Source organism: Hemicordylus capensis, chromosome 1, assembly GCF_027244095.1.
Source record: "Hemicordylus capensis ecotype Gifberg chromosome 1, rHemCap1.1.pri, whole genome shotgun sequence".
In the NCBI taxonomy this organism is placed as follows: domain Eukaryota; kingdom Metazoa; phylum Chordata; class Lepidosauria; order Squamata; family Cordylidae; genus Hemicordylus; species Hemicordylus capensis.
This window is the reverse complement of record NC_069657.1, coordinates 392,814,176-392,958,354: the sequence shown is the minus strand read 5'-3', so window position 1 is coordinate 392,958,354 and position 144,179 is coordinate 392,814,176. Positions and strand designations below refer to the sequence as shown.

Sequence of the window (144,179 nt, the reverse complement as noted above, 5' to 3'; positions counted from 1 at the left end):
ATCTATTACCCGCTGTGACGTGTTTAATGATTTTTGTGTGGATAAAATATCTCATATTTGGGCCAACTTGGATTTAGACCACACAATTACTGCAGTGTCTGAATCAGAGGTGTCTAGCGACTCCTCTTAGTGGTTAGGCTTAATCAGTTTCAGTTTGTAACTCGTGAGGATGTGAACAAGCTGCTTGGAGCAATGCGGCCTACCACCTGTTCTCTTGACCCTTGCCCAATATGGCTAATATTATCTGGCAGGGAGCCTGTTATAGAAGGCCTAGTAGAGATCTAGCCTGCCTTGTATTCCTCAGAGATGAAGAAGCCTGCCTTGGATTCCTCAGAGTTGAGCAACTATAGGCCTGCCTCCAGCCTTCCATGTTTGGGCAAGGTGATTGAGAGGGTGGTGGCCTTCCAACTCCAGGCAGTTTTGGATGAAACTGATTATCTAGACCCATTTCAGACCGGCTTTGGGGTGGGCTATGGGGTGGAGACTGCCTTGGTCTGACTGATGGATGATCTCCAATTGGGAATTGATAGAGGAAGTGTGACTCTGTTGGACCTTTTGGACCTCTTGGCGGCTTTCGATACTATTGATCATAGTATCCTTATAGAGCATCTGAGGGGGTTGGGGGTGGGAGGCACTGCTTTGCAGTGGTTCCACTCCTACCTCATGGGCAGATTCCAGATGGTGTCCCTTGGGAACTGTGTTCTTCAAAAACTGAACTTCAGTACAGCATTCCCCAGGGCTCCATATTGTCTCCGATGTTGTTTAACATCTACATGAAACCGCTGGAAGAGATCATTAGGAGATTTGGTACAGGGTGTTATCAGTATGGTGATGACACCCAAATCTATTTCTCCATGTCAACATCATCAGGAAGAGGCATAACCTCCCTAAATGCCTGCTTGGAGGCTGAATCCAGATAAGATGGAGTTACTTATTGTGCAGGGTCAGAACTCAGGAGATGATTTTGATCTCCCAGTTCTAAATGGGGTCACACTTCCCCAGAAGGAACAGATGCACAGTCTGGGGGTGCTTCTGGACACAAAACTCTCCCTGGTGTCTCAGGTTGAGGCAGTGGCCAAAGGTGCCTTTCATCAGCTTCGCCTGATACGCCAGCTGCATCCATTTCTTGAGATAAATGACCTCACTTTCAGACTTGACTACTGCAATGCGCTCTATGTGGGGCTGCCTTTGTACATAGTCCAGAAACTGCAGTTAGTCCAGAATGCAGCAGCCAGGTTGGTCTCTGGGTCATCTTGGAGAAACCATATCACTCCTACCTTAAAAGATCTACACTGGCTGCCGGTAAGTTTCCAGGTAGAGTACAAGGTTTTGGTTATAACCTATAAAGCCCTAAACAGCATGGGCCCTGGGTATTTAAGAGAACGTCTTCTTTGCTATGAACCACACCACCCATTGAGATCATCTGGAGAAGTTCATCTGCAGTTGCCACTGGCTTGTCTGGTGGCTACTCGTGGACAGGCCTTCTCCATTGCTGCCCCAAGGCTTTGGAACACACTTCCTGCTGAAATAAGAGCCTCCCTATCACTTACAACTTTTAAAAAGGCAGTCAAGATGCATTTGTTCACCCAGGCTTTTAATTAGATATTGCTTTTGTTGGACATGAAGGACTCTGCGCGGCCTCATGCCTCAATGACAGAGGGGGACAGACTAGTGAGTCAGAGGGCTAGAGGGGTCAAGACATTGGTCATACCTCCTCTCTATTGTTCTGACACTATCCCTTTGATATTTAGATTGCTACTCTCAGGGACTTCCTGCCTGCCTGCCTCTCTTCCTCCTCCTCCTCCCCCCCCCACACACACTCACCTCTCTTTGCACCATGTGTGCAGAGTTGCAGACAGCATCTGTCTGCATCCAGCTAGCTAGCTAGATTACAGATTCTATCTCTCCAGTTTCCTATTTAGAATGGAGTTCTCCAATAAAGACTCCTCATATTGATTTGAAACTATGAAGTGGCTCCAAGTTTCTTTTGGTTCTTAGCAGACACACATGCCTGGGCAGAATCCGCTGTTTTGCCTCTGTGCACTCTGCTCTAATAGAAGGATATCTCTTACCAGAGAGAATTCCCAGCAGTTTTAATTGTGTTTTAATAGTTTTAACATTTTAAATTTTAATTGTTGAAATGTTTTAATCTTTTTATTGATTGTTTTACGCAGAGAACTTGTGTTTTGGGAGGTATAAAAATGTGTTAAATAAATAAATAAAAATAAAATAAGTCAGAGAAATGTTGGGCCTTGGTATTAAAGTTGCCAGGTTCTCACCTGGAGAAATGCCTATATTTTTAATGCACTAGAGCAATGAGACAGGATACCACTGCTCTGCTTCCCACTGCTTTTTTTTCTTCTGGTCCCCTCCTCCACCCACATCCCCAACAGCTCTGTCCAGCAGGGCTTTGCTCCGTGGCAAGTGGGGATTGCTGTAGGAGGTTGGCAGAGGCACAGCACCTGCATCCTCTCAGTGCCGAATCAGATTTAAATCTATAGGCAGGCTTCTACAGATCCACTTGCCTGCTCACCAAGGGCTCGTGCCCCCAGGCCTCTGGCAAGCCGATCACCCAGAACCACACAGAGCTCCTCACTATTTCCACGGCCATTTTTGAGAAGGTAAAAAAACAGCAGGAATCTTTTCTGAACCATAGGAAATGGTTCCACCAGATAGAGATGGTCTCATACCATCTCTAGAATCCCGCTCACATGTTATGTTCAACACTTGTACAACAAGTGTACAGTATACACTTGTTATGCTGTACAGTGTACAGTGGTTCACATGTTATACTTCCTATCTGTACTACATATTTGAAGGACTTGTATCCTGGTTCACTTTTAAAATGAACCCAGGTATAGTCATTCATACAAAAAACATGTACAAGTGTACAGATATCTGTACACTCATACAACATGATGTCTGAATGGGGCTTATATCTCAGTACAAATGAGAGTAGACCCATTTCTCTCCTAAGACCTCTCCCTGTGTGCCAGAAAACAATCTGAGGAAAGAGAGAGGATTCGAGGTGACCACAAATAATGGCTGGCCAGTGAGCTAGGGGAAATGCTTGACTAACAAGCAGAAGGTTGCTGGTTCGAATCCCCACTGGTATGTTTCCCAGGCTATGGGAAACACCAATATTGGGCAGCAGCGATATAGGAAGATGCTGAAAGGCATCATCTCATACTGCACGGGAGATGGCAATGGTAAACCCCTCCTGTATTCTACTAAAAGAAAACCACAGGATCTGTGGGTGCCAGGAGTCAACACCAACTCGAGGCCACAACTTTACCTTACTTAGTGAGCTAAGTCCAAATTTGTGGGTCCCTAATAATAGGCAAAGGACCAAGCAGTGCTACTGAGAATATGGTTAAATGCAAGGCCTTAAACCCTTTAATTTAATGCATAATGTAACTCGTTTTTATCACTTTCCAGATGAAAACAAAACACAGTTGTTTTGACAGAAATGTCAGGTGGAAGGTAGAGGAAGTAAGCGGCAAGCATGGTGACACGGGGGCAAAGGGCAACAGGCGGTAACAGGAGGGCAGTGAACCATCAAACCTGAATCCCAAAGCTGGAGGTGATAGGAGTTGTAACCCACCCAGCAACACTGGAGAGGCTCAGGTTGTCCATGCCTACCATATAACTTTGATCCAAACTTCAACATTAGCCCTTGTGGCCTGTATGGTTTGGATAGCTTGTGCCTTCCAAACCTCTAAGAGAGAATAATCTTATTTGAACAACTATGACTGTGCAGAAGGCATCTGACAGGAAGGGTTTCTTCTGCAATTAAATGCTCATGAATGGCATTTCTTTTCTCCACAGGCCTGTTAAATTGTTACATGGTCTGATCCAAAATAAGCCAGGCTGAAACAGAATGCACACTGTATTCTGAATGGAATATTCCACCAATTTGGGCAGGTTTTTGTGCTTGCTTGAACACTGGTACTTTCCAAATCTTTTCATGGTAATAGAGGAGCTAACTCCTTGCCTACGGAAATATTTGTGACAAACTCAAGAGTATGTTTCATGGGAAAAGATCCAATTAGAACCTTTATAACTCAATCCTTTTCATATTTGCTCAGAAATAAGTCCTCCTGAGAAAAATGGGGTTTACACTTGAGTAAGTGAGCATAAGATTGCCCTTTCTTTTTATTCATATTATGTTTGCAATTGGTTACAGAGTGGCTCTCCCGCTTTTATGATAAGAATCAAAACAGCATGTATGACATCTGAATAATACTTGAACAACAGATCTCTGCAGCTTGCAATTATTTTACAGCCTCTGTAAAGAACTGTGTTACTTGTTATCTGCATTTTTAGGTTCTAGTCTGCCATTCTTGAACGTTGCTACTGTTAAAACATTTCACAGAAAAAATGCAGATAAATTCTGCTATTTTGAAGCTGACTGTGGGGTGGATTATGGTTTCAGAAAGACTTCAGTCTGTTCCTCAGGAGACTCCTTGTTCATTGGAAGCTATTTTTACCTGGAATTAATGCTATTTTATAATATCTTAATCCAACAAGGTATGCAAGCATGTTTCTCATGTTACATAGCTCAGTGATTTCATTAATTAATTATATTAATATTTGAATAGGTAATTCAATGAATTTGCACTGAACTGCTTTATCATAGTTAACAATGGGGATCCTAAGTCTCTTTAAGCCAATGTACTTTCAACAGAAGAGTGGTACATAATATTCAAAATGCTTTATCACTATTTTCTGTCAAGCACCCCGCTACACACACTTCGGCATGTGACTCCCACAAACAGTGGGCAAATCAAGCTAAGGATAAATTCAGTGTACCTTTAAACACATTGAGCCGGGTCTCACGATCTGTGAGACCCAGTTTCTTCGGGTGAGCGGGTAGAGAGCCCTAGGCGGCCAGATCGGCTGCCCACACGATTGCCAGCTCCGAGATGGAGCCGGCGGGGGCTGGGGAGCATGGGGGCCGTGCGGCCCCCAAGTCCCAGTTTGCCCTGCGCGAAAGCGCAGGCAGACTGGGGTGACCCCCGAGCTGGGAGGCGGCTTTTCACCTCCCAGACGGGGGTCTACTCATGAGTAGGTGCGGCGTGAAGGCGCGCCACGGATACTCACGATTGTAAAAAGCAGGTTTGTGGAGCGCTCTCTCTGCAAACCTGCTTTTTACCAGGGGCTCCAGAGCGAGTTAGCCGCTCCAGAACCACCGGGCTCGGCTGCGAGCCCAGTGGTTCTGATGGTCAGCAAAAATCGGGCTAGTGGAGGCTAGCCCGATTTTTGCTGATCGTCAGAATAGCCCCATTGTTTGACCTTTCATGTTTTGGGGTGGTATTTTTTTGTTTATAAATAGCAGCTGAAGAGAACTCAGATCCAGATTAGGACCATGGTGTGGAGGGAGAAGAATTAAACCTTTCAGCCTGTCACAGTCCCAATCTGGATCACACACAGCCCCACCTGCAATTTCTGTTTACAAACAACAAAAACAACAAGATACCACAGTAGGCCAAATAACATGTTTAAAGCCACATCTAGTTTGGCTTTCAGTCATAACTGTATGTTGAGTATTTGCAATGACGTCCCTTTTGATAAGGCTCTGGTAGTGTCAACTCTTTTGAGCCCGAGGATTTATCTACATCACAGATTTAATCATCCTCTCTCCTCAAGGAGCCCTAGGAACTTAGTACAATACTATGTGGACACAAAGGATAGCTAACCACAAATCCTCCACACTTTCACCAAACTGTAATTCAAAGAATTCTTTGGGGAAAGTGTTATCCATTGAACTTTCCAGCACATTATAAGCACCAAAGGTCTGTCTATTCCTTACTTCCTTTCTTCCATCATATTTCTATAGTGCCTGATATATGTATCTCTAGGCGGTATACACAATTTAAATCACCCAGAGACACCAGTTTTGGGTGGTATAGAAATATGTTAAACAAATTGTTCTAGTAAGAACTAATCAGCTTACTTTCCTTTCACTGTCTACAACTGGACTATATTTGGTTCAATATAGGTCCACAAGTTAGATCTCTTGCATCTCAAATGTTCATGTGTCCACCATCTTGGGTTGGAATGGATGACATCATTACAAACAACACCGTTGAGGTGTCCCTGTGTGTCACTCACTACAACCATACCAAATTTGGTTCAAATCGGTTAGATAGTCCTCATGATAGTGCACTTGCACCTCAAAAGTTCACATGTCCACCATCTTGGGCCATTACAAACTACACCATTGGGGCATCCCTATGTGTCCATACAGCTGTAGCAAATTTGGTTCAAATAGGTTAGTCTGTCCTCAAAAATTTATTTGTCTGCCATCTTGAATTGGGGTGGATGACATCATCACAATCTATGCCATTGAGGTGTCCCTATGTGCCCCTACAGCTGTAGCAAATTTGGTTCAAATCAGTTAGGTGGATCACAAGTTAGTTCACTTGCACCTCAAAAGTTTATGGTTCCGCCATCTTGAATCAGGGTGATTGATATCATCGCAAACTATGCCATTGAGGTGTCCCCGGGTGTCACTCACTGCAACTGTACCCAATTTGGTTCAAATGGGTTAGACTGTTCACAAATTAATCGGCTTTCACCTCAGACATTCACGAGACCACCATCTTGGATTAGGGTGGATGACATCATCACAAACTGATATCATTGGGGTGGATGACATCATCACCTACAGAGGTGGTTTGTGGTTGCAAGTCCTACATTAACCAGATGATAATCCATTTATGACAAAGGGGAGGTCACAGGAGTCCCCACCCATGGAACACCACCCTGATCAGCAAAAGACCAAACTGAGCATGTGACCAGCATCATGCGTCAATCCGGAGACCAACTGGGATAAGCCCATAGTTATCATGGCTGCTATGAACTGAGCTGCTCCTGACAACTCTGTCCCAAAATGAACATTGAAGTCTCCCACCACCAACAACCAGGTCAACCCCAATGCGAACTTCACAACCAGATCCATCAGCTCAGTTAAGGACTCTGTTGGGCAGTGGGGTGATCGGTACACCAACAGAAGTCCCAGTCTATCCTTGGTCCCTAGGCTAAGGTACACACATTCAGTATAGGCCAATTGCCAAACAGGAATCCTGGTAAGGAAGATGGTCTTATAGCCACCCCACCTCCCCACACATATCCTCTCACTTGCTCCACCATGGAATATCCCACCTGGAGAAGCTGGGACCAAACTGCACCACTAGCCTCTCTTGACCACGTCTCCATAATGCATACCAGGTCATCTCCTTCATCCATAATCAAGTCATGGATGATCTGAGACTTCTTTTGGACCAACCTAGAATTACAGAATAATAAGATGAGGTTCAAAGGTGGTGGGGGTGCTGCTTTAAGGGCAGGGGAGGGTGCAGGTACCCCTCCCGCTGCTTCCCCCCCACCAGCACTCGTTGCTGTTAAAAGGGCAGCAGCGTACCTCCCTGCCACCCCTTCCCCCTCCTCGGCTGGAAGTGGCCAGAAATACCGGATGTGCATGTGCACATCACGTAAGTGCACCCTCCCCTGCCCTTAAAGCCGCACCCCCCGGCCTCAAACTTCGAATCCCTCCAGTGCTTGAACCTGTTCAGAGACCCATAAAAGGGCGTCCGAACAGGTTCGTGCACATCCCTAGCTGCCCCATAGTCGTCCCCCACCTCCCCATTTCTGGACAACCCAAAACACATACATGTACCAGGACCAACACTAGGCAACAATAATACTCAGTTATTGTCAGCAGGAGTCTTCTTTTTAGATGTCCACACAATATGTTTGGCCCCGCCCTCAGATCCACCCCTGAAGGCTGCCACCAAAGGCTGGCCCCTTTGGAGGCCAGCTTCAGTGGCTGCCTGCAGGTTTCCCACCCACTGGTAGCCCATGCCCCCAGCTTTGCTCCCCTTTATAAAAGCCAAAAGTTTAAAAGCCCAACCGGCATGGCTCTCACCCACCCTATCAGGCAAACCTGGCCCTGGTGCAAGATGTTACAGCAATTATAAGTGAGCAAAACAAGAGATGGATAGCAGCCAAAGGGAGAAGTGCACAGAAGCTACAGTCAGAGTCCCTCTCCCAATCCAGAAGGGGATGGGGTGGAAGCCAGATGAAATAAACTCCTATTCCACAGTCACCTTCCTGCGACCTTTGGAATCAGTGTTTAAGTTTGCAAGGAATGCTTCCAGAATCCTCTTCCGTCATTCTGTCAGGCCCTCTGAAAAGTATACAGTGTACTGTGCTTGATTGGCCAGCAAACCCGCCTGACCTGACCCCATAGAGAATCTATGGGGCATTGCCAAGAGAAGGATGAGAGACATGAGACCAAACAATGCAGAAGAGCTGAAGGCCGCTAATGAAGCATCCTGGTCTTCCATAACACCTCATCAGTGCCACAGGCTGATAGCATCCATGCCACGCCGCATTGAGGCAGTAATTGCTGCAAAAGGGGCCCAAACCAAGTACTGAATACATATGCATGCTTATACTTTTCAGAGGTCCGATATTGTTCTATTCTACAATCCTTGTCTTCTTGGTTCCATGTAATATTCTAATTTTCTGGGATTGTGGATTTGGGGTTTTCATGAGCTGTACGCCATGATCATCACAATTATAACAAATTAAGGCTTGACTTATCTCGCTTTGCATGTAATGCGTCTGTCTCATATATCAGTTTCACCTTTTAATTTGCATTACTGAAATTAATGGACTTTTGCACGATATTCTAATTTTCCGAGTTTCATCTGTATGTTCTTATGTTCCTAACCACACTGCAACCTGACATAGTGTCTCTCCAGTGGCTACTACTACCACAACAAATATTTATATACCACTTTTCAACAAAAGTTTCCAAAGCAGTTTACACAGAGAAATAATAAATAAAGTTGGATCCCTGTCCCCAAAGGGCTCACAATCTAAAAAGAAACATAAGATAGACTCCAGCAACAGTCACTGGAGGGATACTGTGCTGGGGTTGGATACGAACAGTTGCTCTCCCCCTTCTAAATAAAGATAATCATCACTTTTAAAAGGTGCCTCTTCGTCCAGTTAGCAGTAGCTGTTGCTGGTTTCTACCTTGTGTTTCTTTTGAGGATGTGAACACTGGTAATAGGGATATCTTCCTATTATTCTTTTTTCTATGTAAACCACTTTGATAACTTTTCTGTTGAAAAGTTGTATTATAATAATAAATACAGAGGAGTTAATAGCAGATACTAGTAAATAATAAATCCAGAAGGATGTCCATACAGTAGTTTTACAGTATACTCATAAATGCTCCTGGGTGCTCTATGTTAATAGACTTACATTATCACTGTCAACACTCACAAAAAACCTGTGAAGTAGGTTAGACTGAGAGAGAAGTGACTGGCCCAGAGTCACCCAGCTAGTATCACGGCTGAATGGGGATTTGAACTCGGGTCTCCCCAGTCCTAGTCCAGCACTCTAACCACTACACCATGCTGTAGTGGTGGGGGACTTCAATTTTCACTTTGGGACCAATTTGTCCAGGGAGGTTCAGGAGTTCATAGCGGCCATGACAACTATGGGTTTATCCCAAGTGGTCTCGGGACCGATGCATGTTGCTGGTCACACATTTGATCTGGTCTTTCACCCTTAACAGGGTAGTGTTCTGTTGGTGGGGACTCCTGTGATTTCCCCATTGTCATGTACGGACCACCATCTGGTTAAGGTTGTACTCACGATCACATCCCACCTCCATACCCCTGCTAACTGGGCAAAGAGGCACCTTTTAATGTGGTGATTATCTTTATTTAGCAGGCAGAGAGTAACTGGCCCTATTCACCCCCAGCACAGTACTTCCAGTGACTGTTGCTGGTGTGTGTCTTAAGTTTCTTTTTAGAATGTGAGCCCTTTGGGGACAGGGAGCCATCTTATTTGTTTGTTATTTTTCTTTGTAAACCGCCCTGTGCCATTTTTGGAAGGGCGGTATAGAAATCGAATTATTATTATTATTTCTTGTTTACACAGTCAGACAGGTGTTATTGACTGGTTTGTTTTATCCAGACATTATTTTAAAGTATTTTAATTGGTTTTGAATGGTTTTAATATTGTTTTTAGCACTGTGTTTTAAATTGGATGTTTTTATGACTTTTTAAAGTTGTACAACGCCCAGAGCCTCTGGATGGAGCAGTTTATAAATATTTATATTATTATTTCTTGTTTACACAGTCAGACAGGTGTTATTGACTGGTTTGTTTTATCCAGACATTGAGTCCTTCCCAAGGACCTGGGATGGCTGAATTTTATTGTCAATTGTTATAGATATCGTGCAGAATATAGGCTGTTCCCAGTAAAGCTGCTTTTTGTAATTGGCTGATGGTGATTTCTGTGGCCCCTATGGTGTTGAGGTGCTCTTCAAGGTCTTTTGGAATTGCACCTAGGGCGCCAACAACCACTGGGATTATTTGGGTCTTTTTCTGCCACAGCCTTTCAATTTCAATTTGTAGATCTTTGTATTTGGTGATTTTTTCTAATTCTTTTTCTTCTATTCTGCTACCCCCTGGTATTGCTATGTCGATTATTTTAACTTGTTTTTCTTTCTTCTCGACTACAGCTATATCTGGTGTATTGTGTGGCAGATGTTTGTCTGTTTGTAGTCGGAAGTCCCATAATATTTTTACATATTCATTTTCTACCACTTTTTCAATTTTATGGTCCCACTAATTCTTGGCTACAGGTAGCTTGTATTTTTTGCAGATGTTCCAGTATATCATCCCTGCAACCTTGTCATGCCTTTGTTTGTAGTCAGTCTGTGCGATCTTTTTACAACAGCTGATTAGGTGGTCCACTGTTTCATCTGCTTCTTTACAAAGGCGGCACTTGCTGTTTGTTGTGGATTTTTCAACTTTTGTTCTTATTGCATTTGTTCTTAGTGCCTGTTCTTGTGCAGCTAGTATTAAACCCTCTGTTTCTTTCCTCAAGCAACCATTCTTAAGCCATTGCCAGGTCTTGGTGATGTCTGATTTTCCACTTATATTGTGCAAATATTGACCATGCAGGGGCTTATTTTTCCATTTTTCTGCTCGGTTCTTGACTTGTTCTTTCTTGTAGGCCTGCTTTGTTTCATTGGTGTTGAATAGTTTCGCGTTATTGACCATTTGAAGTGCATCTTCTTCACTGTCCTTGATATATTCTTCAAGGCCTCTTTTCTCCTCCTCTACTGTTTGATGGACTTGCAGCATTCCTCTTCCACCTGAGCTGCGAGGGAGGTATAGCCTATCTACATCACTGCGGGGGTGCAGAGCATGATTGATTGTCATTATTTTCCTGGTCTTATGATCCAACATCTGTAGCTCTGCCTGGTCGAGTCTATTTTTCCTGCAGTGTATCTGATAACAGGTATAGCCCAGGTGTTTATGGCTTGTATGGTGTTCCCGCCATTGAGTTTGGACTTGAGGATTTTTCTGGCTCTCCTGATGTATTCACTTCCCGTTTTTCTTTTAACTTCAGTGTGTGCGATGTTATCAGCCTGGAGAATGCCCAAGTATTTGTAAGGTTCTTTCTCTTCCAGGTTCTTGATGTTGCTTCCATTGGGCAGTTCTATTCCTTCTGTTTTTCTTATTTTCCCTCTGTTCATTATTAATGCAGCACACTTGTCTAGTCCAAACTCCATTGCTATATCGCTACTGAATATACGGACAGTGTTTAGCAGTGATTCGATTTCTGACTGGGACTTTCCATACAACTTCAGATCGTCCATGTACAGCAGATGGTTGATTTTACTGGATGTTTTAGATGTTTGGTATCTGAGGCCTGTTTTGTTTAGTATTTGTGAAAGTGGGGTCATGGCGATTACAAACAACAGAGGGGATAGTGAATCCCCTTGGAAAATGCCTTTTCTAATGCTAACCTGTCCAAGTGTCTCACCATTGATTGTTAACTGTGTACTCCACATGCTCATTGCTTTTTTTATAGTCAATCCATGCAACACTTAGATTGGTTTTTCTTCTCTTGCAGTTTTCCAAAATCATTTTGTCAATCAGCAGCTGATCTTTTGTGCCTCTGGTGTTTGGGCAATTTCCTTTCTGTTCAACTGGGAGCTGTTTGTTAGTTAATAAGTGTTGCATGACTTCATCTGCTATTATTCCAGTTAATAATTTGAACATGGTTGGCAGGCAGGTGATCAGTCTATAATCACTTGGAACTGCACCTTTTGCTGGGTCTTTCATTATGAGATGAGTTTTCCCAGTTGTTAGCCATTGTTCAACATCACCGCCTTGCAAAATGTGATTGAACTGTTTTGATAGTTGTTTATGAAGGCTTGTTAGGTGTTTAAGCCAAAAGCCATGAAGTTCATCGTCGCCTAGCGCAGTCCAATTTTTAATTTTCTTTGCTCTTTTACTTATTAATTCTGGTGTTATTATTAGATCTTGCATTTGTTGGTTACATTTTTTGACCTCTTTCATCCAGCCTGCTTTTTTATTATAATCTATTGGATTGTCCCATAATTTCCCCCAGAATTGCACTGTTTCTTCTTTATTTGGTGTTTCTACATTTCTTTCAATTTCTCCTTCTATGCTTTGGTAGAAACGTCTCTGATTCAACTGGAATTGGAGATTCTGCCTGTGTTGTATAATTCTGGCTTCATATCTGCTAATCTTCTTTGACACTGCTGTTATTTGCTGCTTTATTATTTCCAGGACTTCTCTAATTTTCCTTGAATCTAGGTGGTATTTTTGGATCAGATACTGTTTGGTGTTTTCATTCTTCAGCTTCTTGTCTTTCATATCTTTCAATTTACTAGCATCTGATCTAAGCCTGGAGATTTTATTTTCTAATCGAATCTTCCATTTAGGTGATGTACTGCATTCTTTTTTTACAGGTCCACTGATCTTATATCCGAGCTCTTGTGTTGTTATTGTTGCTGCACTGTACATTAGTTGGTTTGTTTCTTGCAAATTATTGGTTGTTATTTCTGCAAGTGCAGCATTGACATCTTTTAATGCCTGAGAAAGTTGTTTTTTGGCAACTGTTTTTAGAGCTGAAAGTCGAAATCTGGTGGTTGTTTGGTTCATGTGCTCAGTTATTTTTTGCTTTACTTCTTGTTACTTTTCTGTTAAATGGTGTTTGGGTTTTTGAGGTGAAGGCAAAGGGGCGGTTGCCTGGTTTTGATATTGAAACAGTCCAGCAACAGTGGCATCCGACACCTCTTCCACCTGCGCCTGAGCAACTTCTTCAGTTGGTGGTAATTCTTCTTCCATATCTTGAGCCTGTGTTGCTCTTTGCAGTTCTTCCAGCTCAACTCCTGTGAATACTTTATTTCTTATTATGTATCTTCTCTGGTCTGCTAGCCTTTGTTCTGTGATTTCTGTATCTGGATGCTTCTCTTTCCAAATTTGGTACATTCTTTTTAAATAATCTCTTCTAGTTGGACTAGACTTGTAATAGCAGATCATTATTTCCTTGTTGGCATTTTTCGTATATTTTTTTCGGTTAAGCGACGTTTCTTCCAGTAACTTTGCTGTCTTCAGCCCTGGTTGCTCAACTGAAGATCCTGAGTCCTGTTGCCCACTTGCCACCAGATGTCCAGGGACTATAGCACCTGGCGCGGTCCTTGTTGACCCGGGCGACGACCGATCCGATATAGATTTATTAAAGTTACGTCTCACCATATTGTTGATGGGAGAGGCACTCTTTGTCTGGCTCCTCTGGTGAGACCTGTCTAGTATGGTTGGACCTCTGGCATAGCTCTCACCTTCCTTGGAGCACACAAGCCCCACAACCACGCCAAGGTAGTGCCTCACTGGGGGATGATGATGATGATGATGATGATGATGATGATGATAGGGGCAAGGGGCCCATTAGGATGGTCTGCCCAAGAAGGTTACTGGATCCAATAGGATTCCAAGAAATCTTGGAGGGATTTAATGTTGGCTCTGCCAGTTGATGCTCTAGTGGAGAATTGGAGCAGCCAACTCACCAGGGCAGTAGACACGATTGCTCCTAAGTGTCCTCTCCAACCCGCTTCAAAACTGGCTCCTTGTTATGCAGAAGAACTACGGGAGATGAAGTGGCAAGGTAGACAACTAAAGTGCAAGTGGAGAAAGACTCAACTCGAATCCAACAGATTATTACATATAGTGCATTTGAAGATCTATGCTCAGGCGATACGTGCAGCAAAGAAGTGATTCTTTTCTGCCTGTATCATGTCTGCAAGTTCATGTCTATGAACTTTTTGGCCATTTTTGGAAGGACAGTATAGAAATCGAATTGATGATGATGATGATGATGATGATGATGATGATGATGTTGATGATGATGATGTCTGGCCCCTTCCCCATTGAATCAGTAGTTAGAACCAACAATTACTCACTGTGACATTCTTAATGAGTTTTTTTGTGGACAAAATCTCTTGTATTCTGTCCAATCTAGATTCAAACTCCACAATTTGTACAGTATCCGAAGCCAAGGCGTTCAGCAATTCTTCATATGTGGACCATGGATCGGTTTCTGTTTGTGACTCCTGAGGATGTAGCCAAGTTGCTTGGAATGGTGTGGCCTACCACCTGACCTCTTGATCCTTGCCTGACATGGCTTATACTATCTGACAGGGAGGCTGTTGTAGAGGGCCTGGTCGAGATTATAAATGCTTCTCTGAGGGAGGGCAGGATGCCTCCTTGTCTCAAGGAGGCAATCAGACCACTTCTGAAGAAGCCTGCCTTGGATGTGTTAAGTTACACAACTTAACAGGCTTGTCTCCAGCCTTCCATGGCTGGGCAAGGTGATTGAGAGGATGGTGGCCTCAGAGGCGTTCTTACCCCAGACCTTGGTACCCTGGTCATGGGCTTGCGGCTATCTATTCGAACTGCGCAGGCATGCCTCACAGTTTTTGAGGGCCATTGGGCCAGACAGACAGGCTCAGCGGCTGCTGTACCTGCCCCCACCACCATGGTGGGGCGGAGGCCTGCTCAGCACACACCCCACCCCTGCACATGGTGACTAAAATTACAGAAAAGACACAATTTGGCACCGCCAGGGCTCATGGTGGGGGTGGAGGGCAGAGGGGAGGCCTCGCGGCGATGGCAGGCGGGGGCCTTTGTGGCAGCAGTAGAAGCAGTGGTGGTCCAGGCACCAAAATCAGATAAATGTGCCACTAGGTGGTCTTCCAACTCCAGGCGGCCTTGGAGAAAACTGATTATCTAGACCCATTTCAAACTGGCTTTCAGATGGGCTATGGGGTGGAGACTACCTTGGTCAGCCTGACGGATGATCTCCAACTGGGAATTGACAGAGGGAGTATGACTCTGTTGGTCCTTTTGGATCATTCAGAGGCCTTCGATACTATTGACATCGTATCCTTCTGAAATGTCTAAGGAGATTGGGGATGGGAGGCACTGCCTTGTGGTGGGCAGATTCCAGATGGTGTCTCTTGGAGACTGTTCTTCAAACTCTGAATTTTCGTATGGTATCCCTCAGGGCTCCGTATTGTCTCCGATGTACTTTAACATCTACATGAAGCTGCTGGGAGAGATCATCCCCATCTCTGGCAACTTTAAAAAAGATACTGAAGACCCCTGCTAACTTGGCAAAGAGGCACCTTTTAATGTGGTGATTCTCTCTATTTAGCAGGGTGAGAGTAACTGGCCCTATCCACCCCAGCACAGTACCTCCAGTGACTGTTGCTGGTGTCTATCTTATGTTTCTTTTTATTTTGTGAGCCCTTTGGGAACAGGGATCCATCTTATTTATTTATTATTTCTCTGTGTAAACCACCCTGAGCCATTTTTGAAAGGGCACTATAGAAATCAAATAAATAAATAAATAAATAAATAATAGCAATACCAGGGGATAGCAGAATAGAAGAAAAAGAAATTTAAAAAATAACAAATTACAAAGGTCTACAAATTGAAATTGAAAGGTTGTGGCAGAAAAAGACCAAAATAATCCCAGTGGTAATTGGCACCCTAGGTGCAATTCCAAAACAACTTGAAGAGCACCTCAACACCATAGGGGCCACAGAAATCACCATCAGCCAATTACAAAAAGCAACTTTACTGGGAACAGCCTATATTCTGCGATGATATCTATAACAAAAGCAACAACATTGACAATAAAATTCAGCCATCCCAGGTCCTTGGGAAGGACTCGATGTCTGGATAAAACAAACCAGTCAATAACACCTGTCTGATTGTGTAAACAATAACAACAACAACAACAACAATAATGTTCACCCAAGCTTTTGGGTGATTTATAGTTTTTAATACTTTTAATGTTGGGTTTTAAATTATTTTAAAGTTAATTATTTTAATGTTGAAATTATTTTAATTGTAAACTGCCCAAAGACGCAAGTTTGGGGCAGTATAGAAATATGTTAAATAGATAGATAGATAGATAGATAGATAGATAGATAGATAGATAGATAGATAGAAAGATCCCCAGGTAGGATTGGGAAAGACTTCTATCTGAAACCCTGGAAAGCCACTGCCAGTCAGAGTGGCTTACTGAATTATATGGACCAGTGGTTTGGCTCAGTAGCTACAGTACCTATGTTGCCCAGTGTTTCTGATGGGTGTTGCAAGAGCAGTAATGGGCTGGGAGATTTAGGCCAGCCCACTGCAGCTTTGATGGGCTGTATGTTATATGGTCTTCTGTGACTTATTACTGACCTGATATCTACTAGAAGGAAGAAAATCACTCCTAAGTGTGAAATCCTATGCACAAATAATTAGTCTCATTGAATTCACTAAGATAGAATATTGAGATGCCAGCTTCAGTAATTGCCTGTACATTTCTCAGGTTTGAAGCATATCATGTTTGAAGAACTGCGCAATATACATGTCACAATTCAGACTCACCATGAAAAGCCTTGAAAATCAACAGTTATCTAGTGTAGAGTTCTTGCCTTGACATGTATTTATTTTTATTTTATTGTTAAATTTATATACCGCCTTTCATTAAAACAATCCCAAGGCGGTTACACATGTAACAAGACAGGTTACATTCAGACAAGTACCTGTACTTACAGAGGTACATTCTCACAATGTCATCTTTGAAGTCACTTTCTTTCATCCAACAACTTGAAAGAAAGCTTGCTTTTTGTCACTAGTAGGCAACGTTTGGCTCACCAGATGCTGCTGAACTACAAGTCTCATCAGCCCCAGCTGTAATAAATTGTGGCTTGGGTGATGGGAGTTGTAGTTCAAAACATATAGAGAGCCATTCGTTGCTAACCCTGCTCTATATGAAGAGCATGAAGCATTATGAGAATCATATTTTCTCCATATAACTCAGGCCAATTCCACTGTATCAATTCCATTGCTAGTGAGGGATGCTAAGAGCAACAAAAGGGAACAAAAGAGCAACAAAATATATTGGGTATATTTGATGCAAAAGCAAGAGTAAGGAAACAGCCAGCCTGCTTTTCAGTAAGGTGACATGTTGACAAGTGACAAAGGGAAGGCAAAGTAGGGGTGTACAGAACCAGTTTGACCGGTTCACACTTGAACCGAACTGGCCTAAAAAAAACGGTGGCCCATCTGAGTTCAAACCAGACCAGCTCTGTTCCAATATGGACTGGTTCAACCTGGTTTGAGGGCTATGCTTGTAAAGCGGAATCAAGTAAGGATTCCCCTTTACAAGCAAAGGGACTGGGGAATCCTTTAAAAGTCTTCTAAGGGTGGCCTGGTATGGGGCAGCGAGAGGGCACCTTACTGGCTTCAGGGGTGGCAGCAGTGGCGGCTGGAGCTCCCTGCCACCAGCACGGGCTGGCAGCGGTCTAGTTCTGGCCTCTTTACATGCACAGAGGTCACACAATCGCCTCTGTGCATGTGTGGAGGCAGGAACTGGGGCACCAATGGCCTGTGTTGCAGGGGTGGGGGTGGTGCTGGAAGAGTTTAGAGGAGCCTGCAGACTGGCAGTTCAGTTCAAATTTTGTTCAGTTTGAACCAGTTCCATGCACACCCCTAAGGCAGAGCTGTCATCTCCTATTTTGCTTCAGTCTTCTCCCAAAATGTGAAATTTTCCAAGATCACAAAGCAGTGGCTGATATTCCGCACAAGGGTACATAAGCCCAGTAATGTTGCATGCATGCAAGATGACCAAATGATGTTAAGCAAGAGTACACCTATTATTTCTAATGAGATTACGCTTTTGTAGCATCATTTGTGTAGTTTTTGTATTTGCGCAACTTGCAGGAATGCAGCATTATTGGGCTGGCATACCCTTGTGCAGCATGTCAGTCACAATAGATAGGGGCATGAAGGGAATGTTAATAATCACATATTTTCAACTTAAATGAAAATCTTGGTCGTTCAAGATATTTTCTCCTGGTTTTTTTCAGGGGGAAATTATGTCTGAGCATCACTATCTATCTATAAATATCTGTGATGAAGTGTGGCTTCCTGGGTTTTTATATGTGTGTGCACTGAACATTCACAAGCACCACCCAGAACTATTTTAGTTTCTGGAAAGCTAACCAATTATTATCTACTGTCCGTGCAAGTCACAGCAGCAGGACAAACTGAACCCAGTTGCAAATAAAGTGATGGGATAATTAAACCATGTTGTGTATATTCATGTAATACTTAACAATTGCTTGAATTACATAGAATTAAGTTATGGAATTGATTTTTTAAAATGAAGTCCTCAGACAAAAAATGGTGTATGTTTAAATTAGGTATGTTTATATGTAAATCAGAATCCATAAAAGTAACATGACTGATTCTGTTATGCTTGGAATTGTCCATTTATTGCTCTACCATTTCGCTTTGTTCTGATGCATTACGAAATCTTTAAAAAAAGTTAAACACTCACACATTCTTTAAATTTAGGAAACACTCTATTAACTTGCTTACCAGCAATTGGTCCTCTAAACCTATGGTATCATTTCCAAGAAGTGAACATAGAATCCTATTGTGAATGTTCTTTCTGGCACACTCATCACAGGACCAATAGGGGGGCTCAAAAGTAGTTTACAGCCTCCTTTTCCTTCTCCTCTCTGGGCTGCTTACTGTCCTTCTTGGGTATGATACTTCCCTGTGTGACTCAGCCCTCAAACCAGGATCTAGACTCTCATCCTTGGTCAGCTCCTCCCTATATACTCTGATCTCTCTTTATGGCCCCTCCAGGGCCGTAGCCACTATTGGGCGACCGGGTTCAAAGAACCCAGGCCACCACCCCTCAGGGGCCATGCTTCGCGGCCCTGACATGCCCCCGGCGTCTGATGTCAGATGCTGGGGTGCTGGTTTAGCTCCTGAGCAGGGCCGTGCAGCCCCGTTTGGGAGTTAAATGGCTGGTGCTGCATTTGCAGCACAGCCAGGAGCGGCTCTTCCCTGCCTTAAAGGCTGGCAGAGCTACTTCTGGCCGTGATGCAAACGCAGTGCTGGCCCTGATCTAGCTCCTGAACAGGGCCACGCAGCCCCATACGGGAGCTGGATGGCCAGAGCTGCATTTGCAGTGCAGCCAGAAGCAGCTCTCCCTGCCTTTGAGGGAGGGAAGAGCTGCTCCTGGCCACACTGCGAACGCAGCACCGGCCTGGATCTAACTCCTGAGTGGAGCTGGGTGGCCCCATTCAGGAATCAGACCATGCCCCTCGCATCTGACATCAGATGCGGGGGCATGGCTAACCCCCACGTCTGACATCAGATGTGGGGGGCGGGGTGAGCAGGGCCGCCATGGTGGCCGGACATGGGCCCCCGGCAGTCTGACTCTGCTAGTGGGGCCCTCATCCATGCTTACACCCCCTCCTGTGTCCTGCAATCCTCACTAGCCCTGCTTTGGCTTTCCCCTTCATCTCTCTCTAACTCTAGTCTTTGTCTTCCCCAACTGGGCATCACAAGTTCCAGTTCCAGCATGGCTGTCTCTGCCCCTGGACTTCTGTCTTCAGTCAAGAAACTGAGCACTGGAACCATGATAAACCCTCACTCTCCCTCACGTTGGGTTGGCTGTGCAGCAGGAGTCCTTTGGGATATTCTTGACACCCATAGCTAGAATTGTGAAAGTGAAACCAAATAACTGGAGGAGATCCTCAAAATTCTATCTTGCCCTGTAATCCTGGAAAAGGCACAGGTTATCTTAGGAACTATAATCTTTTCAGAGAGAGACTTATTTTTGGAAATCCATGGGAGCTGCTGCTCCCCTACCAGAAGAAAAATAAAAGAAGAACCAGCATAAACGAAGAACTCTTGTTTGGCAAGATGGGATCAGAGACCATAAAATGGTTCCAAATTGAAACAAGTCAAATAGAGGCCAATTTAGCTGCAGTGTCTCTCTATACAATAGATATCCATAGATATTAATCTATATAATAGTTTATTGTTTCATAATTTTCATTTCAACTCAAACCTACATATTGCATATTAGATATTATTAAAATAGAGAAGGCACCCTATTTTATAAAAAGAAAAACCTAAATATGGTAAGTTGAGGATTAGTTCTGAATCAGAAACTGCTGGTTCTGGCAATGCATAGGAAGACTGGAGAGATAGACGCTATGGATGAACATATGTAGAACCAAGTGCCATATTTCTAAGCTAGTACAATGGTTTGTGCAGAAAGATATGCAAACACTGTACAACATATCAAATAACTGAGGATGTGAGTGCTGGTTTACACACAGAGAGAAAGAGCTATCCATGCGCAATAACTAGCAACGACATTTCAGATGAAATGACCAGCCTTTAACAAAGCTATATTTTTGATTGCAACAGATGCAGTGGAATGGAAACAGGTATCATTTACAATATGATCCTATGCATGTTTACTCAGAAATAAGCTCATGTGGCTTACTCTTTAGTAAGCATGTTTTAGGATTGCAGCATTACACTACCTTTAAACAGGAAAATCTATTTTCAATATTTCTAAATGGGCAAAGGAAGGTCTTTTCTCATGAGCTTTGTATTTATTGGTGGAAAACATACGGCACATTTCAGTCACAAAACCTTCTTAGGCAGAATATATTCTGAGCTGAAAGGTTCTCGGGGGGGGGGGGGGGGGTTAAAACACAACTTCTTGGAATCTTGTTGATTGACTCCATGAGGGCTATCATAGAGACAAAACTATTTTCCTGGAAAATCTTAGTCATGAAGTTTATAAACTGAAGACCTGTTTAACAATTCAGTTTACTTGGGTTTCATCTACAGGGCAAATGGCCTTTAATGAAGAATTATCTAAACTGACTTTAAAATTACCTACTCTTTAAAAATACCTCATTTGTAATTAAAATGTCCAAACAAGTTTAGGCCAGCCAGACTGTTGTTTCCCATAAAGCGGTACTTTAAACCTTGAGCTTTGGGTGATTTACAGCTTTCAGCACTATAAAATTAATTTTAACAATTAAGAGAATTGTGCTTTCTTTTAATATTAGCCCTGGTGCACATTTTTCTTTTCCACAAAAATGGCATATGTCAGAAGAGCAAAGAAAAGAAGACAAGCTTTTCTGGTAAGAACTAATCTGCCTTCTTTCCTTTCACTATAATCTTAATTACCATTCTTACAAATTAGCCCACTTCTGTCTTGAATGTTCACATGTCCTCCATCTTGAACTGGGGTGGATGACACCATCACAAACTACGCCATTGAGGTGTCCCTATATGTCACTCACTATATGGCACTCACTACAACTGTACCAAATTTGGTTCAAATTGGTTAGGTGGTTCACAAGTTAGCCCACTTGCACCTCAAACATTCATGCATCCACCATCTTGAACTGGGGTGGGTGACATCATTACAAACTATGCCATTGAGTCGTCCCTACGTGTCCTTACAGCTGTAGCAAATTTGGTTCAAATTGGTTAGGCAGTTCACAAGCTAGCACACTTGCATCTCAAATGTCCATATGTTTGCCATCTTGAATCGGGGTGGATGACATAATCACAAACTATGCCATTGAGGTGTCCCTATGTGTCATTCACTACAACTGTACCAAATTTTAGGCTTGTGCATTTTGATTCAGGCACAAATCGATTTGTGCCCAAAAACGGCAATTTCAGATGATTTGTCTACAAATCGAAACCAGAATTAGACCTCCAATAATTTTTGTTTACAAATTGAAATGAGCTCCTCTCGGATCCAAAGTCTGTGTACTTCAGAAAACACTTTGGAGCTCCATTTGCATTTCAGCATTGCATTTTGTCCTGTTGATCTCTCCACTCAGCAACTAAGTGTTTGTCAAAAGGATTATCAATTAGCATAGCAGAAGATAAGATATGCAAAAAGGGGCACATCTTCTTTGAAGACATTTCCTTGGCCATGAATGATTTAGTTGAGAATGTGCTGTATTGTATTTAATTGTGTACTAACAATGCAGTGATTAACCGCATTCTAAGTACACAATTGAAATACAATACAGCACATTCTCAACTAAATCATTCATGGCCAAGGAAATGTCTTCAAAGAAGACGCGCCCCTTTTTGCACATCTTATCTTGCAAAAAGGGGCACATCTTCTTTGAAGACATTTCCTTGGCCATAAATGATTTAGTTGAGAATGTGCTGTATTGTATTTCAATTGTGTACTAAGAATGCAGTGATTAACCTGAAGAGTAGCCAATACAGTGCCAACTCTAAGTAACAATATCCAGAGCTTCTACTCTGTCTGGAGCTAGCAAAAGCCCTCCCCACCCCTTTTCTCTCTCTGCTTCTCCTGTATTTTCAGCCTTAAAAAAAAAGGCGTGTGAAGGTGATTATTTACCTTTATTAATACTTTAAATATACTTTTATACTACATTCCAGTTTTTCATGTTTTTAGAAAGATAGGCTTGGGAGAGAAGGGGATTATATCTACTTTTATGTGTAAAACATATTTCATCCATGCTTGCACGCCAGCCTGCCTGCACAGCAGCCTCTATTTGTTGAATTCCCCCAGACTTTTTAAATGTTTGTTTATTGTTGAGTGAGTTTATATTTATATATTTATATTTATATGATTGTCGCTGCTGCTGCTCTTTGTACTTTGTATTTATTGTTTTTATACTTGGGTCTTAAATTTTTTAAATCAGATTTTCCTCATATTTTTCACCTAATATTTTAACTGTATCACATTTATAATCTTGTTTTTAAATTTTGCTGTAAACTGCCTTGGTTGTTTTAATGAAAGGTGGTATATAAATTTAACAATAAATAAATAATATCTCACCTTTCCTTAATGATTTATTTGCCATTACACATTGTACTTGTACTTATTATTCATTATTATACCCCGGTTTGGGCCCGGGGTATCTGAGGGACCGCCTGCTCCCACGGGTTGCTGCCCGCTTGACAAGGACATCTGAGGGGGCCCTGCTCCAGGTGCCGACAATGAGGGAGGCCCGGCTGTCGTGCACTCGGGACAGGGCCTTCTCTGTTGCTGCCCCCAGACTCTGGAATGCTCTCCCAGTGGCCATTCGTTCCTCGGACTCCATCACGGCTTTTAGAAAGCTTTTAAAGACTTGGCTTTTTACCCAGGCTTTTACATGATCGTTTTCTACTGCAGCTTCTTTGTGTTTTTATTTGTTGTATTGTTTTTATGCCTGTTTTTATGTTTTTATATTTTTAACATGATATTTTTATTGTCTTTTTATTGTATGTTTTTAACTTTTGTAAACCGCCTTGGGGTTATCTTTTTAACGAAAGGCGGTATATAAATGCAAAATAAATAAATAAATAAATAAATTATATCCCGCCTTTCCTTAGATACAATCCTGAGGCGTTATTCCTTTCAAGGCTGTGTTTGTGTCTTTTGGCCCACCAGAGAAGAGAAGAGCCTTGCTGTTCTCCAAATTATTCATTTAAAAAATTAGCTTGGGAGAGAGGGGGATTCTATTTAATTTTGGTATTTGAACATAATATTTCTTTCTTCCTGGCCTGCACTGCAAGCAAGCCTCCTGCCTCCCGTAGCAACATCTCCACATGGGAGGAGGAAAAGAAAGGAAAATGTGCAAAGGGGTGATTTTTAAGTAATTGCTGGAGACTGCATGTCTTTGGGGCAGATCTGGGGCAGAAAGAGGTCTGCTGGGGCAAAACAGTGGGTTGGGTGGAAGTGCCCTAAGGGGTGCCTGCCACAACCCAGACTCCCATGGAATTGGCCTAAGGACTGCTTTCTTGGGAATTGTCAAAGTTGGAGTGTCTTTGGGGCAGATTTGGGGCAGAAAGGGGTCTTCTGGGGCAGAACAGTGGGTTGGGTGGAAATGCCCCAAGGAGTGCCTGCCACAACCCAGACTCCCATGGAATTGGCTTAAGAATGCTTTCTTAGGAATTGTCGAAGCTGGAGTGTCTTTGGGGCAGATTTGGGGCAGAAAGGGGTCTGCCGGGGCAAAACAGTGGGTTGGATGGAAGTGCCCTAAGGGGTGCCTGCCACAACCCAGACTCCCATGGAATTGGCCTAAAGGCTGCTTTCTTGGGAATTGTCGAAGTTGGAGTGTCTTTGGGGCAGATTTGGGGCAGAAAGGGGTCTGCCGGGGCAGAACAGTGGGTTGGGTGGAAGTGCCCCAAGGGGTGCCTGCCACAACCCAGACTCCCATGGAATTGGCCTAAGGGCTGATTTTTAAGTGTGTGCCTTTGGGGCAGATTTGGGGCAGAAAGAGGTCTGCTGGGACAAAACAGTGGGTTGGGAGGAAGTGCCCCAAGGGGCGCCTGCCACCACCCAGGTTTCAAAGGAATTGATCAAAGGGTTGATTTTTGTGTGTGTTTGTGTGTGATTTGGGGAAGTTTGAGTGTCTTTAAGCTTTTACCCCATAGGGAATAATGGTGGTTTCAGCAGCCCCATAACTGCACTTGGGGAGCACTGGTGTGGTGCTGAGCGAGTGTTGGTGTAGTGCACAGAGGGTGCCAACCACTCCCCTGGATTGCTAACCCATTGGGGTACTGGGCTTTGTTGTTCCTGAGGTGTTGAGTTTAGATTCTCTGGTAGCAAATGAGATTTTTAATGAAAAACCATGAATCCACTCACATATGCTACCAGAGAATCTACTCTCAGAACACCTCTAGAACAACAAAACCTTGTACTTCATGGGTTGGCAACCTATGTGGGTGGTTGGCACCCTATGTGCACAACGCCACCACTTGCTCTGGGCCACCCCAGTGCCCCTCAAGTGGAGTTATGGGACTACAGAAACCTCCATTATACCCTATGAGGAAAATCTGAAAGATGCATAACTTCATTAATTCTTTAAAAACCAGCCCTTTGCCAAATTCCTCTGAAAAAATTGTGGTAGCTTCCTTGTACCAACTGGACACTACCACTAACCACACTCCACTCTGGGCCACCCCTTTCCCCCCTGCATGAAACTATTCTTTTCCTGAAACCTCCATTATACCCTTTGGTGAAAATCTGAAAGATGTGCAAACTTCAAAAATTCACCCAAAATTAGCTGTTTGCCCAATTCCTTTGAAATTTTTGTGGTAGCTTCCACTCATTGGGCACTATAACCTCCACCCACTCTTTTGGCCATGTGACCCATTTTTTAATCCAAATTAATTCAGATTTGGATTCGGATTAATTTGGATACAAAACAAAACTGGGGTGATTCGGAAGGCTTAATTTTGGACAAAATGCAAAATGGGGTTGATTCGGATTTGGTACAAATCGAAACAGAAAAAATACAAAACGCGCAACCCTACCAAATTTGGTTCAAATCGGTCAGACAATCCACAAGTCAGCCTGCTTCCACCACAAACGTTTATGCACCTGCCATCTTGAATCAGGTTGAATGAAATCACTACAAACTATGCCATTGAGGCATCCCTATCAGTGTTCCCTCTAACTAGGAATTCCCAGATGTTGTTGATGACAACTCCCATAATCCCCAGCCAAAGGCCATTGCAGCTGGGAATGCTGGGATTTGTAGTGAATAACATCTGGGAATCCCTGTTAGAGGGAACACTGGTCCCTATGTGTCCCATAGAGCTGTAGCAAATTTGGTTCAAATCAGTTAGGCAGTTCACAAGTTAGCCCACTTGTGCCTCAAATGTTTATGTGTCCGCCATCTCTAATTGGGTTGGATGACATCATCACAAACTACATTGTTGAGGCATTCCTTTGTGTCCCTACAACTGTACCCAATTTGGTTCATATTGGTCCAGGCATTGTGAAGTTGATATCGGAGGGACACACACAGGCACACACACAGAATGCCGGGTGATCTCATAAGCTTACTTTCCTTAAGGAAAGTAGGCTAAAAAAACCAAACAGTATGGACAGTCTGACAGACAGGACCCCAGAAATGTTGGTTCCTGGGCAGAAGGTTCATGTGGCTCCTCCAATGTGGTAAAAATGTAATAAATTTTTTTAAATGATTGTTTGCTACCCTTTTATGGCATCCCAAAATCTGCCACCTGAAGTGGGCCACCTCACCCTGTCTAATGGGAGGCCCTAGAACCTAAAGTTAACCTAAAGTTACAGAAGGAAGCTTATGAGTAAGCAGCAAGCTAGTAATGGATCCCAAGGGGCGGAACAGATGAGGTATTGCATGATAAACAGTAGCTTATTATTTGGGCTTGGGAATCAGAGTGGCAGAAGAGAGGCAGAAAGCAAAAGAGCTGCGAGATGGCATACCAGTGGAAGTATGCATATTTTACTCAGGGCAGTAAACATGGCTTACATATGGTACTTTCCCACTTTAATCCTCACAACAATCATGTGAGATAGATTAGATATAATAATTTTAGGTCACTCGGTGAGTTTCATGGCTCACCTACAGTCTTGAACCCAGACCTAGCCCCCCAGTACACAATGCCAGTTCTCAATAACCCTATTGAGACATTATGTTGTATGTGTGTATAGGTGTCTGTACACATTAGCATGTTTTTACATGAATGTACAAGCATTCATTTCAAAAGTAAATCTAGGTATAGGCCCCTTCCAATGCAGACATGAAAGTGTATTGTTGCACATGCATTAAACATAAAAAGTGAACAGGGCTAATGAGTATGTGTGAAGGAGGTTGTAAAAAAGCGGTGAGATTATCTAGATGAAGCACTGAAGGGTGTCAAGCCACAAGCCAGGAGAAATTAGTGAAGCAAGGTCTCTAATTCAAGATCTTCAGGATGCATTTCAGGAGAGGAGTAACCTTTTAAATATTAGGCAGTTAAATGCTGTCAGTTGGCCCTGTTAGACACCAGCCTGTTTTTTATAGGTGTTAGCAGACATTTACTGAATACTAGACACACTTCTGTTCGGCAGTTGTGCATTTTGCTCCTTCTAACTGGGCAAAAAGCACCAAGGTAGTGTCTAACAGGAATAGCTATTGGCATCTAGGAACACAGGAAACTACCTTATACTGAGTCAGACCGTGGTCTATCTAGGTCACTATTGTCTACATAGACTGGCAGTGGCTTCTCCAAGGTTACAGGCAGAAGTCTCTCACAGTCCTATTTTGGTAGAGATGTGCTGTGCGAACCGGCTCAGGTCAAGCCGGTTCACCATCATACTGGACCAGGCCCGTTAGACTCAACATTGAGCCGAACTCTCCCCTCCAGGCTGGCTTAGAGCTAGATCAGGGTTCTAAATGTTTAAAAAAATTAGCTTACCGGCGGGTCTGGCGACCTCCATGGGGTTGCGGCCACAGCCATGGGGCAGGGTCTCCAGAGTTTTCCCCACCCTCTGCTGGCCCCATGGTCTTCTATGGGCCGGTTCAGCCCATTTTCAGACTGTTTCAGAACATTTAGAGCCCTGAACCAGCTTGAACTTGAGCTGAGCTGGGGTTCTAGTTTAGGGGCACAAAACCAAACATGCCTGGTCCAGTTTGAGTCCAGTCTGGACTTGAACTGAACTGGGCAAGCCAGTTTATTATTATTGATTGATTGAATGATTGATTGATTTTTTAACATTTATATCCTGCTCTTCCTACGAGGAGCTCAGAGTGGTGTACATGCTTATTTTTATCCTCACAACAACCCTGTGAGGTAGGTTAGGCTGAGAGATACATGACTGGCCCAGAGTCACCCAGTGAGTTTCATGTTTGAATGGGGATTTGAACTTGGATCTTCCCAGTTCTAGTCCAACACTCTAACCACTACACTATCCTGGCTCTTTTTTGCACACCTATATCTTGGGAGATGCCAGGGAGCGAACTTGGAACCTTCAGCTCTTCCCAGAACGGCCCCATCCCCTGAGAGGAATATCTTACAGTGCTCACACTTCTAGTCTCCCATTCATATGCAACCAGAGCAGACCCTGCTTAGTAAAAGGGACAATTTATGCTTGCTACCACAAGGCCAGCTCTCCTCTCCTATATTTAGCAGGGGACGACATCTGTCCCTATTCAGCCCAGCACCATATCTCTCCAGTGTGTGTGTTTGTTTGTTCAAGACTGTGAGCTATGTATACTACTCTGAGAACTTTTTGTTTAAAAGTGATAAACTAATATTGATGATGATGATAAATTAATAATAAGAAACCAAGCATCACCCCAAAGCCCCTATCTGTTAACTGATAAGTTCAGAATAAGATTATTGCTTCAGTTCACAAATAACTAGAAATCTGAACAAGAGCAGAGACTAATCTACTTCCCATTGAATTGCTTCCAGTGCATTAGCCTGTTCCTCCCTAGTAAGGGCCTTGTATGCCTTTTAAATGTTATTATACACACCACTGCTTCTGAAATATATTTGAACAGACATAAAAAGCAATCATCAACACAGGTGTCATTTCAGGCACATTTCCCATGTTTTAAACATATTCATCTTGTAACCCACACACTGAAGCACCAGACAGAAAGTAAAGGGAACCGAAGTCTGCAGAAAAGTTAGTTTTGGCAAAATTAGAAATGAAAACAAAATGTAACAAAATGCAGATGGGTTAATCTGCCAATGTAAAAAGAAATTGCAGGAGGGTTTTCCTCTTCTAACATGACTTTTTAAAAAAATTGCCAAATAACATGAACACTTCATTAAAACTCAGTGTCCAGGAATTCTGTTTTTAATGCAAAGCTGTGATGTAAGTCCAGATGTAGGGTGTAATGAAAATAGTTATGATCTCAACTCAGTTGCATATATTAAATGTAGCACAAGTTAGTGGTTGGTTTGAACCTTTTAAAAACTCTAGGATTCAATTCCAAACATGTACACAGAATTATATTCTAAAACATAAAGTTATAACACCCTTTAAATAGAGTTGACATTATGAAACACAGATGCAAATCACACCTAGTGGGCAAACAAGGTTATGGTTGAGTGTAATGTGTGTGGGCGTATAAAGTTAGTTTTATTGTTTTAATACTGTTGTATTTTGCCTTAAGGAACTAAGAAATTTATGTACAAACAAGAGTTTCTCCTTACACTGGTGATTTTCAAGTGTTGGAGAACAAGAAGCCAGAACAGACTCCACAACACACTCCATGGTAGGGATTTTCAAACCGGTCCGGCAGTTCCAGGGTTTGGTTTGATGGTTCGGGGGTTCAGGGTTGAACCAACCCCTCCCCCCCGTTCCATCTGGACTGAAACCAAACCCTGTCGCATGTTCGCGAACTTAAATTTTTTTTAACCTTTTAGCCCCTTTGATGGGCTTCGTCTAGGCCGCCGGGGGGGGGGACACGCAAAGGTTCCCCCTCCCCCCGCCAGCCTCCATCATCACCGCCATGGCCTGTCCAGCTGCTTTTTCTGGCCCATTGCTCAGGGCATCACAGAGGCCATTTGCGCATGCGCAGTGGCCATTAAAAAAATTTAAATGGCCGCTGTGCATGCACCAATGGCATCTGTGAGGTCATTGGCAATGCCAGGGCTCACAGAGGCCATTGGTGCATGCGCAGTAGCATCCAAAATGGCCACCACACCAAGAAACAGAGGCCCAAATGGGCCAGAAAAAGTGGCCAGACGGGCAGCGGCAGTGACGATGGAGGCTGGGGGGGGAGGGGGAACCCTTGCGGACCTCCCCACAGCCTAGATGAAGCCTCCTGAAGGGGCTAAAGGGTTAAAAAAGATTTTTTTAAAAAAAAATCCATGAACCCCCTTGGACCGAACCAAACTGGGGCGTTCGAGGGGATGTGGAACCACACTGGGTCGGTCAGGTTCAAGTCCAGTTTGAATTCGAACTGAACCGGGCCAGCCAGTTCCATGCACAGCCCTACTCCATGGAGGGCCACATGGGGCCCCCCTCAGGAGAAAGATTCTGTAAAGAGGGGAGACACTGCCACATTCACTTTTTTATGCTTCCCCCCTTCAGAACTATTGTTTTAATTTAGTTTGAAAATTTAATTGGTTAATAGACTGAAATGCACTTGATTTCTTTAAAGATTTCTTTAAATCGAGTAACAGCCCTAATTACAATATTACTGTGCACCAGCACTAGTTGGTACATTTGTCTTTTTTGAAAGAAGAAACAAGCTGTTCTAGTAAGAACTAATCTGCCTACTTTCCTTTCACTATCCCTACAACTGGATTAAAATTGGTCCAAATTGGTTAGGTAATTCACAAGTTAGCCCACTTGTGTCTCAAATGTTCATGCATCCACCATCTTGAATTGGGGTGGATGACATCATCACAAACTATGCATTTGAGGTGCCCCTATGTGTATCAGATTTGATCCAAATCAGTTCCCACTAGCATCTCAAATGTTAACGTGTCCACCAACTTGAATCAGGGTGGATAACATCATTACAAACTATGCCATTGAGGTGTTCCTAAGTATCCCTATGCCTGTAGCAAATTTGGATCAAATTGATTAGGCAGTTCACAAGTTATTCCAATTACACCTCAAATGTTCATGCGTCCTCCATCTTGGATTGGAGTGGATGACATTGTTACAAACAACACCATTGAGTTGTCCCTATGTGTCATTCACTACAACTGTATCAAATTTGGTTCAGATCGGTTAGGCGGTTCACAATTTAGCCCACCTGTGCCTCACACAGTTACGTGTCTGCCATCTTGAGTTGGAGTGGATTACATCATCACAAACTACGCTGTTGAGGTGTCCTTGTGTGTCCCTACAAGTATACCCGATTTGGTTCATATTGGTCCAGGCATTGCAAAGTTGATGGGTGGGGGGAGGGACACACACACACACACACACACACACACACACACACACACACACACACTACCGGGTGATCTCAGAAGCCTACTGGAAAGCCCCTTTGAAGAAAGGGACAAAAAAATTTCCAGGAGAGCTGAATGGTTAGAGAAGAATCCAGAAAGGACAAGCAAAAGGGAAAAAAATAAACAGGACTGATTTAAGTACAGGAATTTTCAAAACTCAAGAGTACAAATAAGGTACTGCAAAGGTACTTAAAAGAGCCACCTAATAGCACAGTGGGGAAATGACTTGATTAGCAAGCCAGAGGTTGCCGGTTCAAATCCCCGCTGGTATGTTTCCCAGACTATGGGAAATACCTATATCGGGCAGCAGTGATATAGGAAGATGCTGAAAGGCATCATCTCAAACTGTGAGGGAGGAGGCAATGGTAAACCCCTCCTGCATTCTACCAAAGACAGCCACAGGGCTCTGTGGGTGCCAGGAGTCGGAATCGACTCGACAGCACACTTTACCTTTACGGTACTTAAAAATAAGAGCCTGTTCTTATTCTGTTAAGAGCCTGTTAAGAAGACTGTTCAAGAGCAGGGCTACTTCCCAGGGCTAACTCTTCTAGCTCTTTACAGTGCCCTGTCTGCTTCCTGCAAACAGAATATTGCAAAGCCTACAGAATATTGTACGCCTGCAGTCTCTTGCTTACTGAAAACACTTTCTGCAGCTGCTGCTGTACACACAGCTGTAAAATGCACATATTCCTCCCACTATCTCCCCCTCCCCCTTTAAAACAGCTGTAGCATACCTGTCAGCATGTCCTTTGTTTTCCGGTTCAGGTGAATGGGGAAATAGGGTCATTTTGGGAGGTATGCTGTAGGGATTCTAATTTTGACCAGAGTGGCAGCTGTGGAGGAGGGACTATTTAACCCCCCCCCCCCCACATGCCAGTTCCCTGATCTATTCTGCACCCCAGCAGAGGTGCTGCTAGGTAGTTTTGGACCCTGGACCTACTGAGCTTATGGGGACCCCTTGGAAAATAAGCTTCCTCTCCGTATATATACATTTCACCACAAACCCGCAGGTGTGGACCACGGAGCTTACCAGCGACCTCAGGACGAGCTCAACTGATAGCACCCTGTGCTTGTGGTAATGTGTGCATGTGTTAGTGCACACTGGCCATACCCCAGTGTATGACATCGTATGCAAGGAGGCATGGTCACCAACAGGAAGATGGGAGAGGTGCCCTTCTGTCTGCTGCACTCGGTGCTGCATTCATGCGCTGTTGTAGGTGGGGTGGATGTAGTCTTTCTCTGCCCAACTCCAATGGCATGCAAATGAAGCCCAGTGCACCCGACATGGGGGATGGATGAGCAAGGACAGATGAGCAATTCTGGTGGACCTGTGAAACTGTGAGGGAAAGCAGGAGTGAGCCTTTGGAGGTCCCCAGAAGTGCTTGTGGCTGCAGTGGCCAGGGGACATTCATCCTCCTGTGCTCAATGGTGGTCATGCATCTGGTCTAGACCAGAGTGCATTTGGGATGGGGGAGACTACACAAACCCCAAAGGATCCATACATCTTCTTGACCACAAACCCACATATCTGGGCCAGAGTGCACTGGCATACATACATACATATTCAAGCCCCAATGGATTCGCATAGCTTCTTGACCATTTACAAACTAACTAGGATGCAACATGTGTCCCTTGCTCCACAGTACAAACACAAAACCAACCTGGACATATTGTATATTCTTAAAGGGGAAAAAATTAAAACCACAACATATGCCCCTTGTTTCACAGTTATCATGCAGACCTTTGGGATCACAAACCAACGACAGCATAATGCATTTGTCTTCTTGTTGTTGTTTTAAAAAGTTGTTTGTTTATTCAGATGTAACAGTTCCACTTTCACTAGATGTGAAGTACTCCACAGAGAGAGATAACTGTTTCTGGCAGCTTTACTGCAGCAGGGGAAATTCATTAAATCACAGAATTGACTAACTTCTTTGAAATAAAAATACACAGAGTCCTGTCATCTTGGACTACATGTGTGCCCAATTTCAGACCTCTAAGCCCAGCCATTCTGGAAATGTAAAAAGTTGTGCAAAAGAGAGGGCATGTTGCTCAGGGCAGTTTACATTAAAATAAAATATATATAACAATTAAAACAAAAAACCAATTAAAAGCAGATTAAAATAACAATTAAAATTAGATAACATTAAAACTAAATGTCATTAAAAGCCAGGCTAAAAAGATGAGTCTTTAAGACTCTCCTGAAGGCCTCCAATGAAGACAATCATCTTATCGCCATAGGGAGTGTGTTCCACAATCTAGGGGCAACAAATGAAAAGGCCAGATCCCAGGTCACCACCAGATAAACCCCTCCTGATTATCTCAATGAACGGTAGGGATCTTGTAGGGAAAGGCACTCTCTCGGGTAACCAGGAGGGCTTTAAAGGTAATAACCAGCACTTTGTACTTGCAGCTGTTTGAGAATAGGCATAATGTGGTCTCTCCGGGGTACCCCAGACACCAATCTGTATGCTGCATTTTGTACTAATGGAAGTTTTTGAACTGTAAACAAAGGTAGCCCTACATAAAGCACATTGCAGTAGTCCAACCTGGAGCTTACCAGCTGGTGTACCACTGTTTTCAGGTTATTCTCAAGAAATGGGTGAAGTTGTTGAATCAGTTGCAGCTGGTAAAAAGTGCTCCTATCCACAGCCTCAGCCTGAGGCACCAGGGAGAGACCTGGGTCCAAGAGCATTCCCAAGCTACGAATATGTTCTTTCTGGGGGAGTGTAACCTTATCTAGAACAGGAGGTTCTATCCCATCTTGCAGATTATGACCCCCAACTATGAGCACTTCCATCTTGCTTGGATTCAGTCTCAGTTTATTATCCCTCATCCAGCCCATTACTGTCTGTAGACAGGTATTTAAGAGGCAAATGCCATTTCCTAATGTTGATGACAAGGAAACATTGATTTGGGTATTGATGACACCCAGCACCAAATCTCCTGATGACCCCACCCAGTGGTTTCATGTAGATATGAAAAAGCATTGGTGACAGAATGGAACCATGGGGGACTCCATATAGTAGCTCTTGCTTTGAAAAGCACCACCATCTGAAATCTACCTGAGACATAGGAGTTGAACAGTATTCCCTCTAAGGCATGCACATGTGCATGCACTCACAAGTTTTTGGATGTCCACTCAGTTAGTTTTAGGTCTCACTCAGGTTGAATCAGGAAAGCCCCATTCTGAATGCACATGCATACATACTGCCTCAATACTGCCGCCCAGAACAAAACTCATTCTGCACAAAGATGAAAAAAATTAGAGAGAACACTGGAGCGGAACCACTGTAAAACAGTGCCTCCTGTAAAATAGCTTTTCCACATGGAATGTGGAGTGAAGTATTGTCTATCGTGTTTGCTTTTCAAAGAGATAGCTGGCAATAGGATTGGAATTTCAGAAGTCAATAGGTTTGAGAAAACACTGCCTTACATATAGGGGTGTGTGTGTGTGTGTGTGTGTGTGTGTGTGTGTGTGTGTGTGTGTGTGTGTGTGCAAACTCGGTGTCAACTCGTACCTACCCTCAACAACATCCTAGTAAAAGATTAAGTTAACTACTGCCTGAGATCATCTGGGCATTTGGAAAACTACTGTAACCCCTAAGATGCTAATCTTTTCTGCAACAAGCTGTGCCTGAAAATCTGAACTTGCTTATTTGGTAGTAAAATCTAAAATTGCTTTCTTTGTTTAAAAGTTATCTCAGAGTAGTTGACTGACTTTGGAAGAAGGGGAAGCTCCCTGGTTCACACGCCCCAAAAGGACTGTGAAGCCCAACTATTTCCCCACTTAAATACAGATATAAGTGGAACCACGATTTTATATTGCCTGAATGATTGATTGATTGAGTGCCGTCAAGTCAGTGTTGACTCCTAGAGACCAGATCGACACTCTCCAGGATGATCAACTTGGCCTCCAAGGTATTCAACTTGGCCTTTAACGTCTCCCAGTGGTGCATTCATTGCTGTCGTAATCGAGTCCATCTACCTTGCTACTGGTCGTCCTCTTCTTCTGTTTCCTTCAGCTTTTCCCAGCATGATGGACTTCTCAAGAGAGCTGGGTCTTCGCATAATGTGTCCGAAGTATGATAGTTTGAGCCTGGTCATTTGTGCCTTGAGTGAAAATTCTGGATTGATTTGTTCTACGATCCATTTGTTTGCTTTCCGCTTAGCTTGACTTGGAACTTGCACATGAGCAGTACATAATCTGTTCCACAGTCGGCCCCTGGCCATGTCTTTGCTGTTATAACTGAGCTCTTCCACCTCGTTGCGCCAATAATGTGATCAATTTGATTTCTGTGTACTCCATCTGGTGATATCCATGTGTATAGGCGCCGCTTTAATTGTTTGAAGAATGTGTTAGCAATGAAGAGATAATTGGCTTGGCAGAAACTAATAAGTTATTCTTCTGCTTAGTTTCTGTTTCCTAAGCCATATAGGCCAACTGTGTTTTCCACCTTACTTTTTCCAACTTTGGCATTCCAGTCTCCAACCACCAGCATCACATCTTGCTTGCATGTTCTGTCAATTTCAGACTGGACTTGAGCATAAAACTCATCAACTTCCTCTTCTTCTGCATCAGTTGTTGGGGCATAGACTTGAATAACTGTTATGTTAAATGGTTGTCCACGAAATCTAACTGATATTAGTTAATCACTGACCGCATTGTACCCAAGTGCTGACATTGCTATATCCTTCCTGACTATGAAAGCAACACCGTTCCTTCTTTGTTTTTCGTGACCTGAGTAGTAAACAGTATGATTTTCTGACTGAAAGTGTCCCATTCCAGTCCATTTTAATTAGCTGATGCCCAAGATGTCAATCTGTAGTTGATTCATTTCATCTTTCACTGTGTCGAGCTTTCCCATATTCATGCTTCTTACATTACACATTTCCATTGTAATTCTGTCTTTGCAGATTTGGATTTTCTTTTCCCGCAGGGCAACATCAGCTGCTAGTCATCCAAAAGGCTTTAGTCTAACCACGTCATAAACACCATCAGTACTCTGAGAGATCCTCAGCTGTAGTAGCATGTTGAGTACCATCCGACCTGAGGGGCCATCATCCGGCACTACATTGACAATCATTCCATTTTGTCTATCCATGTGGTTTTCTTGGTAAAATACAGGAGTGGTTTACTATTGTCTTCTCCTGCGCAGTCTGAAATGATGCATTTGTCGTCGTTACCGAAGTGATCATCCGCCTCCAGCACCTTCCTATATCGCTGCTGCCCAATATAGGTGCCTGCTTGCTTTAGCTGGGCAGATGGTATGTCCTTCATGCTTTGGGTGACCTACTGGGAGTATACCTCCCGACATACTTCGCTCATCCCTCCCAGGAAACCCCCCGCCATGATGAGGCAGCTTAGGCTTTTAATTAGATTTTGTTTTAATTTTGTTTTAATTTTGCTTTAATAGTTTTAACTTTTAAAATTTTAATTGTTGAGATGTGTTAATCTTTTTATTGGTTGTTTTTATTGTTTTGTAAAGCGCCCAGAGAACTTGTGTTTTGGGCGGTATTAAAATATGTTAAATAAATATGTTAAATAAATAAATAAATAAATAGCAAGACAGGGTGGGGGACTATTTTCATTAAACCACTAATATTCCTGATTCTACTCCACTGCCTTGTCCTTGCGTTGCCACAACTATTTCTTCTGGATCATACACTGGCGACGAAGGTGGCATGAATCCATACCCAGTGATCAATCGCCGAGCTACAAGCTATTTGCAGGACTATACTCCTTCACAATAGATGGTCATGAATCTGTGGACCAACCTTTGATCTGTGTTCTTGTTACATGTATATAGTTTAGTGTTCCAAATATTGTTATTATTTTAATGGGACTGGTCTTTTATTTCGGGGAGGAAATGGGGGATGTGATGTTTTTGGTTAATCCATTCTTTGATCCAGGCCAGCTTTTGAATGGTGCTTTAGTTACTTTTAGTCCAGTCCTGGAGTAGATGCGGGACTATCAGCCAGCAGCAAGAGCATTGAATGCAGACTGCACTTGCCTCTCTGTAAATAGTATCTATGTTCATTAAACCATTAATATCCCTGATTCTACTCCACTGCTTTGTCCTTGTGTGCCTCAACTATTTCCTCTGGATGTGTAGTGTTTTCTTGGTATATCTATCTTTTTGGCAAGGCCTGGGTATATAACCATTAGAAAAGAGCCTCCTTCTACTTGCCTGGGCCATGTTTTCATGGAACATGAAACTACTTGTCAGGAATCAATTTTCCAATGAGACTGCAGAGATTGACACTTATGGAAGAGGCGGATTTTAAACTAACTACAAATAAAAATTTATAGGCATGTTTCCTACCCAAGTCAGCAATGCTCTCCAGTTATGCTGGTTTTCCCACTGCCCTTTTACAAAAGGTACATGTACAAACTGGTGCATATTATGCCATATGTGTGTGGGCCTTCTGGTTTCATGCTAATACTATTCCAGTGAAATTGACAGTTGGATGCAAACAAACCAGTCACCATGACTGCTACATTTATGTTATGTTGAGACACTGCTTATTGCTCACTAGACATACTTACTAGAACTTACTAGGAATAATGTTATTATCATGAGATGGAGGACCAGCAGGTTTGCATAGTCTGGTTACTAGTAATTGTTGAAGTATGAAAATCATTCTCATGAATCATTCTCAAGAATGGGGGCCACTGTATTTTCTATATACCTTGTACTCAAGGCATTATACTTTGAGTACTGGGTCTGGAAAGATACAGAGCCCATTTACTTTCCTCAACCTTTAAGCTAATTGATTGTGCTCTGGCAGATCACTAGCTTTCTGTAGCCCTGTTCAAACATTATGTTGTACATGTGTTCAGATGTCTATACTCATGTACATATTTTTGTGTGAATGACTGTGTGCATGCATTCATTTTAAAAGCGAACCTGAGTACCCTTTCAAATGGAGCTACAGATAGGACACGTAATTTGTAGATACATTCAATGTAATTAGGTCATGCACATGAGCAACCCTACCTAGGCATGCACAGCCCTACCCAGGTAGGGATGCTTGTGTGGAGCACCAGGATCAGGCCCAATCCCAGTGCTGCCCCACCAGGTAGCCCAAGTGTTTTATAGCTGCTTCCCTCATAAATACAAAGTGAACTTATGTTTGCTTAACTAAGACTTCATTCCAGGAACAACTCCATTTTCTCCTTCTCCTTTTCCTCCCTTTTGTTTTTGATTCCACTCCCTACACTTTCTACAGGATCCCACTGGGACAAATGTCTGATCAACAAAATATAAAGGACTGCTAGATAGAATACAACACATCAATCCCCTATATAACAGAATTGAATTGATTACAAATTGGTGAAAAAAGTCTTGAAGTCTTTTAGATGGTTTCCTGTCATGCACACTTCTCCTAATTCTTGGGGTCTCTGGCACAGGAGATGTTAGTGATTTGTTCTCTGGTACAGAGGATTGTCCATCACTTTCATCATCCTCATCCATGAGGTCAAAACTGGAGGCAAGATCAAATTCCTCTACAATTTCTCTCTTGAGATCAGACTCCCTTCCCTCTTTTTTCATAATATGCATGCCTGAAAGTCTCAAACAGTTCCATTTCTTTCCATCATCCAATATGACATAATCTCCTCGGATTTCAGTTCTTTGTTTTGGTCCAGAATATCAGGAGCATCCCTTTCTCACTTTATAAGGCAGCCATACACAAACAAAGTCCCCCACTTGAAATGTTTGCTGTTTTGCACAAGGTTTCTGATTTCTAATCCACATACAATTTATATTTTTGTTGTTTCTTCCTTCACCCAATCACCAATCTCTATATCCTCAGAGTAAGATGGCATGGAAAGCCCTATCAGTTGTTTTGGTGTAAATAAGTTTGGTGGTAGCTTTGCGTCCTCTTAGCAGTTCAAAAGGTGATTTTCCAATAGTAGGATGAGGAGTAGTTCAATAAGCAAATAGAGTTTCACAGATTGCCTCTTTCCAGAGTTGTTGTTGCATAGTAAAGTAAAGTGTGCCGTTGAATCAGTTTCAACTCTTGGCACCAACAGAGCCTTGTGGTTTTCTTTGGCAGAATACAGGAAGGGTTTACCATTGCCTCCTCCCACACAATATGAGATGATGCCTTTCAGCATCTTCCTATATCACTGCTGCCAAATATAGGTGTTTCCCATAGTCTGGGAAACATACTAGCAGGGATTCGAACCGGCAACCTTCTGCTTGTTAGTCAAGCATTTTCCCACTGTGCCACTTAAGGTGTAACTTAAGGCATAGTAGCCAGTTGTAAACTTTCTTTCACTAATCTGTTCATTCTTTCCACTAAGCCATTCCCTCAAGGATGGTACAAGGAAATAGTCTTGTGTTTTATCCTATAGTTATGCAAATTTTGCTTCATTTCAAATGAGGTAAGCTGTGTCCCATTGTCAGTCACCAGTTTTTTAGGAAGACTTTCTCTCGCAAAAAATGCAGCCATGAAGTGGATCAGCACCAACTCATTGAGAAGATACAGCTCACTCACTACATGCATGTATGGTTGAAGATGTTCAGGTACCTTTTTTTAACATGGCTATCCATTAGTTATGTAAGGTTTAAGTTCAGTAAGCACTTGATCAGCACTGAGGGCCACTTTTCATTCAGAAGACATAATTGTTCCGTGAGCGGATGAAGCTGTTTGCACAATTACGAATCCTTCATCCTCATCTTCTGTAATCTCTTCTTGACCTGGAAGTGGAAGCCAAAATAAACAATCTGCAGTTGTATTCTGAAGACCTGGAAGATATTCCACCCAGAAACCAAAGTCCATAAGTCTGGTGATCCATTTGGCTATTCTTGGAGGTCGCTCGACTCAATCCCTGAGTGGTAAATAAAGCAGACAGGAGCTTATGATCTGACTGTAAAGTGAATTTTCTGCCCCCCAAGTAAATTTTGATAGTTTTTAATGTTTTAGAATACTGTTTAAAAAAATTTTAATTGTCGTGTTTTTAAATTTTTTGTTTCTGTATTAAACTAATGTTTTACTTTTGTTTTTATCTGGTTGTATACCGCCCGGGGATGTAAGTTTGGGGTGCTATAGAAATACTTTAAATGAATGAATGAATGAATGAACGAATCCTCAAGTGCCACACTGCCCAGAAACATGCTGAAGCGTATTTTTCAATGACAAAACACATCTTCTCTGATGCAGTAAGCAATCTGACAGCAACTGTAACTTCCTTGTCCCCATTTTGCTGGGTCAAGGCAGTACTCAAATCATATTCAGAAGCATCAGTGGTTACAATAGTGTGCCTGTTGGCGACGTCAAAAGAAGTTAGAGGAGCAGGGCTTTCAGCAATGGCCAATTTGAAAGCTAACCTTGCAGGATGCAACCCAGTTAAATGCTACATTCTTTTAAAAAAGAAGACATGATGGAGAAATGTTTGAGGCAAATTGTCGAACAAATCTATCTATCTATCTATCTATCTATCTATCTATCTATCTATCTATCTATTTCTCTAAAGTTGCTAAGCCCATGTGTGGCAGCTCTCGCAAGAGTCCGCAAGCGAACTGCTGGCAGGGGGAGAGGAAAGCAGCAGCACCTGTGGACAGCCGCAGGTGTGGGGGGGGAGAGAAAATGGAGGTGGGGGAGAAGAAAATGGCGGTGGGCAGGCGGGGAAGAAAACAGTGGTGGCGGGCGGTTGGGGCGAGGGCAGGGAGAACTCGGGGCACAGATGCTCTGCACCCAGCCCAGCTAGTTTAGAGTAATACTCACAGAGTCCTAAAAAATGAGTGACGTGCATCCTTGTTGTGTGGCTCTGGCGCTTCCTGAATAACTTTCACTGAGTCTGTTTTGGGATGTATGCCACTCTGAGATTTTGTGTGTCCCAAGTAAGTCACCAAGTGTGTGCAAAACTGACATTGCTCTGCAGAGATAGTAAGTTGTCAGAGTTTTCTTAAGACTTCTGTCAGTTTATCATCATGCTCCTCAATGGTTTTGCCATACACTAAAATGTCATCCTAACAGTAAATGATGCAATCCATAGTCCCGGAAATTGCTAATCCAAAGGGCAGTCTTCTGAATTGAAAAAGACCCTCTGGGGTAATGAAGGCTGTATATGTGTGAGAACCTTTGAGCAGAACAATTTGATGGTAGGCCAAAGACAAATCCAAAGTTGTGAACACAGAGGCTTCTTTCAGAGAAAGCACATTTCATTGATATTGGGTAATGGATGACAATCTATTATCATGTTGGAGTTCACATCTCTTAAATCTATGCACATTTGAAGCATACTGTTTGATTTTCATACAAGAACAGTCAGAGAGATCCATTCTGATGAATCAACAGGCTCTATAATGTCAGCATGCTGGAGTCTTGAAAGCTCCTCTTTAAGTTGTTGGTACAATGCTATGGGTACATTCCTCACTTTGTGTTGTACAGGTATTGCATTTGCCTTCATCTGAATTTTATGTTTGAAGTGTATGGAGTGCCAGGAGTATCAGAAAAAAACATCTGAGAAATCAGCAATCATGTCAGCATATGGATTCTCCATCATCTGTAATACAGGTTCCGTGCTATTTGGGTCTAACACTATCTGGAGATTTTTCTGATGTTTCCAGCCCAATACTGACTCCTTTTTGTGACACCTACACTTGCCCTTCTGCAGTACATCCTTTATATTTCAGGACAGCAGTGAAGTATCCATTTATGGTAATAGGGGAACCTCCATATCCCCATGCATGGATGTCTGACAGCTGCAGGTGCAGATCTGATGTAGTAAGGAGTTTCTTGTAAATCTGATGGAAAATGACAGAGAACCAGAATCATCCAGCATCTGCACTAGGGATGTGCACAAATTGGTATTTGAAGAGTGGCCATTCAAAGCATCAGCACTAGGGAAGCACCATTCAAAGCATCCACACTAGGAATGTGCACGAATCATTCAAAGCGTGGTTGCTGACCATTCAAATGGCCACTACACATGTGTGATGGCCATGTGCCAGCATTGTGTGAGGGCAGCTGGGGGAGAGTGCTGCCAGTATACGATGATAACTGGGGGGAGTGTCACTGATACAGGAAGTGGCAGTGAGTGGCAGAGGAGCAGATATGCACCTGATCTCCTCCCTTTTAAAGGTGCTGGGGATGTGCTACGACTCATGCTTCAAATCGCAATTTGTGAACATCCCTAATCTGCACTGCATGGCCAGTAAATTTTACTTGACAATGTGAAGAAGCAGGCTCTGAGTCTGTCACACTTGAAACGCTGTCAGAAAGTGATTCATATGCCTCATCCTTATATAGTGAAGCAGTAATGGAGCAGACAGAAGACTTGCAAACCTTAGCAAAGGGTCCTCTTTTCCTGCACCTGTTGCAAATGACCCTCTGTCACTGAAGGACAGTGTGCAAAAATGGCTTTGTGGGCAGAGTCTCCACCTCGGTAGCAGTAGTAGTTCCTCCTTTCTTGTGCTGCCACTTTATGGGGCAGTGCCATATGAGAAGATTGGGATTGGAAGGATTTAGACTTTCAAGAATCTGGTTTTGGGTTACCAGAGAGAATGATCTGGCACAGTAAAGAGCATTTCCCACCCTCCTAGCCATCTCAGTAACTTTATCCAAGGTAAGTTTCAGCTCCAGTAGCAGTTTTTCATGCAGTTTGGAGCAATTTGTTTTCATAACAATCTGATCCCTGATCATTTCATCAGTAAAGTTGGCAAACTCAAAGGTTACACTTAGCATGCAATGCTGTGACATTTTGATCGATTCACCAGGCAGATTCAACAGGTAGCTGGAAGTAGAATAGAACTTGTAATGGTCAGCAATCATATTCAAAGTAGGGCTGAAATTATCGTCTAAGGCTTGAAGAGCAGCTTCATAAGGGTTGGCATCCCCTTCCAAGTTGATAGGAAAGGGCAAATGAGAATATATTCTTTGGCCTTCAAGGCCCAGGCAGTGCAGCAATATAGCCTTCTGCTTTGTTGGAATAAAATCAGGGGTCTGTATAGTAAGGAGGTAATTGCAGAAATAGGACCTCTGTCGTTTCCAGGGAAGAGCAGGTACTCTTGGAGTGGACAAGAAAAAAAGGTGATGGTGGGATCTGAGCCATGCTGCAGTGGGCATCCAGTGAACAACAGAGTTCAGGACTGATAAGGAAATAGTATCTTCAGGGGTTGTGCAGGCCAGGATAAACAATCAGCAGCAGAAGCAGTAGTAGAATGCAGCAGTTCAGGAAAGTAGGCCCAGTGATGCAAAAAAAGGAAGATGAAGGAACCTTCACAAGCTTTGCAGGCTCACACGCATAGCTGGTTCAGAATCTCATTGTCAAATGTTTCATAGCTGCTTCCCTCATAAATACAAAGTAATCTTATGTTTGTTTAACGAAGACTTTATTCCAGGAACAACTCCATTTCCCCCATCTCCTTTTCTTCCCTTTTCTTTCTGACTTCAGCCCCCACACTCTTTACAGGATCCCCATGGGGACAAATGTCTAATCAACAAAACATAAAGGAAGCATGGGCAACGGGCACTGGAAACTGGCATTCAGCTCTGAAATTGTATTTGTACACTTGCCATTTAAAGAGTGAAGGGGTGGGGGGAAGCGGAATTCAGTCTGCAACGGAAAAACTGGCTCCTGCTCCTGTTTGTAAGTACATCTGGACACAGCCTAACCATTCTTTGGAACGTGGACAAAAAGAATACTGGTTTCCCTCCCTGCTTACTGGTTTTAAGTAACCTATCATTACTATATGATCTAAATATCATTTAAATGTAATTCATATACTGTAATGTCATTCATTGTATCAAAGCTCTGTCTAAGGTACATAGGAAGTTGGCTCATACCGAGTCAGGCCATTGTTCCGTCTAGCTCAGTTTCGTCTATAATAATTAGCAGCTACTCATATAGGAGTCTTTCCTACCATGTGCAGATGCCAAGGGTCAGATTAGATGTGAATGTAATCACACCGCTGATCCTGGTATGGTTCCTTTTTTCTTCTGGAAATAGCATGCATGTGGGCCTGATCAAGATTAGGGCACAGGGATTAGGGCTAAAACTCCCCTACCCCTTGCTACCTGATTTGGATTGGGCCCCCAGCACATACTATTTACTGAAAAAGCAAGTACAGCAGTTTTAAGCAAAACTAATGTAGCCTACTTTCTAATTCGGTATGGTGACTCTTACTTAGGATCCCCCTCCCACATGCTGTGAATTTTGTTTATATCTGACTACCATCACATGGGTTACAAACAGGAGTTGTATATAATTGAGTGGCTGCCATCTTGAGCTACCATGGTGGATCAGAAGAAAATACCCCTGTTTGGATCCCTTAGGCCCACCTAAGGGATGTGCTGTGAACTTGGTTTGCATCTGACTGTAAACAGTTATTATATGAGAAACATTTATCACAGAGAGACAGGGCGATCTTATAAGGCTCCCTTCTGAAAGTAGGCTTGAAGGCAGCGGGGGAAGCACGACCAGGGACAATAACATGATTAAAGTCTCACCTAGTTTTAATTTTGAGTTAGAGATTTCTACCTCTCCTTGCAGAGCTAAAGTTACCAGAATTCCCTCAGAATAGAAGGGGCAATGACTGTTAAATAAGTTGAAATAAGCAGTGTAGATATACCATTACTATCCCTGTCTCTCTACTGATGCTTGTGACCAAAAAAAACCTATGGTAGTAATGCAGTGCAATGAACTTCAGTGGAACCTTTTGGAGCTACTGCAAATTTCACAGGTCATGCGTTGCCCGTCGGAATCTGCCCTTCCATATGAACCTGCCCAAATGTTGAGATTACAAACAACAGAGGGGATAGTGAGTCCCCTTGGGAAATGCCTCTTCTAATGCTAACCTGTCCAAGTGTCTCGCCATTGATTGTTAACTGTGTACTCCACATGCTCATTGCTTTTTAAATAAATATCTGAATGTTTTTGCTGACACCAGTTGTTTCTAAACATTTTAGTATCCATGTTTGAGGCAATGAGTCGAAGGCTTTCTTGTAGTCAATCCATGCAACACTTAGATTGGTTTTTCTTCCCTTGCAATTTTCTAAAATCATTTTGTCAATCAGCAGCTGGTCTTTTGTGCCTCTGGTGTTCGGGCCATTTCTTTCTGTTCAACTGGAAGCTGTTTGTTAGTTAATAAGTGTTGCATCACTTCATCTGCTATTATTCCAGTTAATAATTTGAACATGGTCGGCAGGCAGGTGATCGGCCTATAATCACTTGGAACTGCACCTTTTGCTGGGTCTTTCATTATGAGATGAGTTTTCCCAGTTGTTAGCTATTGTTCAACATCACCACCTTGCAAAATGTGATTGAACTGTTTTGATAGTTGTTTATGAAGGCTTGTTAGGTGTTTAAGCCAAAAGCCATGCAGTTCATCGTCGCCTGGCGCAGTCCAATTTTTAATTTTCTTTGCTCTTTCACTTATTAATTCTGGTGTTATTATTAGATCTTGCATTTGTTGGTTACATTTTTTGACCTCTTTCATCCAGCCTGCTTTTTTATTATAATCTATTGGATTGTCCCATAATTTCCCCCAGAATTGCACTGTTCCTTCTTTATTTAGTGTTTCTACGTTTCTTGCAGTTTCTCCTTCTATACTTTGGTAGAAACGTCTCTGATTCGACTGGAATTGGAGATTCTGCCTGTGTTGTGTAATTCTGGCTTCATATCTGCTAATCTTCTTTGACACTGCTGTTATTTGCTGCTTTATTATTTCCAGGACTTCTCTAGTTTTCCTTGAATCTAGGTGGTATTTTTGGATCAGATACTGTTTGGTGTTTTCATTCGTCAGCTTCTTTTCTTTCATATCTTTCAATTTACTAGCATCTGATCTAAGCCTGGAGATTTTATTTTCTAATCGAATCTTCCATTAAGGTGATGTACTGCTTTCTTTTTTTTACAGGTCCACTGATCTTATATCCGAGCTCTTGTGTTGTTATTGTTGCTGCACTGTACATTAGTTGGTTTGTTTCTTGTAAATTATTGGTTGTTATTTCTGCAAGTGCAGCATTGACATCTTTTAATGCCTGAGCAAGTTGTTTTTTGGCAACTGTTTTTAGAGCTGAAAGTCGAACCCTGGTGGTTGTTTGGTTCATGTGCTCAGTTATTTTTTGCTTTAGTTCTTGTTACTTTTCTGTTAAATGGTGTTTGGGTTTTTGAGGTGAAGGCAAAGGGGCGGTTGCCTGGTTTTGATATTGAAACAGTCCAGCAACAGTGGCATCCTCGATTTCCGACACCTCCTCCACCTGCGCCTGAGCAACTTCTTCAACTGGTGGTAATTCTTCTTCCATATCTTGAGCCTGTGTTGCTCTTGCAGTTCTTCCAGCTCAATTCCTGTGAATACTTTATTCCTTATTATGAATCTTCTCTGGTCTGCTAGCCTTTGTTCTGTTATTTCTGTATCTGGATGCTTCTCTTTCCAAATTTGGTACATTCTTTTTAAATAACCTCTTCTAGTTGGACTAGACTTGTAATAGCAGATCATTATTTCCTTGTTGGCATTTTTTGTATATTTTTTTCGGTTAAGCGACATTTCTTCCAGTAACTTTGCTGTCTTCAGCCCTGGTTGCTCAACTGAAGATCCTGAGTCCTGTTGCCCACTTGCCACCAGATGTCCAGGGACTATAGCACCTGGCGCGGTCCTTGTTGACCCAGGCGACGACATATCCGGTATAGATTTATTAAAGTTACATCTCACCATATTGTTGATGGGAAAGGCACTCTTTGTCTGGCTCCTCAGGTGAGACCTGTCCAGTATGGTTGGACCTCTAGCATAGCTCTCACCTTCCTCAGAGCACACAAGCCCCACAACCACACCAAGGTAGTGCCTCACTGGGGGAGGTAGTTCCTCACTGGGGGGAGGTAGTGCCTCACTAGTAGTGCCTCACTTTATTATTTATTATTATTATTATTATTATTATTATTATTATTATTATTATTATCATTATTAGGCAGATACCAGCAACAGCTACTGGAGGGATGCTGTGCTGGGGCTGTATAGGGCCAGTTGCTCCCCCACTGCTAAATATAAGAGAATTGCCACTTTAAATGGTATCTCTTCACTCAGTTAGCAGGGGTTCTTCATTGTAAAGCCTGGGGGCCAGTGGTGGCCCCCATCAACCCTAAGTGTGGCCCCCGACTAATTGTCTCTTGGGTCTATGCGAAGCATCAGCCAAAGCTGAATAGTCTGCACAGTCCCACAGCACCATGTGGAGACAACCATTCCCATTGTGCAGTGCTATGGTTTTAAGGGAAGCTAGCTTAACCCACGCAGAGCATCTGTGCGCTAGTACTTGATTGCTCCCCTCAACCCCTGCCACAGCCCCCCTCACCTCAGAGATCTCCCCCCCTTTCTCTCTCCTCCACTAAGTCTTCCCTTCTATCTTTCTTCTCTCCCTCCCTTCCTGAGTTAACAGATCTTTTTCATCTTGTTTCCTCATTTAATTCATATAATGGCAGCCTCCTTCTCCTGAAGGGGCTCTTTCCTTCCTCACAAACCCTCTCTTTGCAGACCCCTGCCCACTATCTTTTTATATATATAGAATCCTCTCCTCTACAATCAAGAACATCTTCCAACCAGTAACAGTTGCATTCCAACTGATCTTAATCATCACAGGCTCCTCCTCCTCCTTATCTACATATGGAATCCCCACTGTCCAGTCACCACGGTGCCACAGGCTTCTCTTCCCTATCTGCATGTGGAATTCCCACTGCCCAATCACTATGGTGCTTCTGCTCTCACAGTCTCCTCCTCCCTATCTGCATATGGAATCTGCACTGCCCAATCAGGTGCTTCTGCTCGCGAACTCTCGTGAGAATTGCCATGCACGGGATTATCCACAGGTACGCCTTAGAGAATTATATATAGAGAAGAGATGTTGCCTTTAAGGAAACAGAGCCCTCAAGTCCCTGCAACATCTTTGGAAGGCATGCACAGATTGCTGGGAACTGGACCCCTTCCCAGTGCTTCCCTCCTAGCAGAGGTGCACCTAGGTAATTTTGGCCCTGGACCTAAAGTCCTTTGGAGCCACCCCACTCTCATTTTTTAACACATAGGTTCTTGAGGGCACAAACCACACCACCCAGGAAGGGCTAAAGAGGGTTTTGGGGCACCCAAGGGGTGTGGAGAGGCCCTGGATTTCGGCCCTGAAGTCCAGGGGGAAGAGTGCCTCTGCCTCCTAGAGCTCTTAAGGCAGGGCTCTGAATCTCTTAAAGGGCCCTCCCAGCATGAGAAGAGCACAGCACTGTGTGGAGGTCAACACAGTGGGAAGTGGCTCTCATAGTGACGTGTTTTTGCCAAAGTGGCCCCCACTTGAAAAATAGAGAAGATCACTGCCCTAGATCCTGCACTAAAAGATTCCTAATTATCTCCTCTGTTCTTCAAACCTTTTTGCCTCTGATAGGAAACTCCTCCAGAAGGAACATCTTATACTGTATTTACCGGAATCTAAGACTAAGTTTCTTCCAAGTTCAACCAACAGTTGAATTCAACTGTTTAAGCTCATACTAGGAAGCTGGTATGTGCCTCATCTGCCTGACCACACACCAACCAATTTGGACTTAAGACACCCACCTGGTGCTTCTTGCAGACCTCTCCTTGCCCAGCCTTTCAATTTCTCCAATGAGATCCACTTCCTTGGCTTCGCTCACAAGACAGCAGACTAAATAACAAGTGTAAAGCTGCTCATTCTCTGCTCATTCCCCACCCCCATGTCCCATGCCCACCAACCACCAGCCTAACAAAGCCTCCACCTTCTCCCTTTTCCTACCCCCCATCCTTCTGGGAGTGGCACCCCCATTCACTGTGCATCCAAAATTGCCAAATACCATATTTTCATGTGGAGATTGCCATATACCATATTTTCATAGTGTGCCTCTGCACTGTACAAAAATAGACTTTTATTTATTTTCTTAGCCTTGCTGCTGAATCTGTTTGCTCCTGGGAGGTAGTCTAATATTGCTTTGCCTCTGTCTGCACTGTGATTTATTATTCATACTTGCAAATTTGGTTTCAAGTAATTCCCCCATTTTGGTCTCATAGCATAGGTGCACATATGAGTAGCATAGGCAGATGTGAACAAGCATGGTAATGGTAATAGCAGCATATAAATTTAATAAATAAATAGGAAGAGGTGGGTGTTTTTTTTAAAGAGAAAAATGGGGCATAACCACACCTATACTTTGCACTGGATGCCACAACCTGTTCTGGTAAATATGTATCATGTTTCACAGTAAATAGGTTGAAGAATGAAAGAAAAGTACTATTTCCGACAGCCAACAGAACAATGGTGAGTTCCTGTTCCATTTTCTCCAGCTGAATGCCACAGGAAGTTAGTGCATTGTAATTTTAGTGTATTACTCATCCCTGCCCTCTCCTCCTTTTTCTCTAATTGGACAGCATTTGGTACAATGCTCTGAACATGGGCATTAATGTGCTAGATCCTTTTTAATAATGCAATTTAGTCATTCTACAGTCAAGTTAGTGCTATTTCCTTGGCAGAAATGCTGTATTGGTTTCCCACCATAATCATGCGCACACATAATACTTCCATGAAGATTTCGTTGGAAAGATATGCTACTGTTCTGCATGGAAGTGAATAAGAAAACAGAGACTAGAAAATTAGGCTTCACTCTGGCAGTCCATAATACAACCACATGAAGCCTTCCCCTGACTTTTGGATATATGCCTAAGCCTCTCTCCTTGCTGCACCAGTGTACCTGCTATCCTCTCATATTTGCTAAAGTGGTGATTCTCTTATATTTAGCAGGGGGAGAGCAACTGGCCCTATCCAACCCCAGCACAGCATCCCTCCAGTGGCTGTGGCTGGTATCTGCCTTGTGTTTCTTTTTAGATTGTGAGCCCTTTGTGGACAAGTGGACCGTCTTATTTATGTATTATTTATTTTTCTCTGTAAACCGCTTTGAGAACTTTGGTTGAAGAGCAGTATATAAATAGTTGTTGTTATTGTCGTTGTCGTAGTACTGCTGTGCAATCCAGATGGAAATGAATCATACAATAGAATATGTACAGCAGCCAAATAGATAGCAGAGAACCCACAATTCAGAAGATACTTGTGCATGCTGTGCACAATACTGAGGGAGAAGGTTTACAATGCCCATAAAAACACCCCACCCATATGCCTGTATTGCCACAGCAACAAGCAAAAATTCCAGCCTGAGGACAAACAGTACACATCACAACCCAAGAAAAAAGACCAACCTATAGGTAGCAGTGACCAGCAGCAAACATTCATATGGAAGAAAACAAGTGTTGCTGTTCAAACCTGATTCTAGCAAAAACAGCAATTTACATCACAATAATAAGCAGGGCAAAGTGTTTACTAGGCACAGCTTGGTCTAAGTCCTTATATCTGTATTAATAAAATGGGCTAACAATTTGCAAGCATTCCTTCTGTGCCACAAAATGACCACACACTCTCCCTTCACTCCTTGCTAGTTGATGACCAGAAGAATTGCTTTATTCTGCACATGTTGCTGCCAAGAACCCCTAAAAAGACAAATTCTAGGAGACTAAATGAGATAGACAAATGAAGATATCTATTGCAATTCTTTTCATGATGTTTTTTCTATTTCTTAAGCAAGTTTGTTCATTTCCTCATAATTCTGTGAAGGTCTGGACTTCCTGTCAGTAAAAGTACTTGAGGAAACTAACAAAAGGTTTGTCAGGAGGCATCATTTCCCATGCTTTTCCACTGGGAGGCATTTCCACATTTTCTGGGAAATTAACAGATTTTTCCAGGTTTTACAGTTTTTCTGGTAATGTAGGTGAGGTCTAGAACCTACTTGCCCAATGGCATGTTTCTATCTTTTGTGGCTTTGTCTGGGAAATTAATGTCAGTGAGAAAATGAGTGAGTAAGGCCCAAGAAGCTGGAGCTCGTTCTCTCTCTCTCTCGATGTATAGATATATATATGCACACACACATATACATACACACATGTGTGTGTGTTTGTGTGTGTGAGTGAGAGAGAGAGAGAGAGAGAGAGAGATTTCAGTTTTACAAAGTGCTTAGGCACATGCTTAAGTTTCACTGATTGTAAACTGAACCAAGGCCTCAAATCTTTCCTCAGGAAAATGTTTACACAAGTCAATAGAGCCTTTGTCTGGGTAGCTAAAATGGGGCTTCAAGTTTTGGCCCAGTACTGCTGTTCCAAGTCATTATTTATTTGTTTGTTTTTATCATATTTATATACCCCCTGATATATGTATCTCTAAGCAAAGTACATTATAATTATACATTATATATATACATAATACATATACATTATACTTATACATTATAGAAATCAAATTAATAATAATAATTATTATTATTATTATCCAAAATACAATACAAAAACAGAATAAAAAACAATTAAAACACTTCCACAAAATAAAAGCAATTAAAACAATGTCACAGAATAAAACAGTTAAAAACAATTATCATCACAGTCTCAATTGATGCTGCTCACCCACCCACCCCTGCCTTTCCTCCCAGAACTATTTCTCAATTGGCTGTTTAGTGTGCCCACACCGCTCTTCATTTTCACAGGCATTCCTAATTTGTCAGTTACAGATAGTTATACAAGTACTGACAGAGTTGCACAGTCTTGTAAGCATCTGTATGAGAGCAAAGAAGATTTAAAGTGGCCATGACCGGTCATTTGCTGAGGGTGGAGTATGCAGCTCAGAAAAACAGTAATTTAACTTTCATAAATTCCATTTTACGTTTTTAGGAGAAATGTGTATATTTTGCTTGAAAGTGTAAACAAAACCAAAATATATAACTGGTTTTTTTTAAAAAGCAAGGCCAAGATTTTGGTTGTGGGAGACGTCTGTCTTTGTCCATTAAGATAATCTCCAGCTCCTCCATACTTCTGAGAGGAGGAGGAAATTCCTTATGCCATGATATAAACATTTATCATTGACATAAACTCTTAATAGAACGTACAGAACAGAAAATGTAAGACAGCCACACAAACAATATTTCCTTCCATGTGGACTATGTGACTCCAAGGAAAGACCAATAAAGCCGAAGCCCATGTAAGTTCCTGTGAAGAGAGTAAACAAGTACATTTTCAAAGGGAGGGTGTGTACGAGGTCAAGTAAATTTGTGGGGAAACAAACATTCATTGAACATTCACTCTGCAAACACAGGAAGTGCTACAACACAGAGGGAAGACAAAAATCTGACTAAAGCATCCAAGTGAGCAGGGAAGTATTATAACTCATATGGCTGTGACAGTTATTCTTTATAGCACACCATCAAGAGACAAGGTAACAACTTCCACAGGGATAGCCACGTTACTCTGTTGCAGCAAAGGCAAACAAGAGTCTTGTGGTACCTTACAGAACAAAAGATTTATTGTGGCACGGACTGCATGCATCTGGCTTCATTTTGCTTTGGGATGAAGGCAGAGGAACAAACTGCATGCTACATTAAACATGTGTTTTGGGTTGTCATGCTTGGTATTTTTTGTTTGCTAAATAGTAGCCACCAGGGGATTAGGACTGTGGCAGGGCAAAGGGTTAAAGGAAGGTTTGATAAATCCCAGGCAACAGGCAGCCATGACACCTAGAAATTTAACTGTGGTGCCTAGACTAGAATATTCAAAGTGGTAGAGTTAAATAAAAATATACAGATGTCCCAGGCACTCCAGTCTGTCCCAAATATGTTACTCCTCCCATCCCACAACCGCACAAAGTCTTTCACTAAGTCCAATAGTTTTGTCAAGATGTGATGGTCCAGCTCCTAAATTTTGGGGCTGGCTTCTAGATTAAAAAAATTGTCAAAGTTTGGGTTGAAGACCCCATCCCTCCACACTGTAGACCCAGTCCATGTCACCCTGCTCAGCTATTTAGAAAATAAAAACCAAAAACATACTTAACCTAATGTATAGCTTGGTCCCAAACAGTTCAGCTGGAGGCTTCAGTAAGGCCAAGGATGTAAGGCATTTCCCCCAAGGTGTGTATCCAACTTATCTTATATTCATTCATTCATTCATTCATCCAATAAGATGGATCCTTCTCAACATGGCTCAGGGCGGTTTACACAGAGAAACAACAAATAAATAAGATGGATCCCTGTCCCCAAAGGGCTCACAATCTAAAGAAACACTCAAGATAGACACCAGCAACAGTCACTGGAGGTACTGTGTTGAGGGTGGATAGGACCAGTTACTCTCCCCATGCTAAATAAAGAGAATCACCATGTTAAAAGGTGCCTCTTTGCCAAGTTAGCAGGGATGCTAATATCTGAAATAAAGTGGCTAACAACATATAAGTAAAACAAATAAGTTAACAAGTTGTTCTGGTAAGAACTAATCTGCCTACTTTCCTTTCACTCTAAACTTAATTGATAATTACCATTCTCACAAGTTAGCCCATTTCAGCCTTAAATGTTCACACATCCACCATCTAGAATTGGGGTGATGACATCATCACACACTATGTCATTGAGCCATCTCTGTGTTCCTATACCTGTAGAAAATTTGGTACAAATCGGTTAGGCGGTTCACAAGTTAGCCCACTTGGGCCTCAAACATTCATGTGTCCAACATTTTGAATCAGGGTGAATTACATCATTACAAACTAGGTCCTTGAGTCAAACCTATGTGTTCCTACACCTTTAGCAAATTTGGTTCAAATTGCTTAGGAGGTTCACATGTTAGCTCCCTTGAGCCTCAAATGTTTATGTGTCTGCCATCTTGAATTCGGGTGGATGATGTCATTACAAACTACACCACTGAAGTGTCCCTATGTTTCACTCATTACCACTGTACCAAATGTGGTTTAAATTGATTAGATGTAGGGGTGTACACAGAACCACTCCAGTCAGTTTGGTTCAAGTTCAAACCAAACTCAGATCGAACTGCCCAGTCTGCGAACCAGTTTGTTAGACCTAGCTGGCAGTTCGGTTAGTGCGTAGAACTGGGTTGAACTGGGTTGACCCGGTTTGCCCCCATTCTAGTGCTTGCAAAGGGGAATCCATTAAGGATCCCCCCTATTACAAGCATTGGGGAACTCTACGGGGTTAGAAAAGGGTGTGCGGGGGTGGAAGGTTACTTTACATGCTGCTGCAGCAGCACTACATCTCCTCATTTGCAGTGGAGGGCCAGTGGTTGCTCCTCTAGACCCCTCCGATGCTTCCCTCATCAGCGTGGGCCAGCAGGCACCTCGTTTGGGCCTCCACACAAGCACAGAGGCCATTAGAGTGCCCAATGCTTACCAGATTCCCCTTTGCAAGCACTAGATTTGGTTGAACCAGGCTGAACCAGTTCGATCCAAACCGGAGTAGGTTCAGCTCAAACTTGGACTGGCCCTCCATTTTGGAGGGCCGATCTGGTTCAAGCTCAAACCTGTTAAACTGGGCTGGTTTGAATCAAACCTTGTTCAATTCGAGCCAGTTTGTTAGTTAGATAGTCTGCAATTTATCCCACTTGCGCCTCAAATGTCCACCTGGAATTGGGGTGGATGACATCATTACAAGCTATGCCATTGAGGCATCCCTAGATGTCCTTACAACTGTACCAAATTTGGCTCATATTGGTCCAGGCATCGTGAAGTTAATAACAGGGGACATACTGCATATTAAAGAAGGGATAGATTCTAACAAGCTAGAAAACCTGGGTGGACTGGAGTCCTCCACAGACTCATTATGGGTGACAATGAGTTACTAGGAACGTGCTATCACCCACTGGATCAAAATGCTGAGAGTGACCTGGAGTTGGAGAAGCAAATCAGAGAGGCATCAAAGAGAGTCAGGGCAGTAATAACGGGTAACTTCAACTACCCACACATAGACTGGGTAAATTCACATTCAGGTAATGAAAAAGAGGCCAAATTTCTAGATATGCTAAATGACTGTGCCTTAGAACAGTTAGTGGTGGAACCAACCAGAGAGATGGCAACCTTGGACTTAATCCTGAGTGGTCCCCAGGATCTGGTACAGGATGTCAGAGTTGCAGAACCATTGGGTAGCAGTGACCATAGTGTGATATATATTCATATATATTATTAGTATATTCATCATATATGCAAGTGGAGAATTGTCAAGGAAGTCCAAAACAGATGCATTGGACTTCAGAAGAGGAAACTTCTAAAAAATGAGGGGACTGGTAAAAAAGAAGTTGAAAGGAAAAATCAGGAGAGTCAAATCACTCCAGAAAGCATGGGACTTATTTAAAACCACAACAACAGAGGCTCAGTTGTAATGTATACCAAGAAGGAGGAAAGGTACCATCAAGTTCAAGATGCCAGCATGGCTAACAAGTAGAGTCAGGGAAGCTATAAAAGGGAAGAAGAGTTCTTTCAGAAAATGTAAGTCCTGCCCAAATGAAAAGAACAGGAAGGAACATAAACTCTGGCAAAAGAAATGCAAGGACACAATAATGGATGCAAAAAGAGAGTTTGAGGAGCAAATAGCTAGAAGTGTCAAGGGGAATAACAAAAAGTAGAAAACCTGCCAGGGAGGCACTTGGCCACTTAGATGATGAGGGCATGAAAGGGATTATTAAGGAGGATATGGAAATTGCAGAGAAGCTGAATGAGTTCTTTGCATCTGTCTTCATGGTGGAAGATACTGACCATTTACTCTCTCTGAACTGAGCTTCTCAGGTTTAGAGGCTGAAGAACTGGGCCAATTTGAGGTGACAAGGGAAGATGTTCTAAACTGTCTTGAAAAACTAAAAATTTACAAATCACCAGGGCCAGATGGCAGCTACCCAAGGGTTCTGAAGGAACTCAAATGTGAAATTAGTGATCCCCTAACAAAAATATATTGTCCCTACAATCAGGCTCAGTACCAGAGGACTGGAAAGTAACCAATGCAACTCCAATTTTCAAAAAGTGATCCGGGGGGATACAGAAAATCACATGCTGGTCAGCTTAACTTTGGTGCTGGGTAAATTGATGGAAAGCATATTTAAGGACAGAATTGTTAAACATATGAAAGAAAAGGCCTTGCTGAAGGAGAACTAGCATGGCTTCTGCAAGGGCAAGTCTTGTCTCATTAACCTTATAGAATTCTTTGAGAGTTTCAACAGGCATGTGGATAAAAGTGATCCAGTTGACATAGCATACTTGTCAGAAAGATTTCCAGAAAGATTTTGACAAATTTCCCCACCAAAGTTTCTTGAGCAAACTTATCAGTCATGGGATAAGGGGAGAAGTTCATATGTAGATTGGTAACTGGTTGAAGGACAAGAAACAAGGGTGGGAATAAATGGACAGTTTTCACAATGGAGGGAAGTAGGAAGTGAGGTTCCCATGGATCAGGACTGGGACCAGTGCTCTTTAACTTGTGCATAAATGATCTAGAAGTTGGGGTGACCAACGAAGTGGCCAAATTTGCAGATGACACTAAACTATTCGGGGTAGTGAAATCCACAACAGATTGTGATCTAGAAGTTGGGTTGACCAGCAGAGTGGCCAAATTTGCAGATGACACTAAACTATTTAGGGTAGTGAAATCCACAACAGATTATGAGGAGCTCAGAAAAGATCTCTCCAAACTGGAGGAGTGGGCGACAAAATGGCAAATGCAGTTTAATGTAAGCAAGTGTAAAGTTATGCATATTGGGGCAAAAAACTCTAACTTCATATATACATTTATGGGATCTGAGCTGTTGGTGACTGACCAGGACATAGATCTTGGGGTCGTGATAGACAGCTCATTGACTGTCAACTCAATGTGTGGCAGCTATGAAAAAGGCCAATTCCATGCTAGGGATCATTAAGAAGGGGATTGAAAATAAAACTGCTAATATTATAATGCCCTTGTACAAATCTATGGTGCGGTCACATCGGGAGTACTGCGTACAATTTTGGTCGCCATATCTTAAGAAGGACATTGTAAAACTGGAAAAGTGCAGAAGAGAACAGCCAAGATGATGGGCCTGGAACTGCTTCCTTATAAGGCAAGGCTATAGCATCTGGGGGGGTTTAGTTTGGAAAAGAGGCAACTAAACGAAGACATGATTGAGGTGTATAAAATTATACATGGTGTGGAATTTTTTCTGCCTCTCACAACACTAGAACCAGGGGTCATCCCATGAAACTGAAGGTCAGTAAATTTAGGACCGACAAGAGGAAGTACTTCTGCACACAGCACATAATTAATCTATGGAATTCTTTGCCATGTAATGTGGTGATGGCCACCAGTTTGGGTGGCTTTAAAAGGGGCTTAGACAAATTCATGGAAGACAGGTCTATCAATGACTACTAGTCTGGTGGCTGTGGGCCACCTCCAGTCTCAGAGGCAGGATGCCTCTGAATACCAGTTGTAGGGGAGCAACAGCAGAAGAGGGAGCATGCCCTCAACTCCTACCTGTAGGCCCCCAGTGGCATCTGGTGGGTCACTGTGTGAAACAGGATGCTGGACTAGGTAGGCCTTGGGCCTGATCTAGCAGGGATGTTCTTATGGTCACACGGATTCACACACACAATGCCTACTTTCATAAGCTTGCTTTCCTTAAGGAAATTAGGCTAAAAACAGGAGCAAAGCACAAAATCCACCTCAAACAACAAACCCCAAACCACTGAAAAACAGTCCCATGATTTTTGGCAGGGTGGCAATGCCATCTTTGTCCATGGTGAAGTTGTTAGATGACCTCCACAGCTGACAAAAACAATCACTGATTGAAATAAAATAAATGGTAATCATGTGTGTTGGCTCAAGATCAACATGAAAATACATATATGCCAGACATATGAAACAGAAAGAGAATTAGAGCTGCACAAGGCCTTTTCATTTCCTCTGTTTGGAATGACAGGTTCCCTGCATCTTTCTAAAAACCCTTGCATTTTTCTGTATTTTTCATATTTCCCTCCTGGGCCTTTCCCAGACAGCAGATTAAGTGGGGTAAAGTAGAGCGAATTATGAGGGCATATATTAGCCGCATAAAAGTGAAGTAAATTCAGAAAAACCTGGGGGCTGTTCATATCTGTGTTGTTTTAATAGGGTTCTGTTTTATCTCTGCTTTCCTCACAAACAGAAAGTAATCTTATATAGATTCAACTAAGAGTTTATTCAGAAACAACACCATTTACTCCTTCTCCTTTCCCTCCCTTTTCCTTTCTGACTCCACCCTGCACACTCTCTACAGGATCCCCACTGGGACAAACTTCTAAATAACAAAACATAAAAGATACTGGATAGAAGACAACAGGCTCATCTCCATTCCTTGTCATTTTTCACCATTCACCATTCATACTGCTTGCTCCCCAGTCTTTCTCTGGCCCCTTCTGGCCAATGGCTTTCTAGAGGAGGCGGGACACGGCTCCTTCTCTTTCTTACCTGCGCATGCGTGATGGGTGTCTTTGAAAAAATCCCTTTATTTTTTCAAGCAGGTAGAGAAGGGCAACTGTCTTCAGCCAGCTGTAATTGTGTGCCCGGGTTCCAAGAACCCATGCACAGCTGCCGTCGGGGCCACGACGGGGACCCGGTGCCCCTTTACTCACCACCACATGCAGGAGTAGTGATGGAGGCGGCAGCAGACTCCCTGAGGGATCTGTCTGGGGTAGGTTGCCCTGTCCCCACTACTCAGCCACCACCTCTTCACACATACAGGTTCCACTCTGATATAGGCTTACACTGGGGGGGGGAGGCCCTCATTGTACATCGAGGCCCTCATTGTACATACCCTTTCCTTACCAACTCTTGGGTGTGCTTGCATAAACTGCTTCCTCTCGGCACATACATATACACATACATACCTTCGCTCCCTGCCGCACTCAGGGCACCCCTTCTCTCCCTACTGTGCACATGGCGGCGGCAGCATTGGCAGCTGAGCGGTGGGGGCAGGGCAGCTTATCCTGGGGTGCTCCCTCAGGGAGGCTGCTGCCGCCACCATCACCACTGCTGCCACCACACGGCAGGGAGAAGGGGGGCTACCCATACATGGAAGGGGGAAAGGGGGCACTGGAGGGGGACGGGTGCCATGGGAGGGCAGTGGTGGTGGCTGAGCGGCGGAGCCAGGGCAGCCTACCCTGGGCTGCTCAGGGAGGTTGCTGCTGCCACCGCTGTGTGCGGTGAGAAGAAAAGGGGCTCCACCATGTGGTGGGAAAAGAAGGAGCGCCTCAGCAGGGAGGGGAGGGGAAGCACAACAGGAAGCACAACAGGGTTGGGGGTGTCACCGGGTTGGCGGGGCAGGCAGTCCAAACACAGGCCACCTGTGCCCTCCCTACACACCACTGCACTCTTCTGCTGGGTTTGGGGGTCTGGATAGATTTATCTGGGTTTCTTTTCTTCTTTTCTTTTTGCTTCCCCAATCAATCTGATGGAAGATCAACAAGATAAGTGACTGAATTGCTCCTCCTTGAGGCAGTCAGTCTTCTGCAAGGTCACCAAGTAAATCTATTTTTAAAAATAAATTAAAAATAAAAGTGAGGCTTTAAGAAAAGGAGCTCTATCAGTATGTCCCCTCCATACATCTCAGAAGAAACGTCGGGATATATTGAAGTATCCCCAAAGCGTGCTATAAAAAGTGGAACTTCTTAGCATGGAGTTAATGTGGGCTAAGCTCCAGCGTGCAGGGGGAAATCTGAATCATGTATGGGGGGGCACCTTGATGTCTTAAACGGACTTTGATGTAACTCCCCCATGTATGATTGCACACCACCCTTCCTGTGGTGAAGCAAAGCGAAATCACCATCTGGGAAGGGCCCAGCTGCTTTCTCTTTGTTGAGTATGCAATATTACCATGGTACAACAGCTTGAACATGTATGGAATGCTTATCCAAGGGCATCCAACAGACCCCCACAATGGGCATTTTCACAAAGCAAGCTTTACCTGAGGCTTTACTGCGAGTTCAAAGTTGCCCAAAAAAACTCAGCGAAGAAAGTGGATTTTTTTACCCTGGATATAAATCGGGCTACACGCTAACACACAATGAAAAACCCGAATTATATGTGAAGTACTTCCCGATAGGTCACAGGGACTTCAGGGTAAATCTGGCCAATATGTAAATCTGGCACACCCTCCATTCCGGAGGTGATGTCATCTAAAAGCCTTATGTGAAGAACGTCCTTAACACCTTTTATTTCAGTTTATTCCAGTTACTGTAGTTCAATTACCTCTTAGCCAATGTTGATGCTTGTTCTTCTCTGCTGCATTTTTTCTGTTTATTTACTTTTCTCTTTTGTATATAGATTTCTTTTATGTTTTAACTTTGTTAAACCACTTTGTGTAAATTGTTTGTTGTTGTTGTTGTTGTTGTTTAGAAAGCAGTATCAAACTTTTTGAAATAACTCCTCTGGTATGCCAGGTGCTATCCTAGAAGATGTGTAGATATGTTTGAGTACCACTCATCCTTTGAGTGGTATTGGCAGATTTGGAGTTTGAAAATTGGGACTACTCCAACAACATAAAGTCAATTTGTATAAATCTGTCGATTATTTGCACAAAACGTGGGTTCTGCTCTGCTTTGGTTATGCAAGCATCCTTTAAGAACCCATGGCACTGCCCTTTTCCATACCATCTTCCAGAACCACAATCTAATTCCTCACCAGTTCTACTACTCTCCTCCCATTCCCTTACATCATTAGAATGGGGGTGGGTGGGATCTCATTCTATCATCCATAGTTTAAGCAGCCCACAGCAAAACATTTACACCCCTGTGGATGAAGTGCAAGTGTTTAATGGCTGGCCACATCCCATTTCCTAAGTAACTAGAGCCTGCCTGAGGCAAAAGTGCTACTTGCCCAAAGGATGGAATAACTCTGAAAGTGTGTCTGTTTGGGGGAAAGAGTCTTCCACTAGGAACACCTGAGATGAAGGAGCTTAAGGCAGCAAATGAAATCAGAACATGCAAAATTCATGGACCACACTGAATGGAAGCAAGAGAGTCCAGATATCAAAGACTGCTGCAAGGGCGCCTCTGTGTGGACACAACCATATACACAGCAGCAGCATATTTTGCTAAGCCCAGCTAAAAACTTCTTTAAGAGAATTTTCTGTTCCAGCTATAAGTTGACAAAGAGAAGAAAACAACAATGGTATTTAACTGAAGAAGGCAGTCCCACTTTCTCTTACATTTGTTATGTTTTTGTGGGCTTGTTACCGATATCTACCTAGGAATAAACTATACTAACACACATCCACAGTGGGTTATCCCAAAGTGCATTCCAAATGATTATGATGCTGACTGTTACATCTGAAGACTGCTTTGTTTTTCCAGGTCTTGTAAACAAGCTGTCAGTTGTTTTACCTGCTACTTTTAAAAAATCTGCCTATTTCCTTCATTTTTATAATGGTATGTTACAAATGTAGTGTCAATATTGATTTTATATTTTAAAACCTTTTTAAACCATCCTGGACACACTTATATGTTGAAGGGCAGGATACTAGTCACATAAACAAACAAACAAACAAACAAACAAACAAACAAATATGCCCAAATAATTTATAATGTTATTAGGTGACTCTGGGCCAGTCACTTCTCTCTCAGCCTAACCTACTTCACAGGGTTGTTGTGAAAGAGAAATTCAATTATGTAGTACACCACTCTGGGCTCCTTGGAGGAAGAGCGGGATATAAATGTAAAATAATAATAATAATAATAATAATAAGAAGAAGAAGAAGAAGAAGAATAAGAAGAAGAAGAAGAAGAAGAAGAAGGAATAGTTACTATCCCCCTCTCCCCTCTCTGTTGGTGCAGTCAACAAGGACCGCGCCAGGTGCTGGAGTCCCTGGACATCTGGTGGCAAGTGGGCAACAGGATTCAGGATCTTCAGTTGAGCAACCAGGGCTGGAGACTGTAAGGTTACTGGAAGAAACATTGCTTAACCGAAAAAAATATACGAAAAATGCCAACAAGGAAATAACGATCTGCTATTACAAGTCTAGTCCAACTAGAAGAGGTTATTTAAAAAGAATGTACCAAATTTGGAAAGAGAAGCATCCAGATACAGAAATAACAGAACAAAGGCTAGCAGACCAGAGAAGATTCATAATAAGGAATAAAGTATTCACAGGAGTTGAGCTGGAAGAACTGCAAAGTGCAACACAGGCTCCAGATATGGAAGAAGAATTACCACCAATTGAAGAAGTTGCTCAGGCGCAGGGGGAGGAGGTGTTGGAAATCGAGGGTGCTACTGTTACTGAACTGTTTCAAAATCAAAACCAGGCAACCGCCCCTTTGCCTTCACCTCAAAAACCCAAACGCCATTTAACAGAAAAGCAAAAAGAACTAAAGCAAAAAATAACTGAGCACATGAACCAAACAACCACCAGGGTTCGACTTCCAGCTCTAAAAACAGTTGCCAAAAAACAACTCGCTCAGGCATTAAAAGATGTCAATGCTGCACTTGCAGAAATAACAACCAATAATTAGCAAGAAACAAACCAACTAATGTACAGTGCAGCAACAATAACAACACAAGAGCTCGGATATAAGATCAGTGGACCTGTAAAAAAAAGAAAGCAGTACATCATCTAAATGGAAGATTAGATTAGAAAATAAAATCTCCAGGCTTAGATCAGATGCTAGTAAATTGAAAGATATGAAAGACAAGAAGCTGAAGAATGAAAACACCAAACAGTATCTGATCCAAAAATACCACCTAGATTCAAGGAAAATTAGGGAAGTCCTGGAAATAATAAAGCAGCAAATAACAGCAGTGTCAAAGAAGATTAGCAGGTATGAAGCCAGAATTACACAACACAGGCAGAATCTCCAATTCCAGTCGAATCAGAGACGTTTCTACCAAAGTATAGAAGGAGAAACTGCAAGAAATGTAGAAACACCAAATAAAGAAGAAATAGTGCAATTCTGGGGGAAATTATGGGACAATCCAATAGATTATAATAAAAAAAGCAGGCTGGATGAAAGAGGTCAAAAAATGTAACCAACAAATGCAAGATCTAATAATAACACCAGAACTGATAAGTGAAAGAGCAAAGAAAATTAAAAATTGGACTGTTCCAGGCGACGATAAACTGCATGGCTTTTGGCTTAAACACCTAACAAGCCTTCATAAACAACTATCAAAATAGTTCAATCACATTTTGCAAGGAGGTGATATTGAACAATGGCTAACAACTGGGAAAACTCATCTCATCATGAAAGATCCAGCAAAAGGTGCAGTTCCAAGTAATTATAGACCGATAACCTGCCTGCCAACCATGTTCAAATTATTAACTGGAATAATAGCAGATGAAGTGATGCAACACTTATTAACTAACAAACAGCTTCCAGTTGAACAGAAAGGAAATTGCCCGAACACCAGAGGCACAAAAGACCAGCTGCTGATTGAAAAAATGATTTTAGAAAACTGCAAGAGAAGAAAAACCAATCTAAGTGTTGCATGGATTGACTACAAGAAAGCCTTCAATTCATTGCCTCAAACATGGATACTAAAATGTTTAGAAACAACTGGTGTCAGCAAAAACATTCAGTTATTTATTTTAAAAAAGCAATGAGCATGTGGAGTACGCAGTTAACAATCAATGGCGAGACACTTGGACAGGTTAGCATTAGAAGAGGCATTTCCCAAGGGGACTCACTATCCCCTCTGCTTGTAATCGCCATGACCACATTTTCACAAATACTAAACAAAACAGGCCTCGGATACCAAACATCTAAAACATCAAGTCAAATCAACCATCTGCTATACATGGATGATCTGAAGTTGTATGGAAAGTCCCAGTCAGAAATCGAATCACTGCTAAACACTGTCCATATATTCAGTAGCGATATAGCAATGGAGTTTGGACTAGACAAGTGTGCTGCATTAATAATGAACAGAGGAAAAATAAGAAAAACAGAAGGAATAGAACTACCCAATGGAAGCAACATCAAGAACCTGGAAGAGAAAGAACATTACAAATACTTGGGCATTCTCCAGGCTGATAACATCGCACACACTGAAGTTAAAAGAAAAATTGGAAGTGAATACATCAGGAGAGAAAAATCCTCAAGTCCAAACTCAATGGTGGGAACACCAAACAAGCCATAAACACCTGGGCTATACCTGTTATCAGATACACTGCAGGAATAATAGACTGGACCCAGGCAGAGCTAGAGACGCTGGATTGTAAGACCAGGAAAATAATGACTATCAATCATGCTCTGCACCCCCGCAGTGATGTAGGTAGGCTATACCTCCCTCGCAGCTCAGGTGGAAGAGGAATGCTGCAAGTCCATCAAACAGTAGAGGAGGAGAAAAGAGGCCTTGAACAATATATCAAGGACAGTGAAGAAGATGCACTTCAAATGGTCAATAACGCGAAACTATTCAACACCAATGAAACAAAACAGGCCTACAAGAAAGAACAAGTCAAGAACTGAGCAGAAAAATGGAGAAATAAGCCCCTGCATGGTCAATATTTGCACAATATAAGTGGAAAATCAGACATCACCAAGACCTGGCAATGGCTTAAGAATGGCAACTTGAAGAAAGAAACAGAGGGTTTAATACTGGCTGCACAAGAACAGGCACTAAGAACAAATGCAATAAGAGCAAAAATCGAAAAATCCACCACAAACAGCAAGTGCCGCCTTTGTAAAGAAGCAGATGAAACAGTGGACCACCTAGTCAGCTGTTGTAAAAAGATCGCAAAGACTGACTACAAACAAAGGCATGACAAGGTAGCAGGGATGATACACTGGAACATCTGCAAAAAATACAAGCTACCTGTAGCCAAAAATTGGTGGGACCATCAAATTGAAAAAGTTGAAGAAAATGAAGATGTAAAAATATTATGGGACTTCCGACTACAGACAGACAAACATCTGCCACACAATACACCAGATATAACTGTAGTCGAGAAGAAAGAAAAACAAGTGAAAATAATCGACATAGCAATACCAGGGGATAGCAGAATAGAAGAAAAAGAAACAGAAAAAATCACCAAATACAAAGATCTCCAAATTGAAATTGAAAGGCTGTGGCAGAAGAAGACCAAAATAATCCCAGTGGTAATTGGCGCCCTGGGTGCAATTCCAAAAGACCTTGAAGAGCACCTCAACACCATAGGGGCCACAGAAATCACCATCAGCCAATTACAAAAAGCAGCTTTACTGGGAACAGCCTATATTCTGAGACGATATCTATAACCATTGACAATAAAATTCTGGCATCCCAGGTCCTTGGGAAGGACTCGATGTCTGGATAAAACAAACCAGTCACTAACACCTGTCTGACTGTGTAAACAAGAAATAATAATAATAATAATAATAATAATAATAATAATAATAATAATAATAATAATAATAGTTTAACTGTTTTGGAGCACCATTTTCCATTTAGGATATAGCATAAGCATCGTAAATAAAAAATGCAAAGGACGTGCAACTCTCATGGACTTACCAGATTTCAGAAGAGAGCATTCTGGGATTGAAACTGTGAACAGTGGGTTCTAAACATTGCTGCATCTCACATGCTATAATAGCCTGGGAGGAAGGAAGACGCATATTTAGACCACTGCAGTAGAAAAAAGCAAAATTTAAGCTTTTTGCCGCCCATAGGCAAAAAGGCTTTTGCCGCCCTTTTTTACCTTAAACAAAAAAGGTTTGCTTTTTTTAAAAAAGGTAAAAGGGGGGACTTTCTTCTTGTCCACTCCACCTTTGCTGCCACTGTTGCTGCTGCCCAGACAGAGGGGCAGCAAAATTTGAGGAGGGACAAAATTGGCTGCTCCTCAAATTTTGCCACTGTAGGCAAATGCCTACTCTGCCTCTCCGTTAATCCATCACTGCCTGTAGGAGATAGTCATTGGCCAGAGAACTTGCATTCTACTTGCATTGGCCAAAGAACCGCCCAGAGAACTTGCGTTTTGGGTGGTATAGAAATGTATTAAATAAATAAATAAATAAATAAATAAATAGCCACCAATTGCTAGGTTGTAATAGGAGTGGCAGGTCTTTGTTCCAGGAGGAAGACCAAGCTATGCCACCCTCTTCCTCCCTAGTGCAACTGCCTGATGAAACTGCTCTTTCTCAACCACTACAAACAGGCTCTGAATCCTGGTACACTTGCAGGTAAGGGAGCAATCTGTTCAACCCTGTTCACCATTTCATCCCCTCCTCCCTTTCAGTAGTATGAAAGAGTTCCCATGCTTGTGTTGCATAGCAAGGAAGTGCTCACCCTATATGTTAATAGCAATATAAATTCTATAAGAGAGATAACAGGACAACACATGCAGGAAGTCTGTTGTGTATCAGTCCTCATCAATGTCACCACTGTGCCAGGCAATAAACACCTACATAACCTGTAGCACCATATTCCCCACAACTCTGTTATTTGCAGTAGATGTCTTAGTAACTGGAAGAAATGTGTGTGTGTATACACACACACACACACACACACACACACAATCACACATATACATGCCCGAAACTTTAAAATGTGATTTGAGTAATAGCAAAAATGAGATCCTCACACCCCACGATTTGCATTAAGTCTTTGCCACAATCCTTTAGTCACCATACCCTGCTGTAATTAAACCTAAGTATATGTAATTGAAATAAATGCAAGGCCGGCTCTTGAGAGTAAGCAAGAGATGCGTTGCATCAGGGTGCAGCTTTCTGGGAGGCGCAGAGCACCACCCACTGGGCTGGGAAGGTGCCACTGCCGATGGAACTTGAAGAAAAGAAACAGGCTTTTATGTCTCTTTCAGGGCAGGGAATCTGCAGCCAAGCAGGCTGCCAATTCCGAAGTGGATTGCAAAGACAGACAGACTCGAAGAGGTGGGGGGTGGACTTGGACTTCCCTTTATTCTCCCAGCTGCCAGTGCCCTCTGCTCAGTCTGAGTCAACAAGTCATCAACTCAAAACAAAGGGACTCTCTTTGTTTTGCAAAGGAACTATCAAACAAACTTGACCAGAGCCGCCTAGAAAGAGGCTCTCCTCCTCCCCTTGCTTGCTTTCTGGGCTAGACTCTCTGTACAGGTGAAACTCGGAAAATTAGAATATCGTGCAAAAGTCCATTAATTTCAGTAATGCAAATTAAAAGGTGAAACTGATATATGAGACAAGACGCATTACATGCAAAGTGAGATAAGTCAAGCCTTAATTTGTTATAATTGTGATGATCATGGCGTACAGCTCATGAAAACCCCAAATCCACAATCTCAGAAAATTAGAATATTACATGGAACCAAGAAGACAAGGATTGAAGAATAGAACAATATCGGACCTCTGAAAAGTATACAGTGTACTGTGCTTGACTGGCCAGCAAACTCGCCTGACCTGACCCCATAGAGAATCTATGGGGCATTGCCAAGAGAAGGATGAGAGACATGAGACCAAACAATGCAGAATTGCTGAAGGCCGCTAATGAAGCATCCTGGTCTTCCATAATACCTCAGCAGTGCCACAGGCTGATAGCATCCATGCCACGCCGCATTGAGGCAGTAATTGCTGCAAAAGGGGCCCAAACCAAGTACTGAATACATATGCATGCTTATACTTTTCAGAGGTCCGATATTGTTCATATTTCAAAAACAGTAAGCAAAAATGGAGGGGTGCATATGGGGGATGTTTTGTGAAATGGAGAGATATCAGGCATGAAATCACTCTGTGTCCGTGATTCTGGGGATGGCAGAGTACTGAATGCAAAACATGCAGTGCCTGTAGAATCCAGGGCAAAAATGCAAAAATGCAGTATGTTTTAGTTGCTTAATGCAGTATAATGTTCAATTTAATTTTCAGTATAATTATATTGAGTTAATTGAAAATTTACAGGCATAGGTAGGGACTATTTTTTAAAGGGTGAAAATAAGGAGCAAGGACTACTTGAGTGTTTTGCCTGCTTAATCATGAATGTATGCACAAAATTGAGATTAATTGGCACAAAGAAAAAAGCCTGTGTGTGATCTTGTGTAAGTTTCAGTGATGAGATAGAGGGGAGTAAGAAGGATTTTGTGAAGGTGGTTGTTCATGCTGGCCAGTGAATTGCTGTGAAATGAATACCTTACTTATATGTTACACTTTAGTTTAAAGAATCTCTCACACAACACTCACACACAACACTCACACAACACTAGAACCTCTCACACAACACTAGAACCAGGGGTGACTCCATGAAATTGATTGCCAGGAGGTCTAGGACCAACAAACGGAAGTACTTTTTCACACAACGTGTGATTCACTTCTGGAACTCTCTGCCACAGGATGTGGTGACGGCCAACAACCTGGATGGCTTTAAGAGGGGTTTGGATGACTTCATGGAGGAGAGGTCTATCAATGGCTACTAGTCAGAGGGCTGTGGGCCACCTCCAGCCTCAAGGGTGTGCCTCTGAGTACCAGTTGCAGGGGAGCAATGGCAGGAGAGAGGGCACGCCCTCAACTCCTGTCTGAGGCTTCCAGCGGCATCTGGTGGGCCACTGTGCGAAACAGGATGCTGGACTAGATGGGCCTTGAGCCTGATCCAGCAGGGCTGTTCTTATGTTCTTATGTAATATATATACGGATCTCTCTCTCTCACACACACACACACACGCACACTCACTCGTCATTCAGTTCTGGACATGTAAAGGTAAAGTGTGCTATTGAGTTGGTGTCTACTCCTGGTGACCACAGAGCCATGTGGTTGTCTTAGGCAGAATACAGGAGGGGTTTACCATTGCCATCTCCCGCGCAGTATAAGATGATGCCTTTCAGCATCTTCCATGTAGCATGTGTATAAATGTGGTGTAGTGGTTAGAGTGCTGGACTAGGACTGGGGAGACCCGAGTTCAAATCCCCATTCAGCCATGAAACTAGCTGGGTAACTCTGGGCCAGTCACTTCTCTCTCAGCCTAACCTACTTCACAGGGTTGTTGTGAAAGAGAAACTTAAGTATGTAGTACACCATTCTGGGCTCTTTGGAGGAAGAGCAGGATATAAATGTAATAATAATCTGTAAGGGACAGAGGACCCATGAGATTTCATAAACCCATGAGAAATGAACCTGTTCTTCTATAGGCCATAAATAATATAGCTTGAGAGGCAGATACTTATCTCTTCTCAGCTATCCTGGAGACCTTACTTCTTGTAAAGTCAGAGCCAGAGGTGGGGGGCTGGAGGTGAGATATAATGTTTTTGTGTGCCACACTGTGCATGGCACATTATTTGCGTGTAGGAACATAGGAAGATAGGAAGCTGCCATATACTGAGTCAGACCATTGGTCTATCTAGCTCAGTATTGTCTTCACAGACTGGCAGCAGCTTCTCCAAGGTTGCAGGCAGGAATCTCTCTCAGCGCTATCTTTGGAGAAGCCAGGGAGGGAACTTGAAACCTTCTGCTCTTCCCAGAGCAGCTTCATCCCCTGAGGGGAATCTCTTCCAGTGCTCACACATCAAGTGTCCCATTCATATGCAACCAGGGCGGAGCCTGCTTAGCTAAGGGGACAAGTCATGCCTGCTACCAAGAGACCAGCTCTCTTCCTATTGTATCAGTTTGAATCTGTAACTGACATTTCCATTAGTTCCCCCTAATTGTCCTTTCAAGTGGCAATCACAGAAGCTGATGACAAAGGTTTAAACAACAAGCAGCAGAAACCAACCAATTCTCTAGCCTGTGTTGTTTTCCTGCCTGCGCGTCCGACCGTTCTCCTTTCCCTGCTCTTGAGGGAGGGCGGAGCTGCCTGAGCATATGCTATCAGACGGGGTGAAAAGCTGTGGAGGAGCTGCACCCTGAAAGGAGTGGAAAACAGGTTCCCCTTTCCCTGCTCTTGAGGGAGGAGCTGCCTGCTTCAGCATATTATATCAGCGTAAACAATTAGCAGTCTGACATTTACTCAACTAAGTTTACTTCAGCTAAGGTTGAAACCTTAAATTATAAGGTTTCTATCATTATCCCAACCCGATCTATTTGTTTGTTTTCCTGGCTGTCCATGGTATTCTCAAAGGTCTTCTCCAGGACCAAAGTTCAAAAGTGTCGATGCTTTTTCTATCTTGCTTCTTCAAAGTCCATATATATTACATACATAATTATATTATATACAATGTTATGTACATAATTACATAAAATCTTTGTGTATTAAATTTTGAATACACACTAATTGTATTTTGAATTTTTATTTTTCACGATAACTAAGGGCGCTCAACAGAATGTTGCATCTGGGCGCCAGATCCCCTAGAGCCATCCCTGAATAAATGCACATCCTTTCCCATTTACTATTGGGAAATTCCCCAATAGTAAATGGGAAAAAGGAACTAATAGTAAATAGTTAATAGTAAATAGTTCCCAATTATAAATAGCTCCCATTTCCCACCTCTTCTTCTCTCACCTTTACTGTACTGAATGTTTAGACTGTATGCTCCTTAGGTCAAGGAACTGTCCCCTTATACACTGGAAAATGCCATGTTCTGAGATGATGTTATATTAATTAAAAAACAAACAAGTGTGATAGAGTGTATTGTATTTCTAAGTAGCTTGTGTCACTGGGAGTCATATATAATAGGCAGTAAACCCAAACCATGTTAAATTCACACACGAGTAGGGTTTTTAATTGCACATTAGAACCTAGCCCAATTTTTGTCTGGGGTAAAAAAAAATCCACTTTTTGCATCTGTTTGGGGGGGCAAATTCAAACTCTCAAAGCCTGCTGCCTGCAAAGGGGGCACCACAAAGTTTCTCCCCTAGCTATCATGCCCTTAACTCTTTCACTGAACATAAGAACATAAGAACAGCCCTGCTGGATCAAGTCCAAGGCCCATCTAGTCCAGCATCCTGTTTCGCACAGTGGCCCACCAGATGCCGCTGGAAGCCATAGGCAGGAGTTGAGGGCATGCCCTCTCTCCTGCTGTTACTCCCCTGCAACTGGAACTCAGAGACATCCTGCCTTTGAGGCTGGAGGTGGCCTATAGCCTCCAGAGAGGTCTGACAGACAGAGGCGTAACTAGGGAAAACGGCGCCCGGGGCAAGCATTGAAATGGCGCCCCCCCGCGCCCCCTGCCCCCCCAACATACTACATTATACTTAGGTTTTTCCTCACAAGCTCCCGCCGCCGCCGCCAAGCCAGGCCACTGACTGGCTGCCAGGCGCCAGCAAAGCAATGGGGGGGGGGGGCGCGGGTGGCACGGAAGGGACCGCTCATGGGGAAGGGGGTGCCGACGCGCTCCCTTGACTGCTGCAGCACTGCTGCACTGAGCAGGAAACATTTGTATTAACAAAAATTTTTTAAAAAATTTAAAAATATATATTTTTGTCATGGCGGCGCCCCCCACATGACCAAAAATGGTCATGGCGCCCGGGGGCACGTGCCCCCCCTGCCCCCCCTATAGTTACGCCTCTGCTGACAGATTGGCATATTTATAAAAATTGGCAAGTTTATAAAGTGAAGTGAGCCCAAGATAATTGCAAACAACACTTTTCCTAAAGCAAAAACAATGCATTATGGAGAGTTACAATGCAAAGAAAAGGGGGGAGTGAGCACAAATAGTTTCTGATTTTAATTACAAAGGTCCCAGGTCAATCTATGTAGGTAATACTGAGTTGAGCTAGATGGAGAAATGATCTGACTCAGTGTAAGGCAACTTCCAATGTTCCTATGCTTTTTGATGTGCGTGCGGTTTGGAATTCAGTAGCAAACACTGGAAAAGAACCCATCTAATACAAAAAATAGAAAGGGAAATTGTTTATGTAACTGCAATTCAATAGCACTGCAAATAAGACATTGTTAGGAGAGCATTGCAAATATTATATAAATCGGATGAGCTTGGATTTCAGGAGGACAAGAATTTATCACAGTTGTATCTTCAGAGTAAGGGCACTGGCTACATTTGGAGAGACTGGGCATGCTTTTTTCTTGCCAGCTCTCCATGCATTTAACAGCACTTCAAATTTCCCTTAACAAACACGATTGTAGTCCTTCCCTCAATGCATTTCAGAGTCCTTGGGATTCAAATTAACACAAGCAACAAAATCTGATACTGTTCTGCGAAACTGGGATCTATTTCCTTCCCGTTCTGAAGGGAAAGGGTGGGGGGAGAAAAGCCCACAGGAGTTGAGGGCAGAAAAAAGAAAGCCGCTTCCTTTGATGACACTGAGCATGCTCCCACTGCATTTGAGCATGCCCAGTAGCACAGAAAGGGAAGTTTCACAAAATAGGGACAGGGACGTTTCACATTACGGGCAGGGCAGCGTCTTCAACCCAAGCTGAGAGCTGAAGCGGCTCCTCTGGTATGTAGGAAGAGGTGGCATAGGCTGTTCAAAGCAGAAGCGCCCTCTCTCTCCTTCGAGGAAACGGCAGGGCGTGCGCTTCAGCTGGCAGGGGACGATACTCGCTCCTCCTAGGGTTAAGCGTTTGCCAGTCTCAGCCTCTGTCGGCTGCCCCTAGTTGCTATTTCTCCCGTTTAGCCTGCGCGCCGTTCAGGTTATCCGGTCGGTTTCCTGCCCATTTACCTATTACTTGCCCAAGGGGCTAGTGAGTGCCCAGGTCAGTTACTAGTTACGGCGCTCGTTCTTCTGTCTTATAGCAGGGTCCCCCACTGGCTCTCATCCTTTCCTGTGTGGTTAACCATTCTTATCAGGGTTTGCTGAAACTGCATACTTGCTGTTCCCAGCCACTTCTCCAACCTCGATGACCTGGGAACTCAAGCAAATAGTATTTAGGACACAGACAGAAAGTGGATCTTATTGAAACTAGATCGATCCCATTGATTTTCATCGGGTTCCTTCCCCACCACTAAAACTTATCATTTGTGTAGCAGTTTGGGAGCCCTGACCTAATCATGTTTACTTTTAGTCAATTTGTTTAAATCAGGGGTGGAGATATAATCGAGTGTCGGGTTGCTCTCCCTTTCCTATCTCTCTGAAGAAGTCAAGGGATGGGCAGGCACTGGGACCCATCACCTTTTGTTCCAGGGCCCACTCCAACCTTGTTACACCTCTGGTTTAAATAGGACTGGTTTAAGTAGGCATGTTAAAAGGTTGAACTTTGCATATTTGTTTAGAAGTAAGTCCTATTGTGTTCAGCAGGGCTTATTTCGAAGTAACTGTGTTCTGCACAGGACACAGCTTATATAGCTGCTGATTATAGGTTGTACAGCTGTATACAATCTGATCCTATGCATGTTTACTTGAAGTTAGTCCTGCTGGCTTTATGATGTTAACTTTTTGGTATGTATAAATGTAGGATTACAAACTTAAATTGTAAAGTGCTTTCCAGTCTTGAGTGTGTTGCCCTCCAAAACAATCCTAGTAGTAGACCACTGTCACTATTTTTACCAAATGAGAATGAAAGTTGAGAGAATACAATCTGCCCAAGATCACAAAAAGAATCCATGCCAAACGTAGACTCACTTCAGCTCATACAGCCTATATTAGCTACTCTCTAGCCCCTGAACACACCAGCTCACATAATGTATTTGAAATTGGTATCCAGAGATGTTTTTTTCAACAGACTTGTTCTGTAATTTTGGGGGAACCTTTTGTTCTATCAATTTACTTTTAGATTTATAGCCCACCACATCCCAGAGGCTCAAGGCAGGTGCCAAGTGTATAAAAAGTCAATTAAAACAATGGATGCCATCCAGGCAGAGTTAAATACTGTTAAGTCTGTTTGGATTGTGGTCTCTGATTATACCACTCAAAAGCCCCTATTCAAACAGGAAGCCAGATGTCTTTAATCTGGAACTGAAATAATTGTCCAGTTGGCATGTAGATCTTGGGTGTAAGAGTAAGGTAATCTGAAGTCTTTAGAAATTTATACAAAATATGTTCTGAAGGTATTTATTAGCATTTTTTCATAGTACCCTGATAGATTCATAGGGGCAAAGCTAGAATTCAAATGAATTAATCCTAAAGACCTGGATTTATTTTGATCTATTTAGACCAAAAGTGTATTCAGATTAGAAAATCAATTTCATTTGCTATGTTAATTCATCAAACACTTATTGCAATGGATTTTCACCACCTTGCTTCCAAGTATGTTTAAGGTTGCAGCCTTAATTGCCTATTTCTCAATTGAGTCCTGAATAACTGGTTTCTACATGGAGCTTGAGTCTTTGAGTCTTATATCCCTCGAGTCTTTGCTATGAAAGAAAGGTTCACAGAGAGTGTTAGAAGCTCATTTCTCTTCTATTTTGTGTATCATTTCAGAAGAAGAAAAGGCATGTCTCATTTTGAAAACAAAAGGCTACTATTTGGCCTAATGGCAGGGGCTGCAGGGATAGGTTTGGTCCTAATTTGGTATCAAAGGACCCAGAAAATTAGGAAAACTGCAGTTCAAAATTCAGAGACTAGTACTGATTTGGTAGATTTTCCCTTTGAAACTCATAATGAACAAGGAACCATGATGATCTTACAAGGAAGGCAGCTGCAGATACTGAACAAATTGAATGGTTTACTGGGAAGTGTGGAAGAACTTAAAAGAGAGGTGGCATTTCTGAAAGAAGCTATTCCCAGGCTGGAAGAACTTGTTCAAGATGAACTCCAAGGAAAAACAGATACTCCCCGGAGCAGTCCATTACACAGAGCAACAAGAAAAAGGAAAGTTGAGACAGGTCGGGGTGTGTCGGACACCACCAGTTCTGAAGAGGCAGAAAGTGAAGGCGGGTGAGTATTTTAAAATATTTCAGGTTTAATCCGACCTTTAAGAAAATGCTCTAACTTTTAAAAATCACAATTTTCTTTTAAAGAAAAAAGTTTGCATTTCTGTGTTATATTCTTTAACACTCAGAAAAGCTCTCCAGCCCACTAAAATATGAAAAGTGTGTGTATGTGTGTGTGTGTGCACGTGCACACACACAAAAGGAAAATATAGGAAAGTCAATGGAAAGAGCAGATGTTGCCTTTGCTTGTGCCACCTGTGATTAGGTACAGTAGTTAGTCCTCATTTTGCAAAACTTTTCAAGTGGTCTGTATTAGCTTATTCCTTGGTTTGCTTCAGTTCCAGCTACCTGTAATATGACTGTGACACATACTTTGCACTTCTCAGTCTCATTATGTTTACAATGGAAGATTATGTTTCTATGGTGAAACTTATCTCTGCCATTGTAGCATTTGTACCTCTGCCAATACAGTTTTATCAAATGCTGGATCATTCTTGCTCCTGTCTCACCTTCCAGTGTGCTAATACTGCTTGGAAGTTATTTTTTTCCACTTGAACATAAACTGGACCTAAAGCTGTGTGCACACTCCAGGAACCCTGGCCAGCATTTATACATGTAGCAAAATACACACATGTTGTCTGTGATGTACTGCAAGTTGATATACAGTGAATTACGAAGTTAAAAACCTTTAAGCTTTGTCCTTCTTCCAAAAACCAAAGCAACTCACGGATACAGCTAATATTTCCAATTATTAAAATACTAAAATGAAAAACCGATAAAACTTAATGAGGCCACAAAACCATATCAACAAAGTTGATATTAGCCTGCTAAGGAGGATGAAAACATGGCGGCCCTTAATTTCAGTAGCAACCCCAAAACTCTCTTCCTTTTGCGTAATTGTCTTGCGTAATAACACACAGTGTTATTGTGTGCCTGATCATCTTTGTAAAATACCTACACCAATCATGTAACACTAGCAAGAATATATTTTATTGTTGTTTCTGTAGTTTTATTTCAAGTGCTAATATTTCAGCATTGTGACTAAACTTGTGAGATCACTAACAACCCACCTGTCACAACTCCCTTATTCTAGAATATCTTCACTGGGTTTCCTTCCGAGTAAGTGGTTCAGACATTTCAATCAGAAAGAATTGGTAACATCCGAGTGCCCCAGCACAATGAATTACAGTGCAGCTCTTTTTCTTTTTGACATAAGATTGCTGCTAGTTACATCCATGATGCAGCCTGTTCCAGTTTCACAACGGCAGCAGTCTAATCTTTGGAGTCTGCCCCCATGAACTCCTGCCCTCATGCAATTCAAGGACTGGCTCAAAGCTTTCTTGAGTGGAGGCAGATAAGTGAACACTACCATTCGTATAGGGTTTTGCAAGTGTCATTAGAAGCTGAAGGTAGAAACCTTCATAGGAGATGTTTGTTTTCACAGTCTGTGAAATACATGTTTGAAGGGGAAATGCATCTCTGTAAACAAGCACTGGTTGGGGACATGACTGGGCATGAATTCCACATTCCATCACATATTGGACACGCCTTTCCCCTTTGGACATGCTGATTTTCACTGTGTTAACACACTGAAAATATATTATTGCTTGATATGATAGAGCTTTTAGAATTGAAGAATTAGGGATGTACATGAATCAGTTTTTGGTGATTCAATTCGAGGTTGAATCGAATCAGCCAGATTTGATTCAAAATTGAATCTGCAAACTCAAATCTGATCAGATTTGATTCAGATAGTTTTGGCCCCCTTCTAAAGGTCCGAAGGGCAGCAAATCTGGGTGGTGGGTATGTCCCCATGGGTGCCACCTACCACCCAAATATGAAGTCAGTGGGGCACTTGGTTGATTTTTAATGGTGTGGTTTTTTTTAGTTTTTACTGTTTTTGTATATTTCCACCATAGGAAATAATGAGCATTCAAATTCACCTTATCCCTAACCCTACCATGAATCTCCAGGTTAATTTTTTTTAAAGCTAAGCTCTAGTCCTTGTATAAGTGGAGTTATGGAACAAAATGTGTGGTCACTATTTTTCAAGTGTTTGGATTCTTTGGTGTATAATAACTTTTCCTCAATGAATCCCTATGAGGATTCATTATACGCCTTCATTTCTTCTGTTCATTTTGACTGTCATTGGATAGTGCCAACTTCCACATGCCATGTGTCAACTTCACACACACGCACCACACCGCACACACTGGGATTTATTTTTATTTCAGTTTATTTTTAAGGAATTTTTGAAGTGTTTAGATTCTTTGGTGTCTCTGTTATGTATGTATGTATTTATTTAGCATATTTCTATACCGCCCAAAACGATTCTGTTCATTTTAACCCCACTGCTTTGAGGGTGGGGATGGGGAATTAGAGGCATCCCATATGCCAACCACCCCCAACATTCAAGCCACTGGGGTACTCAGTTTATATTTTAGGAATTTTTGAGGTTTTTAGACTCTTTGGTGTGTAATGAATCCTCATAGGGATTCATTATGAGGAAAGGTTATTAGACACCAGTCTAAATACTTGAAAAAATTCCTAGAACATAAACTAAGTAGTACCCCACTGCCTTGTGGGTGGGAGAGGGTGTAGTTGGCACTGTCCAAAAACAGTCAAAATGAATAGAAGAAATGAAGGTGTGTAATGAATCCTCATAGGGATTCAGTGCGGGAAAGTTATTATTCACTAAAGAATCCAAATACTTGAAAAATAGTGACTGCACATTTTGCTCCATAACTCCACTTTTACAAGGGCTAGAGCTTAGCTTCTTTTTTTAAATGAAAGCTGGGAATCTGGGGGAATTAACAGGAGGAACTCAAATATCGAATTGTTTTGAATTGAATCTGGTGCAATTCTGTTCAGGCTCAGATTTGGCCAGGAGTGTCTGGGTAGATTCGCTTTGCACTCGAATCAGCTGGTGGCGGGGCTAAGTTGAGCAGGCTTGTATTAAATAATGTTTGAATATAATCATTCTGAGAATCGGCCATTAGAGGGCAATCATGTGAAGGTTACAGCTTATTGGTACAGGAAGAAGAAATAAAGCTCTGCCGATGGATAGCTAGGTGCTGATTCTGAAGTTTTGCCATGGGTTATGCCCAACCAGTGTTTGGAAACTCCTGTTGTGTGTAGTCAGTACAGATTTTTTTTAAAAGTGATTCTAATGTAAAACATAGAAAAATAAATATACATTGGCAATGGTCTACTTCAAAAGGCAGAGGGCTGAAATGCTGACTGTAAAATATTTTGTCTGTTCCACTTGTCTTTTTATGTTCCATGACCTTATAACTGTGACAATTCTTAAAACATTAGTAAGAAGCCTAAGAGATTTCACAGGCAGAGGTGGGGAGAAAAGGGAAATCTCCCAGTCCTTTCCCTCCTTTGGCTCCTGTACCAATGGGTCATGGCTTTCATGGTGGTTCTCCTTTCCCAGATGTAGAAGGCACTCACTCAAATGCCTGCCAAAATGAAGGTGAAAAGTCAGGGCCAATGCAGGGCATGAGCTGCCTGCCTGGCTTGCTCAGACCACTTCTTTTCATGGATTTGGTTTCTTGTTTGCCTCCTCTATAGTCTGAGCACTGGAGAGAGGAATTTTGAACCAATATTTATTTTCCTTTAGGTTTGATTTTATACAGCTGTAGTTTTTTCATAAGTCAAAAACCAGTGCAAAGATTATCACATTAAAAAGTCATTGCAAATTTGTAATAAGAAATCCAGTCTTCTTGATGTGTTAATCTTGATGTACACAGCAGATCTTATAATACTCATTATTGCCTTGTCAGCCTTGAGAGGCCTTGACAGACAGTTTTAAAGGACAAAGTTGTTTTTGTTGGCAGGGAAGAGATAATTCTTCTCATCTCAAGGCTTCAGTGATTCAATGAACGACATTGATTCCCATGATAAATCAAAATGCCTATAAGCCTCAAAGGTTGTTTGGTATAGTGCCGAAAAACTGTTAGCGCCAAAGCTCATGATTTGCAGAAACTTGTAATTCCACTTCATAATATTACATCTTTGCTACTGTTCAGTGTCTTCAAGCACTTTCAGTCGGTAGTTTTAATCAAATTAAAATCTATCTCTTTAATTTAAAACATAAATATTCCACCAGAAGCATAAGGTAGAGGCTGCATGCATTGAAAGAGATTCATTTTTAAATTTTACTGAATTTAGGCTGGCTTTAGATTGAAACTAGGACCCAAAGAGTTGTAGGGTTTTTTAGGCGTACTCAACTGGACAGTTCCAGTTGAAGTTTTAACACATATATGGCACGTGCCTTCATGCCTTATCACAAACTGCTTTTGAGAGTCCATTCAGTTTCAAAAGTATATTTGGCATCTGGGAGACTCTTAGGAAGAACACAAGTCCAGTGGCCCATGAGGTGTACAGAATGATAATATTATAGATTATTTGCACATTCAAAGGTGTCACAAGTATTACCTTGATGTAATCCTTATTGTAATACAAGGTGGTTTTACAGTTCCTCATACTGTAGTAGGGGAGCTCAGGCTGAGAGAGATGGTTTGTGAGACCACCTTGTGAGTTGATGGCAGAGGCGAGATCCAAAGCAGGGAAGTCTGGATTTGCAGCTTGGCCAATAGACTACACCAGCTCTCCATTTATTCAGGTCTTTAGATTCTGGCTAAACCCAGCCAAAGGTAAGCACATCTGCATTCAGTTAAATAAATACATTTTAATCTCTCTTCCATTGAAACAAATAGATTTTAGACTTTGGCTGGATCATGCTTTTTATCTTCAGTGCTTTCTCTTGAAATGATTATATATAGAAATCCACATCTCTTAAGTTCCAGGGATACGGTTTGTATTTTTATACTTTTAAGCTTGCTAACCAAATTGAAATTTGAGCATGATGTAATTCATAACATTTCAATGTAGATATAGCTTTCCATGAACTTTGTAGATAAGACGATCAAGGCACAAAGTTTTTTAAGGCTGGAGTGACTTTAAAACCAGAACTCTGATAAGATCATATCACGCTCTGTCTCCTTCTTTCTCTATAAAATGCCATGTTATGCTTCTAAATAGCATTATTTGATTTCCATAACAGAGCATGGATACCTTAATGAATGCAAATGTGAACCAAGCAAAAAGATGGGAGTAACTAAAAATGGTTAAAAGTTTGCATCAGTGCTGGCTCTTAGCAGCATTAGAAGAAGGTTGAGTTTCCCCTCCCCTGTATTTTAGTTACATTACAGCTCATACTGACACTGAGGGAGAATCTGAGGAAGAAAAAGGATCGATCAATTCCTCCATATCATCTCTGACACCAGAAGAGAAAATAAAATTATTTCATCTTCTGCAAGAGGCGGATAGGTTGCATGGTGGTTCAGATGACGAGATAAGAGAGATCTTCAGACTTCTGCGTGAAAATGAGGAAAAGGTACAAAGAACACGTCCCACACCCTTGTTTTCATACTGCAGTCTATTGGTTCAGTGCTGTATGTATCTTTCTCCCTATTTTATTGGAAATGTTAGTGGTGGGGGATGGCTCTTTCCTGTGCCAGAGGTAATATGAGAAACCCTATGCTGTGTAAGAAAGGTTTGCCAAAGCATCTCCCCATATTGGCCTTGCCCCTTTCAGAAACTGGGGCATTGCTGACATAGGCAGGAGCTGCCTCCTAGGTTCTGCTTGTGGCTTCTAATGTCACCTTGAAGTTCAGGAATGAACTGTACTGCAACAGTTTCTGCACCAATAAGGTGCCCTGAGAAGGCAGCCATAAGCCAAGCCACATGTAGGTCAGAATGTGGCCTGAGAGAGTTCCATTGCCCCTTAACATGTTCCAGTTGGGCTTCAATTGGGAGAAGGAGGAATTTGCAGTAGAGCCAGGAGTCAGCACCTGTAAATGCAGCTTGCATTCTGCAAACATACGTGCGATTATTTATAAAAACACACACCCCATGCGCAAGTCCCTGGCCAGTTCACAGTTTAGAAGCACAACAATTAAAACAGTTTAAAATACAGATGATAAACTCTGAAACATACAACTTTAAAACTATAAACTAAATCCTAACTAAACAGGTATGTCTTCAGGTCCTTCTTAAAAACATTCAGAGAAGGAGAGGTTCTAATTTCATTAAAATTGTTGCAAAGTCCTGGAGCAACCCTAGAAAAGGCCCAGCTTTGAATCGCCACCAACTGAGCCAGTGGCAACCACAACCAGACCTCCCCAGGTGATCTTAATAGGCAGCGGGGTTCATGAAGAAGAAGGCATTCTCTTAAATATCTTGGACCCAAGCCATTTACGGCTTTATAGGTAATAACCAGCACTTTATATTTTGCTTAGAAACCTATTGGCAGCCAGTGTGGTTCTTTTAAAATGGGTGTAATATGATCCCTTTGGGAATTCCAGAGACCAACCTGGCTGCTGCATTTCCAGACTATGTACAGGCAACCCAACGTAGAGTGCATTGCAGTAGTCAGGTTATAACCAGTATATGTACCACGGTTTTAAGGTCGTTTTTCTCCAGACATGGACGTAGCTGGCATATCAGATGAAGCTGATACAAAGCCCTCCTGGTCACTGCCTCAACCTGAGAAAACAGGGAGAGGTTTGTGTCCAGAAGTACTCCCAGACTATGAACCTGCTCTTTCAGAGAGAGTGTAACCCCAGCCAGAATAGGCAGATCTAAGCCACTTCCTGACCTCCCACCATGATTACCTCTTGCTCAGATTCAGCCTCGGTTGGTTTTCCCTCAGCCAGCCCATTACTGCCTCTAACCAGGCATTTAGGGAAGTTAGGCCTTTTTCTGATGAAGTTGATATGGAGAAATATATTTGGGTGTCATCAGCATATTGATAACACCCTGCACCCTGATGATCTCTCCCAGTGGTCTCAAGCATTGGAGATAGAATGGAGCCCTGTGGGAACCCATACAATAGCACTCCTTTTGAAGAGCAACAATCTCCAAGCAGACCCATCTGAAACCTACCCAAAAGGTTACCACCACCATGGTTGATTACCATCAAAAGCTGCGGAGAGATCCAAAAGGTTCAAGAGTCCCACTCCCCCGTCAATTCCTAATTGGAGATCATCCAACAGGCCAACCAAGGCCATCTCAACCCCATAGCCCACCCAAAAGCCAGTTTGAAATGGATCCAGATAATCTTCTTCCAAGACTGCCTGGAGCTGAGGTACCACCGCCCTCTCAATCACCTTGCCCAACCATTGGAAGTTGGAGACCAGCCTTTAATTGCCTAATTCTGAGGGATCCAATGCAGGTCTAATAATTGCCTCCTTGAGACAAGGAGGCATCCTGCCCTTCCTCAGAAAAGCATTACAAGACCCTCTCCAATTACCTCCCTGCTAGATCATATAAGCCATATAGGTAGGGCAAGGATCAAGAGGGCAGGTAGTAAGATGACGTGTCCCAAGCTGCTGCTGTCCACATCCTCAGGAGTCACAAACTGAAACTGATCCAATTTAACCATACAAATGAAGCTGGTGGATACATCCACAGTAGGCTCTGCAGTAATTGTAGAGTCTAGTTCAGCTCAAATATGAGATATCTTATCTGCAAAAAAACCTCATTAAACACATCACAACAGATAACTTATGGATCCAAATTCTTGTTCGAGGAGGGGCATATATTTTTATTATTTAATTTATTTAACACATTTATATAGTGCCCAAAACGCAAGTGTCAGTACTAGCCCTCTCACAAACCTAGAAAACTCTTCTGGACATGAGCTTGCAGAACCAATGCAGGCAGAAAAGAACTGCTTCTTTGCTGCACGTATTGCAACAGCATAGATCTTCAAATGCACTCTGTGTTTGATTCTGCTGAAATCAGACAGATAAAAACATAAGAACAACCCTGCTGGATCAGGCCCAAGGCCCACCTAGTCCAGCATCCTGTTTCACACAGTGGCCCATCAGATGCCACTAGAAGCCTACAGGCAGGAATTGAGGGCATTCTCTCTCTTCTGCTGTTACTCCCCTGCAACTGGTAATCAGAGGCATCCTGCCTTTATTTTTATTTAGTTAGATTTATATGTTGCCCTACATAGGAACATAGGAAGCTGCCATATACTGAGTCAGACCATTGGTCTATCTAGCTCAGTATTGTCTTCACAGACTGGCAGCAGCTTCTCCAAGGCTGCAGGCAGGAATCTCTCTCAGCCCTATCTGGGAGATGCTGCCAGGGAGGGAACTGGGAACCATTTGCTGTTCCCAGAGCTGCTCCATCCCCTAAGGGGAATATCTTGCAGTGCTCACACATCAAGTCTCCCATTCATATGCAACCAGGGCAGGCTCTGCTTAGCTAAGGAGACAAATCATGCTTGCTACCACAAGACCAGCTCTCCTCACCGGGAAGCTGCCTTCTGCTGAGTCAGACCCTTGGTCCCTCTAGCTTAGGATTGTCAACCCAGACTGGCAGCGGGTTCTCCAAGGTTGCAGGAGTCTCTCTCAGCCCTGTCTTGGAGATGCTGCCAGGGAGGGAACTTGGAACCTTCTGCTCTTCCCAGAGCGGCTCCATCCCCTGAGGGGAATCTCTTACAGGGCTCACACATGTAGTCTCCCATTCAAATGCAAACTAAGGCAGACCCTGCTTAGCAAAGGGGACAAGTCATGTTTGTAGACAATCATGCTTGTATACCCCAAACCAGCTCTCCTCCCCTAAGTCAGGTTTGGGATGTGGAAAATAGGAACCTTGGATAATAGGAACCTGCCAAGTTCCTATTCCCTTGGTCCATCTAGCTCAAGATTGTCTACCCAGACTGGCAGCGGGTTCTCCGAGGTTGCAGGCAGGAGTTTCTCTCAGCTGTATCTGGAGATGCTGCCAGGGAGGGAACCCGGAACTTTCTGCATGCAAGCACGGAAGTGCTCTTCTCAGAGCCGAACATAGGAAGCTGCCATATACCAAGTTAGACCTTTGGTTTATGTAGCTCAGTATTGTCTACTCAGACTGACAGCGGCTTCTCCAAGGAAGCAGGCAGGAATCTCTCTCAGCCCTATCTTGGAGATGCTGCCAGGGAGGGAACTGGGAACCTAGATGCTCTTCCCAGAGCAGCCCTATCTCCTAAGGGGAACATCTTCCAGTGCTCACACACAGTCTCCCATTCAAGTGCAAACCAGGGCAGACCCTGCTTAGCAAAGGGGACAGTTTCCATGCTCGCGACCACAAGATTAGTTCTTCTCCCATACTCAAGGTGTGGAGGTTGCTTTACCTCAATCGGTTGTGCAAGGAGCTCGCTTGTTTGAGAACTGATTCCTTGCCTTCACTTGTGAGCTGCATACCTGTTCCCTGCACACGGTTTGAACTGGGGGAGTTGGTGGCGGAGAGGAGGTGAGAAGGCACAAGAGCGCACGCAACCCACCCACCAGGGCAGCTTACAAGCAATAATATACACAACAACACAATTTCATAAAAATATATCTTACATAGCCTTATAAACCACAACCCCATACAATACTCATTCCACATGACATAATAACCATGGATTACAAGAGCACTCTGCGACCAGCTATCTCAGCGACCGAACACCCGGCAGAACATTTCAGTCTTACATGCCTTACGAAAGGCCAACAGATCATGGAGAGCTCTGATATTATCCGGGAGACTGTTCCATAGAGTCGGGGCCACCACTGAGAAGGCTCTGGCTCTCGTTGATTGCAATTTAATATCCCTAGGACCCGGGATCACCAAGGTATTACGTGTGGCTGATCTCAGGACCTGGCGAGGGACATATCGAACCAGGTGGTCTTGGAGGTACGGAGGGCCCATACTGTGTAGGGCTTTAAATGTTAAGGTTAATACCTTAAACTTAACCCGGGACTCAACCGGCAACCAGTGCAACTGAACGAGCAAAGGTGTCACATGTGCTCGCCAAGGCGCCTTAGTAAGGACCCTGGCCACTGCATTCTGCACCAGTTGCAATCTCCGAGTTAAGCACAGTGGCAGCCCCACATAGAGTTGCAATAATCTAATCTGGAAGTGACCATCGCATGGATCACAGTGGCCAAGTACGGAGGGGACAGATAGGGGGCTGGAGGTAGCCTATAGCCCTCCACCTAGTAGCCATGGATAGACCTCTCCTCCATGAAGTTATCCAAACCCCTCTTAAAGCCATCCAGGTTGCTGGCTGTCACCGCATCTTGTGGCAGAGAATTCCACAAGTTGATTATGCATTGTGTGAAAAAGTACTTCCATTTGTTGGTCCTAGATTTTCTGGCACTGAGTTTCATGGGACGACCCCTGGTTCTAGTGTTATGTGAGAGGGAGAAGAATTTCTCTCTCTCCACTTTCTCCACTCCATGCATGATTTTATAGACCTCTATCATGTCTCCCCGCAGTCATCTTTTTTGTAAACTAAAAAGCCCCAGGTGTTAGAGCCTTGCCTCATAAGAAAGTTACTCTAGGTGCCCTCTTCTGCACCTTTTCCAATTCTACAATGTCCTCTTTTAGATGTGGATTTAAGATGTTTTTTAAAAAGTGGATATTACTTCTCCACTTTTGCTTTAGCTGTCTACCTTGCCACTTCAGTCCCCATAGTTCTTCCGTATACCAAGAGGCTAATTTAGAAGCTAATCAGAGAGGGTGCTTGGGGGCAATCATGTCTACCGCTCTAGTAACTTAATTTCCCCCAAGTCTGAACCAGGGCACTGACAGAATCGCTTCAGTTCCAACTTTAAAGCCTTCCCAGGCTTCTTGGAATCCTATTGGATCCAACAGCCTTTTCAGGCAGACCATCCTAATCGGTACTTCACCTCTGTGGAAGAGGGTTTTGGCTGTAGGGGTGTGCAAGCTGGTTCGATTCAAGCCGGGCTCGACATCGAGCTGGTTTGGCTCAGTGGGTCTGGGGTCAAATCGAACAGCTCAGAGCTATACTTTTAGGATTCCCCTTCACCAGTACATGCAGGGGCAAGGGGGATGTCAAATGTATAGAGGGGCCAGGACAGGATAAATCCGTACATACAAGTAGAAGCCTGGCTCCCCACTCCCACCAGCCTCCCTGTGAGTGGGCCGGTGCGGGCCTTCTCTGGCCTGGTTTGGGCCTCTGCACACAGGGAGACCTCGAGAGAGTGACCAGCACTGTGCATTGATCCCAAGACCACTTGTCATGGCCGCTATGAACTCCTGAGCTCCGGGCGGTTTACATCTTGATCCTATGCACAGTTTCTAGGGAGTCAGCTGCAGTGAAATCAGTGGGACTTGCTTCTGCATAAATATGCAGAGGGTTCTGCTGTTAGTGCTTATCAACATGATCTAGCGTAGCAGGACATTGTATACAACAATGGTTTTTGTTGTTGGTTTTTTCAAATTCAATTTTTATTAATTTTTAACAATAATAACCATTAACAATCATAATAAACACAAATGGACTTCCCACGCACCTCCCTTCGTGAAATAACAACTATAAAGTTTACCCTTATTATAATGTTAATAAAAAACACAAATTTAAACCTTTAAAATAAAAAAAAGAACCATTAATCTACCCAACCTGCATTTCAAATTTCAAATCCTGCTGTAAGATCAATAGTAGGAAAATAATTTTTTAAATACAACAAAAAAGGTCTCCAATCTTCCTTGAAACGTTCTAAGCTTTGATCTCTTATCAATGTTGTAAGTTTTGCCATCTCTGCATATTCCAAAGTTTTTATCAGCCAGTCTTCTTTTGAAGGCAGTTCATTACTCTTCCATTTCTGTGCATATATTATTCTGGCTGCCGTAGATGCATACATGAAAAAAATTAAGTTATTTGTAGAAATCACTCCTTGTGTTATTCCTAGCGGGAAGGATTCTGGCTTCTTAGGAAATGTCACTTTGAATATTTTCTTTAATTCATTATATATCATGTCCCAATAGGCCTTAGCCTTCCCACAGGTCCACCACGTATGAAACATTGTATACAACAATGTCAACTGAGTGTATGAAGACAATGACAACTGAATGTATGAAGAGTGAGAGCATATATTTCAGTTCCTGACCTAAAGAGCTTTACTCTTTAAGTGTTTTCAGCTTCATTTCTGTTGTCAACAAATTGGACAGTGAAATTAGCCCTATTCACCCATTAAATTCAATACACATATAATTGGTGTTCAATGTATATATGAAGCCTGGTGATGGGACCAAGAGGGTCCGGCCACTAGGGACTATTAGGTCAGGTCCGGCCTCAGAGTTCAGAGTATTGGCTGCTCCTGCCACCTGTTACCTCACAGTATGGTCAGGGGCCTTTACCTAGCCCTGGATCTGGCTCCTTGGGCTCCCTCCTCAAGGGCAGCCCTCGCCCACCTGGCCCTCATCATGGGCCTGCCTGCCTTTATATAGCAGGGAAGTCTCACGCGTGTTTTCACGAGAGTCTTCGTGAGAATTTCGTGAGAGAATCTCACAGGACTTTGGAAGTCCTGTGAGATTTCCCAATGGGATCTCGTGAGGCGGAAGTCTCACCTTGTGACTCTTAGTTGTTTTCTTTGTCAGATGGCGAAAGGCCATCCGGCCAAGGAGGCCTGACATATTCCGTGTTTTCAGCCATGCTGGCAGCATGCTTGGCCGCAAAAAGAAGATGGGAGTGCCCCTGGACAAAGGGGCGGCTCTGCAGGGGTGGCAGAGCCAAGTGTTCCTTGGGCCCCTGACAGTATGCATGTACAGATCTGTATACACATGATATTCATACATGGTTCAGTGCACGCGTACACTTCCTGTTTGTACCCTGCATTTGAGAGGGCCTGTACCCAGCTTCACTTTTAAAGTGAATGGCTATTGTCAAGTCTCTCTTACATAGTCAAGTAAAATTGGCAAGCTCACATGCAGTGATTTGAGTGGACATCAGAGTTCACAATTGTGCTTTATTTAACACAAACTTTACAGATTGGTAAAGCATTGTTGTAGGGATAAGGGGGTAACTTGTGTCATTTATTTTAAATGAGGATAGATGTGGGATCTGCATAGCAAGAGTATAGAACATCATCTTAAATTATTTTTTAAAAGGTTGCAGACGATGCAAGTCATTTAATGGTACTAGAGAAAGACATGCTGTTCTGGTAGCTCCAGGTCTTAACACTCACATCAGTTTCGGAGGATGAATACAGCTGAAGGATGCCCGGGTGGGTGTGTGGCTGGGGGAGTCAGTCGTGTGACTTGCCTCGGGGGGGCGGGGTGTGCCCAGACAACTCTCCCCTTGCCCTAGTATAGTTACGCCCCAGTGCATGTCACTGAAAGGTACCCATGACTTTTGTATAACTGTATTCCATTTGGCTTATTTGAACCATTTGGCAATATTGTTTATTTGCAATATTTATTGTTCATTGCAATTTATTGTTGTTTGTTACAAATCTGCATTTCTTTGATGGTGGAATTCTGGACAGCACACATAGAGTTTCTACAAAAGTCGCTCATCCAGGCACTGACCTTACCTGACCAGCTTAGTGCCAGTAGAGTGGCTGACTGCATGCTTTGGGAACAGGACTGAATATACTGGTTGGTGGGAGAATTGCAGTTTTTCAGCAACAAAGCATCGTGGGGAGTTCTTGGAAAATATGATATGTGCACAATGATATGCCTTGAGGGAATATCTGGGTTCTGCACAACAAATAAGTAATAACACTGCATTTATTGTACAAAAAATAATCCTGGAAAGATTTGCTTGTGTGTATTTATTTCTAAAATGTGTTCATCTCCTGTGCAATAGAAGAAACAAATATTAGAATATTATTAAACGTATTCCATTCATTGTATTCAACCGCCAGAATAGCATGTGAGAAATAGAATACTAATGCATTTTATCAGATATTATATTTGGAATTAACATTTGCAGCGAAGGGGATTTTTATGTTTATGATTTTGTTTACATGCAGTACAAAAACTCTGCTGGCTTTCTTTGGAGACTCACCCGAGCGTATGGGGATATGTTTGAAATAACTACAGATGCTGAAGAAAAAAAGACCTATGCTTCTGAAGGTAGTGCAAACTATTGAACTTCTGAAGGTAGTGCAAAAGTAAACTATTTGATAATTCAAGCCAGAATACCATAGGAGTACAGGTTAAACCAGCGACCTAAGGGCGCAGTGGGGAAATGTCTTGACTAGCAAGCCAGAGGTTGCCAGTTTGAATCCTTGCTGGTATGTTTCCCTGACTATGGGAAACACCTACCTGTATATCAGGCAGCAGCGATATAGGAAGATGCTGAAAGGCATCATCTCATACTGTGCAGGAGACAACAATGGTAAACCCCTCCTGTGTTCCACCAAAGACAACCACAGGGCTCTGTGGGTGCCAGGAGTCAACACCGACTTGATGGCATACTTTACTTTACTAAAAGTTAAACAGATACATGCAAGGAATGAGTTGTACCATTGCTTCCAGCAAACTTTTTGAGCTCTCGTTCATGTGCATGGAGCAAATAAATGAGACCTGGAGTTCAGGATCCTGCTGAAGAATTTGGCACCAAACCGATTCTCTGATTTTCCTTCTGCTGGTTCTGCCTTTTCCCATTCAAGATAACAGTACTGGTGGCATGCTGAGCTGATATTCCAAAGGCTGGGACCTTTTCTCCTCTAGTGGATAAGGAAATTGGTGTCGAGGTTTGTGATTATTCTACCACTCCAGTTACAGAGTGCAGAGTTTAGTTGTTGCAGCTATTTAAGTAGCATGCATGGAGATCACTGTAGTGTCTAAACTAAATTGAAATATTGATGAAATACATTTGAGAAAGACCTATCCTATCTATCAGCTACATAATGAATTGGTAGAGTGAGAGAGAGAGATGTTTCCATCTTCTCTCTATGAAGGAAGGAAGAGGACTGACTTACTACAGGAAGTACCTGAGGAGTCAAAGCAGGGGTCATAAAGCAGAGGAAAGCAGGGACAGGTAAGGAGTCCCTCACTAGCTGTCTCTGCTCCCAGTGGTCATTAGGATAGTTGGTGCAAAAGGTCGATGCACTGAAACTCCCATCTCCAACGGTTGGCAGAGCCATTAAGCTTTCCCCTTGGGGCATGCATTGTGTTGTTGTTGTTGTTTTTCAAATGATCCAGTTGCATACTTATCCTGAAAGTATATTCCACTGAAAGTAGCAAGACTGTCTTTAGGGAAAGCATGATCAGGCTGCTCATGATTCTATGCCAGTTGCCATTTAATGGATGATCTCATGATCTTGAACACTGTGCATTAGGTGTAATCGGCAAATGATCTGAGTGGTGCTACTGGTTTATTCACTGGTTATTTTTCTTCTTCTGGGCAATGGCCTCCATGTTACTATTTTAGCAATGAGATCCCAAGAACCGTATCCAGAAGTTCAGTAGGATTTACTGCCTAGTGCTTAAAATAGCAATGCAATATGCTTAAATCATTTCTTTATTTGCTATAGCACTCTAAAATGATTTTATTCAGAAAAAGCTATGGCATCAATCTGCTTAACAACAGAGTAGGTTGACTGAAACCTGGAAAAGGGTTCCTTCTGCAGTATGAACTCCCCAATCATGATATGAATTTAAATGTTTTTACTTGATGTTTTGAATCTTAGAGACATCATGGAAACCAATTGGGTGCATGTGCATTGAAATTGTGCATCGAACAGTTATGCTAATGTAGCAAAAACATCACTATTGTGTTGCTTTTAAAAAACATATTATACCTGTGGCTCCCACTGCTCTGCTGTTGGGGGCTGATCATATTTGCTTAGTTGTCATTAGCTCTGATGTTCCCATTCACTGCGGTCGCTATTGTGTTAACTGGCCTTTATGGGCTGTAATGCTGAGCTCAGTTATGGGACAGTATCATAGTCCTTACAGCCTGAGCCTATACATTTAAACCTGCTGACCTCAATAGGTTTAGGCATGCCTAACTTTGCATGGGATTAGGCTTTAAAAGTAAGTATTTTCTGTTGAAAAGACTGATACTTTTCAAGTACATGAGTTGCAACTGATGTAACTGGGATGAAATAAATAGGGCTTAGCCATGCACAATTGGGAGCAAGATTGCAAGTCTGGTTTTCAAATGGGGAAAAATAATTCCTTATATTTGTAGAATTGGTCTTCAACTAATAGTCTGGGTTATTCTTGGGCATTGCATCATTTTGTACATTTTATTCTATAATATATATATATTACAGGAAAACTTGTGGGTCAAAATGCTCTTAATCTGGATTCATCAAGTTTTGAGAGTCACCAATGGTAAGTTTGGGTGATGGAGGACTTTTGATCCTGTTGAATTGGCATGTATGTGAGTAATTTGTATCTGTATTCTAAAGCATGTAAGCTGCATATATGTTTTGCTGCATGAACACACGCAGTGTATGTACATGGTCGGAAGTCACAGCTTCATCACATGTTCTCAGCACATATACATAAGGTGAAAGATAGGGATGTGCACGGAACCACGGAGGCGCGGTCTGGCACTGGGGGGCATGTAGCTTTAAGGGCGGGGGGGTAGTACTCACCCCTCCCACCGCTTTTCCCCTTCCAGCGCACAACTTTATAGCAAAGATTTTGGGGCAGCAGCGTTCCTCCCTGCCACCCCTGCCCCCATCGTTGCCCGTCAAAAGTGGAAGTTGAGAGCACGCATGCACCCGTCGCGGTGCGCGCCCCCGTCGCTGCCACCGCCACACACGCGCCGCACATGTCACACGGCGACGGGCGCACATGGCGACGGGCGCATGCGTGCTCTCAACTTCCGCTTTTGACGGGCAACAACGGGGGCAGGGGCGGCAGGGAGGAATGCTGCCGCCCCAAAATCTTTGCTATAAAGTTGTGCGCTGGAGGGGGAAAAACGGTGGGAGAGGTGAGTACTACCCCCCCGCCCTTAAAGCTACATGCCCCCTGCCGGACTGGCCCCAATCCGGACCAGTTCGGAGGCCTCTGCAATGGTACATTCCTAGTGAAAGAGACATTATTTCATCTTTTATTAGGTCGCTTAAGCCACGTAATGGCACAGCGGGGAAGTAATTTGCCTAGGGAGCAAGAGGTTGTTGGTTCAAATCCCCACTGGTATGTTCCCCAGACTATATTTCCCAGACTATGGGAAACACCTATGTCGGGCAGCAGCGATATAGGAAGATGCTGAAAAGCATCATCTCATACTGTGTGGGAGATGGCAATGGTAAACCCCTCCTACCAAAGCAAACCACCTGGCTCTGTGGTAAACTTGTTCACTGTATCCTTTTATGCTGTTTTGGGAATGGCTAGATTAGTGGGAACAAAATAGGAGCCTCTTGTTACCCTAACCCATTCAGGCCAATGCTTACATCTTCTTAAGGCTATGGTTAGTACTTTGCAGGGTAAAAATATCAAAGAGTATAACAACATAACATTATTTATTTATTTAAAATATTTATATCCTGCCCCTCCAGTACACTACTGCTTGGGGCGGCTCACAATAATAAAATAGACAGTGTATACAATAAAAGTAATAAAATTAAACAAATTGAGTAAACAAATTAAAAGTTAGATTAAAAACCACCATCAGTATTAAGTTCAAATTAAAAGTTATTTTAAAAGCTAAAAACTGAGAATCATCAAAACTAAAGAGCCTACAAGGTTCTTTATAGATGGAGTATTAAAAAGCCTCCTTAAAAAGGTGTGTTTTTAGTTGTTTTTTCGACACACTAAGGGAGGGAGCATGGCGAAGCTCTTCAGGGAGGGTGTTCCAAAGCTGAGGGGCCACAACTGAAAAAGCCCTGTCTCTAGTGCCTGCCAACAGGATCTCTGTTATTGGCGGGGCCATGAGCAGGGCCTGAGATGATGAACGGAGGGCCCTGGCAGATTCATATGGGTGAATGAATTAAGGCAAGGTAATTAGTTGTTTACAACTTAATAACTTTAAGAAGTCTATGCAGCTTCCTTCCTAGCAAACAGGCTGCTAAGAAACTAGAAATCCAAGAATAGTTTTTAAAATAATGAAATGTAAATCAGTCTCACAATTGGGAAGAATAAGGAATTTACCATGAATAAACTATTTTTTTTAACAGTAGGAACAAACTAAACTGATTTCCTATCAAACAAAAATAAACTTTTAAAAACTTTTTTTCCTGCCTTTTGTTTGACAATTTTGTTCATTTCATATTTTTCTGGGCCAAATAAAAGGAGCTAGAAAAGTAAGATTCTTTGTAATTGAGTAACATCTCATTGGGATTGTTAGGAGCAATTCTAAATCTCTCTGACTTCTGCCCTCTATTTCTCACCCACACCCAATTTATTTATCTAAACCTGACAATCTTCAGAAGCCTACTCTACCAAATTGGGCAAATTCTCTAAATTGGCTGCAAATTCCTAGCTAGACCACTAGGTGGAGTGTGTTACTCTTTCTCCTTCAAGGAATTTTTGTTTTGTTTTGTTCCCCACTGCAAATCTTTCTCGGTTGTTCAGGTATTTCTCAGTTCATCAAGGCTGCAGTCCTGCTTACAGTTAGTTGATGGACTCTCCCATTAACTTCAGTGTGATTTAAGCAGTTTCACTGGGTATGGGATTGCACCCCAGATCTCTTTTGATGATGCCAGTGGATCTAATTTTTGGCTTTCCTGTTGTTTTTATGCCTCAAACTGCCATCTTTTGACTGCCCCCTGTTGCTTTTTTCTTATACAGCACATCCCAATTCCTATAACATAGCCTATTACAAATAATTGTGAAGTTTACTTCTCATGTTCTTCCATCTCTCATTTTAGATTCTGAAAAGCCACTGCCAGTCAATATAGGCAATACTGAGATAGATGCACCAGTGGTCTCATCCAGCATAAGCCAGTTTCCAATGCTCTATGTCCTATTTTCACGTTCTCCTCCATAGAGTTCACTGCATAGTACAAATCACACCATGTCAGCAAATAGCATGCTGCCTTTCATTTCACTAGATTGCTGCAGTTAGCACATTCATTTGTGCTGCATAGCCTCGGGAACATATTTCTGCAAGCAAAAATGGCTTTTGCAGGGAGGGGAGCTAAAATTGCTTCCCAACACACGCTTCCCAGTGTGCTGGACTGAGATACAAGCCTTCAGCACAGTTAGTTTCCAGGCTCCCTGTAACCACCATCTTGCCCATCCATTGCTGTGCCGCATGTGGTGTAGAAGAGAGCCAGCGTGGTGTAGTGGTTAGAGTGCTGGACTAGGACCGGGGAGACCCAAGTTCAAATCCCCATTCAGCCATGATACTAGCTGGGTGACTCTGGGCCAGTCACTTCTCTCTTAGCCTAACCTACTTCACAGGGTTGTTGTGAGGAGAAACCTAAGTATATAGTACACCACTCTGGGCTCCTTGGAGGAAAAGCGGGATATAAATGTAATAATAATAATAATAATAATAATAATATATTATATTATTATTATTATAAGGGCCAGTGTGTCAATTAGTTTCTTTTAGGAAACATAGCTGCTATTGAACATTACTGAACACTGTGTATCTTCTTGCATATTATTACTCTTCTGTTGTAATATCCAGATGATAAAATGCTGCTTTTGGCCCTCTGCTGGTAAAGTGGCTTTCACACAGAAGCTACTAAATAGCTGATAGGATAGGTAACATAGGAAGCTGCCATATACTGAGTCAGACCATTGGTCTATCTAGCTCAGTATTGTCTTCACAGACTGGCAGCGGCTTCTCCAAGGTTGCAGGCAAGAATCTCTCTCAGCCCTATCTTGGAAAAGCCAGGGAGGGAACTTGAAACCTTCTGCTCTTCCCAGAGCGGCTTCATCCCCTGAGGGGAATATCTTGCAGTGCTCACACATCAAGTCTCCCATTCATATGCAACCAGGGCAGACCCCGCTTAGCTATGGGGACAAGTCATGCTTGCTACCACAAGACCAGCTCTCCTCCAGCTGGTGTTCTTTTATCTAAAATATGCAGCGCTGGCAAATCTCATTTCACCAGTTGATTTCCTCTTTCCGAGGATGGGACTTTTGTGAGTGGCCTTCTGAATTATTGCTCTGAGTTATGGAACCTATTGGATAGCTCCTGTGACATCGCTGTGATAAATGCTTAAAATCTTCCCCTATACCCGTGCCATTTTCTGTCCTGTTTTGGGGTAAACTTTCTAAACCGAATTATCCTGATGAATTAAGTGGATGGGTGGTGAGGGATTGCGGGGACACAAGTGAGCTTAATGCACAACTCATCCAGTTCCTGCTAACTGAGCAAAGAGGGACCTTTAAAAAGTGGTTGTTCTCTTTATTTATCAGGGGGAGAGCACCTGGTCTTATCCACCCCCAGCACAGCATCCCCCCAGTGGGGTTTCTTTTTTAGATTGTGAACCCTTTGGGGACGGGGAGCCATTTTATTTATATCTATGTAAACCACTTTGATCAGCTGCGGTGGCACAGCGGGAGACAGCTGCTTGCCTAGAGTGCAAGAGGCTGTTCGTTCAACTCCCCACTGGTGTGCTTCTCAGACTGTGCCTAGTAAATACATTTGTAGTCACCTATATTGGGCAGCAGCAGTACAGGGAGGTGCTGAAAGGCATCATCTCATACTGCGTGGGAGAAGACACCTCCCACTCCTGTATTCCACCAAGAAAATCACTTGGAATGTGATTGTTTGGAGTCAACACTGACTCGACGGCACAATCCACAACCACTTTGGGAACTTTTGTTGAAAAGCGGTATATAAATACCGTGTTTCCCCGAAAATAAGACAGTGTCTTATATTAATTTTAGCCCCAAAAAATGCACTAGGGCAATTAACGGTACATCTGAAATTACTGCTAGGTCTTACTTTCGGGGAAACAGGGTAGTTGTCGTATTCCCTCTACATGCACACTGCGGAACATGTGGGCCAAACATCCATGCTGTGCTGCATGGAAGTGCTGCGAGTCAGCAACATGTCTTCTCTCTTCCAGAGCATTTCCAGAGCATGTGTAGAGCAGGGACATTTCACCCACTTGTGCAACAGTGTTCATGGAGGAGGGCTGGTGGGGGAGTTGTGTGCTAGCCATGCTCTTCTCTCTCTGTAGTCCCTCATTACCTGTGCTTTGTCAGGATGTCAATCTGTGTCTTCTCCCATGATGCTCAGGGATATTCATGCAGTTGCTTATGAATAACACTGAGCAAAGTTACCACTTCCTCCTACAGCAATGCCCCTGCTTTTAACATAGACCTTCTGCTACCAGACGCCCAGGGTTCACTTTCTCTCTCTCATAACACTATAGAACTAGGGGTCATCTCATAAAACCAATTGCCAGGAAATCTAGGACCAAAAAAAGGAAGCACCTTTTCCGCGCTACACATCATTACCCTATGGAATTCTCTGCCACAGGATGTGGTGACGGCCACCAGCCTGGATGGCTGTAAGAGGGATTTAGACAAATTGATGATCTCTCAGTGGCTAATAGACTGAGGACAATAGGCCACCTCCGGCCTTGGAGGCAAGATGCCTGAATACCAGTTGCAGGGGGAGCAAAAGCAGGAAAGAAGGCACACTTTCATGTCTTGCCTGTGGGCTCCCAGAGGCATCTGGTGGGCCACTGTATGGACTAGAAGGCCTTGAACCTGATCTAGCAGGGCTGTTCTTATTTTCTTTATTTGCTTCCCACCCCAAAATATTTCCAGCTGAAATGTAGTTTAGTTGCCTGCTGTTTTTCTGCTTTCAAAAATGTTCAACAAAAATGCTTTGCAAATTTAAAAACATTGCCTACCTCTCCATACTGACTTTCTTCAAACAATGTACTTATCCTCTTCCATGCTCCAGCATGGACTTCTGGAGTCATTTTAATTTTTATAAAGGGAACATACTTGCATCTGTCTCCTGCAATGTCTATACCCCTCATTAGGGAGAGACTAATATGGCTCTGTTTATGCCAAACTGGAGCTAGCGTGACTCTTGCACTAAGAAAAATAAGCAGATTTTCTTTTTCTGGAAAGGCCTTTATATAAAAGTATACCCTTAACTGGTTGAACCTAGCGCTTTTCTTCCCTTGTCACGCATGGACCTAGAGATACTGTGAGACCCTGGATTAGCTTGTTTGCTTTTCATTGTTTTCTTTTCTAGCTGCAATCCGTTTAGCTATGGTATGCTGAGTTTATCTGATTAGCACCTAATGAGCCAAGGGGGGGTTTGAAGAGAAAATGTTGCCTGCATTTCGGCATCTTATGGGAAGTTAAGTTTTTAGGACCCTTTTCTCTTCCAAATACTTGAAATTCCTTGACCTTCCCAGCTTTGGGTTGTGAACTATATTGAATTTTGGCAGGCCAGTTCTTCCCTAATGACTTGAATCAAGAACCAGCTCTTTGGGGACAGGAGGATATTCTGAATTTCTGTTGTCAAGGAAATATAGTGGTTGAGCATGCTGAGGGTGTGTGTGTTGCTGACATGAAGCATGGTGGTACAGTGCCACTGCACAGCACGTTGTTGTTGCAGATTCATCAGGCAGCCTTGACACTGTAGGGAAGTGGCACAATTCGTGCTACTGCATTTGCCCCCACTTGAGACAATGGGAGTAACTGTGGTTGTGCTGATCGCACACCCACTTGTTCCTTGGATTGTCAGGGCTACCTTATGAGTCTGCCACAGCCGCAACATGGTGTGCAGTGGCATTTTACCACTGCACATCATGTCTCTCTCCCTCTGTGTGCAATTTCACTGTATCATTACGATATTAATGATACACATACAGAAAAATATGGTCTCATAAATTATAGATAACATTAAATACAGAAATAATTGCACAAACAATAATAAGAGTTCTTAACTTTTTCTTTATTTCAAATAATAAATACAACTAAAATTCATATATAATCAATTTAAAACACACACACAAAGGTGTGTGTGTGTGTGTATATATATATATATCCCTCCCTCCCGATCTTCATATTTATCTCTGTACCATGAGAAAGAAATGGAGGGATGAAACAAAAAAGTTTTTAAAATCCTTCTTTTTAAAAAAATATAATCATCAAAATCCATACAATTCATTAAAATTCAACCAAATTGCAACAAATTCCTCTTCTCTCCCCCCCCACCAAAAAAAAATCCCTTGTTCAAACTGCTAGGGAACACACATCCATAATCTACAACATATCTTCCATCTTGAATTGGATGACATCAGCACAAACTGTGCTATTGAGATGTCCCTATATGTCACTACAAGTGTACCAGGTTTGGTCCAAATTAGTTAGGCAGTTCACAAGTTAGCCCACTTGCTCCTCAAATGTTCATCCGTCTGCCATCTTGAATTGGGATGGATGACATTATCACAAACATTGCTGTTGAGGTATCCCTTTGTGTACAACTGTACCAAATTTGATTCAAAGCAGTCCAGGCATTGTGAAGTCGATAGGAGGGGACACACAGACACAGACTGGTGATCTCATAAACTTTCTTTCTTTAAGGAAAATAGGCTAGAACATAAGAACAGCCCTGCTGGATCAGGCCCAAGGCCTATCAAGTCCAGCATCCTGTTTCACACAGTGGCCCACTGTGTGTGTAAAAAATAAATAAAGCCTCTTTGGTTTTTAGATGATGCACATACAGGGCAGAGCAGGCACCTTTTTGGAAGAGGTATTCTGTCCTGTGGGAAAGAAGAGGAATTCCTCTCTTAAGGAGGTGCTTGCCTCCAGTTGTTTTCATAAGTTATTCTACTAAAAACAATTGTATATTTTTAAGGTACTGCCTGATTAATTGGGGATGTCTTTAATCTATTAAAAAAATTATTCAGTTAATAGTCTAAACATTGCAGCCTTATATTAAAAGATTTAGATGGCTTTGAAATAGTTTTGACTGAGGAGCGGATGTATCTACCATGTTAAACAGGTTGTGCAGCTGACAGTATACATACGTATACTCTTGTCTGTCATGAGGCTCTCAGCCAGGCTGGCATCATTGTGATTAAAATGATCCTAAATGTTTTATGCTCTCCCCTCTTCCTTTCGTGCAATTTCAGGTTTGCGATTATGTGTGGCTACATGTCTCAGTTTGAAAGTACACAGAACAAAATCAGGAATGGCTATCTCTTTAAGGTATGTTTTTGGTAGCTTTTTTAAGCTGCTGCTGCTATTAAATTACTTCCTCCTGACAGTTTGGGAAGACAGTGTTTAGAGTAAAGCTAACTCTGCCTGGGGGGTATGCTTCAGTGCCAGTGTTATGCTGAGGAGAGGAGTTGATTATTTATTTATTTATTTTATTTTATTTTATTTTGCAGGGTGTGTGTGTGTGTGTGTGTGTGTGTGTGTGTGTGTGTGTGTGTGTGTAAAAGCTCTTACCATATATTACGCATGAGCTTTCAGACAGGAAATTTTAAGTATGACTTTATGGATCAGCCATAGGATTTTTTAAAATTCTCCCGAGTCTGAATGCATGAGTACTCTAGATTAGGACATCTTGTCTTAGAAAACTTTTCTAATTTAATATACTTGAATTGATGTTAATCTGGTGAAAGGCAGCCTCTCAATAACATCAGGCCAACAGCCAGGAATTTTTTTAAGGGGGAGCTCCAAAGGATGCACTTGGGACGCTGTTGTAAGTTGCTTCCCTTATCCACAATTTCAGGCTTTTGTTGTTTAGTTTTATATAGGCCACTTATTTAAAATCAGTGGGAGTCTTGCTGTTGGTGTAGCAAGTAAAAGAAGTAAGATTACACCCTTTTCTTCATTAGTTTTGCTAAATTAAATGTTAGCATTGACTGGTTATTGCTTAAATGGAACATTAAATGTTACATACTGTACATGTGGGTCCATTAATTCCAGTTCGTAACTTTTAAAATATTATAAATTTGTCTTTCGCCAATTCTTATAGCTAGAGTACCTGGACAAAATATAGGAAGGATCATGTTCACATAATGCTCTACCTGCGCATTATGCTCTACTTGCGCTTGAGCTATGGTCAACTATGTAGGGATGTCCATGATCCGAGGTTCATGTACAGGTTTGGTGCAGAAACAGTTTGGACAAGTTCCAAACCGGTTTGGCACTGTAGGGAGAGGAGCAGCAAGCAGGATCTTTAAAAAGGAGGAGAACAGGTCCTTATCTGCTCTCTGCTGCTGCATGTAGCTTCCTGCTGCGATGGGGCAGCCCCCAAGAACATGCAGCATGTACATGTCGGCGCTGCACATGGTTTCTTGGGGGCAGCACCTTCGCTCCTTTTTAAAGATGCCACTCCCCTCCCCACAGCACTGAACTTGTGCACGAGCCTCGGTTTGTGCACAACCCTACAGCTATGGCTAGGCGGCTGAAAACAATAAGACAACTTGTCATTTTGATCTTCTTTCTTACAGGAACATCTAGACAAAGCAATTGAACTTAAGCCTCAAGATCCCTATTTATACTATCTAACTGGAAGATGGTGTTATGAAGTAAGTGCACTGCAGGTTTCAAGCCATTTATTTGGTAGTACTCCCACAGAGCTATTTTAAAAACAGTACATTGACAGCAATTTTCCTTGGAAAGGCAAAACCTTTTGGAAAGGAATGCACATCTGAATCTGCCTTTCAAGGCTCAAGTCTCCTAGTACTTTTCTCTGCTGACTGGCGGCAGCTCTCTAGAGCTCCATGCAGAGATCTTTCTCAGCATAGCTACCTCGATCCTCTAGTTGTTGTTGTCGTTGTTATTGTTTATTTCGGCCCAAGGCCAGCATACAAAAAAAACAAAACAGCAAGAATAAATACATAAAATAGATACAATACATTTAACATAAAATGGATAGTGACATACTGGGATTTGAACCTGAAACCGTCTGCATGCAAAGCATATGCTCCCCCACTGAGCAATGGATCTTCCCAGAAGTGTAGTTGTGTAGGATTTTGAAGTGTAGTTGCGGCACATTCTGTGTTCATCAGTGCTTAATCAGAGCCTTCACCTAAAAGGAATGGCACTTTTGTACTTCCTCTGAATGTGTCTCGTGTTCATGACATCATCAGGTGAATATCTTTATTTACTTTTTCTGACAAGTTTGGGTAGGGCTGGGCCTGAACTTGCTATAGTGATGTAGATACTCTTGACCTTATGAGCTGGATGAATTTCCTTTTGCAAAACTGTCACATGCTGGCTTTATACTTGCCCAGTTTCACTCTCATTTTTATTAGAGCTAGTAAAGCCTTAGAAAAGGCATTTGCACAGTTATTAACCAAGTGTAAATTTTTCCACCAAATACATTTCAAACTTCATTAACAAATCTACAAATAATTATCAGCTATTAGGCTAAAACTTGACTCAACATAGCCAATCAAATTTTGGTTTAATTAACTGTTCTTGAATTATTGTTATTATTTTTAAAGCATTGCTTAAAATTCACAATGTTTTAATTGTGTTTTTATTGTAAACCACTCAGAGACATAAATTTTGTGGGGTATAGAAATTTGTTAAATAAATTTTAAAAATATAAAACTATATATATATATATATTTCTCCTAAGTGTACCCATCGCTAATCCCATGTGTGGCAGCTCTCGCGAGAGTTCACAGGCAGCTGCTGATTAGCAGTGGAACGGGGGAGAAAATAGGGATGCAGCTTCTCGCAGGCCAGCCACCGGGAGCGGGCGGGAGGGAGGAAGTGGCGGCGGGCTGACTTTCCGGCTGGCGGGCAAAGAAGCAGGCTGCTCCTGCCAGAGGCTGGCTGGCAGGAGCCAGTGGCGGCGGGCTGGCCCAGCCACTGGGAGCACAGACGGGGCCGGGTTGGCCACAGGGGGAGAAACAGGCAGCAACGAGCCGGGCCGACCACCAGGAATTAGCAGGTGGGAGGAGGTCGCAGACCAGCTTTTTGGACAGCCTGCCAGCCAGAAACTGTGCGGTTGGGTGGGAGAAGTGGGGCGGGGGTTGGAGGGAAGAAGCAGGCCTGTAGAATCACAGGTGCTCTGCACCTGGCCCAGATAGTTAAATAGCAGTAGGAACCATTATAATTTAGTTCAGTTTCTAGGAAATCCACAAATCATAGGGTTTCACTATTCAAACCCATTATTTTTGCCTTTTATTATTGCATATCTTTTGGAAAGAAATGTAATTTGCTCTTAAAAGATGTCACCTGAAGTGAAGCCTGCCAAGCACTTCACTTGTGGTCAAGTCTCTGGACCTGAAAGCAATTAGCAATCAAGACACAAATGCAAGAATTACTTCTTTCGCAACAGAGACCATATGATTTATAAGTAGCATCTCTGTTTTGAGTTATCTAATATCTACACTTACACAACAAATCACAAAGCTTTGCAGCTGCAACAGTATCAAATTTCTTTAGGTCAGAGAGGAGAACCTTTTAACCAAGTTGGAAAGTAAATTTGGAGGATAATATTCTTGATCTTATCAAATAATCTAGATGGAATATTTCAAGAGGGAAAGTTATTTCTGAAGCAAAGCATTGTATATATCTGGGTGCTATTAACATCCTGGGAAGCAAAATTCCATACACTAGGTTAATTACATTGGGAGAAAATTATCAGTGATAGCCGGTAAGTACTTCAAAACATTCATTTCCCAGTTAACCCCTGCTAACTTGGTAAAGAGGCACCTTTTAATGTGGTGATTCTCTTTATTTAGCAGGGTGAGAGTAACTGGCCCTATCCACCCTCAGCACAGTACCTCCAGTGACTGTTGCAGGTGTCTGTCTGGTGTTTCTTTTTAGATTGTGAGCCCTTTGGGGACAGGGTTCCATCTTATTTGTTTGTTATTTCTCTGTGTAAACTGCCCTGAGCCATTTTTGGAAGGGTGGTATAGAAATCGAATACATATATACATACAATAATAATAATAATGATTTGCATTATTGAGCTGGCGTGGCACCATGATTGGAATGTTCATTTTGGATGTAGGCAAACCCAGGAGCCAATACCTGCTCTGCAATGAACTTTGTGGAGTAGCCATGACCACTGGCTGATATTCCAGCACATGAAGCATGCAAAGACTCAAAGGGCTCTTGCACAACAGCACGCACATGGGACTGTGGGAGTTGGATGAGGCTCCTCAAAGTGCGTGCTCTTCATTAGTCGGGATGTCAGCCACTATTCCTAGGCTTACAGTATCTCAGTTTTGTTGTTAGGCTAAACTGGGAGGAAAAGCAAGATAGGAATGTGATAGATACATTAAAAAAATAATAGATCTTTTCCAGAAAAGACCAGAGTTCAAAATCTGAGTTGCCTATTTTGAAACCAAGATAAACATCAGACTTCTTGGGAAATGTATTGTCTCTTAGTTTCCATATGCTATTTACCCACCCACCTCTTGGAGACATAGAATGATTAATGCAATGTTCCATTACAGTTTTCACTGAAATACTCAGTGACATTTGGATAGTCACATGCACTCTAAGCCAGACCTAGCTCACAGGATTCTTGTGAGGCTAAAATGAGATCACACCAAGAGCACTGTTCTGACCCCTGGGAGGAGAGGCAGGAGTCAGCGACAGAGGAACAATTATACTTACAACTGAGCTGTATACAAAGATGAATTTCTTGTGCACCACTTGTTTAATTCTAGCGCAGTGTTTCCCAACCTTTTTCATCGTGAGGCACATGAATATTGAAAAACAGTTGGGACAACTGGCCCCCAACACATGTACGTGTGTGTTGGCAAAACCACCATGCAATTTTATTTATTTTCACTTCCTTCCTCCAGCATAGCAGAATGAATTTCTGAGGGGTTCCCTGCAAGCCTCACTGTTTGTTTTCCCGAGTCTCCAACCCCGGCAGGCAGCAGCACTTGCCCAGTCTTGCCCAGCTTCCGACTTCATTCCCCAATACATGGAGTGAAGAGTGTGAGGAAACTCCAAGTTCGAAGAATTTAAATTCATGGAGTGCTCAACTCCCTGCACTTGGAGCAGACTTTGCTCCCTTTGTGCACCCAACTGGCCAGCTGTGTGCCACGCCAGCCAGTGTCTTGCGGCACACAAGTTTGCCACAGTCCAACAGTGGGGAAAGAGCAGGACAGAATTACTCCTAGAATCTCTCCATTCTTTTTCGAAGGTAAATGAATAATAATTATGCCTTTAGAAATTGTACTAACTGTAGTCCCCTTTAAAGCTGGTTAGAACATAAAGTTAGTGATATGTATGAATTAACGTAATTATTTGTACTACTTCTAAGTTGTTGAGATCATCATCATTGTTTTGAAGTTCTAGGGCCAAGTTAAACATTTCTTCTGAGAAAGCAGGGTTGTTCAGAAGTGCAAATCAAACCATACACAGCCAGTAGATAAAACTGAAACCCACAGCATCAGTTTTTATTAAATCTTGTGAGAAAACATATATAGTGCCAGACAGATCTTATATTTTTAGAATTTCAAGCCACAAATTTTAAGAAGCTAATTATAAGCTCCACAGTGGGGGGGAAATAGACGTCCCAGCGCAATTACATCACAGCTAAACCTTGTGTACAGCGGAACCACACATCTGTCAGTGTGTGGCACTGTGGAAATATATATATCAAACTGTGGGTGGTCTGTGGGTATTATGTAAGCATCATTTCCCCTCATTTTACTCTCCCATCAATCCACATTCACTCCATCTGGGTCAGCTGACCCTAACACTTAAATGCTCCTGACTTCCAAGAGAGCCACAAGTGGTTTGGACTGCAGCAAGCAGAATGCTCCAAGTTCTTTCAAAGAGAGTCACAGCTTTCCATTCACATCCCAGTTCCGAAATTGCCATCAAATTCCAATTACTTCTATAGCACCTCAGGCCAGCAAAGGGCTTTGAGGGTCAGATTGCCGGGTGGGTTAAGCAAACCTGGCAGAGCAGGAACAGAATGGAGTCTGAGGGCACAGTTTCATATATACACTTGCAATGCAGGTTCTATGTGTGTGTGTGGTTGTATGGACATAGAAGAGTTCATTTTCAGCACAATATAATGTAGGTGTGAAATGTCAAGTTTTTTAAAAAAAAGATATGGAACAGTAAATCTGTAAACTGCCCAGATCTGGCTGGAGATTGAAGTTTAGGGCGGTGTGAAATATAAATAAATTTTAAATTTCAAAAGCGGGGTGGGGCATGGGGGGAAGAATTGGGAGAGTCTGTCATATTACTGCACTTTTCTCAGTGACAAAGACAAATATTTATATACCACTTTTAAACAAAAGTTCCCAAAGCAATTTACATAGCGAAATAAAAATAAATAAAGATGGATCCCTGTCCCCAAAGGGCTCACAATCTAAAAAGAAACATAAGGCAGATACCAGCCACAGCCACTGGAGGAATGCTCTGCTGGGGTTGGATAGGGCCAGTTGCTCTCCCCCTGCTAAACAGAAGAGAATCGCCACTTTTAAAAGTTACTTTTTTGCTCAGTTAGAAGGGGCATGCATGGAAATGTTGGGAGGGCCTTTTAAGAAAGGCTGTTCCCTTTCTTAGGAGAGGCTACCATTCCCAGCACTCTATGCACACTTTCCAAGACGGTACAAGGACTTGAGGGTTCTGTTTCCTTAAAAGGAGCCTCACCAACACTGGGCAAAGGGCAGCACTGCCCAGTGGCAATGGCTGCCTCCACATGCTGCCAAGGGTATTGTGCAAAGGAATCCGTTTTGTTTGAAACTTAACACAGGCCCAAGAGGCAATTAGTCATGGAGCCGCATTTAGGCTTGATGGGAAATGCCGCTGGTTCCTGAGCCTTACAATGAAGAACACTGTCTTACCATGTTTACCTAAATCTAAATCCTACTGATTTCAACTGGATTTCTTTTAATAAATGTGTGTCCTTAATTTGTCTCATGGTATTATTGTATTGTTTTACTTTTGCCCTTTATATATTAAAACTTATTTTAACAGATAGGTATTCACAGAAACCATCGGTTCGAATGTGACAAATATATTTAAGTATGAGGCTATACTGCAAAAAAAAAAAAAAAACCCTTCAAATGTTGTTATTTATTTGACACATTTCTATACTGCCCAAAACACATCTCTGGGTGGTTTACAACAAGGAAACAGACAAAAAGCTAAAACTATAGTTAAAATAAATGACAACAAAAAACTTAAAACAGTAGTTAAAACAAAACAAATCATATAGAAAAGTCAAAACATTACAATTTAAATTTTGAAACAACATTTTAAAATTATGTTTAAACTGATAAAAAAATATTTAATTAAAAACCTGGGTGAATAGGTGCATCTTTCATCTGTCAGAAATGGGGAGGCTCTTATTTCATCAGGGAGCGCATTCCAAAGCTCTGGGGCAGCAGCGGAGAAGGCCTGTCCCCGAGTAGCCACCAAATGAGCTGGTGGCAACTGCAGATGGATCTCTCCTGATGATCTCAGTGGGTGGTGGGGTTCATAACGAAGATGACGTTTGCTTAAATACCCAGGGCCCAAGCCTATAACCTTTTTAGGTGATAACCAGCACCTTGTATTTTGCCTAGGAATTTATCGGCAGCCAGTGTCGATCTTTCAATACGGGAGTAATATGGTCTCTCCGAGATGACCCAGAGACCAACCACATTCTGAACCAGCTGTAGTTTCTGGACTACACACAAGGGCAGGCCCACATAGAGCACATTGCAGTTATCCAGTCTGGAGGTTACCAGCATATGTACCACTGTTCAGAGGTGGTTTATCTCAAGAAACGGATGCTGGATGGGGAAACAGCTATTGGATTTCCAAGTCCCCTTCCTCTGTAATGGCCTGCTGACCTGCCAATGCTACTTCTTTTTCCCACCACCACCGGAATTGCCTCCCCACAGTCAGTGGACACGCCCCCTGTCTCCCCATCTCCGGGTAAACCCAGACACATTCTAAAATAGCCTTACCCAGGACTAATAAAAACAGAAGCCCCACTATTAAATGCCCCCCCACATGCAAATATCTGGGCCAGGAGGCCTGCCCCTCACCCTCACTGTCCCCCGAAGTGGCTCCCCCAAAGGGGTGACCCCCTGTGGTATCGCCTCTTTGGTGGCAAACCTGCCAGTGGTGGGCCCACCGCCACTGGCAGCGCCCTAAATAGCCCTGGGCAGTAAGTCCTGGCAGATGGAAATCAGGAAACTGCCAAGTCACCCCCTGTGGGCCCCAGTCCTGCAAAGCCTCACCACAGTCCAGCAGCCAGTCCTGTGGGGCAGATAGTAAGCAGGGGGGGAAGAAGCAGGCAGGCAGGCAACAAGTCCTTCACTCTACGGTCTGCCTGGGAGCAGATGTTCCTCCTCCTCTCCTGCAGGCTTCTTCAATGAAAATGCATTATTAATTTTTGGTTTTTTGGTGGGGGGTTCAAAAGTTATTGAAAATGCACTACATTTTGTTTTCAAACCTGAGAAGCACCTGTAGGTAAATGTTTTCTTACCCTTTCTTTCAAAGGTAGCTCAGTTGTCCTGGATTGAGAAGAAAGTTGCGACTGTTCTTTTTGGGACACCACCAACTTCAACAATACATGAAGCTTTGCAAAATTTTCTTAAGGTATCCCCCACCCCACCCCACCCCAAAACAGCTCTCTCTAAAGGCCCACCTACCAAGTGGCCGCTGCTCAAGGGATTTGCTCAATATGTTTCTTGGCAACTATGAATTCTAGACTGTTGCAGGACCTTTGGGGCATATCTGGCCCAAACTCCATATGGGCAAAACAGAGGGCAAGTTGTTGTGGGACCCTCGGGGACATATTTTTAGGAGACACAGGTGGCTGCAGAAGGAAGGGGGGGTCACCAAAACTGCCCCTCCCTTCCATGTAGATGCAGAAGTATCCCCCACACTTTGGATACAGGCCACTATGTTGACTACATCCATCTCACTTTGCTATTGTTCATCTTTTCTTCTCTGCTTGTTTACCTTACTCAGGTTGAAGAATTGCATCCTGGATATTCTAAATCCAGTTATTTGTATTTGGCAAAGGTAATAGTTTTTGGGTTTTTTAAAGAGAGACAGACAGACTTCAGTTAAATAATGACTGCTGCTTTCATGTTCCTTTTTTCTTTTTTCTTTTTTCTTTTTTCTTTTTGCCCCTGCCAGTGCTATAAAGAACTTGGCCAGAGGACCAATGCTCTGAAGTACTGTGAAACTGCATTATCAATGTTGTCAGTCACCAGAGAGGTGGGTCGATGCCCAGTTTGTATGTTATCCAATGATATGGTTACTTCCACACAAGCTCCGCTTCATGACTAGTTCCCATTCCTTATCAGTAACATATGAATGTTAGGATCATATGGATAGGTTAGACTATGAAGGTACTTCTTACACCAGTTTCGATGGTGCCAGTGTAGAGGTATTCATGATAATTCTCTTGCACAACTCTCATTAATTTCAGTACAGTTTGTGGATTGCTTTATTTCACTACAGTAAGATTTAAAAGCAAAAAGGGAAGTATCACACTCCCAATCTTGTAATAGAAATGTACAAAGAAGGTAAAAACTAATATTACAAAATCATGTTTATACAGATGTCATGGTGATGATGATGATACTTTTTAATGAGGAAAAGGCTGTGTGCAACATAGTTAGTCACCCTGCTCACAAGAGTTGTCTGGGTTTGAAGCTGTGAGAATCTCTGTGGGTAATTTGTTACTCACCCCTGAGGGCTACAAAACCTAAAGTCAAAGACTCACCAGACAGAGCATGCTACATTTGCTCTTAGATCAGGAAAGAGCTGGGAAAACACCTTGATTTGGAGAAATTTATATTTTTATGATGATTTACTTATACTAGGATTTTGAAATGTCCAGTATTCTGTAGTGAAAGATTTTGGGCAACATTGCAGGGAGATTCAGTTACATGCTGTGGAAATTAGTCTGACATCTTTTCCTGTTACTGACAGGATTTTGGCAAAGATGTACAGTGAGCACAATAAACACATTTCAAGACACTGATACATGATTATTTGGCTAGCTATGCCTTATTATTGCTGTTAAAGACCTATCAAATGAAAGCTTACAGCTGACACTAATTATGGAGTTGGAGCACTGAATTGGACTGGATGACTTGAGAGATCCATCTAAAACAAGCTATCCATCTAAACAAGAGATCCATCTAAAACAAGTGCTTCACAGAGGTCTGTCTAGCTTTTTCTTGAAGAAATATTTCAGAACCTTCCTAAGTGACTTGTTCTGCTATTACAAACTGTTTCCCAATATTTAAGCTAAATCTGTTTTTCTGCAATGTAATCCCACAGGGGTCCAACGCTCTCTAGGGCTGTAATATGCTCCTGGAGTTCTGCATCCTCAACAGCTGCACTAGGTTATTCCTCATGCATTATGGGATGCTCTACATTCAACATGGATGGGGAAAGTAAATTATACATAGAAGACAGGAAAAACCCTGTATAGCCAGAGCTCTATGTAGATGACACTTATTTACAGCTACTATTATTTATATACTGCTCTTCAGCGAAAAAGCCCTCAAAAGTGGTTTACAAAGAAAAAGAACAATAAGAAGATGGCTCCCTGTCTCGAAAGAGCACACAGTCTAAAAAGAAACACAAGGAAGACACCAGCAACAGCCACTGAGGAATGCTGTGCTGGCATTGAATAGGGACAGTTGCTTTCCTCTTGCTAAATATAAGAGACTCATCATTCTCTCTCTCTTTTCCTACACTGCTAGGATAAATATACGAACTAATGGCAAAGGAAACTCCAAAGCACTTTTTAAATAAACTGTCTATATTGAGATTTGTATAAGCAACCAATTAACAATTTTTATAACTAGCTTAACCTGCGCAGAGCATCTGTGCGCAAGTACTTGATTGCTCCCCTCACCTCCTACCACAGCCTCCCTCACCTCGGAGATCTTTCCACCCTCACCTGAGCTGCACTCCTGCTCCTCCTCCTCCATCCCATTGCTTCCATCCCACTCACCCCTTTTGGTCACTCCTCCATTCCTTTTCTCCATCACGGCTGCAGCATTGTGACACCTATTGGCCAAGCTTCAGCCCCCTATCCCCAGAGACCACCTCACCTGAGCCCCACTCCTGCTCCTCCCCACAGGAGCAGCAGCAGCTGACCAGGCCTTTCCTCATTGCTGCCACTGCCATGGCCATTTGTCCCCTCAGGCCGCTGACAGGCCTGGGCCCGTCCCTTGCCTGCCTCCCTCTCTCTGCAAATGGCCTCAATAGCCCCAAACAGCAGCAGTGGTTGACTGGACCCTTCTTTGCTGCTGCCGCTACCATAACCACTCATGCCCCTCAGGCCGCTGACAGGCTCAGACCCATCTCTCGCCCTTTCTTCTTTCTCTCTACCCTTCCCTTCTTTTTCTCTCTTTCTCTTTCCTCCGCTTATTCTTTCCCCCTCTGTCTTTCTTCCCCTACCTTTTTTTCTTTGTTTCTCTCTCTATCTCTCTCCCTTCCTGAGTAACAGATCTGTTCATCTTGTTTCCTCATCTAATTAATACAATGGCAGCCTCCTTCTCCTGAAGGGGCTCTTTCCTCCCTCATGACCCCTCTCTTCGCAGACCCCTGCCCACTATCATATATATATATATTCCTCTCCTCTACAGTCAAGAACATCTTCCAGCCACTAACAGTTGCATTCAAACTGACCTTAACCATCACAGGGTCCTCCTCCCTATCTGCATATGTAATCCTCACTGCCCAATCAGGTGCTTTTAGGCTGACATGATGGGCTGTCCTCTATTTATGTTGGGAAACCACAGGGGCTGCTCTGCAGCTTGAAAGGCAGCTCCAGCAGTATAACGTGATGGGGCTGCTGCAGGATAACTTAAAATTGCTTCTGGGTAACCGTGTAGCACTCCTTTGGAAGGAGTTTGGAGTGGCTGACTGTAGGCACTTTTAAGTCATTCTGTAGTAGGCCTATCACACTACACTATAGGGCCTGCCTTTCAAGTTACACAGCAGCCACTGGGTCCCTAATGTTGATGGAGGGCTGCCTATCATGTTGGCCAATAATAATAATAATAATAATAATAATAATAATAAATAATTAATTACACAACACAGGCAGAATCTCCAATTCCAGTCGAATCAGAGACATTTCTACCAAAGTATAGAAGGAGAAACTGCAAGAAACGTAGAAACACCAAATAAAGAAGAAACAGTGCAATTCTGGGGGAAATTATGGGACAATCCCATAGATTATAATAAAAAAGCAGGTTGGATGAAAGAGGTCAAAAAATGTAACCAACAAATGCAAGATCTAATAATAACACCAGAATTAATAAGTGAAAGAGCAAAGAAAATTAAAAATTGGACTGTGCCAGGCGACGATGAACTGCATGGCTTCTGGCTTAAACACCTAACAAGCCTTCATATACAACTATCAAAACAGTTCAATCACATTATGAAAGGCGGTGATATTGAACAATGGCTAACAACTGGGAAAACTCATCTCATCATGAAAGACCCAGCAAAAGGTGCAGTTCCAAGTAATTATAGACCGATAACCTGCCTGCCAACCATGTTCAAATGATTAACTGGAATAATAGCAGATGAAGTGATGCAACACTTATTAACTAACAAACAGCTTCCAGTTGAACAGAAAGGAAATTGCCCGAACACCAGAGGCACAAAAGACTAGCTGCTGATTGACAAAATGATTTTAGAAAACTGCAAGAGAAGAAAAACAAATCTAAGTGTTGCATGGATTGACTACAAGAAAGCCTTTGATTCATTGCCTCACACATGGATACTAAAATGTTTAGAAACATCTAGTGTCAGCAAAAACATTCATATATTTATTAAAAAAGCAATGAGCATTTGGAGTACACAGTTAACAATCAATGGCGAGGCACTTGGACAGGTTAGCATTAGAAGAGGCATTTTCCAAGGGGACTCACTATCCCCTCTATTGTTTGTAATCGCCATGACCCCACTTTCACAAATACTAAACAAAACAAGCCTTGGATACCAAACATCTAAAACATCAAGTAAAATCAACCATCTGCTGTACATGGACGATCTGAAGTTGTATGGAAAGTCCCAGTCAGAAATCGAATCACTGCTAAACACTGTCCGTATATTCAGTAGCGATATAGCAATGGAGTTTGGACTAGACAAGTGTGCTGCATTAATAATGAAAAGAGGAAAAATCACAAAAACAGAAGGAATAGAACTGCCCAATGGAAGCAACATCAATAACCTGGAAAAGAAAGAACCTTACAAATACTTGGGCATTCTCCAGGCTGATAACATCGCACACACTGAAGTTAAAAGAAAAATTGGAAGTGAATACATCAGGAGAGTCAGAAAAATCCCCAAGTCCAAACTCAATGGCGGGAGCATCATACAAGCCATAAACACCTGGGCTATACCTGTTATTAGATACACTGCAGGAATAATAGACTGGACCCAGGCAGAGCTAGAGATGCTAGATCGTAAGACCAGGAAAATCATGACCATCAATCATGCTCTGCACCCCCGCAATGATGTCGATAGGCAAGTCCATCAAAAAGTAGAGGAGGTGAAAAGAGGCCTTTGAAGAATATATCAAGGACAGTGAAGAAGATGCACTTCAAATGGTCAATAACACGAAACTATTCAACACCAATGAAACAAAGCAGGCCTACAAGAAAGAACAAGTCAAGAACCGAGCAGAAAAATAGAAAAATAAGCCCCTGCATGGTCAATATTTGCACAATATAAGTGGAAAATCAGACATCACCAAGACCTGGCAATGGCTTAAGAATGGCAACTTGAAGAAAGAAACAGAGGGTTTAATACTGGCTGCACAAGAACAGGCACTAAGAACAAATGCAATAAAAGCCAAAGTCGAAAAATCCACCACAAACAGCAAGTGCCGCCTTTGTAAAGAAGCAGATGAAACAGTGGACCACTGATCAGCTGTTGTAAGAAGATTGCACAGACTTACTACAAACAAAGGCATGACAAGGTAGCAGGGATGATACACTGGAACATCTGCAAAAAATACAAGCTACCTGTAGCCAAGAATTGGTGGGACCATAAAATTGAAAAAGTTGAAGAAAATGAAGATGTAAAAATATTATGGGACTTCCGACTACAAACAGACAAACATCTGCCACACAATACACCAAATATAACTGTAGTCGAGAAGAAAGAAAAACAAGTCAAAATAATCGACATAACAATACCAGGGGATAGCAGAATAGAAGAAAAAGAAATAGAAAAAATCACCAAATACAAAGTTCTACAAATTGAAATTGAAAGGCTGTGGCAGAAGAAGACCAAAATAATCCCAGTGGTATTTGGCGCCCTGGGTGCAGTTCCAAAAGACCTTGAAGAGCACCTCAACACCATAGGGGCCACAGAAATCACCATCAGCCAATTACAAAAAGCAGCTTTACTGGGAACAGCCTATATTCTGAGACGATATCTATAACCATTGACAATAAAATTCTGGCATCCCAGGTCCTTGGGAAGGACTCGATGTCTGGATAAAACAAACCAGTCAATAACACCTGTCCGACTGTGTAAACAAGAAATAATATTCTTTGGCTTATTCTCCTTCAAACATTCAGATGCAGCAAAACAGGATGCACCTTTACATACAATAATCAAATTTCAGCACTTGAACCAGTCATCTCTTGGTGTCAGTTCAGTTGATACAGGACTCTTTGCAGGTCTCATTCAGAAGATTAGTTATGGCAATCTCTTTCAAAGGTCCAGTTTGCAAAAGGACAGTCTATAGATATAACTCAGGTAAACCACCCAAGGATGTAGAGTAACCTGGAACAATTAACTAACCAACCTAGAACATTTGTCATAATGGGCCAACTCAAACAAGTAAAATTATCTAGGCCTCTATCCAAGAGGAAGCGTGGTGTACTGGTTAGAGTGCTGGACTAGGACCGGGGAGACCCGAGTTCCAAACCCCATTCAGCCATGACACTTGCTGGGTGACGCTGGGCCAGTCACTTGTCTCTCAGCCTAACCTACTTCACAGGGTTGTTGTGAGGAGAAACGTAAGCATGTAGTACACCACTTTGGGCTCCTTGGAGGAAGAGCGGGATATAAAATGTAAATAATATCTTACTGAGATAAGTTGTTCAAAATTAAAATAGCAATCCTACAAAAGTGTCCCGATTTCTCTCTGCTTATCTCTCAGTGAAATGCCTCTAGCAGCTCCATCAGCACTGTGTGTGAACATAAATCCAAAAATCCATAAAATAGCCCTCTTCAGACAGTATCATCAGCGACGCTGTACTCAAGTACAGCCCAAGGCTGCTGATCATATAAACGGCAGCCATCACAGTTACAATGTGCCCCTGGGCAGACAAATGCCACTGTAATTGTGAGTGGCAGGCTGCCTCGATTGGCAGGCCAGCAGGACATCTGGACCCGCTTTGAGAATCTGTCTCTGCTAAACAACATCTGAAGAGGGCTAATGAAACCACACTTAGCACGGGTACCCCAGGGTGCTTCTTTCTCCTCTCTTTTCTAAACTTAAATTTCTCCACTAACTTTAAAAGGGCCACACACCCGAGTTATATTAGTTCATATAAGTGCTCAAAACACTTCATATACATGATCCCAGCAATAAATGCGTAAGGTAGGTCTGTGTTGTTTTCTGCATATTGTATATGGGGACACTGAGAGAGTTTTGCTTAGTAAATTCATGGCTTAGTGAATCATTAGTTGTCATCCTTGCCTATTGTTGTACACCAATTTTGATATATTGGAGACATGAAATATACAGCATTGCATCGCACTAATTATTTCTTGTTGTACCCTCAGCAGATAGTATGAATAATGGTAATCCCTCTTGTTGAAATTCTTTGGAATTATATGAGACTGATCAATAGCTCTTCCTGGGTGGGTTGGTTGGTTGGTTTGCTTGCATATAGCAAAACACACCAACTTCCTTTAGTCCTCTCTTGGACAGCTTGCTTTTCATCTTGGCTCTTTTCTGTATCTCTTTCACTTTGTCAACAATTTTCTTAAGCTGCAGTACCAAGAAATGAACTGCGCCAAATCTGTTCCTACAGTATTTGTTGTTCTCGGGTATTGGCTGGGATGCTTCTGTGAATAGAAACCCTAAATCATAATTGTGAACCTAAAACATGACTGTGAATGGAAGGAAACCTTAATAATCACAAAACTGCTACAGTGCCCGCACAGCAGTGCTAACTGCTGATAAATATTTATTTTTATTTATTTACATATTTTTATACCACCCAAAACTTATGTCTCGGGGCGGTTTACAACAGATAAAAACAACATTAAAACATTAGTTAAAAACAAAACAAGAAATTTAAAACACAACAATTAAAATTTTTTTTAAACAATGCTCTAAAACAACATTAAAAACAATCAAAACAATATCAGTTAAAAGCCTGTGTGAACAGATGCATCTTTAAAGACCTTTTTAAAAGTTGTCAGAGCTTTTAAAATATGTCATTAGACTCCAAAAACCTTGGGGGAGGAGTGCGATTTTGGATGAACAGCCGCCCACATGCAATTGAAGGATATCCCAACAGCATTTTGTGACATTCTTCAGATGACTTCAGGGCAGGCACACTCATGATGCATAGCCACTTTCCGCGTGTTATACTGGTGTTCAAGTGAATCGGCCCATTCTGTGTTTTTAGCCCTTAATCCTTCCTAGGAGCTGAGATTGACAACAGTCAGAGTTGGATGACTGAATGGCCAAGCCCAATATAGACACTCCCACTTTCCAGGGAAGAGAGGACTAGTTCAGGGATTCTCAACGTTGGACCCCCAGATGTTATTGGACTTCAACTCCCATAATCCCCAGCCCCAGTGGCCTTTGGTTGGGGACTATGGGAGCTGAAGTCAAATAACATCTGGAGGCCCACCGTTGAGAACCCCTGGACTAGTTCATATGTGTACCCAGCTGTGTGGGAAACTGCTTAAAATGGAATGTTGTGGACTCTATTTTTGCAAACCATTGGTATGAAGCAGTCCTTCCGCACAATCCTGGTATTTTTATCTAAATGCACCGTAACAAAGCCTTCTATGGTATTGTTTAGATGTGCTTATGAGGAGTTACTTCACACAAACAGCTTGCCACATGAACCATGTCCAGTGATGAGGGTGGTCAGGAGACTGTTTCCCAGACAAGTTCCTAGTCTAAACAGAAGGCCTTCTGTTTAGGCACTAGGCTGGCCTGAGTGGATAGAGCTAGCTTCAGGACTAGAAACCCTATTTGTCCCAAAATATCCTGAAGACTGCAGCCTGGTGAATCACTGCACATGACAACTTTGCATAGAGCTGAGGCTTCCTAGTTTTAGCCCTGGGGATCTCTGATACACTTCCCACAAAGTTCCATTTCAAATGGCCTACCAGTGGCTGGTTGTGGATAGGAACTGAACTTGAAGCTCATAGAAGGTGACTTCCTTAGAAGCACCAAGTAAAATTAAGATACAAACAGCTTCAGGAGCAGCATTTTTACTGGAATGGACAACAGTGGCCTATATTTAATGGCCTAGAAATAGACAAACGTGTAAGTCACAAACTTTTAGAACACTCGATTCACTGAAACTTCCAAATAAGATGGTTGAAGGACTAATAATTACATAATAGCTTTTAAAATAGAATTTTAATGTATTTCTTTAGGAGGAAATTGGAAAGGAAGAGTTAAGGGACTGAACTCTTTTCCCTATACAGTACAGCCTTCTATTTTCTTCTTTGATTAAAAGAAAGGGAGAATTGGTTATGTTTTGCTGGCATTTTAATACTGAAAGTCTCTTGTATTGATGCGTTTGTATTGATGTATAAATTGGCATTGGGTAGAGCAGGTCTGTGTAATTCTTCAGATGTAATTACGTTCATTTAATTTTTCTCTCTGTCTCTTTCAGGATAAAGATGCTCAGAAGGATTTAGAAGCTTTACTTCCATCCCTGAAGCTGTGAAAAACCAAATGTTTTTAGTTACCATGCTTGTTAATGTGGAAGCATGCTGAGAATCCAGCTCCCAGTTCTGAATGTATATGAATCTTATGGAGTGTTAATGGTATTTATAGTCCATTATAGTTAAGGTGAGGATCACTGTTAATTGAGGTTTGAAAGTCCAGTGAAAACTGATGGGACTTAGTTGCCTAAACAAAATCAAGTTTATTAAGAGCTAGTAACAAAAGTATGGTAGCTGTTCATATGCAGTGAGCGCCATACGCTGTCATGGCTGTCCTGCATGCCACCAAAATCTCCAATTGAGGTGGTGTTATGGAGGCAAGCAGACCCTTGGTTCCCTATATGGTGACTGGTTCACACACAAGGCTCATCACAAACTAGGAATGACTGCTCAAGTGAACTTGAAGTCCCAAGCAGTGTTGCTTGGATTGATCTGAAGGAAAATGCAGCTAGCTCTTCTGGGTAGCTGTACATTTAATTTTTCTTCTTGGCAATATCTGTTCATAGGTTCTTTGAATCAGAAGACCTCCATGGGGCACTTCCATTCCTTTTTGTTTAAATAGAACTAGTCTGCAGTAAAGAGGTTGTGAATCATGGCCTTCAAGAGGGTGATTCCAAGGAACTTAGCACATGGAAATCATGCGTACCTTTATTTTAAATTCATAGTGACTACGGCCCTCTTCAGACGTTGGTGGTTACTCAAGGTTGCCGCTCACAGAAGCGCTGGCCATTGCTGTTATGGCATTTCCCCATTCAGACAAACAGAGCCATAACCGTGAGTGGGTGACAAGAGGGTGAGTGACAGCTTTGGGAGCAGTAACCATGAGCACAGCAGCACTCACTAATGTCTGAAGAGGGCTTATCTTTTACTGATGTTAAGTGTGTGTTGGGAATCTTCCAGCATTAAATCCACTGCTGGCAATGGATGCCCTGGCAGCTGGTGAATGACAGGAATTAACTGTGCTGAGAATGATTAACTAGCTAGTTTTCCATACCTGTACAGAAATTGCATGTAACAATCTATTTCTATTTGCACAGACACAGGAGAAAATATATTACATATGTGTACACATTTTTGTTTTTTCTTCTCAGAGTATAATCTCAGGAACTTCCTCTTAAAGTTGTTTTAGTCTTTGAATCTTAAATGGAAATATGAAAATTTCATAAATGAGATATTTATATATGATGCTTGAAATATCTGGAATCAAATCAATAAGAGAAGTTGATGTAATTGCCTACTATGTTGCTATCTCCTTGTATAAGGGGATGTGGTGACTTCCATAGAGGCTTTGCTTTTGGAGAACAGCTGTTCCAATTTAAGGTCTCTGAACTCTGGAGACAAGCGAGGGCAAGGAAGCACAACAGCTGGAGAGTTTCAAGGAGTAACAGTTGCCACAACCTCACTGACTATGCACCCATGCAGTGGGAAGAAGTGTCCCCAGTCTGGAGAGCTTCCGGAGCTCTGCAGTGCTTATTGCATTTAGGGGAGGTGATTGTCAGTGATCTCTCTTTGCCCCTGAAGAGTACTCCACCTCCTGACAATATGTCTCTAAAGGTCACAAAATAATCCTCAGGGATTATTTGTGGGTGGTGCAGGGCACTTCCGGGGAAACGAGAGATCCGTGCAAATCCCCCTCCCCACGTGATAAGCACTGTGGTGCTCCAGAAGCATACCGGACCGGCACAGAAGCTTGATTAGTGAGGATGTTGCCCAGAAGAAACTTGATTGCACCTGAACCCCAATACTCTTCCCCCACTCTGATTTCTTCATGCCCAGTTCCACTTGTTTGAACAGTTTAATGTCTGCAATTTGTTGCAGTGTGGGGACTGATGAACTGTGTAGTTTATTAATAAAGTCACAAATTAGTCTCTCCAACATAGCTCTTTGTGCTCCAAAGGCAACCAGTATTTTACTAAATTAATACATCTTAATATCTTTCAAGAAAAAGAGATTTCCTCCCCCTGCCTATATCCCAAAGTGCCTTCTAATCTTAACATCTGGAGGACGCAAGTTTTGGGCAGTATAGAAATATTTTAAATAAATAAATAAATAAATGGTCCTATCTGTGTATTGTTTATATAGCAAAGGCTCTCAATGGTCTTCAAACTGTTAGAAAGATATATTAAATCCTTAAACAACAAAACGTCGTATGTTTGAGAATAAGCCTAACCTTTTGAAGGTGTTGGGGCTCATAAGTGTCTTTTCTACAGGTCTTTCTGCTTCTTAAAGGTAAAGTGTGCCTTCAAGTCAGTGTCGACTCCTTGCGACCACAAAGCCCTGAGTTTTTTTTCCTTTGGGCAGAATACAGGAGGGGTTTACCATTACCAATTCCCATGCAGTATGAGATGATGCCTTTCAGCATCTTCCTATATCACTGCTGCCCGATATAGGTGTTTCCCATAGCCTGGGAAACATACCAGCGGGGATTCGAACTGGCAACCTCATGCTCGCTAGTCAAGCCATTTCCTTCTGCGCCATTAGGTGGCTTTTTATCCCCTGTCAATTTGCTGTTGGCTGCTGCCACTTCTAGCTTCCGTTTATCAGCTGAACTTGTTTCTTCCCATTCATCTATTTCAGGGCCGGTTGCTCAGACCATATAGAATGTTTCCTTTCCTGCACACCTAACAGTTCCTTTGGGGACCCCCCCCCCCAATCCCTCAGTTTCCTCGGACTGTTCTTGTCACAAGATTCTGTCTGGCATTCCGCTCACTCTCCTGCAACTATCCATGGCAACCAACAGGTTCTTTCTTGCATTCTGTCTCTTCCTGCCTTTGGAACACTGTAGGTTTTTGTTGATCATTCATCAATGAGAGCTGCCAACCCCTTTAAACTATCCAAAACTGTCAGAGAAATGTGGAGCATACTATGTTCCACATTTCTCGGACAGTTCAGCATACAGCAACAAATATCAAGTTAGCAAGCTTTCCATGATATCCAAGTCCTCCAACATCCATTTTGTGTCTTCCTTCTGTGATATGTTGTTTTCTTGGGATGATGGGACATGTCTAAATGGCAAACATGTCTAAGTAAAAAAATTAAAAATATATATGAGCCAATGCCATCTGACCTGAATGTACGCACTCAGTATATAATCTATGCCGTTCTCCCTCCCTCCAGAGCAAATAATCTGAAGATCTTATTTACTGAGCCACCCACCAACACAAGTTGTGTTGAATCTGCTCTGGCTTTCTTGCCAAACCAAATGGCGTTTGCATCCAAGCACCAGGAGAAGCCAAAGCGTAATACTAAACCTGGGAGGCTTCCAGCCAAATTTTTAGCAATTAGCACTTGGTTTTTGTGCCAGGCATACCACTCAGCTGTGACCACAGGCCTGTCAGTAAACTTCACTTGAGACAGAAGAGTCCCACAGGCATTAAGAAAGATGCCCATGAAACTATACTTTCTGACCACCAATAACAAAGTTATAAAATATCAGTTTGAAAGATTGCCTTTTGCTCTGTCTGTCTATAGGAAGTAATAAAAAAGTAAAGGTTGCTCTAGAAGTATTTGTTTTATTTGTCTTCTCACATTTGTTTTTATAGTCAGTTTAATAATTATTAGGCTATTCATATATGTAACGTTTGCTATGCTTGGGAACTGATATTGTTATTGTGCATCCTGGATTTTGTGCATTTATAATAATGCTTACACCAAATTAGGTTAAATTGCTAGCTTTTATTACAGGCATTTTCACAGGATACTTAGCAGAAATCATCTTTAGATTTTCAGCATTAGACCTGTCATTGTCCTAATCTTCCTTCTCACAAACTGATTTTTAAATACGCTGAACAGCCCTTTTGTGTGAGCCTTTGCAAATGTTGTTCCCATTTCTGTGAACTTCTGATCTTATCTGAATAATTTGGATGTGGCCCACCCCAGTCGCCTGTGTGGCACATTGTTTAGGAACCACAAATCTGAAAGAGATTTTGTTCAGAATATGCTGCCCCTGGATTTTAGCTGTTTCAGTTTACAAGAAGTTAGCTCATAAGAGAAGAGGAAATCCTGAGAAGTTGCATAGAAACAAAATACAGGGGAACACAGAACTATGCCGTTTCCCTCAGCTGCACTCTGAAGCTGTACAATCTCAGAAGCACTCTGTGATAGCATTTATCTGTAGCTTCTCTGCCAATCCAGTGGAGCAGGACTGAGGATATACCGGTATGTTCATTTGAGATGCTAGGACTATCAGTACAGAACAGGATCTGTGAACTTACTAACAGGTTTAAGCAGGGGCGTAGCTAGGAGAGAGGCGGCCTGTGTTCATCCCTCTCTTTGGAGGCCCCCAAGAATGCAGGAGATAATGAAAAAAAAAGAGAGGGATGGAGCTGGAGGGCCCTCAGGAGCTGGGGGCCCGTGTTCTTTGAACCCTTTCACTCAATTATAGCTACGCCCCTGGGTGTAAGTTGGAGAGAGCTGTTCACGTATCTAGAGTAGAGTTTCCCAACCTGTGGGAAATTGTAGCTGGGGATGATGGGAACTGTAGTTCAGCAGCATCTGGAGGACCACAAGTTGGGAAACTGGTCTACAGCAATCATTTGGCATACCATAGCTGAGAGGGCTGTTGCAACAGGAAGGTGGCTAGAGTGAAAGAGGCTGACGACAAGAGGATTGTAGAATCTCTGCTTAGATCCGATCTCGTTTGTGTTGAGGACCACTACACAGCTGACAAAAGGACGGAGTCGTCTTAAGAATTTGTATAGATCAAGAGATTGCAAAACACTGATCATAAATGGCTCTAAATTTAAAACTCCAGTATTAAAAAGAGGAAATATATTTTCCAAGGAACCCAGGTTGTACTTTGAGAAATACAAAAGATGGCAAAAGATGTTCCTACCATGATTTGGAAATGATCTATTCTGTCAGTCATATAAAGGCATGTGTTAACCGTTGACGCCTGATATTCAGGACTCTGACAACATGCATTTCCATTCTTACACAAGTTATTTGCTGTGTTATTTCAATTAACTGTATACTAGCAAATGACGTATGTGTGAAAAATGAATTGCATGTTAGTTTCTAGTTCTGCCTTGTTAAAAAAAAAAGTTGGAAGACAACTGCTATGGGAAAATAACTTCAAAAGTAGCAGAAGCACCTGCCTCCAATCAAAATGATCTGTGTGCACAGCTGATACAAATGCACATCATGGGGCTTATGCAGATTCCCTGGAGTTTTATGTGCCCATGTGATGCAGACGGAGGTGTTCATCCCCATCTGGGCCAATCAGCCACATGCCACAAAGCACCTGGATCAAGCCTGAAGGTTTTGCAGGTGCAGTGTTGTTTTTCAAAGAGTCAAGCTGACAACTTGTCTCCAATTCTGTTCAGCCTTAGACAAGCCAGGCTCCCTTTCCATCTATAAAGTTGCAAAAATAATTACCCAACTTGTACTTGAGGATTAATAAATACGAAGCACTAAACATTCTATGGAAGTCATAAGGAAGACCGGGGGGGGGGGCAGCAAAAGGGAATCTGTCCCACCACCACCACCCCATTTTACTTATTTTCTTCTCATTTTATTTTTTCTGGTTACAACTTATTTGTTTATTTATCATATTTTTATACCACCTGATATTTACATCTCTAGGCAGTGAACAAATTTTAATATTAAAAACCACAAATTAAAATAGATAAAACACAATAAAAACAATATAAAACAAATTATTAAAATTATTAATACAAGGAAACATAGGTCTTTTTGAAATGGGTGACTAATCAATATTTATATCAAAAAGGCAAATAATTTGTGTTTATAACCAGAATTTATTTTTTAATTTATAAAAAATGAATTCCAGAGTGAAAAGTATCTGTTAATGAAAAGTACTGAGGCAGATATTCCTGCTACCTGCATAAGATCAGCCCTGCTGGATCAGGTCCAAGTCCAGCATCCTGTTTCACACAGTGGCCCACCAGATACTCTGAGTAGTCCACAGGCAAGAGGTGAGGGCATGCCCTCTCTCTTGTTGTTGCTCCCCTGCAACTGGTATTCAGAGATCTCACCTCTGAGGCTGGAGGTGACTAATAGCCACCAGACTACTAGCCATAGATAGACCTGTTCTCCCTGAATTTGTCTAAGCCCTTTTTAAAGTCATCCAAGCTAGTGGCCATCACCATATCCTGTGGCAGATAATTCCATAGATTAATTACACACAGTGTGAAAAATTACTTCCTTTTGTTGGTTCTAAAATTCCCGGCCTTCAGTTTCAGGGGATGACCCTGATTCTAGTGTTGTGGGAAAGGGATAACTTTTTCTCTCTGTCCACTCTCTGCTCTATGCATAATCTTATACACTTTGATCATGTCTCCCCTTAATCGCCTCTTTTCCAAACTAAAAATGCCCAGATGCTGTAGCCTTTCCTCACAAGGAAGGTGCTCCAGGCCAATGATCATCTTGCTTGCCCTCTTCTGCACCTTTTGCAGTTCTACGTCCTTCTTAAGATACAGTGGCCCAAACTGCATGCAGTCTTCTAAATGTGGCCGCACCATAGATTTGTATAAAGGCATGATAATATTAGCATTTTTATTGCCAATCCCCTTCTTAATGATCCCTAGCATGGAATTGGCTTTTTTCACAGTGCTGTGCACTGAGTAAACACTTTCAACAAGCTGTCCACCATGACCCCAAGATCTCTCTCCTGCACCCTCATTTTATATCTCAGACCCCATCAGTGTACATATGAAGTTCGTGGGTTTTGCCCTAATATGCATCATTTTGCACTTGCCTACATTGAACTGTATTTGTCATTTTATTGCCCACTCCCCTAGTTTGGAGAGATCCTTTTGGATTTCCTCACAATCTGTTGTGAATCTCATTACCCTAAATAGTTTTGTGTCATCTGCAAATCTGGCCACTTTGCTGGTTAGAACAGGATATTTTAACATGAGAGAAGTAATAAGACATTAAAATGCAATGCTATGCGTGCTTACTCAGAATAAGTAAATTCAGTGGCAACATCCTAAAAGCATATATGTAAGGAGATCTACAGGGATGGGGGATGGCAGGAGCCCTCATGCAGCCTCCCCCCCCCCAGTGGCTGCCGCCATCTTCTGTTCATGTGCTGTTGTGCCACAGGATTAACACTTCCAAGCACTTTGTGCATCCCTGCAAATTCTGCTTGCACATACATTTTGTTGGGCAGGATGTCAGTCAATGGGGCTTATTCCTAAACATGAAAAACTGGGAATACCAAGTCATTGTAGATCCCAATTTAATCCTTGCTCCCATCAGAATGGTTTTTCTAAATGTCTGAAGCTGCCTTATACTAAGTCAGACCATTGGCCCATCCAGCTCAGTATGTTCCACACGGGCTGACATACATCCCTTGGGGACATATTTTCAGAAGGCACAAGGTGGCTTCTGGGGGAAAGGGAGGGCATCAAAAATGGCTGCTTCCCCACTTCCAGGCGAGTCTCACGAGTCTCGCAGGCAAGCCCGGTGGTTCCCACAATCCGTGGGAAGCGCGCTAAGCTCCCTTAGCCCGCTTTCCACTGATCGTGAGAATACCCTCTTCAATGGTGCAGTTTGTTGGGAAGTTTTATTAGGCTGCTCTCTTGTTGCACTAGTGCATCCTTGCTCTCTATGTTAACCACTGATTGGCAGTGCCACCCCAGGATTTAAAATTGTTCCCCCTTTGACTTACTTTTGTGATGATGAAGCTGCTTTCTGCTGAGTGAGACCCCTTGGTTCATGTTGTGTACACTGACTGGCAGTGTCTCCCCAGGTTTCCAGACAGGGATCTTTCCCAGTCCTTCCTGGAGATGCCAGGGATTAAACCTGGGACCTTTTGCATACATAGCAAATGCTCTTTCATGGAACTACAACCAGGGGCGGAGCCACCACTGAGCGACAAGGTTCAAAGAACCTCGGTTGCCAATGAAAAGGGCTGCCAAAGCCCCTGTTGTGCATGATGACATGTGCAAAGGGGTTGTGGCTCAATCGCCCGAGAACCTGCTCCAGCTCTCCTGATCTCAAACACTGCCTGGAAATTAGATTGAGAGAACCCTCTTGGGGCTCTCCAGAGCCCAGGCATGCCCACATGCACATGACATCACGCATACGGGGCATCACTGGTGGAGCCACTGGTAGGGCAGGACACAGGCGGGCTGCAGTTCAGCCGGCTCCGCCACTGGCTACAGCCCCTTGTGCTAGGTGTTAAATTATTGTCAAGGAGGGCAGCATGATAGCTAGGTGGCCAATGGCCATTGTCAGAGATACAGTCAGGAAGCTTAGAGTTCCATTCACGACAAGCATCTGTACAGGTAAGGTAGCCCCAATGGGGAAAGGACTTCAAAATCCTTTCACAATGTGCTACTGCTTCCTGTATCTTGTGTCCGTGCTCATGCGTTGTACTAGGAACATGAGAGGCTTCCCTGGGGATACACTAGCGGTGCTTTGAAAAGAAAATTGCTCTTGTGGAAACATTTTCACAGTGAAAAGGTTTTAATCATGCTAACTCAGATCAATGCAGGAACAGAGCTGGTTGTTAGCACCTCTTTTTTTTCCTGGGAACTTTTGAACTGAGCAAACCTGATCCCAAGGACCAAGCCTGCTTTTGATTCCCTATGTGCAGCCAGGGAACTCTTTCCCCCTCTTGATTACAGTGGCATTGCTATCCAAGGGCCTACAGGACAGAAGGTTCCCATTAGTGTAGGAAAGAGAAACATCTGGGGATGCCATGAACAACTTGCCAACTCATTTCAGCCTCAGGGAAATCTGATTGATCACTTGAGACTGCCCAATTGGATTGGCAATCCCCTCCATTACACACTGGAGAAGGAAGCAAATGTGCATGAAATAGTCTGAAAGCTAGAGAGACCAGACAGCAAAAACCAATGGTCAGCCTGTATTTTATTGGGGCATGCAGTTAGTACAGTTGCTAACATTCGTGCAATTGCTGTCATTAGCACATGTTTGTATTGCATTCTTCCTTGTTGCCATACTTATTTATTTACTATATTTATAGCCTGCATGTTATAATAAATAAATAAAGTGGCTTACACTAAGAACAGATTTCTCAATTGGGCTTTCTTGCTGAAAAGGCTTTGCCTCTGGCCACTGCCATGTGAGTTTCTGTCCATGATGGGCCAGTGAGCAGAGGTCTGCAGCTTATCAGCTGAGCAGGCTCATACAGGCCTATGAACCCCAGGCCTCTTAGGACTTTAAAGGGCAAAGCCAGCACTTTTAACTGAGCCCAGAAATGTGTTGGAAACCAATGAAGCTGGAACAGAATAAATGTAATACAGGTGTTCTCAAAGTTGTGTCTCCAGATGTGGTTGGACTACAACTCCCATCATTCCCAGCCACAATGGCCCAAGGCCATTATATAATCACCCTTGCCATGTAGGGTATACCAGTTTTATCATTCCCATAATGTAGATTACTGAGCAGGAGGCTGAGAGACAGCAGTGTGCTTATGACCACCTAACTGAGTGAGATTTGAACCAAGAGCTTCCTGACCCACAGCATTAGCCACTGTATTAAGGTGTGAGGTCATAGTTCAGTGGAAGAGCACATGATTTGCAAGCAGAAGGTCTCAGATTCAATCCCTGGTATATCTATCTATCTATCTGGCTGGGAAAGATCTCTGTCTGGAAACCTAGGGAGACACTGCCAGTCAGTGTACACAACATGAACCAAGGGTCTAACTTCACAGAAAGTAGCTTCATAGTCAGAAGAGTTAATTGTGGAGGATGGCGGGGAAGATGCAGAGAAAAATATATTGCACCAGTTTTCTAAGATCCATTTCACATCTTAATATTTTCTAGTCACAGCTTCTCTCTTGCAAGGGATCTCCACACTTATGCAAAACTGAAAGCCCCAATCATGGGTCCATTATAAAATGAACAAAATTAACAAACATCAGCACATCTATCTCCTCTCCCAGAGCATTCCCCTTCATGAGCCTTTTTCTTTTTAATTCAGTTTAGTTCTAGGCTGTGTGATTCCTCTGTTCAATACTAAAGCATATGTCTATCATATTTAATGTGGTGTTTTTTTTTTGTTGTTGTTGTTCACAAAACAAATAGTGGGACTCCTTGCTGCCACAAGCCAACAAACATGAAGCACCTTTTGATCTTACAAATTTCTCCCACTAAAATCAGTGAGAAGTGGGTGTGATACTAAGCATGTTTACTTTGAAGTACATCCCAGGACTAGGAGGACTTTACAACCTCCTAGTAAATAGTAGGTTTGGATTATTTCACTTTGGCTAAATTGCTCCCCTGGTTTTCCCATTGTCATGCCTGGCCCCCTCTCTTCCCCCCCTCTCTTCCCCCTCCCCCACCACAAAACCCCCCACATCATTTGGCTCTTCTCGTTTTTTCATGATGGATCTGGTAACTCTACATTTTCTGTTGGTGGTGGTTTTCCCCTTCTCCAGACTGGATTAGCTGATCTGCAACCGGCTCAGTGTTGCAAGCATACTTGTCACGCACTTGAAAGATACCGTTTGGCAACAACATGCAGGATGTTAGTACGAGACACCCCAGAGAAAGAACGCCTGAAAGAGAGAGCTTAGGAAAAATACTTCCCTTTTGTTCTTGCATCACTGGCAAACTTCACCCACGAGGCACTCTGTTCTGGACTGTAGATCCGGGTCTGTGTTCTCACCTCTGCCAGAAACGGAAGAGGCCAGTGTAGGTGTGTCTTGCAACAAGCTGCAACATGACACACTGTTTCAGATTGAAACCGTTCAATTTAACTGAACCTCAGCAACAGGAAGGAAGCATAGTCTTGATAGACTTAAAAGAAATCCCTCAAACAAAGCTTCCTTTCCACTCCAGAGAGATTATCTAGGGAAAGATTTAATCTTCAGTTATATAGTTGTGCTTGAACTGAACTAATCAATCATCTCAAATCAGAGATATCCAAAACCCACAACTGAGGGGGGAAACCTGTATTTAAAAACAAAGCTATGTTTACACAAACCTAGAGGCTAGAAGTCAGGAATGTTTTGTTTTGTTTGGGGGTTGTTGTTTTTTTTGTGTGTGTGTTTTTAAGATACCTATAGGCTGTACGGAAAATGTTTCTGACGAAGAATAGAGTGGCTTGAGGTGTTACCTATGTAAAATAGGTAATGAGCCATTTTTAGAAGGGAGGTATAGAAATTGAATAAATAATATAAAATAAAATGGTGCTACAGCTAATAGCTATAGCTAGTCCTGGGTTGCCAAATTCTGTGCTTTTGTCAGCAATTTGATCTGCAGTATTAACAAGTATATTTACTTCCATGTGGTGAAAAGCGTCACCTGCTGATGTCTGCAAATTGAGCTGCTATGAAAGGTACTAGAGCAGGTCAGGACTCCCCCCACCCCACCCCCCCCGATTATTTGACAACTATAACATCTCAACCAGCACAGAGGGACAATTGAAAAAAGTCAGAGATCATATACAGGAGCAGAGCAGTAGCTGAAACACTCTTAACTAAAGAGTGATTGAAGATCTTACACTTCCTTGCTGTCTTGTTGCCTCTGTCCACCCTGCCAGCAATGTTAAACCCACAAGATCTCATATCCCTTTTTGTAAAACCTTCACTCATTGATCTCACCAAGCTCCACTCCATCCATCTCTCCATGACAATACACATGTATAAATGGCCTACAATGTTCCAAGCTGCACATTACGTTTACGAATGGATTTCCTGAGCTGGGCTGGGCCAGGCCATCACGCATTCCTCACATCTAGTGAATGGGAATAGTATGTAGTAGTTCACAAAAGCACAATGATCTGGAAAGGGACCAGGTAACCTTGTTGATATTGTTGGGAGATGCATCTTCCCAGTCCACCTAGCATTATGCTTCCTATCCCACAATGATTAATGTGGCAGACATACTATAATCACAGGGGCCAACTTAAGACCAAAATATTCACATATATCCTTGGACTCCTTCCCGACATACTTTTAAAGAACAAAAGTAGAAAAAATAATGTGTGAAGCCCAAGAGAAGTATGGGCGCAAGCCTGAATTTTCCAAAGCTGGAAATAAAATATAACTTTTCCCTTGTGAGCTTCTGGACCCTAGGCCATCAAAGCAATTTAAGAACAAACTTGAAAACTTCATTAAGTACAAAAAGAGTAGCTGCAGTAAAAGAACAGTTTTATTTAATAGTCAGGTAATACAACCACCTATCCTATTAAAAACAACAAAAGGTCTAATGGCTGCCTAAGAAATTGACCATAAATCTATAGAAAAATCTGGTGCAGTAGTATTTAAAGTTGTTAGAGATATCCATACAATTCTCTTTCAGTGGCATGTACAAGTGTTATATTTACCAGCTCTTAAAGCTTTTATGAAAAGTAAAATTAAATATACAATCAACATTTGTTAAAATAAACGCAATGATAGTTATAGTAACCCAATAGTTATAGGAACTATTCTATTGAATGCTACATCATCTTTGATATACATACACTCCTGGCCAGTTCAGAAAATATGTACCAGCCAGTCTGCTTACCTTGCGATTAAGGATGTGTGCATGTGTTCACCCTGTACACCCCCACTGACACACACTTCCCTTCTACTAATAACGTGGGGGGGGGCTGTTATCCATATCACCTCTTCACATATCATCTAAACACATTAGCTTGCATGTGAAATGGTGGTTTGGGAGAAACCCTCCCCCCACCATGGTCAGGAGGAGAACAGGAGGTGATGCTGGACACACATCCTTTAATCATATGGCAGATAGGCCAACATATCATAGAATAAAATACAAGTGGAAGAAATAGTATTACCCTAAAGACAAATCTAATGTAGACCTGAAAATGAAAATGTTTCATGTCATACAGAACGTTTCACAGGCAGAGGCTAAGTTCTGGGATATCAAAAGTTTTATTTTAGCATGTAGAAAATATCTGGGGATACTCCCCTCTTCATTTTTATATGTTTTCCATTTTAAGCATGTTCTATAGGGAGCTAAAGAATTGAAATGAAAGGATATACATGACTGACATACAGAGCAAGGTTGTACAGGTGCAGCCAGAGAGCAGGCTAACCAAACTTTCCAACTGCATCAGTGCTGCAGGGAAGTGGCAATGTTTGACACCTTCCACAGCTGGTCTTGTGGTAGCAAGCATGACTTGTCCCCTTAAGCTAAGCAGGGTCTGCCACGGTTACATATGAAAGGGAGACTAGAAGTGTGAGCACTGTAAGATATTCCCCTCAGGGGATGGAGCCGCTCTGGGAAGAGCAGAAGGTTTCCAGTTCCCTCCCTGGCTTCTCCAAGGTAGGGTTGAGAGAGATTCCTGCCTTCAACCTTGGAGAAGCTGCTGCCAGTCTGTGAAGACAATACTGAGCTAGATGGACCAACGGTCTGACTCAGTATATGGCAGCTTCCTATGTTCTGTGCTACCCAAAAATGTGCCCCCAGGAGCTGTGCAATCTGCAGGGACATATTTTTAGGTGGCACAGAAGGCTTTCTGGGAAAAGGGAGGGTTAAACATTGCCACTTCCCTGCTGCACAGGTGTGGTTAGTTCTGTTAAACGGTTCTCTTGCTGCACCAGTGCATCCTTGTGCTGTATGTCAGCCACATCATGAGTTTTTTGTTATCTTGTAGACAGAATCCTTTGCATGTCTAAAAAGAACGTATTAGCAGGCAGAACGCTCCGTGCAGCTGCAGGATTATATTATATTATATTATTTATTTAACACATTTGTATTCTGCCCAAAATGCAAGTCTCTGGGCGGTTTACAACAAAACAATACAAACAACAAATAAGAAGGTTAAAACATTACAGTACTCTAAAAATGCTACATCTATTAAAAACACAATTAAAACAGTATCTGATTAAAAGCCTGGGTGAACAAATGTGTCTTGATGGCCTTTTAAAAAGTTGTAAGGGATGGGGAGGCTCTTATTTCAGCAGGAAGTGTGTTCCAAAGCCTCGGGGCAGCAATGGAGAAGGCCCGTCCCCGAGTAGCCACCGGACGAGCTGGTGGCAACTGCAGACAAACCTCTCCAGATGATCTCAATGGACGGTGTGGTTCATAGTGAAGAAGACGTTCTCTTAAATTACGTAAATTATTAAATTATGCATTGCAAATTAAGTGCACACATTTTAATTTGCAGAATTGTGACAACTTTTGAAATCTTGGGTTTCAGCAGGGCTTAGGGAAGAAGTACTATATAAAAAGTAGAGGTATTTGTTAGGGGATATAATAAAAGAAGCCTTAAACCTGTAAAGGAGAAAGTAGTTTACAACTTGCTTCTTTTGGCCTCAGCTTTACCTTGACTTTCCAGGTGGAAGGCAAACATTTGCTGCTTGATGTTCAGCAAAAAAAATGGACTGGGGTGGTGGACCTATGAGTTGAATGGCCATGATAGATTCCACAGGTCCCACATTACAGAAAAATATGGACAATATTTTTATTTAGTGACCATAGCACAATGTAGATGGGGTAATAGCATGTAGAATAATCATGCTTTCTCTCCTGGCTTCAGGACATCTGCGCATTGGAAGTCATGTTGAAATAGGAGCCAAAATACACAGCACATAGTGCATATAGGCCTGATTTGACAAAAAACACCTGATTTCGAGGAGTACTGATCGGGCTATGCAAAACTGCTCTGGAAAATGTCAAGCAGGGCCAAAAGGTGAGGCAAATATGCCAGAGAAGGTCTGCTACAATCCAGTCGGCCACTAGAGAACAGCTGTATATGGTTATTATTGGAGGCTACTGCTATCCTATTTCTTTGAAATGAAAGGTGGATCAATCCTCCTGCCACATGTCAGTGTGAAGTTTGGGTCTATCATAAAAGAAAAAGTGAGCTTTCTTTAACAGTGTCAAATCCTTCACACCTTTCCATTAGGAGATGTATAATATCTTTTTTTTAAACACCCAACAAAAAACCTAACCGTAGACAGTACTGAAAATGCAGCCCAGAGGCTAATGAACCTGTGCACTCCTTCCTCTGCTTGCTCAGTGGAGAATCCTGAGCAAAGCTGTGAACTGTAGTTTAATGCTGGCTTACAAATCAGGACGTTAAACTAGAGTTTGAAGTAGGTTTAACATCCTGACTTGTAAACCAGAGTTAAGCCACAGCTCCTGGCTTTGCATAAATTATGGAGCTGTGATCTAAACAAATCAGGATGTCAAATCAAGGTCATAGCACTACAGTGGAGCTGAGGAGATAAAGGTGAAAGGGAAGGTGGGAATTTGTGGCTTTGGGTTGCATTCTGAATCCTAACTACGATTAGCTGATTGTCTGAACTGGTCCTGTGAGTGTTTCTAATTCCTTACTCATGTTGCTTTTTAAAAAAAACATAGAACCAACCTCAATTTATACAATATATTTTAGATGCATAATTAACAAACTCTATTTCTGAATACATCTCAATGGTGATAACAGAGCTCTTGACCAATGACAGTTAGTTTAGTCAAATACCAACTGTTTTTATTTGATTATTCAATTAAAAATGCTACAGTATCTCAATACATGGGATAAGCTGGCGCTGTTTGATAGAGGTAAAGAGGCAACTCATTGCTGTCTTAAGTCCATTGCTGATTAAAGAAATGCTATGCAGTATGCTTCCTTAAGAAAATGTGAAGTACCTTTCCAAATGAATTTGTGCTTATTTTTTAAAGTCTCTCATATACACACATAGGTTTTTGAATTGTAATGGATGAATACTGGAATACAATTGTCATTCACAACTACAGTCCCAGCATGGCAGCATAGATGACAGAGCTGCTAAGTCAGATATTAAAGCACCACATTTTCTACATTGGGCTGCAGAATCTTTTTTAAAAGATCAGGAATTAAGATTTAAAATTTTGGGGGAAAACCAGCCTTGGAGAATACTGTGGCTATTTCTGGCAGGCAATAAATGTCACAAGCTTAGCAGCTGACAAACCAAATCCAGACCCGCCCAGCCCACCAAAGTATTGCTTTACTTCATATTATGCTAGTCACTCTCCAGAATACATTATATTCCAATGCATTTCATTTAAATATAAAAAGAGAAGGATGGAACAAGATCCTTGCACAAGTTATACAGGCAGTGTTCAAACGTCTGTGCTTATATTTCTCAGGCAACTTTCGCATTCCTTTTCTGCCTGAAGCCTCTGCACTGCATTATCCAGCAAATCCATGGTATCCCGAAGCATGACATTGAGTGTAAAGGGCTTAGGTTTAATAGTCAAGCCATAGGTGAAATCCATTGTTGAGTCTTCCTTTGGATTAGCTGTGAAATGGCACTGGTGGGCCAATATGGCAATAAAGAGAAAGAGTTGCACTTTCGATAACTCTTCCCCAATGCACCTACGTTTGCCCATGGAAAAAACCATTACACTACTAGCAAGGTCTTTGTTGAACAACCCATTCTCATCCAGGAATCTTGCAGGATTGAAATCCTCGGGGGCAGGCCATTTCACTGGGTCATGATTCACTGACCACTGATTGACAAAGACCACTGTATCTTTGGGAATGTGGTAGCCCATTAGGATGGTGTCAACGGTGGTGGAGTGAGGAATGGTAACTGGCACAAAGCTGCTGAAACGTATGGATTCGTAAAGGAAAGCCATGACATAAGGCAAACGTGGCTGGTCCTCAGCACAGGGCAAGCGGTCTCTGCCAACTACTTGATCTATTTCTTCTTGAAGTTTAGCCTGCACCTCTGGGTACCTAATTAAAAGAAACATAAATAGCTGTTTAGAAACTCTTCCGAAGATGGAACTACGCATTATCCAGGCACATGCAAGCCTGTATTTGCTGAGATCATATGACTGCAGTGAGGGCAGTTGAGCAGAACAGTCAGCAGGCAGGCGGTGTCAGTCAGCAGGCAATCAGCCCAGATGAATCTCCCCTGTAAATGTGCCCCCTAAGGTGGCTTCTTTACTTGGCCAGGCTTTCTTCCAGCTTTGGAGTCCAGCTAGGGGAAACATTACTTCAGACTAGGAGGGCATATGCTTGGAAGAATCAGCAGGCAGTTAGGCTGGTTAGGTCCCTCGATCTCATCTACCAGTTCTTCTAATCTACAGTTAGCCCTACACTTGCCGTATGAGGAAAATGTGAGGTTCGAAGCTCCATCTTCTCCTTGTAATGTGCAGTTCTGCCCCAGCTTTCAAAAGGGGCTGACATAGCATGTGGCTTGGAGATGGAAGCCAAAGCGGCTACTCTGCAATTCACAATTTACTTATTTAATTTTTTTAAAGTACAGCAATGTATTGGTGCTTGAACTGCCACATTTATGAGCCAACAGAGAAAACATTATGGCTCAATCTAGGCACGGCACCCATGCATTGGTGGGGGTAGGGGTGGGGGATCCCGATTGGAAAACAAAACTCCGTTTCCCTGCTCCTTCCTTGGTGCACAAATACAGATACTCAGGGTCAAACGACAAGTTTCTTTAAGCATATGCTATGCAGCTGTGTGTTTGTTTCTTCCATTTAAATTAGCAGGTGAGGGACCCAAATCTAGATCAGGAGGGTGGTGGCAGCTTAAACTCTTTGCCCCATCCACAGTTCTGATCTGGGGGCCCCTACATGTGCTATTTGATCTGGAGAAAAAGCCCAGACTAGTATCGGGGGAGTCCCACCCGCCCACCCACATGACAAATAGAGCACAGCCCCCAACTCCCCATCCAGACTGAAACCATGGCTGAAGCAAAGGCTTAAGGTGGGTCCCCCTCCCTGTGATTGCAGTCTAGGTCAGGGGCTGTGAGCACTATTTTACAGAGAAAATACAAGCACACCCAGAGGTGCTCTAACCCCCGGACCTTGGGGGCCCAGCCCATGGCCTCCAAGGTCTGGGAGGGCTCCAATGGATTGGGGGGGGGGGCTCAGGGAGGCCCCTGACACCACCCTGTGCCTGCCCCACTGCTGCCCCACCACACCGAACCATGGTTATCTTACTTTAGTTACTTTACTTTAGCCATCAATGTGTGGGGCGGGTGTGTGTGTGAGCAGAACAGGCCTCCCCCCACCCTGTGGCGGTGGTGGCCGGAGCAGCCACTGGGCCTGCCTGTCCTTGCAAACTACAAGGCGCTCCAGTGTGCTTGCACAGAAAGAAGCCCCTTGCAGTTTGCAAGGACAGGCAGACCCAGTGTCCACTCCGGCCACCGCCAGCATGGGTGGGGGGAGGCCTGCTCGGCTCACCCCCCACCCCCTGCCCCACACATTGGTGGCTAAAGTAAAGAAACTAAAGTAATATAACCATGGTTTGGCACAGCAGGGTGGTGGCGGAGCGGTCACAGGGCGGCGGCAGGACGCCTCAATACAGGGAGAACTTGCAGAGGGGGGCCTTGCAGAACAAGGGTGGTCCAGGCACCAGTTTTGCCTAGGTGCGCCCCTGAGCACACCACTACATTGCATGTGCATAAAGTCAGTGGCACCAAAAGACATCTGTGCTCCTGAGGCAGAGGGCCAAATGCTGCCTCTTTCCACACACCCTCTTCCTCATCTTTTTCAAAATGGGGGAGGGGGCTTCTTGCTGCCTCATTGGTGCCCAGTAATTTGCTGCCTGAGGTAACCACCTCACTTTATCGCCTCGCCTCATGGAAAGGCTGCCCCTGTGCACACTTCCCATATTCGCATTCTCACAACTACCTTCTCTCAGTCAAGGAACAGAAGTTCCAAGCTTGCATTATTTACGTGAAGGAAACATTGCCCATGCCCTTGTTATCTCCTGCTTAGATTATTGTAACACTCTCTATCTAGGGTTACCTTTAAGGATGATCAGGAAGCTATGACGGGTCCAGAATGCAGAGGCTTGCCTACTTCTGGGTGCCAGAAAATATGACAGGGTAACACCTCTCCTGCAGTCATTGCACTGGTTGCCTATTCACTTCCGAGTTCAATTTAAGGTCCTGGTTTTGACCTTCAAAGCCTTGCGGGGTTTGGCGCCTGTCTACCTACAGACCCGCCTCTCCCATCCAGTTACATCCCATCTGGTCAGATCTTTTCAATGGCCCTTTTGTCGGTCCCTGATTTCCGAGAAGTTCAGGGCGCTAGCACCTGTGAAAGGGCTTTTTTGGTTGCTGCCCCACTTCTCTGGAACTCCCTTCCCCTTCAGATTCGTTTAGCCCCTTCCTTACTGATTTTTAAATCTCTATTGAAGACTTTTCTTTTTTGCCAGGCTTTTGCCCTGTAATTTACCTATTTGGTTTTTTTCCTTTGTTGTTAGTTACTTTAGTTTTTAATTTAGTATGTAATTTTAATGTTGTCTTGCTTTGCATGTTTTTGTACACCGCCCAGAGTCTTAGGAGTGGGTGGTATATTAAATGTTTCAGATAGATAGATAGATAGATAGATAGATAGATAGATCAAGGAAGATACAGGAGATGCACACAGGCCTACCAGTCCCCATAACAGCCTGGGGACCTGCATGTTGCTTTGCTATGCCCTGTGAGAATCCCTTGCAGGACTGGGTATTGTACCTGTGGTGGGCTATCCACAGCCCTTCATCACCCCTTCTCTAAATCTGAGATTGTGGCTCATGTCCAGAAATATATGAAGGCAACATTAAGGTCATCTTTATGGTTCTTGTTTAGAATTATTATCTTTTCTGTCTCTCTAGGAGCAATCTGCTTCATGTACTTATCTAATCTTTGTTGAGATAAGAAGTGTGTTTTTAAACTAATTTTTATTTGTACCATTCTCTAACATTTATACAGCACATAGAAGTCAAACAATGAAAACTGCTGCTTTTAGAAAAGCAAACGGCTTAGGCAAACACTGGAAATGATATCCTTGCAATTAAATATGTATTTGCTCTTGAGGAAGCAGTTAATGAGACAAGCCTGAGGGATTCCCTCTACCCTCAACTAAGATCTCTTACATAATGCCTGAAGAAAATGCAAATAGCTGAAGGAAAAATTAAACACGTATCGTTTTAAAAATGTTAGTTCTCGTTCTAGTTCCACTCCGACATATTTTTTTTATTTATGTATTTAACATATTTGTATACCACCCACTACCAAAGTTTCTAGACAGTTGAGTCCAAGGCAAATACTGTCTCTGTCTGTTGAGTCCAAGGCAAATACTGAAAATAAGTTTGTAGGCTGTTCAGCAGAATGCCAGCTGCAATCCTACAGAGTTAGGCTGCTCAAATTCTGTTGCAGGATTGCAGCGCTAGTCTCCACACAAAAATAAAAGAATTTATAAGGTTTCTTTTGTGTTTATGCAGAGGTTATAATCTAATTGATCTTAATTTGATATCATCTCATTGATCTTAATTGGGCAAAAATGCATTGTTTCTAGACATCGTCTTGTTACCTTTATGCCAACATTTCTTTAATGCAACATTTCACCAGTATGAACTAGGTTGTTGTTTTTTCTTAAACAACTTTTCAGTTTGGCAGGCTTCCCAGAACTTCTGTGTTAGCAATTCATAAACAGCTAGGCTATTCCTGTGGCCAGCACACCTCTGTATTTTCCATGCTACCAGAAACAAAGAGCTAATAACCAGCTCAGCTCAGCTCAGCATAATGCCTTCGCATCAATGGCCAGCTAAGCTCCAGCTCTCAAAACAAGGGGCTAATTTTGGGGGGCAATACTCGGTGCATTATACATTTTGGTTTAAAGATAGGATTAACACTTTTTTTTCCTGGCAGTCAAATAAAATTGAATGGCTTCTTTAAATTATGAATCCTTGTCAATAGCAACCTGTTGAATAAGACAGAGTAACCGGTAAGATAAGAGCTGATTGGACCACTATTCTCGCTATCCCCTGCTAACTGAGCTAGCCCCCTGCTCACAGAGCAAAGAGGCACCTTTTGAAAGTGGTGATTCTCTTTATTTAGCAGGGGGAGAGCAACCAGCCCTATCCATCCCCAGCATAGCATCCCTCCAGTGGCTCTTGCTGTGTCTATCTTATGTTTCTTTTTCAGACTGTGAGCCCTTTGGGGACAGGGAGCCATTTTATTTATATCTATTTAAACTGCTTTGGGAACTTTTTGTTGAAAAGCGGTATATAAATATTAGTCATATTCCTATCTGACCCAGCAATGCACTTCACATTAGGAGAGGAAGAAACACAGTCTAAGGAGGAAAAATATATTCTCAAGCAGTTTTCAGATTGCTGGAAATATTTCAGAGCAACTCTAAAATGAGAAAAGAAGCAGTGAAGTGGGGCCAATTTTGTGACACATACAATAAGTATTGACACATACACAATAGAACTATATTATGAAGAGTTGTCTGGTGTCAAGTGCTTGAATCAACACACTAGACTGAGTCAGAAAATAGTTTGGCTAAACTTGATATGAGAGGTGCTTTCATAAATTAGGAGCATATTCATCATCAGTATTTTCAGACTGGTCAAAGGGATTCAGGCAAGCAACAGTCTGACATTGGGCATGCACGGCAGCCTCCAAAATGGCCACCACCTCCGGAGTGAGAGCCAGAACGACCCCAAAATGGGCCGAACCGGCCCTTTTCAGAATGGGAGAAGGCCAGTGGGGGGAGGGGGAGATGGCAGGGAGACCCCCTGAGGTCACCGGCGACCCAGACCTGGCAGTGAGTGTTAAAAGTAAAATAAAATAAAATATTTTTTAAAAAACTTAGAACCCCTGAACCAGCTCCAAGCCAGCTCGGGGGGGTGGGGGGAGGTTGGCTCGAGGTCAAGCCGAACCGGGCCTGGTCTAGCTCAAGGGCGAACCCTCGAGCTGGCCCAATTTGATGGTGAACTAGCTCGACCTCAAGCCAGTTTGCACATCCCTCTTTTGCATTAGCAGCAGTACCAATGGCTTCTGTCACCCTTGGAACTGAGCATCATGTCTGCCATTATGTATAAGCTGTTTAGCAGAGTGTTCACATCAAAGTAAGTGACAGATCAAATGGCTTTGGACTTAATTCATAGGAACATAGAAAGCTGCCATATACTGAGTCAGACCATTGGTCTATCTAGCCCAGTATTGTCTACACAGACTGGCAGCAGCTTCTCCAAGGTTGCAGGCAGGAGTCCTTCTCAGTCCTGTCTTGGAGATACAAGGGAGGGAACTTGGATCCTTCTGCAGGCAAGCATGCAGGTGCTCTTAGTCTCCTATTCAAATGCAAACCAAGGTGGACCCTGCTTGGCAAAGAATTCATGACTGCTACCACAAGACCAGCTCTCCTCCCTTATTCCTAAATAAGGAGCCACTCAAATGACAATTTCCCCCAGCAACTGCTGAACTAAGCGGGGGGGGGGGGGAGAGGCACGAACCAGCTAAGGGTTCAGAATTACATTTCCTGGAGAATATTGTGCCATGAACACCAGCCCTGCTCCTTCAGAGGGATCTGTGGCCCCACTAGGACACCAAGTGAAATGGCCACTTCAGTTTGCTTCAGGGTGTCCAAAGAATAGTAACATGGAAGAGCCACACATCTGACCCTTTGGGCACAAACTGCTGCCCAAGCCCCACTGAACTGAGCAGCAGGAGCTGTACAAGAGCATGGGCTGCAGCAGGCCTCCCATTCTTGGGTCACTCCTGCTTGTCTCAATAAGACCTACACAAAAGCACCTACCCAAGGATTGTGTCTATGTTAAGTAGTGGGTGTTGGAGGGTCGGCAGAGAGGGCTCCGTTTGGATTTTCTACCTCAGGCACCAAAATGTTTTGGATTGAGCCTGCTGGAGACAGACAGTAGCAGAATGTCCTACAATTAGAGATGCACATCCCTGCTAACTGAGCAGAGGGGCACTTTTAAAAGTGGTAATTTTCTTATATTTAGCAGGGGGAGAGCAACTGTCCCTGTCCAACCTCAGCCCAGCATCTCTCCAGTGGCTGTTGCTGGTGTTAGTTAGTTAGTTAGTTTATGTATTTATTCGATTTCTATACCGCCCTTCCAAAAATGGCTCAGGGAAATAACAAACAAATAAGATGGATCCCTGTCCCCAAAGGGCTCACAATCTAAAAAGAAACATAAGATAGCAGGGGCATAACTATAATAGGGCAAGAGGAGGCAGTTGTCTGGGGGCCCACTGCCTTGGGGGCCCCCCCAGAGGCAAGACACATGACTGACTCCCCCAGCCACGCACCCGCCCGGGCTTCCTTCAGTTGTATTCATTCTCCAGAACTGATGTGAGTGTTAAGACCTGGAGCTACAAGAACAGCATGTCTTTCTCTGGTACCATTAAATGACTTGCATCGTCCACAATTTACAAAACCTTTTAAAGATTTCTTTACTTCATGAGCTGAGCTTCAGTGATGCAGGGCCCATTTTAAAATCTTGTCTCTGGGCCCACTCCAACCTTGCTATACCCTTGTAAGATAGACACCAGCAACAGTCACTGAAGGCACTGTGCTGGGGGTGGATAGGGCCAGTTACTCTCCCCCTGCTAAAAAAGAGAATCACCACATTAAAAGGTGCCTCTTTGCCAAATTGGCAAGGGTTAGCAGGGGTTTCCCTTATGTTTCCTTTTAGACTGTGAGCTCTTTTGGGACAGGGAAGGGAACCTTTTTATTTGTGCATTATTTCTGCCCACCACTTGAGAACTTTTGTTGAAAAGCACTATATAAATCTTTGTAGTAGTAGAGGCATCATTTCCCATGGTGCTCACACACAGATTTCTTACTATCATAACTCACGAAATTCAGGTTTCTGAAGCACTGCAAAACCTTGTGAACAAAAATCAAAGGTAGGATGAGTGCATAGGCAACAATCGCCCTGCCACATCACCTCTGATGGGGAAAGAGGGGATATTGTCTGTTTCCAGCTCAGCTGCCCTCAGGCATCTCCTCTCTAGACAGCAGTTCCTCGCAGGCTCCTTGGGAACAGGTCTTTCTGCAGCTCTGCAACCTGAGATTAGGTTAAAGGCGCACCCAAGGGTTATGCCCAGCCGAGCCAGCCAATCAGCTCACCTGATGAGGAAGCTCAAGAACCACTGCAAGGCGGTGGAGAGGGTGTCCTGGCTGGCGCCAAAGATGTCCGTGACGGTGGCCGGCACATGCTCCACGGGCAGGCCGGGCTGCGCCTGCTGGAGGCGGATGAAGGCGTCCATCAGGTCACGCAGGGCTGCGCCAGGCTGAAGGCTGTTCTGGTGCTGGATGAACTTTTGGCGCACGAAGCTGTAGAACTCGCGGTTGAGGGAGCGGAAGGCACGGTAGGCGCTGCGCACTGGGTTGGGGAAGTGCTGCAGCCAGGGCAGCACATCGACCAGGCTGCCTGCACCCACTGTGCTCCCGAACTGCTCATTCCGGCTCAGCAGGCGCCGGAATTCGGCATCTGCGTGGCTGTAGCGGCGGCCAAAGCAGAGGGCGCTCATGACGTTGGCCACAGCCACAACGAGGCTCCTTGATGGATCCACGAAGGCGCCATCGGCACAGGCGCGCACCAGGAGACGCACCACGGCACGTGTCTCGGCCAACAGGGGCCGCTCCACGAGGCGGCGCGCCGAGAACGCCCGCACCGTGGAGTGCGCCAGGCGCCGCTGCAGCTTCCACAGCTCCGAGTATCCGCTGAAGGCCAAGCTGTGCCCGCCAGAAATCAGCTGGAAGGACTGGAAAGGTGGCCGGCCCGCGAAGGCTGCTCCCTGGCGCACGAGGGCTTCGCGGATGGCGCGCTCGCCGCTCAGGACCACTACGGGCCACCTGCCCAGGCGCAGCTGGAAGATGTTGCCGTAGGTGGCCGCCAGGCGCCCGAAGGCCAAGTGAGGAGCTCTGCCCAGGTGAGGCACGTTGCCCACCAGTGGCCATGGGAACGGGCCTGGCGGTTCTAGCCGCCTCTGTCGCAGCTGCTCCTGCACCAGAAGCTTCACCACATGGAAGGCGGCCAGCAGCGAGAGCAGCAGAAGCAGCATGCCCGGCACCAGGAGCAATTCTTCCTTCAGTCCATGGGGCAGCATGCTGCGGAGAAAAGGGCCACATTAGAAGACGGGCGGCCTGCTTGAGAAGTATCAAGCAACGGAGCTTCTCCTGGAGCCCCACTTCAGGCTGCAGGAGTATGCTTGAGCATCATGCTGTCTCTTTAAAAATATATATATTAATAAAATACAGTACCAAAATGTTCTCCACCACCTGCACTAGTCTGTGTTCGGAAAGGTGTTTTTCTATGGGGAAGCGCCACAGTCCGGGAAAAGATTTACTCCTTGAGATTACTGAATGTGGAAACTCGCCCTTACAGATTGGGTAACACTCTGAACCAGGGTCTGGATTGGTTGAAACTGCCTTGATTTAAAATCATGGCGGGGAGAAAGGCTGGTTTAAAACACTGATTTAAATAGTTTCCTGTTTCATAATGGATGCATTTTCTGAGGAAGAGTGTATATTTATTAGTTGCTGTGTAACGACTGAAATATACGGAGCTGCAGCTAAATAAAATATACTACCTGGGATGGGAACATAATTAAAACCTCTGGTCATGCATGGTCTTAGCAATAAAACAGCTATATATGCTTAAAAACAAGGGCAGCAACTATGAAATTCCCAAGGCTTGTAATCAACAGGCAAAATCTTCTCTTTTTTTGACATGCTGTGGAAAGTAAACATCACAGTGTTTGGGTGATGGGCAGAATATTCATCATTTGCTGCAATACTTAATAGATGACCTAATGTATCATATTTATAATGCTTGTCTCAGAAGTTAAATATCCCCCTCTTTTTTTTCCTTTTCCTGAGAAAACCAGACTTTAATGAATATGTGAGGGAGAGGTTTGTGGTTTGTTTTAAGAGAAGTGTAGTAGCATGCTTGTATTAAATTGAAATTAATAACAACCTTTCTTTTTAAAGTTACACTTGAACAAGTAAACAAATCTTTAAAAAAACAACTGAGGTTTTTGCATATGTTTCTTTTTAAATCTTCAATTTTTATCTACTCTGCTAACTTCCTCTTTGGTCCTTGCTTTTGAAGGGATCCTGTGATTGTCGCTTTGCTCGCCTTCTTTGGCAGGGCTCCTTTACCTTAGACAGCTGCATGACAGTCAAATATTCAACAGGTGGAAGCTTTGCCTATTACTGGTTTTTCTGTGTGACAGAAAAGACTAAATTCTACATTTTTTTCTTGTCATGGACTCAAAAAAAGGTGTCAACCCTACATGAAAACCTATGTACTTTGAAACATTATATGTGAATTTATCAGTTGTACAGCCAGATCTAAGAATGACACCAGGTAGGAATATAGAATTCTATGTGCAGAGCAGCACGGGGGAAGTTGCAATTCCCAGATAGCATCTTTATGTATATGTATCCATTATATCCAAGCACAAAATGTTAGATCAGAATTGGATAGCAATGAAATAGAAATGTATTAGAAACAGAGAACGAACAGCTTACATAAAGGTTCATTAAAGGATCCGCTGAACACAAAATGTTTACTCAAATTTAAAAAGTGTTGGAATGATACTCAGCTAAGTAATGGCCAGCATTTCTTTCATCCAGATAGTAGGATCAGTGAAAGGGATGCAAGAGTGGGGAAAGGGCAGCCTTATTGCCTGGTCCTTAGCACATGTTTCCAAGTTGCTAGAACTAAACCATTGGAAATGTTGATCCTATTATGGCTTGATCTGTTTTACTAATTGCTATTCTACCCAAGGGTCGATACTAATATAATTAAAATACATAAAAACCTTTGTAATGTGCAGTCCAGTGCTGTTCATGTGCACTCAAGCCCACTGATTCAGTTTTATCAAGGGGCCTGATACAAGTAAGTGTGCATAGAATTATGTTCTCCCTTGAACTGGAGCTCATAGATTTCAGTGGAACTTATTTTTATGAGACTGCACTTAAGATCACAACCTGATATCCTCAACACTACTGACTCCAATCCAGTGAAAGCAAGCGGTGATGTTCAGCTTAATCTAATGCTTGTTTATTTGCATATAAATCCTACTGTGTTCATTGGGGCATAATTCCAGGTAAATGTACATGTGCTGTAATTTTTATTGTGGCTTCACCACTTTTGTAAATTGCTTTGTGAACCTAAAAGGTAGGGGATAAAACATACATACATATGTGGTACATATGACTCCAGTGGAACGAGTTAGTAATTAATTCTCAGGTATGGAAGTGCTAGTACTTGTTGGAGGGATGAAATCTAAGTCTTGAGTGGCCACACTAAAATTCATAGATCTAGGGACCTGCTGGCTGCCAAAATTTTGGAACCATAGGTTCTGAGTTTGCATCTAAAAGCTTAGTTTTAAGTCACCATTGTATATCTAGCAATTTTCAAAAAACACCTGAAAACCCATCTTTTCGCCCAAGCTTTCTCAGCTTCCTAATATTTTTGGGTTTTAATCTCTGGTTATTTTTAAATTGTTAAAGTGTTTTTAAGTTTTTGTATATGTTTTTAACTGGTTTTATGTTATTGTAAACTGCCCAGAGAGGAAAGTTTGGGGCAGTATACAAATCTGATAAACAAACAAACAAACATACAGCTAGCACATGGGGGAAACTGCCCATTTAAGATTGAGCTCCTACAAAAGGGAGATTAAAGGTGTTTAAGGACCAGCACGTTTGCCTTTACTTTAGCCAGTATTTACCTATAGAAGGGAGCACTGGAAGATTCCTTGTCTCAAGGAGCTAGCGTGTGACTGCACAGGAAAATGAGGGTCAAGTAACTCAAGTTTCTCACCCCAGGCTATGCTCCTAGCATCCGGGGAAGAAAGCTATACTAAGAAGTTCAAACGAAAATTATCATAGGGCTGGGCAGAGAATCAGTCACCTCCTTGGGCAAATTCCCCTAAGAACGGGTGTGGGGAGTTACTAATACTAATAATATTACAATACTAATACTGAATTAGTATTGTTTTAATTCAGGGTTGCCTAACCTTGGGCCCCCAGATGTTGTTGGACTACAACTCCCATCATCCCCAGACATGGCATTGTGGCTGAGGATGATGGGAGTTGTAGTCCAACAACATCTGGGGGCCCAAGCTTAAGCAACGCTGCTTTAATTCACCCCTTGCTGCAGCCAGGCAAAGTGTCGCCTTCCCACCTTATGACCTGACAAGTACGGGACAGACAGAAACACGTTTGCTACTATGAGCTAGACTGACCTGTCCACCAGAGCTTCTCCCGGATCTCTCTGGTTCATCATCATCACTCCAGCCAAGGCTGAGCTCCGCGCACAGCAGCAGTTTCCGTTCGACTCCCTGAACTGGCGAGGGAGAGCCGGAGAAGAGGACCCAAGTTGTCGTGACGAGGCTTTTGGCAGCTCTTGGGCAGGCGGGCAGGCGCCGGCGGCGGCACCCTCCGACCCTGCCTGGCAGCAGACACAGTGCTGCAGCTACCCTCCAGGCAGGCAGCCTTCCGTGCTGGCTGGTGGCCTTAGGCTTGCTGCTGCTGCTGCTGGAGATCTTCAGCAGCCAGCAGGAGCAGCTCCTAAGTGGAG

General features: G+C 42.8%; 2 protein-coding genes across 3 annotated transcripts; one reads left to right on the top strand and one right to left on the bottom strand.

The window, feature by feature from the left end:
* The first annotated feature begins 71,874 nt into the window (after positions 1-71,874).
* Positions 71,875-119,431, top strand: RMDN2 (regulator of microtubule dynamics 2). Of its 2 annotated transcripts, XM_053303534.1 has the most exons (11): positions 71,875-72,012; positions 73,933-74,388; positions 79,593-79,788; positions 88,205-88,307; positions 90,458-90,518; positions 98,204-98,279; positions 99,533-99,610; positions 106,512-106,610; positions 106,986-107,039; positions 107,157-107,237; positions 115,886-119,431. In XM_053303534.1, the coding sequence occupies exons 2-11, from the start codon at positions 73,946-73,948 to the stop codon at positions 115,937-115,939; spliced, it is 1,245 nt and encodes a 414-aa protein (XP_053159509.1). In that variant the 5' UTR covers positions 71,875-72,012; positions 73,933-73,945; the 3' UTR covers positions 115,940-119,431. The 2 variants fall into 2 exon arrangements, with proteins under 2 accessions (XP_053159509.1, XP_053159516.1); XM_053303541.1 differs by lacking the exons at positions 106,512-106,610; positions 106,986-107,039; positions 107,157-107,237.
* An 8,580-nt stretch (positions 119,432-128,011) lies between these two features.
* Positions 128,012-143,949, bottom strand: LOC128348029 (cytochrome P450 1B1). Its single transcript, XM_053303523.1, has 3 exons — positions 143,845-143,949; positions 139,715-140,698; positions 128,012-132,557 (listed from the first exon to the last, which is right to left on the bottom strand). Exons 1-3 carry the CDS (start codon positions 143,886-143,888, stop codon positions 131,939-131,941), a joined length of 1,647 nt encoding a protein of 548 aa, XP_053159498.1. The 5' UTR covers positions 143,889-143,949; the 3' UTR covers positions 128,012-131,938.
* Positions 143,950-144,179: the final 230 nt, after the last annotated feature.

Bases quoted from the DNA above. Each gene is read 5' to 3' on its own strand.
- RMDN2 (XM_053303534.1), top strand. From the start codon at position 73,946: ATGTCTCATTTTGAAAACAAAAGGCTACTATTTGGCCTAATGGCAGGG. The intron at 98,280-99,532 runs GTATGTTTTTGG...TCTTTCTTACAG, and splicing joins GGAATGGCTATCTCTTTAAG to GAACATCTAGACAAAGCAAT. The intron at 106,611-106,985 runs GTATCCCCCACC...TACCTTACTCAG, and splicing joins CTTTGCAAAATTTTCTTAAG to GTTGAAGAATTGCATCCTGG.
- LOC128348029 (XM_053303523.1), bottom strand. From the start codon at position 143,888: ATGATGATGAACCAGAGAGATCCGGGAGAAGCTCTGGTGGACAG. The intron at 140,699-143,844 runs GTCAGTCTAGCT...TTTTCTCCGCAG, and splicing joins GGAGAAGCTCTGGTGGACAG to CATGCTGCCCCATGGACTGA. The intron at 132,558-139,714 runs GTGAGCTGATTG...TCTTTTAATTAG, and splicing joins TTCTTGAGCTTCCTCATCAG to GTACCCAGAGGTGCAGGCTA.